Genomic DNA, 144,179 nt, shown 5'->3' with positions numbered 1-144,179 from the left:
AAACATAATCTCTTCTAATTTTTTTATACTGAAAGACAATGAAACATCATTCTAATATTTAAATTGGAATATGAGTCTGACAATATTTTTGCTACTGCATCTTCTAAAATTAAAAACCCTTTCAAAACTAATAATTATCTAGAATCCATGTCTACTGCAGCTAGACACATAAATGTACAAATACGGGCATACACGAATGGCTAGTGAAACATAAGGGACCTAATACAACTGAGATTTGGGTGGGAGAACTGTGTTGCGACGTGACTATTTCTCTATGAAATGATGAGATGTGAATATGACTTGGCAGGTGCAAATGGCAGCTGTGGCCTCCTTTTTTTACCAGGCTCGTTCTTTCTTTCCCCAAAATCTGTACTTTCTTGGAAGTACCTTTAGTGTCTGGTGTACTCGTGAGTTTATAAATAAGTAAGCTAGGCACCCAGCTGTGGATACTTACTTATGGGTACGTCTCCCACCCACTTTTTTTGAAAAGCAAGCCTTTACTGAGCAAATCTATTGCATAATATAGACAGGAAGCTACTCCATCTTGTATGAGTTGCTTGTAATATGGAACATACCTACAAAATAATAAAGAATTTTCATTTTAAAGTATTTGGTAACATATTATTTGAAACGTGGAATCCTGGCACATCTTCTCACTGCAATTTCTCCCTGCCCGCCCCCCTCCAAAACTGTCCCAAATGTGCCTTAATAGGGAAAACAGAGCATATTAGTCTACTGGGATACAAATAGCAGCTGCTATTATGATCAGAGAGTTCATAATATAGTTTAATAAAACAACTGTTCAGTTGTTTTACTGATGCATAGGAGAGTATATCCTATACAGCTCCCTTCCATATATCTGACCAGCCAGTGTTCACTCTCATTCTTTCCACTCTTTCAAAACATCATTAAGAGTACTTTGCTGTGAGGCTGGCCTTTTCATCTGAAAACTATGTCTTCATACCCCTTTTCTCTGGATCAGCTTGACTGTAGTTCTAAACTTTGGCTTTGACCATCCTGTTACCAGGAATGAACCCCGTGCCTTCAAGCAGTGTTAGAGGTTCTTCACTACAGAGCTGTCTTCCGTAACAGAACTTAAGGGACGAGGCATCAGGACTGAGGTCTTTTTCAATGATGGGACAGGCTTTTGAAGCTGATATTTAAGCTACCAACTTGGAAGCACTCCCCAGGTTAGTTTAAAGACAGATTGCATGCTTCCAGAATGAAATCAACAAACTCTGGTTTCAAAAAGTGTAAGCTGGGTTGCAGGAGCATATTCTTTTTAAAACTGATCATGCCCTCAATCTTTCCCAGTGTATATAATCTCCTAAAAAACCCATTTAATTCTTCAAATTTTTTGTTATTTGCAAGAATAAACTATTTATATCAGGGGCAGAGGTTTTATTATGAAAATTGGTGCAATTTGATAATACATTAGAGAAGGAGTAAACATTTGTAATGACAGCAGTTAAAGCACTGAGTGCATAGCAGACAAAGATTTAGCAAGTGAAAGACATCTCTCTCTAGTAATGGCATGTATAAATAGCCCACAAACAGTATGTAGTCCATGTTATGGCCTGATGGGTATAGCTGTTGTGTGCTAAGCGAGTTTATTTAGCCTGTGGTCACCCTCCTCTCCAGCAATCTATGAGCTGCAGGCCTATTTTGCTTGAGGGGCTAATCTCAGAGAATTGCCCACCTCTCTGAAATTGTCATTTTCCATAAACCTTTAAATAAATAACAGAGAGAAATGATTTTTTATTATAGATTGCTTTGAGTGGCATTATGAGGAACAGGTTTCAATCGTTTCTCAACATCTAAGTCATCCAATACTATCTTTTACCAGTTTTGGACACAGGACCTACACGAAGCCTTTGATAATAGCAAAAAATGCCCACATGCATGCAGACTCATTTAAAGGGCTATTAATTCAAGGATCAGTAAATTAGAAAGGGTTGATTTGTATTAAGAAAAACTACAGAAGGAGTAAGATATGGCAAGTCTCGTCTTACATCATTCTTCACATCATCTGTGAACTTGACCCATGAGCATTATCTCAGACATCTAAGTTACTATATTATGAAAGTATTTTTCCACAGCTGAAACACTAAATAATGCATAAAAGACTTAGTTCCAAATACTGCAGTGTAGTTGCATCAAGGATGGATCCAGAAGTATTTATAGTTTGCATGTTACTGAAATTTTCCTTAAAATAAGAACCCAAAGCAAGAGATAACTATTTACAAATTATTTTGGTGCATGCTAGTTCAGTAACTGGCACAATGTATAAGCAGACAGCCTTCTACCAGTTGTACTATCTTACTGGCTTTGCATAGTCAGAAGTAGTTTGTGTTCTCTGCTTTGATTAAATCCTTTTATTTAGTACTGTGGCAATTTCATCTCTTTCATTTGTAAAGCTCAAGCTGTTTGGCTTTCTTGCCTTGCAATTTGTGTGTGTTTTAGTGACAACTTTCATTTCTTACTTGCAGTCTAGAAGTGTGAGCTGCAGTAAGATCTAGTTTGGTCAACTTAAAGATGACAATAATCCCCCTAAGTGTAAGAGGAGCAGAATTTAATTCTATGTAGCTTTTTTTCCTTTCCTAGTGAAAAGCAAGACATTCTTCCCTTTCTTTTGAGTTATGATTCACTTCTCCAGATTTTGTTTTGATCTGAGTAATTAGTGTTTTTTGGTCTTTTATTCTTTATTTTTAGCAGCCACAGTCTATCTCCCACTTTGTTGCTGACATAAAAATATTAGCAGAAAGATGTTGCTGCAAAGGGTAAGGAAAAACCATTCATAAAAATCTCAGTGAGGATTAAGTGGGATTCATCCAGGAAAGATCAAGGGTTGAAAAAGATTGCTATTAAACATGTTTATAGAGTAGTTTGAGAATACGGCATATTCCCTGTTCCAGTAAGCTCACAGCTCGGTGGGGGAGAGAGCGAGGAGATGACTGGTGAGGAGAAAAAGGAAGGAAGGTTCCTCAAAGGAGGGAGTTGAGGGAGGAGTGAGAAGTTATTTGGAGTATAGGAAATGTGCGATGGTGCCGCACACAGAAGGGGACACAATGTCAGGAATGAGAGGAGGCGACTAAAGAACTGAGGGAGCCTTTAACAGACCTCATCACAGTGTTGGCCTGTTCCTTTGCGAGTGAGACGAGGCGTGGAGGAGGCTCGAGACGCACTTCTAGCTCTGTCTCCTTAGGGGTTGTGAAATTTTATGAAAATCTGTTTCCTTTTGAGTTGCCTTGTGTAAAAATCCCAAATAAAAGTAATATTAAGGGGCATATTGGTAGAAAAGATTGAGCACCTCTATTTTTATGGAAAAGACGTACTACGTGGCTAGACCTAATAGTAATGATATCTCATAGGCACTATCTGCTGGGGTGAAAAAGAGGATTCTGTGAATTTGTGTATAGACAGGGATGACTCTCTGCTCAGCCCTTGAGAGTGGGAAAACCAACGCTGAGTTGATCCAGTGCAACAGTCCTTGCACTAAGATAGGATACAGGAAGCTAATAAGGAGGAAATCCCACCTCCATTCAGTGACCAGTAAGGTCTCACTGGGCTCCCAGTTCTGCTGTTCGCAGGCCTGTTGGGCCAGGTTGCTTCACAGAGGCCAGCTGCTGGATATTAGGGCAATTAGGGCCACAAACCCCACAGCATCTTCATGTGGCATTACAAGCTCTTAACAGCCAGAACCTGAAACTGAAGGAATTATTTTTTCTTGTTCACATGTGTTCATCATCTCTTCCCTGGTCCTTCAGATTTCCTTAGATGGGCACTGAGGCTCCCCAGCCATCCATGCATTGGCAGATTGGTCCAGGGCCTGTAACAGGGTTAGGGACCCCTTCTTATCTGATTTGGAGCTCCTCTGGGGGTCAGAGTGGCAGAACTGCTGCCTTGCTCACAACCACCCCCTGCATTTTGTGACTGCATCCAGAGCAGCCACAAATGTATACCCATACCTACAGAGAAGCTGAAAACAGAATCCCCTACCACAAAGTCTATAGATTTCATATATATGTCTGGAATAATTACCCTATATTCTTTAAGGACTACAAGCAAATACGATTTTTTTTATATGTGACCATCGTGTCCAAAAACACAAGCATTCTGGATAATGAGTCAATATCTAATTAAGGACATCACCAAACTACACTTATTTCTCAGACTTAGTATCTTCCCACTGGGAATATTCACTAATCTCTCACTGATTAATTACTGTAAAGACTTATGCTTCTGGATAATTATAAGATGTGTGATAATGGATCAGACCTTTAATCCATTAAATCTGGTATCTTGTTTCTGACTCTGACCAATAGCTAATGCATCTCAGAAAGGTGAATAACTCCATACTGCAAATACTCTATTGTGGAATGTGGAAGAAGGAGCCCTTCCTCACCTCACCGGGTAATTGCTTTGAAGTATGAGATATAATTACCATTATCTTAGTCCATGTAACTATGTGTCATAAAATGATGAGTACTTACTGTGTGGCAGACTGAAAAGAGAAGGATCTGAAATAACCTCTGTTGGGTAATAGAACTGAGCTATGTCTAAGAAAATGTGGTTAGCCATAAAAAACTTTGGAATCCTTTACTCAGAATCAAATCTCAAGATTGCATCTAACATCTATTTTTTAATGTCAGAAAAAAATACGCTTCCGAGAAAGCCACAACATGTTTCAAGAGTTTAAGATACTTCAAAATTATTTTCTGGTTTGTTACCTATAGTGTGGCTGGACGTTTGTTCTAGTGAATTGTCTCAAGGAAGCCTCGCAGGGAGTGTGTGCTGCTAGCTGCTGGCTTGAGAGGCAGCAGGGTATAAGAATACATGTGACATCCTAGGAGGGCTGCAGGTAGGGGCTGGTGGCTTTGCATGGCAACTCTGCAAGGGTCAACTGCAAGAGGCCTATCTTTGCTGTTGGCCTCAGAGGATGTTTTTGATAAAAGCTCTTTTGATATAAAAGAAGATTCTTTGCCTTCACAGAGCTGCCATTCAATATGGGTTTGGTCTGTTAAGTAGACTTAAGCACACTTTTTTGCACAACTGCAGCCTCAGCCAGTGTTACCTGGGTGCACGATTGCAGTATCCTCCATGGCTTTATGCTGCTTTATTGACAGAAACAGTGGGGTGGAGTAAAAGAGCTTCTCTAAAGCACAAGAATGCTGTTTGCAGTATTATATGGCTCAATTTAAAGAGGGTAAAAAAAGTCCTCTGGGTACAGTAGAAGTTAATTTATTTTTGTGTGGTACCCTAATTGATGGTGAATTGAGGTGGAGTCTTATTCTGACAGGAGCATCAGCTCTGCCCTCACAGATTTCTGACCTACAAGACAGATAACTGCAAAACAAGTGATGGCCAATCTCTGCCCCCACGATTAGAACGCCTGCAATGGGAACTGAATGTTGGATCCTGATGTCCCATCCCAGTCCTTTGATTTCAATGAGGATTTTTTTTTTCTGGAAAGAACTGATGAAAGCAATCAGGATTTAGACCAATGCTTTTCTTCAAACTAGATTTTGGATACAGACCTGGGTTCTGATTTCACATAGCTTTCATGTGATGGTAACTCAGTTGAATTAAGTGCACTTACTCCTGGTTTACACAGACATAATTGAGCACAGAATCAGGTCTTATATGTTAACACATATGGGTGACTATAACCAACTGACATACAGTAGGAACCATTAAAATCTTGACATTTACTGCTCATAGTAGTTAAATTTACTGTGCTATTTGCAGTATTCCCAAGTCTAAGAGTAGGAAATCCTTTAAATACTGCAGTAAAAGCAAATCCCATGGTGTGATAAATGTCAGGATTTAAAGGAACCCAATTTTGTTGTTGTTTTCTTCTTTTTTTTATTGCTATGTTCAAACTTTTTGTGTCTTTTTTTTATCTTTTTTGGGTTTTTTATTGTGGTGGGGTTTTTTTGAACAGAATCTCTTCTGCTTTGAGACTGGCTGAAGCCTGCATTGGTGGGATATTTCCTTAAATATTCTCCTTCTAGAGAGCTCATCTTTCCAAAGAGTGTGTGTCACATAAAAGGCACTTGAGTTTGCTTTGCGATGCCTGTGAGCATCCCTGCTGGATCCACCTACTTGCTTCTTGGTTACACCTTTCTGTGGGGAATGGAGGGGCTCTGAGAGCTGGTCCTCTGATTCTCCACCACTCAGGGCTTCCACTGGAGGGAGAACTTAGTGGGGAGCTGGTGACATTGGCTTTCCAGTGCCTTTTTTAGAAGAACCTAGCCCACCATTTTGACACTATTTTCACAGATGCACACAGCAGCACTTTTCCCCACTGAAATGACAGAAATTCTGAAGAGTGTTGGAGAAGATTTTAAGCAAAATAGGCACTTCTGCAATGATACTAGACCAGATTTAACAAAATACTTAGGTTCCTAGAGACAGGTGATTTTGTAAATCTGTCTGATTCACACAAACTTTGACTCTTAAGTCTCAATCTACATTTAGATGGTTTTGTAAATCCTACCAAATAATCAGTTGCATCTTTAGGTACCAAAAGACCTTCTATAAATGTGATCTGTGAGTTAGTTTATGAGCAAATTTGAGTCTTTCCCATGAAAGCATAGATTCATTTTTGTGGCTCGCTAGTATTCATATAAAATACAACAATCATTTTGAACAGTAACAGGAGTCTCACTCACCTTTCCTCCCCTTCCACCTGTTTTATTCTCTCCCAGCCCCAACCTAAAAGGAGCTGTTTTAGGACTGGGACACCTGGAAGAACAGTAGCAAATCAGTGCAAAGTTTGGAGCAAGTCAGTGCTGCAGAATCACCTGTGCCCACTTGTCCCATCCAAAACAAGCTCCACTTTTGTTATGACAAGGAAGGGAAGAGAAACAAAGAGTGACAGTGAAAGGATGGCGGAAAATGAGAATTATTGCCCTGGCTTAAGTGCACAGTCTATTTTTGGAGAAGGGTTAATACTCTACTGCCAGTAGACTGGTTCCTCTCCATGCACAACAACTGTTGGGGATGTCCTCTCAAATCTGGCTACTGCCTGGTTAGCTGGCATGTGATATAAAGCAGGAAATACGAGTGTGCCAGGCATATATAACTGTATGTGTGCCACTCCTGGTCCATCTGCAGAGTAATACTGCACCTGCCAGTTGCTTTTCTGGCTGGGGGGGAGGAGGGAAGGAAGAGAGAGTGTGTATTATTAGATAGGGAAAGCCCACCATCTTCTCATTTTCCTTTCATTGCTCTCCTCTTTTTTCCTTTCTTTTTACAACACAGTTGAACAAACACCACAGTATTTTCCAAGAATGGCTCTTTGGAACTGGGTACTTTTGGGGTGCTGCTCATGCAGTAAGAACACCTTGTTTTTTTGTTTAGTGAACAAAGCTGTCAGTGTATGCAGGTTTGTACACCTCTGGGTATCATATATCTTGACTTTGAACCCCATTTTTACATGTAGGGGATTATATTAATAATTCGAAACCTTTTCCACAAAAAACCTAAATTGCCTATAAAGCAATACATTTCCTTACTGCTCATCAATCATTTTTCTTCTGCAAAAATTTCCAGCACCCATTAAGAGCCTTAAATCATAAAACCTAACTGCTCCTGAATAAATAAAATTTGGAACTTGATATGGATGACCTACTATTTCATCCTGTAAGTGACAGAGGACTGAGCCTGGGGATGGCATAAACCAGCATCAGCTGACATAAAGGATGGATGCTCCATCTCAGGATAGATAGCAAAATCTTCATCCCAAGCATCTTCAAAATTTGTGAGTACTCTTGCACCGGGGTTTTTTGTTTTGGTTTGTTTTTTTTTTTACTTTCCAGAACTCATACTGTCTCTCAATGGGAGAAGAAAGTTTACGTGTTTTCTTGATCCAGATTAAAAAAAAAGTGTTATTGCCTTGGGGCCTCTCCAGTGACTCTAAGAAACTGTTGTGTTTCTCCATTTCCACTTTTTTTTCCACTGCAATCTCAGTATCTCATCATTTCCCTGCAAAAAAGATTTGTGAAATCCAGATTTCTGTAGAGTCCCTCAATGGTATTCTGGAAATAGCAACCACAGCTAAATTTCTGCATCCTCGGTAAGTGTTAGGTTTAGCTCTTCCTAGTAAAAAGAACATGTGCTTTTGTGTCAGACCGGATCTATTGCACAGAGCCCACAGGCCTCCTTTTTCTACTGTATTTGTATGTGTTTGACTTTTGTGGTCAAGTACGGGAAATAAGTGTGATGGGGGAACATTAAATGTCAATACACATACATTCATGGCAATCCCCTTCTTGTTGTCTCCTCATAATGGATTTATTGATTCAAACTTTCACAGACACGATGTACATGCATACCATGCCAGACTGCTCAGAACAGCCAGGCATATGATATCCAAGTTTGTGGTGGTGATGGTGAAATGGTGACAGGTCGGGATTACTGCTATTATTGCCAGGGAGTCAGGTTGTGGTGATTCATGAGACAGCTGTTAGAGGGTGATCACATTAATAATGTGAGCTGTGAAAACAATGTGTGGCGATGCTAAAAGCTACTTCTCAAATGACATGGTGATGGCAGAGCTTTTTGGGTATTACAGGTTTTCTCAAATGATACATCACAAGCCTAAATAATACAGATCATTTCTACATATTTTATTATTAGTGTGAAATAAATGTAATTATAACAGGTTTTTTAAGTGCCAGGTGGCTTGCATTGTCTGTTTGTCAAGTATTTTACTGCTGCTCCATCTTACGCTCATCTTCAGTATATTTACTCAACACCTCTGACTTCAAACAGGCAAACTCTTTTATCTGACTTCACAGCATATTCTTCTCACAGTGGTGGATGTCTTCATCATTTTCTCTCGACATTGTTTTCACCATGTTTTCTTACTTCCATTCTTACTCTCCCATGTTTCTGTTCCCTTCAGTGCCTCCTCCAGGCACATGTTTTGCTTTACTAGGAGCAGAATAATGTTGCATGTAGCAAAAAAATAGCTGTGCGCCTACCCTGCTGTGACCCAGTCCTTTCTCAGCCTATTCCTTCCAGCTCGTCTCTAGTATTCAATATTCAATTAAAAATACAAGTCCTTTGCGGCATAGAGCACATTTTTACAGTGTTCTTAGAGGTATCAAGTTATTTTGGGAGGTAGTAGATAAAGTGCAAGTATGTCTATAGACACCAGTACCCAGATCTGTTTTAGAATGAGAAAGTAACTGGTTAGCAACTAAAGCAGTGCTTCCTCAAAATAACAACTAGGAAGTCCAGTTATTCACATTAAGTAGTATATTTTTGATGGGACACCATGAGATATAGGCACTCTGTAGCAGAAGTAAAGATGGTAGAATCTGGCCTGAAATAAATGAAAAATGGAGTCCCAAAATGACAGCAGACTGGTTCAGCCAAAGGTCAACTCATCTGTGAGTTAGAAGGAATTAATTTTCTAGGCACCAGCAAAGCAATGAGGCTTATCAAACAATGCTATTTTCCATCAAGAAAAAACATCATGGCAGCCTCTGTTTTCTACTTTCATACATTTCCATTTAAAAAAAAAAGCGGAACAGTAAACAAATACATTTACTTCTACAATGATGACACCCTTTCTGCTTATTTCTTTGCAGGGATTATTTTACAATACTGAAGAGAAAGCTGAAGAAGTGAAATTCTAGTGAAACTCTAGCTCCATTGTGTCCACAGACACGCTGACTTTTGGTCATGGCGCGCTCCCAATACACCTCTCATTTCTCCCCATATCCCTCAGGGATCATCTGCAGCGAGGTCTGGGTGCATATTACTGTCCAGCTACCCTAAACTGGTGTTGACAGTTGCAATGCCAAAACCAACATGCATTGCACACCATCTCACAAGATCTGCTAATCTTTCATTAGTCACCTCCCTTCCCTCTCTTCCTCCTCTCCTCCCCTCTCCATCACCAATACATTGCATTTTCATCTTGTTATTAAGCTTCAGACATTGGTACAAGGCATTGATACTGAAGGGATGCTGGAGTTCAGCTGTCTTCCTTGTACTCTGTGTTATAAATATATCTCATTGCCCAGCCATGTACGCACATAGGATCTGGAGAGTGTTGAAAACCCAGCACTCTCCTGACCACTATGACAGTGATATTAGCCCAGCAGTTCTCAGGGATCTAGCTTATGACAAGTTTCTTTAAATCAGACAAGGTCTTAAGTGCCTGTCATAAGTCAGTCATCCTTCAAGTGCTCCCATTTCCTCCATGTGAGCTCTTTACAAACTTATCCATCTGCGTTTATATATAGGACTGTGGTGAAAAAACACTGTAAGAACTAGGTCTACAAGAAGATACATGGGTTAGGTGTCCTGTCCCTAGAGGAGAAATATCACCTGTGCTATACAAAACACCATTTCACAAGGGTACTCCTACTAATCCCAAAACCACTGGGCTCCTGCCAAATCCCAAAGGGAGTTTGGCAGAGCAAGGTGGAAACTGAAGCTTTAGCTAAGCAGAACTGCAGCTTTCAGAAGCTTGTTGTTCCATTGCTGGTTTCTGGCCTTGGTTTAGATGCTGCAGAACTTCATCACCATAGCAGTGGAATCAGGGCTTTTCTTAAACTGAGCAAACACAAGCAGCGGCTTGTCTTCTCATGCTCGTCAGCTCTTGCACCCATCCTTTGTTTTCTCAGGTGAAGCCATTATCACTTGTTCAAAGAGATCCAGGAGTTGGGCATTTCTGAAAGGCTATGTGCTGTATCAAGTATGTACCTTTAAGTCACATAAAAAGTAAATAATCAAGTTTTGATTCAGTGGCTGAGTTGCAAAACCGGGAGGAAAAATCTATTTCCAGTTGACCAGAAGCAGTTTTTCCCCACTGTTTCGTTCAGTATGAATTGGAAAAAAAAAATGCCTCATTTTAATCCAAGGTAAAATTTTGCTTTATTTTGTGTATGTTTTTATCCATTAAAAATCTCATTTGCTACCTTTCAAAACAAAATGTTCCAAAACAGAATGTCATAATATTGCTTTCTAAAACAGTGTATCTTAAGAGCTTTAACTTCATCATCTATTTCTGAGTCTATTTTATGGCTGAAACCATTCAATTTAAACTAAATATGTGGGTAGTTGCGGTCAACCTCAAACTGCATATTTGGTGGCTAAACTATTCTCGGGGGAAAATGCCCCACCCTAATTATAATATCTAATTTCTTCTTTAGCATCACAGTTTGACAGAAGTAGAGAAATATTGGGATTTTGATTCTATTTATTCCTATCAGTGCAACAGGGCATATCTAGCATTCTTCTCCTTTTCCTTTAAGAAATAAGTACTTTTCTCTAACCAGTGTGCTCTTAAACTAATAGTTTGGGAATAACCTTCTCATCTAATGAGTGGTCCATCTTGTCTATGTATTCATTTGTCTCCTCCCTGATAACCTCCACAGAAATCCGGCTTTCCTCTGCATATCAGGAATGCATAGGAATGTTTCCTCAACTTCCTTTCTCTGGCTTGCTGCAGGCTGTAATACGGAGGTTTCTCTCCTTGCATTTTCTTATTTTCCTTTGTAGACTGCTCTTGTTAGTTTTAATTACAGCAGTGGAGGACAGTATGCTAAAGAGCTCCCCAAGGAGGTGGCACTAATGGTCACATGTCCCCCCTGAGTGACAGCATCCGTTCGGGTTGCAGTAGTACAAAGACATGGGGGCAATTCTTGTATGGATTGGTAAACGGACTTTATGTGAGAAGATAAATTAGCAGGCATCTGCGTTTCCTATTTGAATAGGCTATGTGTGACTCAGTAAGCCTTTTGTTCAGTGGGCTAAAAAATGGCATGCAACTCCTCATCAGTATTGAAATTTTAAAGCATATTAAATTACTATGGCATGTTTTTGAGGACTGTAAAAAAACAAAAAACATAGTGGATTTAGCAGTGTGCTTTTCAAACCGTCAACCCCACACTGAAACAAAAAACTAAGAAAATAATAGCAGAAAAAAACTCGACTGGTTTGTGTACAGAAAGAAGCTAAGACACATGTGAAATACTATTTTTAATAGTGGTTTTATTACAGTGTCAGTGCACACTATGTGTGCATACATACGCTACAGATTCCCGTTGCTGTTTTTGTGACTTGTATAAAGCATACTGAGATTTACATCACAGGATGTAACTTTTGGAGGTGTTTTTACGCCAACCTTTGCCAAAATTCAGCACGTGATTTTTAGTTTGCACCCACTGTTGCATTTGCTAGCATTTTTGTGAAGTAAGAACACTAGGCTATGCATACTGTGCACCGTTAACATACGTTAGCTGTGCCTTGTGGCAGTATTCAATCAGATGAATAAATGGAACAGTATGTCAATGCACAGTATGATTGCAATTCAGAATCACACGGAAAAGTTGGTATTGCAACATCTGCATAGACACTGTCATAACGTCAAGGAAAAAAGTAATAATGCCATTCTTGGTTCATTGGATCAAATGCAAATAAAACAACCATGATCTAACATGGAAGGCATTTTGAAAAATATTTTTAATGGTTTTTGAAAAATAATTATAATTAACAACACAAAGGGAATTGAAATTGGAATGTGATATTTACATAGTGCATGCTAAGTCTTTGAGTGAGACTTACTCTTTATTTACTTAATCTACAAGAAATAGATTACAACATCCACCTCTGTGATGAAGCCATTAGTATGCTTTTTGGACACTATCAAATACTGCTGCTATCAAATACTGCTACTTCTACTACTGTTGTTAATAGCGATTATTATTGCAGAAGGAATAATGGCATATTTATGATACCAGGTGACATCAGAGGAAGAGTTATTTTTCTTATGAGGGTCTCTAAAGAACCAAGTTCTGTGCCTAAGGAGAAAACAGAGCATCTATATCAAGATCCATTAAGAATAAAGATAGGAATTTTCCATGTTGTCCAACGCTGCGATACTCTTGCTTTCTTACAATGCCAGCTGAAAGCAGGGAGGGAGGAGGGTGGGAGAGGAACAATAGATCAACAGTTCTCTCTATGTTTAAAAATTCACAGCACCTCTGCTACACCAGAATATTATGTGACAATAATGTTAGGCCTCTGATTTATACCAACAGATGCAGGGAAATTCCAAATTAAGGCTGTCATTCTCCCCTCGCTGCAGATCCTCTGTTGGTACAACTTTTATGTAGCACCTCTGAGTTCGGTGGAGACATGCCAGTTTACATCAGCTGAGGATCTGGCCCACTGCGGTGCGGAGGCCTTAGCTCTGTTTAAATCAGAGCCACGGTTCCTGGTAACACTGTTGCTCCATACTTAACACATATTTACAACACGCAGGTGTAAAACACACACAGGAAGGTCATAAATTTGGAAGCTCACTATTAAAAAGCCTCCTGGTTATGAATGGATTTTTAAAATGTTCCTTTTGTTTTATCTTCAAAAGATGTAGACCGGTGGAAAAATATGCAAACACTATGCCTTTAAAACATCAAATGCAAGTGAGTTTTAATAACCTATCAGGATCTTAGTCCATCATAACATTTAATCTGCATTACATCTCACTTCCTAATCGCTACTTTCATTCCAATTGTGAGCAGAGAGGGTGGGGGAGAGATGAGAATTTCAGATAAGTGCCAGTAAAACAAGTTTGCTCTACAGCTGGCAAGCGCTGTGCACACGTTAACGGTGCCTTATGGCAGTATTCAATCAAATGATTCTATAAACTAAAAATAATCACCCTAATACTAATACCTATTATTCTTCATTGTTACTGGTCGCTATGGTGCTGCATCTGACTATGAAGAATTCACCGCCATTATTACCCTCAGTGTCTCTCTCTCTCTGAAATGTGATCTAATTGCAGAATCCACACCTGTTCGACAGTTCAATAGAAGCCTGCTTTTGATGGAAGCAGACTTTCAAGCACACACACACGCTCATACGCAGGCACACACGCGCACACAGGCACACACTCGCACACAAATGCGTGCACGCACAGACACACACGCCAATTCACGGAAGACTTCAGCTGGAGGAAAAATAGAGTGTAAGTTGATCAGAAAATAATATTGCGAGGAGTAAAAAGAAAAAAAAAAAGCTTGTGTTTTGTGGTCATTGGAAGATTGCTGATGGGTGCATAAATAAAGCATGCTGGAACATCTGTTCTTTGTTGTGCATTCAGCTTTTTAATGTCTTCAAAGAGCAGCACTGACGCATCACTGACTACCACTCCCCATTCAAGCAACATTTTACCAGAAAATAATAAACCTTCCTGGTGGGGTGCAAGGAGCCAAGGCATTTGGGCAATGCCATTAATTTGGAAATATCTCTTTTTCTGGGATTTTTAAATATCTCTCCCTTTGAACATTGTTCAAATTTTGGGATCCAGCCTGGAGTCCCTATCAGCCTGAGCAGTAAATCAGCCTGAATATTCCACTCAAGCCTTTTCTTTCTGTACCAAAAAAAGAAAAAAGGAAAGGAGAAGGCTGTTGTGAAGTCAAAGTTTATACACATTTTCCCTCTCCTCTTAATTCTATTAATGTTAAAAATTCTGTCCAGAGGGATTCTTTTTCCCTTAAGTTACAGTATTTATTTATACTGGTAAAATTCAGCGGCAGTGAAGACCCCTGACAGTTTAACAATATTGGCTGGTTATTTTGATACACTGTGCTAGGCAGCAAAAGATTAAAACCAGAGCATCCTAGACTGAGAGAAACCAGCTTGAATTCTAAAATAAAATTTTAGCAGCATGGATTTCTCTTGCCATAGGCTATGAGGCTACTATGAATTTCAGATGCATCTCCAGAGCTGTCAATGAGGTGGAAAGATGGGATTGGCATTACAAAGATTTGTTGCAATGTGATTCAATGTAATTGCAATCGAAGGTATAGCAACATTAAATCGCAGCTGAGAAAGAGCTGTTTATGCATCTACAGTATAGGAACAGGCATTTGCCCTACCACTCTAGGACCATGATGAGATTTTTTTTTCTACTACTTTCTTCTGCTCTGCTCTTTCTTTCTAGGTCACAGCTCAAAGATATTGGAATACCAATTAGATGCTAGTGGGTTACATTTATAATGAGCCTAACAATGGTCTTGTGACAGAATGCTTCAGAAAACCCAAACACCTTTTAGGACAGTTTGGTAATTAGACACTATAATGTCTCTGTTCTATGCTAAGAGGTTTTTGGCCTTTTGATTGTTCGTCTTCATTTTGTCTGCTCTGACAACTAGCTGTTGTTACATAGTCTAGTGCAGGGAGTAGGGGGGGTGGCTCAGGCATACCACTGACATCAAGTGGGTACAATTCCTCTAGCTTTGGTAGCAACATCATCAATCTCCAAGAACCTTCTTAGCAAAGTTTTGCCTTCTTAGACCAACAGGAACCTGATCTGGGAGCAGGGACTTGGGGTTCACTTCTGTCACTCCTGAGGAAAACCGTATTATTTTTTGACTGGGAAAAGCATGAGATATATACCTTCCTCCTTGGCATATTATAAAGCCTGTGGCATGACTGTGTTAATGCTAACATCAAAGGGTGTGTTGCTATTGATTTTAATAAGAGCAGGAACAGTATCACCAAGATCATTAAAGTTCTCACAGTGCTTTGAGATCCTCAAATGCAATCAGATAAGAACAGAGGCACTGTATTTATCACAAGCGTTGAAAAGCTCAAATTAATACATTCGAGGCTCACTGAGGTGAAGAAAAGATCTTCTTATGGATGGGATCCTTGTCCCTGCAGCTCCTCAGTGCTTGACATGTAAGCAATGGATTTCACTCTCATAGCATCCCTGACAAAAAGAAAAGAAACCTATTCTGATCTTGTGGCTGGGGAACCAAGGCACAGAGCAGTTGCAACAGCTTTCAGATGGAGTCTCTCGCAGAAATCAGACTGGAACCCAAGATTTTGAATGCCACCCACCTCTGTTGGCTAGCGTCCTTCCTGCTCCTGACCCAGGGCTGGCTTCTGCTCAGAGGTGGCTCTACCAGCGTATGATACCTGGTCAACAGAGTGGTGAAGAGAGGAACGTACCCCTTCTCACGCATCTTTGGCTTCTGTGGTTTTGTTAAGATTCCGCTCTTTAACCCAAGAATTCTTTAAAAGGGTCACAGAAAGGCAACAAAAAAAACCATGTACAAGGAAATCTTTTTACTGACAACGGAAGCAGGACAGGTTGACTCTAATAACACAATATTTAAATGTGTTTGTTCCTCTGCTTAGAGATTCTTTTGCATGGTTCCATTATGCTGTACTTACATAGTAATTGCTCATTGACCATTTAATTACACAAGGCTGTCACCTTTACTCATACTCGGTACACGGCTTCCAAATAGTCATTTTGGTATCAAGGAGGTGGGGGCCAGTTCACCTGGTAGCAGTAGTCAATATGAATAGGGGGAGCAAAACCTGGCCTGCAATAATTACCATGTAGCGACATAGTGTTTACATAGTAATTACCTTATTATTTTTATGGAAAAATACATGATTATTTTTGTCCTCCAGCCCAGAGTGCAGGCCACACAGTAATTACTTTTGGGCATAAGTATAATTGTACAAACACACTTTTTATCTCTCTGCCTCTCTTCTGCGTGCACGCAGTTACATGTGTTCACTGCACACAGTTACTCTGGGTATTTATCACTGCATCTTATTTAAGTCCTGTATCAAATAGTTGCTTCCTGGTACATTGGCCTCATAAATTAAAAGGTCATGATGAAGAAAATGTTTGGGTTGTTTTTGTTTTGTTTTTTTGTTCCCCGAAAGCAATCACAATGTCTACCTAGATTTACTTTTCTTAGCCCATGATTCTTCATCAGTGTATGCCTCTATCCCAGGCCTGTTGGGGCAATGGGTCAAATCCTTTTGCCTCTGGGAATGTCTGTTAAAATCGTATTTTAAAGCTAAAATGGACTCAGAGATATACACTGTGTGTCCTTGACAGATGGGGCCAGACACTCACTATAGTCTGAAAAGAATATATTGACTCACTAGCTCATCTTCTTTTCATAGTGAGTAGTACTCCATTGATGACATTTCATGATGTTTAAGGTGTGGGTAGCATTGCCTAAAAAGACAGAGCTGGAGGGAAGGGAGAGAAAGAGATAATATTAGAGAATCAACATGCCGATGTACAACAAAGGCCAGTCTTGATCCTGAACTGACACTGTAGGTGGATTTTTACAGCACTTGTGACTGTTACTAATTGGGACCAAATCTGAACGTTCTACAACATGGCTCAAAAATAGCTTAGACCAGACACGAGGAGTTATTTTCCTACTTCTTGGGCATCAGTTTCTAGACATTACCATGATGGGTGCAGAAAGTGAAAGAGGCAACTGCGCCCAAGCCTTGGATGAGAAGGGACAAAAATATCAGTTAGAGTGAATTTATTTAACGTCAATAGGTTTGTGTCAGTTCACAACTGAAGAGGATCAGAACCAGAATAGACTCGTAAGAGTATGACCGGCTGGTAAACAATAAATATCTTTAAGAGGAAACGTTATTTGAATAGCGTTCAGCAAGAATTCAGGTGAGAAGCACCTCTAATATAGGAGAGACTCCATTTTTAAAAGATGTATATTTTTTTGACTGTTCAATCTACTTGTAATGCCATCCATGAGTATCTCTTAAATCTGTTTGTCTTCCCTGTATGCACTGATCAACGAAGAAAAAAATGGAAGATAATACAGCACAATATCACCTAATAATCTAACCCCCATTTTTTAAAGGAAATTGTCAGATATCCTATTTGGTACTTGGCTATTTATGTTAATATGTTACCTGAAATGTAAGTAGATTTGTGTGTCTATTGCACTGAAGACATGACAAAGATTTATAAAGCTTCATCACAATGAGTAGAACTCTCTGAGAATATTGACAGTGACTAATGCTGCCTACGTCTCAATGGCAGCACTCTATACCTTACCCATTTTCTACAGAGAACAATCATATTACTACCGATTAGTTCTTTCTATCCATAAATGAAAACCCCCCTTGGTTATTGATTCACTTAGTTCAGTCATTTATGATACATTTGAGTAGATATATTCTAGTTAAAAAAGGTTGGGATGTTTTCTTCTGGTCAGTGATGGGGTTGGAGAATCGAGTTTGCAATCCTGAGACATTTTACATCTCTAATAAAACCTGCATACAGTTTTGTGGCTTATAGAAAGTATTTTTGGCCTTTGATCTCCATGTCACTCAGCACACATAGATCTGGCCAGAAGAAAACCAAAGGAACACATCTTCTTTTAGCTAACTGCATGTTCTCTGCCAAAAATATGTAATACATTGTGACAGATCCTTGGTTGTGGAAGAACAGATAAGGAGAAGGAAAAGAAGGATATAGGAACATGAACACAATGGAAGAAAGAATGGTAAGAGAGAAAATAGGCAAGGGAAAAAAGAAATGTGATGCATGGTGAGAAGGAAAGGGAAAGAGTAAGGCTTCAGAAAATACTTTTTTAGCAGATAGTGGTGTATGAAGCCTTCCTTAAAGCGTGTGATGTGCCCTCTAAAAATATTAAATATCTCACTGTCTCCATGAGTCACATGAATTATTTTTCTTACCTAGACATGATTTCCACCACTACCTACAGTTATCTGAGAACTGCAGTGGGATTTTCTAATCTGTTATAAAACTCTAGTGGACCGGGTCTATTTTCTAAAGAGTAACTGGGAACTTCAGTAACTAAATACCTGTAGTGCGGCAGCTGGGCAGTTTAGGGGAGGAATACAGTTTCAGCTGACAGACTGCAAAAAGTACTTAGCAAGAAAAAGCTGACAAGCAATTGCCAAAAGCTATCTTCTTGTTCATTCTGGCTCAGTGTGGAATTTCCTAGTCTTTGAATGCTCTGGAACCAAGATGAGAACGTAAGAGGTCAAAACAACAACAAATGATAGTTTTCAATCATCAGGAGGATGCTATAAACAAGTGAAGTTTGGGGGCCCTTCCACAGCTGAAAGATAGCCAGCAGCTATGTTGTGACCTTTCAGATTGTTTCCCTTGGGATGCCTGATGGGCCTAACACAGGCCCCAGGGGAATAAACCTCCCCACCAACCTTTGTCTAGTTCCACTTAAGAGAGAAAGCTGGACTTGAAACAGAGTGTCAGAAGTAAAGGTCAGTGCTTTATTTACATGAGCTTTATATGCTAGACTTCTCCCCTCTGCTTTCTCTTTACTTCCCCCGAGATCTCTGCTTAAATCATTCCATCCCTTGAACTACTTAGTGACAATTTTTCTTCATCCACAAGCCAGGGCTAAAGCAAGTCTTGTCTTTTAAGACACATATTCAGGCAGTAATATGCTAAATAATCGCAGGTTTTGTCCCATAATTTGTGTGCTTTTCCTCTGCTATCTGAGGTTTTCCTAGGTTTCACTATATACCACAGAACAAAGTATATATTTGCTGCTAGGAACAAGAGCAAAATCAGCATTTGGGAGAAAGTACAATTGAGTTCCTTATTTTACAGGGAAGAGTTGCAAATAGCTCTGTCTTTCCAAGTATTGTGAAATCCCCAGAAGAAAAGGTCTTTATTACAAGAGCACCTATGAGACTTGAAAAACTCACTACTCCTTCTGGAACAGCCTCTACTTTCAACCATACCTGCTTTTTTTTCTCTAGTTGGTAGACAGGGAAACTCATTTAACAAAGTTGGGGTTTCATCCAGTGACTCCTTACATCAGCGGGGATCTTTCTACTGACTTCAATGGGAGCTGTGTGCAGCTCCTGAATTGCTATCGTTTTCCAGCTAGTGAAGACACTTGAGCATCTGGTGCTGTTCTAGCAAGCTTCTTACACAGCTTTGGTGAGAATTTTGAAGCTGACATGGAAAGAATTTTCCAGGGCTTACAAGCTCTTTGTATCTTCTTTTCTTTTTAGAAACACTCCTGACACGCTTGTGATACTGTTTGAATATGAAAAAATAGAAGAGAAAGCTAAACTGAGCATTGTAAAACATTCTGGGCAAGCGCTTGCCTGAGTTTAAAAATGGACTTGCTTCTCTGTGCTTATACAATTTTTTAGCACTTTGGAAGAACTGAGATATGTGATTGCTCTTGGAACGTGGAGTTCAACACACCCCACCTCCCCCCCCCGACTCTGCAGGCGATATGGGTCTGGGTTGTGAAGAAATAGCCATGCTGAAGGCAATACTGGCACAGGCCTCCTGGAGCTTCTTCTTCCTGAGTTTGGGTAGGCAGTTTCTCTATCTCCCACTGTAATGACTGATTTCTTTGATGTGGGCTGAGGGACACTGGTGACAATCTCACCGCGTAGCCAAATGCTGTCTTAAGGAAGGTCGGGGTGCCCAGGGAAAACATACACATCTAATGCAAGCCTGATCCTATTCATCTGTACTTTCCCTTTGGAAACAGATCTCCCTTTTTTTTTCTGTCCTATGAAACAAACCTTATTGTTTTTTACTATGATGGTGTTGATGATCTAGAAACAGGAGAAACACCATGTGATCTGTGTGATCAGTAACAGTGAAGGGGCACAACCAGAATTTGCATATCCAGTGTCAAATATTCACACTAAACTACCTGTGCTCTCACCATACAGTAAAAACCTACTCAAATTCTGTGGAATGAGAATCACATTTAGGAAAAAGCAGTCTGCTCACGTATGTGCCATTAGTAGAAAGACTGGCAAATAAATTATCTACTGTGAATTACGCACTAATACAAGTGCCTATGTGATGTGTGTCTGCGTGAATTCATTTACGCATGTTGAGGTATATGTATGCATATGAACATAAGTGTATCTCCTCTCTCTTTACCTCTCTTTCATACATTGGTACAGTAAGCGTAACAACTGCCATGTTACTTCTCAGACACCAAGAGTCCCATCTTTTGTACAGGCCTGGGTATACTTGGTTTTTTCCTCTCTTTTTAATCATTTCAGTAAAGAGGCTCTCTCCTTGATACCCACTTCCAAAACTCCCACTCACTTACTTCAGAACAAATCCAGCCTTGCTTGTACATGTGCGCGTGTTGAACAAGCCCTCATAAAATGACTATCACATCATTATTTTGTTTAAACATTTTTATTTCTCCAGAGAATTTAAAATATACAAACATGTGATTCCATGAGGAAATGATCCAAAAGAGATTATAAATACAGCTATAAATGTCAAAGTTCTCAAAACATTTCACTGGCTCTATCTTCAGAAGAGACTGTTTACAGAGAAAACCCACGTCAGTGTGTTTTATTATTGTTATTGTGTGTTGAATGTTACAAATGCAATCTGTTTGCCTTACACGTAAACCATAGTCTCCAAATATCTTTAAGAATCACCTCTAATAGTTGTACTCAGAGACAGGAGTATAGTTTAGTAGGATATTAAGCAATCTCTCCACAGCAGGAAAGTTTTTTGGGTTTCATACAACTCTCATCAGAGGCACCTATCCTTAATCTCCCCAGAAATGAGTACTTTGCAGTGGATTGTCACTCTGGGCTCGATGTTTGTGAGAGGGATTAGAACACAGAAAGCTCAAAATGCAGACCTTTCAAAACTTGAGTTCTTGCAGACTTGGGATCAGGCCATTTTTATCGGTTAAGAAGAACCATCAAAGGCTTTTTTTTTCCTATGTAATTTTAAATTTCTTTCTGCATCTGTCTTCAAAGTGATGCCTGAGAGACCCCTACTACAAAAAGTTTATGCTCCTTTCCTTCTTTGATGGAAGAGGCCATCTCCAGAAATGAATGAGTCTGAGTTAGAAGAATGAAGCAAACAAGCACCAAGCCTCTTGTAAAATACAATATGCCTAAATTTGACAGTGTAAGTTTAAAATCCACAGCATGGAATGAATTCTAATACAGAGGACTGGAGTAGCACATATCTGAAACTTGTCACAGCTATTAACTTGTTAGGAAAAATGTTAAGACTGGAAGATCTTTTTCTTTGGTCTACTTGAATGTTGATCACAGCTGTTTGCTGCAATTATGGAAAACAAAATAATATTTAAATTTCAAAATTTCTTTTTAAAGGCTGTATAGGAATGTTGGACATAATTTCCCCATAGTCACAGGAACCTATGGGAGACATTTTGTCTGAAGGGTGGTCACAGAACATCCATTTTATGTTTCACAAGCTGCAAAGTCTTTCCCTACATCCTCTCCACTTATTTAAAGGCAACATGCACAAAATTGGAATGTGCCACAGGGGGAGAGCAGGAGAGGACAGGGACATTACCAGTGTACTAGTCAGTTGTGAGTGCATTTGTTAAAAGAAAATACCTCTGGAAGAAGCTATATCTTGCTACCAGAGAAAGCAAAATTCCTCCCAATTCTCTAACAATCTTACATAGGAAAAAAAAAAAAATTCTTTCCTGACTGCAGATGGAATTCAAATTCCAAATTCTATAAATAGTAAATTATGTAAATACAGGCTTGTGTGTCCCTTGTCTTCTTAATGTTATTGTCCTTCACCTTTCTTTACAACAATAAGCAGAAAGGGTTTGATGCACACAGTATTTCAACATGCTTCATTTCAGTATTGTCTGGAATGAGAGTTGTGCTCCTGGACCCTTGAATTTCATCAGTAGCTACAGGGTAAAGTTTTGCTCGTAAGCATTCATCCTGACTATGCTCTAAGCTGTCAGGAGCTCTGAGGAGAATAAACGGAATATGGGAACAATCTGACCACAGCCCCCTCCGGATCCGGGGCCCTATGGGAGTAGCACACAACAGGGAGAAAATCTAACAGCTCAGTGGGGCCAAATCATTTGTCCTTCATTTTTAGTAGTGAAATTTATTTATTGGCTACGGCTCACTGGCCCAATAGTCCAGGATTAGAGGTTTATCTCCTGAAAGTGGAATGTTTAATTCTAGTTTTGATTTTACCCCAAAACAAAGTCTCTGTAATTCTGGTTTTATGATTTATTGGCTGCAGTTTTCCCGAGATGAAAGTAGGAGTTCAGCAATCTGTTCTTGGAAATCCAGCATTTTGCAAGGATTCTCTGTCAGCAAACATGTGATAAGCAAAGACATTTTCTTGAGTTTCAGGCCAGTGGCTTATTCACAAGATATTTTCCTCTTTGAAAACAGGTCTTTGCTCTTACTGTGTTGCTCTATTGATCAATCTGTTTTGAGAGAGAGCGAGAGCTCAGAAAAAGGAAGTTTCTTTTTTACCACATTAAATCCACTGAATTTGCCTGAGCCAGACATGATTATCCTCCAAATGGAAAGGGTTTTACCCTAAGTATCTTGTAAGCTTTTCTGGATGCTCCTGCAACACACAGGGAAAGGAATCAGCTAAGCTACCGGAGACTAACAACTTTGCGGAACAACTCCCCGTGGCAGAGGGAATGAACACATTGCCTCCTGACACAAGTCTTTACCTACATCAGTGAATATTTTGTGTCTGTGCTGGGAAGTGAAGTAGTGAAAATGATTGGGTTTTGCCAAGCCTGAAGTGAAGGGAGTATGTGAAATACACAGCCTTCAGAGCAATCCCAGTGCTAATGAAGCCTATGCTGTCTGTGTACATGGGCACGTTTATTCCCACAGTGCTCAGCATAAGTACTTACTCTTGCATGGGGCAGGAAGAGGCCTGGAAATTTTGCCTTTATCTATTTTTCCCAAGGAAATGACTTTGTAAAGGATTTTCAAGTCCTTGAGGCCATCCATGGGTAATTGATCCACATATTGAAATTTCCTTGTAGGAATGTGGTACACGACAATGGTGAAAGAACATTTTCAGCTCTGGTCTGTCCTCAGCTTCTTCTGGACTTCTGTAAAAGCTCATCTTTTTTGTGTCTTACTTGTGTCTTACTTACTTAATGCAGAATTAAAGCCATATTAATTTTTCATCCTGTTTGTGTTCATTTGGCCTCTCTGGGGCCAAGGATTGAGAACTTCGAATAAATCTTTTCTTTGTTCTAGTTTAAAGAATTACGTGATAGCTAGCCTGTGACTGAAAACATAAGAGCTTCAGTCTGCAGCCTCTAACAGAGGTGCATAACATTGAAATTCTGGTAAAAAAAACAACTCATGGTGACATTGCAAGCCAAATCATTTTGTTTCCCACTTTACTGTTCAGTGAGTCTGGTGTTTGGTATCACAGGCAAAAATCTTGCTAGTAATAGAGAAAAAAACAGAAGATTTTGATGCTTATAGAAGCCAGAGGCCCATTACCAAAACCTACTTGATCTTCAAAATAGTAACAGAAATTTATCAAGAACAGGATGCTTTTATGAGACTGGCAGGAGTTCTTTTTGTCCTCTGAGCTGAAAACGCTAAACGCTAAACCAGTCATACCACTTTCCACACTGGCCAGCAACAGAAAGTCCAGAGACTTTCTGGGAGAAAGAACGGAGGGAAAAAAAGCATGCTTTTAATCTTTCCTCCCCATTGCCATTCACAACCCCTGGAACAACTTAAACTAAACCTAAATTTTCTACTTTTAAAATTTTGTGTCCCATTTTCCCATACTACATTTTATTAGCCAAAGATTTTTAGAAGTTTTTTTTCTCCAAATTCCCAAGACAGAAGAAGTAGGAGAGAATTAAATGCACTTGAGTAAGTTGTTTTTGCTTCAGCTTGCAATCCTGAACAGATTATTCCATTTGCTGTACTTCAACTTTCACTCTTGTGAAAATCAGAAAGAAGAGCTATTTACTGCAATTATTTCCCTACCCTCCATTCATGTCTAAAACAGTGACAAAAACATAATGGATCACTTTGTTCATTGAATAAACAACCCACAAATGCAACTTTATAAGGTACATTCCCAGGAAACAGATCTATAAACCTGGTAAATGCACCAAGACCCCATCAGGGATGTTTGAACTAAATCTTAATTTGTCATTCATGAACACTTCACATGCCCCTCTAAATGAGTTATGCACTGCATCATCGACAGGAAATATAACAGACTGCACGTTGGAGATACCAAAAAGGGCTTGTGGGAGTGTTTTATTGAGCATTGCACAGGTGTTAACAATAGAGTGGGTAACACAGATCAAAGGATTGTGCAGAAGCCACTTGATATAAGTTCTAAACTGTTCTTTATCTACCTTGTCTGATAATAAACTGCATGTCCACTCTGGCTCCTCTGTTCACCCTGTGAGTGCTACCTCAACAGAGTAGAGGTGAACAGCACTGTTATCACTGCTAACTTGACTCCACAGCTTCAATCCCAGATGGTTTTTATGACAACATAGAGCAAGTTTGAGGCTGACCTAAACTGTGGTGATGACAAGTCTGGCAAAAAAAACGAGCCTGCTCTGAAACAAACTCAATTTCCTACTCTTACCAGGCCTTCTGCATGGTAGGGATGGCACGGTGCTGGCTTGCAGATAGCCCAAATGGCCAGAGTCTCAGCATCGTGGTGAGACTGCGTGCTCAGGTATCTGAAGAACCTCCTCAGCAATGGAAGCCCACTTGGACAGAGGAGTAAGGAGGGAGTTGCTCAGTTTAGGAGGATTGCTTTCAGGCCTTCAAAGCACTTCCTGTAGAAAAGCCGGACAGTAGTAAGTTAGTTTTCAGATATGGACTTTTCTTCATAACAGGCACTGATTTATAGGAAGAGGGAGATTTGAGGTTACTAGGTGATTGACATGATGCAGTGGTACCCTAATAGTTGTACAACCACTTTCTTTATCTTCCCTACCTCCTTTTCCATCCGCACTGGAGTCGTATTATCTGTCCTGATTATCAAATGAGGGTGTGAAAGACAAAATGACTGGGATCATACTGTCTAGCTCGGTAAGTTTTGTTAGAACTCTAATTTAATCTGCTCTGCTTTTGTTTCAGTTTGCAGGCTCTCTCCCGTTTTCTGTATGCTTGAGAGCTTTGCTTCAGATCAGTAGTCATGGTGGCAAGTGCTGGGCAGTGGGCTGAAACAATTTTATCTTGATGTGATAAAATAAAAGTGCATTACAAATGGCAGTGACAAGGTTTTAGTATTGGCAGTCTCGCTGAAAAAAGGATGTGAAAAATGTCTGCCCACTGGGCCCAGAAGTTGTTACTGTACTGACTGTGCTACAGAGGCACTTGTGTTTTTTGAGACCAAAGAAACAGATGGAGACAGAAACACTGATTTCCATGTATACATTCTGTTAACATCTTCTCAGCTTAAAGTTCGCTTCACGTCCTTGAGCCTTCCAAATAGCACAGTAATGAATATGGAAGAAAAGTGCATGTTTTTGACTCAGCATCAACAGAGTACAACTCAGTACTCTGAAAAGAAAAATGCAGTGAAAGGGCCCTCCTCCTAAAGGTTATTATTTTTGTCTGAGGAACAGAGTCACATAGCAGGCAAGGCATACTGTCTAGTGTGCTAGGCATTGTACTGACAAACATTAGGGGCAATTCTTACCCTGAAGACCTTGCAGACATCTTGGGATTGTTTTGCTTGTTCTATAAATGAGCAACAGAGGCAAACAATGATTGAGGGACTCCATCCTGTTCCAGTGTCCAAACCACAGGAATCATCGTCTTTCTCGCAGCTTCCCCAGGTAGGAAGTATTGGCTGATTGCTGACTCCCAGTATTTGAGCTGGAAAGAGAGGTGCTTCATTTGGAAAAGCCCAACCTACTAACAGACAGGGTAAGAAAATGAAAATGTTGCATCCAGGCACTTGCATTTTGAAGTTTTGAAAGCAGATTTTTTTTTTTCCCCGTCTATTAATTTGTTCTTCCAATCAGTCAGTCCCACAAAGATGCAGCTCCCTAGGCACACACCCTGCTAGCAAACCTGCATCTGCAGAAGGTCCCTCCTTACGCTATATGCAAATCCTTCTGGAAGCTGGGAGTCATTTGACTTATGAGGTTCCTGTCTCCTATACCCAAGTCATTCATCTAATTTACATGTATTCAGCTGCTTGTTTGTTTGCTTAGCATGCTAAGTATCAGTTTTTAGAGAGATTCACCATCTATATATGCTCTTTACAGGACGTGCTCATGTGTTACACAAAGGCTGTTTCGCTGTTTGCCTCCTGCTGACTCCCTGGAGAGGATTGTGATGAGGTCTCCTATGCACCACATGAAGAATATTTCCATCCTATATAGAATGTATGATATAGCATGCTTCTTTATCCACCCTTGCTGTTAGGCTGACCCCTTTGTTCTATGGTCTTCTCTCTCTTCTTTTCTTGGCAAATGACATACTGACATTGTTTTGCATTCTTCATGTTCACCAAAATAAACACATTACGAGCAGTACACACTGCAGCAGGGTGAGTGGGTCAGAGAATTGTCTTGCACATTGTTAGGAATCACTGAAAGAATGGCTTCATAAATCCTTCCAGGGAAATCTGGTCTCCAGCCAGAGCTGTGGCATAACCCTTGGTGACATATAACTTTAAAAGTCAAGTTCAGTCAAACAGAAAGTTGCCCTTAAAAAAAAATACCCACCATCTAGAGGGAAACTAAAGAAAAGACAGACTGTTTCCTCTTTCTTCTCAGAAATAATATTTTTCAAATTTTCAAACATGGTGCTTGAAGAACACATATTTGTACTTGGGCACCTTGAAAAAAAGCAGCTAGATTTTCAGAGATGCTGACTCAACTTTCCACTGATGATAACAGGGTTTGAATCAGGCCCCCTGTTTGTACATGCCATGTAGGTAAACAGAAACTTTAACATCTCTTGCTTGTAATCCTCTTGTACATGCAGAGAACAAAATTCACCATGTGAAGTAAGGAAGGAATAAAATAAACATACAGGTCATGCTTGCCAACAAAAGCAAACAGCAGGCCCTCCAAAGCAGCCTAAAAAACCTGCCTGTGAACAGTTCTGGAGTCTCAGTGCTGTTTTAACATAACAAACCCCTTCTGGGACTACCATGGTAATTGCTGCAAGAAAAATCATTTTCATCTGGTAGCTAACTATGCTGTATTTCAAGCCATTGCCTAGATTATCCTTAAATACCTTTGACCCCAGGGAAATTTAAATTTAACCTTTTGTAACATTGCATTTGCCAGTTCCAAATTACCGTTACCATTATTTTAAGTTATATGTTTGATAGACTATGTGACCTAGTGTAGATAAGATATAATTGAGACTGGTCAAAAGTAAACGATTGTTTCACAAGCTGTTCTGGGAACTGATCAATGTGTTAATGTCATATCTTGCAGAGTTGATTGATCAAGTGAAAAAAAAAAGAAGAACAAGAGACTTTTTCATCCATCTGCTTTCACAGATCACCATTTCAGCCTGTACCCCGGACTCCTCCCTATTTACAGCTGCAGATAACTCCTGGCTGACAAGAGAGGGGCAAAAGGCTTTCTCCTGAAGAATAGTTATTCCACATATTGGACTGTAGCACGTTCAGGATGAAAAAGACATTATCCACTCACATCCCCTTGAGATCCAGAGGGCACAAATGAATGGTTCATATGGTGTCTCTCTAGCTACTGAGTAGCATGTCTGTAAGAATGTTGTCCACAGGGTAAATGTTATTTTTCACAATGCTTTTCGGAAAGCTGTAGTATAAACACCAGAGTAAGTTCAATAACTCATATTGAGGGCAGTGAGAACTGGGAGAAAAAGACCTACAGCTTACAAAAGGCCGGAGAAAAAGCTAAGAGTTGTGTAAAAAAATGCTAGAATTAGTATGAATCTCTATTTGCCCTTCAGCTGTCCTCTCTTTTTTCTATTAAAGCTTTGGGAAAAAAATGACAACAGTTCATCTATTTTATTAACATCTCTTCTTCCCAAGAGAATTAGATGGGTGCAGACAGAAAGGATGGAGAGGATTATTTTAGGCTAGTACCTAGGGTATTAATTATATACCTAGGGTATAATTAGGGTATAGCTAAGAATCCTGGGTTAATTATAGGAAATGGAAAACCGAGGCTGAATATTTGAAAAAAATGCTTTCTGTCTGTACTGAGCTGTAGAATAGTTGCCCAAGAGAAATGTTCATTGTTTTGCATATGTAAAAAAGTGATGGACTATAAATTGGGAAATATGTCTTATAAATGTCTTTGCTTTCAAAACATGCTTCTCGTTTTAAGTTCCAGATGATCCACATCTGTTGGTGTCCTCTGGTTTTCACTTGTGCCTTGTTTATATCAGAAATAAGAGATCATGGGATTGAGGTTAAAGAGCTGTTCATGTGCTTGAAAGCCTGAATCATTTGCTTTTCCATGCGTCCCTTCTGCTGTTGTTACTGTTTCAATGACAATCGCTCATCTCTTTTCCCCACATAATGTCTAACCTGTTGCTTAGGGAAAATGCAATCTCTGCTGGGAACTACATCACAAGGAGCAACGTTTCCATGGAAGGAAGGTGGACAGGATGCAGGAACAAGTCTCTCCTAACTCTAACCTTGGGGAGTATCTGAAAATGATAAGAAAAATTCAAGAGGAGGAACAGGAGGAGGAAAGGAATGAGTCCCCCTACTGCTAGCATAAGAAGGCCAGCCAGAATGAAGCCACCACTCATTTGGCTGTGAAAGAGGTTGTATTCTGGCATGCCATCTATCATCTTGCTCAGCCAGTAGCATGGACATAAGCAGAAACTCTTCCAACTGCATTAGCTACAGGGAGGGAGGACTTACAGCAGCAATACTATGGTAGCTTGTGTAAGTGCTTCAATGCCTCCTTTTGCTTAACACCAACTCCAGAGCCCAGCCCACCAGTAAACTTTGCAATCCATTGATCTGTCTGAACATCTCTGAGGGCTTCCCACAGCATCTGCAATCATCCCTTAAAGGTGTTCAGGAGCTTGCAGGCTCCGATCTGCCCCAGCGTGTGAACAAGAGTATCCAGGTGAAACACAGGCAAAAACACTATTTGAAGTGTCCTTTTAATGACCATGGAGCTTTGGTCTGTGCCACAAGTATTGACCAAGACTGGATTATTTGTGTACCTTTTCCTCTGGTGCTACCTGGTAGTGCATGCCACTTGCTTAATCTGAGCTTCTTGAGGGCAGAGGAAAGGGAAGACTGAAAATTACAACTAGTATTTTGAGCTGCAGGAGAGTGTCCCTGTTTTTCTCTTGTTCTTTGCAGGAAGCTAATTGCTGTCATCTTTCTAGGAGAAAGTGCCCTTACAATTGAATCTCAGGAGTTTTATAACATGTCTTAAAAATGGTTTGTTTATTATTTTGGGTTTTTCCTGTTGTTCCTCCCCTCTCTCCACTGATTTGCTTCAGAGAAGCTAAGTGTACTGTACATAAACAGCTACAGCAAAAACTACTTTCTGTTTTTTCTCCAGATTTTTACATACGTTTTTAATGACTTTCAATCAGAGACAATCTGTAGTTGTAATAAAGCAATGGATGTTTATTATTATTGCTATTACATTATTATTATTATACTGTACACTATTATTATTGAATTGTAAACTTGAACTCTGTGGTGCATTTTTACAATTTTCTGTGATTTGCAAGTGTTTGGGGGGATCATTTACATAAAATGCAGAACTGATGGAGTTTTCATGCATCCTACAGTGAAATTCACTTTGTAGATTTGTTTTAAAAGAGTAATGTCACTCATTTTTGATTACCTTAGTAATTTGCTCTGCCTCTAGTTGGTCACAATTTTAATTTAAGGAAAGGATTCGATGTCTCAGAGACACTGGCGGATCCTGCCAGTGAATCCCACTGCCTGTGGGAAGTGCTGATTGATATTCAGAGCTTTAACACTTCCCATTTTGCTGAAGGAGGAGCTTCATCACAGACATTCTAGCTCTTCGGGCCCTATTTTTCACTTTTTTACATCCCAACCACGTGTCTTGTGCCGTGCCACAGCTACAGTACTGAATTCCTCATCAGAGAGCTCTCTGAAAGCAAGATAATACTCCCGCAGTCTCAGCAGTTACACTGTCCTCCAGGAGGTAAAATATCAGTTGTGGGGATCGACGGGACCTGCGTTCTCCTTGTTTTCCTCTGTTTTCCTTGGTGCAACAAAAAACCCCTTTTCTTGAAGGCAGGGCATTTGTTTAAGGTTGTACATCTTGCCATGCCTTGAGACAAATACTAGTTAGCGCATAGACAGATTTCAAAGCCATCTGGACATCTGTATGGGTTGCTGCATGGAGGGCAGCAATTGTCCCTGCTTGCAGTCCCAGGTTGGTAATGGTTTTGAAGGGTCTGCAGGCACACCCACACATCTGTAGGGTACAGCAAGTCAGAAGGCACGCAGGTATGAACTGGAACTGAGCAAAGGCAAAGGTTATGGCCCTAAACATGAAGCTGACGGTCCTGTTCTTTCAGCTCTGGGTGACAGATAATCCATTTTACAGGCATTTGCTGAACGGGATCAATCAAGGGGATGTTTGAACGCCTGGGACAGTTTGACCTGTGATTGTGTCACCGCTGTGAGGAAGCTTGTCATTCTCAACTTGCTCTTTTGCTGTTTTATCCACCAGCTCTTTCTCACATGTCCTTTTTAGCTGGGTGAAGTTTATATGTTTTAACCATATGGTAACCAGCCATTGCTTAACCTGAAATCTTGCTGCTGAGCTGAGCAGAAAGCCAGTTGTACGCCTAGAAAGTAATGCACAGACTCTGCTTTTCCCTCCAGCACCACACACAGACGTTAGAAATGTCTCCTTCATGTTCACATTTTCAGCAGCTTCCCCCAGCCAGCTAAAGGCTTAACCTCATGCTTCCTTCTGAATATAGCTGACACGGGCCACAGTGAATGTGGCACTGAAGCCGTGACAGTTTCTGATAATCTCGGCTTTTTTTTTTTCCCCTCAAGAAAGAAATTGATTTGTATTTTATCTGCTTTTGGCAAAAGCAAGCAAACAAACAGACAAAACAGCGACCGTGGAAAGGTGTGGCCTGAGGCCTGCAGGAAGGCAGCAGCTTCTGGCGAAGGGCTTCAGAAAAAGCCCAGGGGCCCCAGGGGTGGGAGTGCTCTTTCAGCATTTCTTGGAGACTTGAAAAGGAAAGGACAATGGATTTAATTTCCAGGCAGGTTATTTCTATTAAAGCTCACAAGACAGTAAAAGTAGAGGTGGCTCCATGAAAAGCCTGGGCAATTTCGCTCCCCCAGAGTCCCCAAGAGGAGATGCCACCGCAGCCCGATGCCACACGTGTGCGGCCTTGAGGAGTGGGGAGGCAAAGGCAGCCCTGAAACGGAGCTGGGGTGAGTTAAAGCCAGTAAAGTGGCGAATGCCTGGTGGAGGACGTGCTGGCAGTGCAGGGCTCCCAGGGAGCTGTGTGGTAGACCTTATGGTGAGAGCAACAGGTAGCAAACAAGGCGAGCAGCCGTAGTGGGGTGAGCAACGGGATCATGACGAGTGGTTTCTTGGCTGAGGCAGTGTAGCTTGACTCCGGAGCTGCAGTAGCTGTGGAAATGTTGCAGCTCCATGAGGGTCAGTGGGCCAGGGGAGGAAAGCAGTGACTTGTCACCCGTGCTGTCACTCATCCTTGCCAGGGGAAGGCTTGGACTATGGCCAGCGTGCTCTGGAGGCTGGTAGTTAGCCATAGGGGATTATTAATAAGCTTTTATTTTCTTTCTATTTTTTGTTCCCCTCTCCCTTTTGCAATAGATGTTCTGCCGTTTAAGTCCATGTGCTTAACTCATTGCTTGTGAGGGGGAAAAAAGAGTGCCCACGTGCACCCAAGCCACGGGTTTTCTTAGATTTCTGGGTTTGGCATTTATGCCAGGGTTTAAACATTTCAGGAAGAATTCCCTAGAGGCCCCTCGCGGCTGCCAAAAAGCATCCTGGCAGATGGGTTGCAACTCCATGACTTATGCAAGCGAGTGGGAGGACATGCCTGCTCAGCATGTCACGGCCCTGACGCCTCCCTGCGCTCACGCTGCTCGTCAGCAGCAGCCGTACTGCTGGGCCCACCCTGCCCAGCAAGGGCAACGCTCCCAGAGAAACTCTCCTTGCATGCAGCTATTGATGTCACCAAGCATTGCTGTAAATGATCACTTACGGCATGGTCTGTAATCAGGACGAAGCTGAGATTTATTGAAGATTCCCTCCTCAAGGGCCAGGGGTATTTATCTGAATTCAGTGGGTCCTCATTTGCCTGGCAACAGGACTGTGCAGATCCTCAATCACCGCCTTTTTATTTTCGTAGCAGCAGACTCTTTTCTTCTTGAAGACTAGAAGGGCAAAGCCTTCCGAAACAAAAACCCTCGTCAGAGGTTAAAAAAGCCCAAAACACTAATTAAAATAAATAACTAGGGACATAGTGAGAATGTTTGCCTACAAGGCAGGTTCTTGCAGGCTGTATTTTTCAACATTCCAGAAAATAACCACTGAAAATTTTTTTTTTGCAAGCATCTACTTGCAAAGTCCTTTCAGTAGCATGGTAGTTTCTCTTAAACATTTAGCACGTCGCTGTTTGCAAAAAAGCAGTGAATATTTTCTTAGCACATTCTAAATTATTTGAAGCTTTAACAAATTAGTGCTCACCTTAGCCAAACCCACAAATATTTGTACAATTAAACAGCAAGCTTTGTAGTCAGGGTAGGAAAAGCATTCTCTTGTATTTTGTGGCGCCAAGCAGATTTTTTTTGTCCCACTAGATTGAGTTAGATTAACCAATCAGATAAAAAGAGCAACACTGAATGTATGAAACAATAAATTAAAGCCTTCTTTTTTAGGAATGCTTAATTCATTATCTTTGATATTTGGAAAGTCTGAAATGCTGTGGAGGTGGGATGGAGATAAGGTCTTATCTGGCAATTATACGTATGGGTTTTAGAGGATTAGAGAGGGTAACTGCAGCATGCAGGTGGGTCAAAAACCAAGTGAATAGAAAGAAAGCAAAGTGGCACGCTACCTTCAACTATGCCTCTTAGAAATGTCTCTTTTTTAGGCCTTATGTAAGCTATTGTTATGTAAGTGACCTGCACTCATTCTTCCTTGGTTTTGCCTCCTGTCCATTGTAGGCAGCTGGGAAGAAGGTAGAGGTGAGAATAGAACAGGTTAAAAAGGGAAAGGAGAGAGATGAACTATTTCCTTCACCCAGAGCAGACCCAAGAAGAGCTCTGAAGGTGAGGGCACTGTGCCAGCAGGGAGATTTCAGGAGAGGATTGACATGCCAAGAAGTGCCTGGTAGGGGTAGGGAGACAGTTTTCTTTGCGAGGAAGAGGGGAGCTTCTGCTGTAGGCACAGAGCAATGTGTGTGGGGATCCTGCTTTCCCTGGCCTGCAGGACATCTCTTTGGCAAAGACCCTCCTTGCTGGAGCAGGACAGCGGTGGGATTTAGGTCGTGTGTCAGTGCTTGCTTAATTTACTGTTTCCTGTGATGACTGAGAGGTGGGAAAGGCAGTCACTGACCATCAGAAACGAATGTGCTATTTTATGTATGATACATCATCCCTTTATTGATAGATAAAACTCACTCTCTCTGCAATTCACTAAGGAGAAGTGAAGGCCAAATATTTCAAAAGTAGTTTTAAACTGATGCACGTAGCTGATAAAAATGGTGTAACCCCTCCCCTCCAAACTTCCCCCCACAAAAGAACCACTGCTATTTTGTGGAAAGTGTTGACATACTAGAAACTATTCCATTGCTTTAATATAGAATTTCAGCCTTTCTGTTTCCAGGGATATTTTCATAAAGACGTGGTCTTTATTGCTTGAGAGATCATCTGCTCCTGCTGCTTATTCATCACTTGCAGCCATATAACACACAGTCCTCTGTGACATCATAATCATCTCCAGAGCAACTAATTATGATGCCACAATCACAGGAGTGACTTCAAGTGAGGAATAAGCAGCAGGAGCAAATGAACTTGCTAAGTAACAAATAGTCTGTTTTCAGGCAAATGTCCCTAGTAATAAAATAGGAGGAGGGGGGAAACCTACAGAAAATATGACACATGGCCAGAAATGTTCGTAAATAGAACATTTAACAAAGTTTTTCACAAACGCCTCTTTGATGTCACATGCTGTAACTAGCTTCTCTGGGCCAAATTCTGAAAAACTGGAATAACTCCAAGGGTTTGAGTCACTTGTATTGGCAAGGAAACGAAATGCACCAGATTACTTCAGATTTGCCCCAGTGCAACTGTACCTATTGTGGAAATAGAATTAAAGCGACATCACAAGGGGCTTTTACGTTCCGATTAGGCAAAATACAAGAAAATTGATTGGAAGTGATAATTCTCAAACAACAATGGCTTTAAACTGATTTAGTTAGAATTTGGCTTTGTAGAGTCAATGGTTATGCATACATAAGCATGAAAGAGAAACCATCCTTTCACCTGTGTTACAAGGCTACCATAATCTTGAAAAGATGGCCCTGAATAAGAAGATTAAAATGGTAATGGCAACTTTGGCAAGAAAATAGCATGGCAAACCTCAGGTTTCTTGTGGATCAGCTTGGTTTCAAATAAAGGGCAAAAAAAAAGAAAAATATTTTTTTGAAACCGAAGACGGGGTGAAGAAGTAGTGCGGTTGTTTGTTTGGGTTTTTTTTAATTTACAGAAAGTATACTCTATATTGAACAACAACAGATGTCCTAGGAGTGAATGCAGGGCCGTAATTCACTCTCAAGGCTCTGGTGCTGTTCATAAACCGCTCAGGCGCTGTCTGACATCGGCAGAGTCCTGCAAGTGAATTACAGTCCCCTACCCACACTGGGGCCATACATTATTGGATGCAACGGGCAGCCAAGACACAGTTGGCTCATGTCACCAACTGGTTTGCAGGCAGACTGGTAGTGAAGGAAAAATTTGTATTAATCATCAGAGGTGTTTTTCTAAACACCTTCGTTACTTACGGGATATGTTGTGAAGCGAGTGTTGGTATTGCAGATTTGGCTGCATTAACTTCAGGATTTGCTGCTAGAGTAGGAGCAAGAAGCTTTGAGGAGCATGTTAAACCTCCAGGAGAACATGATGTCTGAATTTCATTCATTTCTGCCTGTGCGACACCATGAGAGTAGGAAAGGACATTAGTGCCTACAAAATGGTCTGGGGAACAGGTGTTACAGCTGATGGCAGGTTAAAATAGACCTGGAGGCTCCAAGAAATAGCCATTTCCCAACTACTAGAGAATAGCCCAGATGGTAGATATTCTGATATCAGTGAATCTTTAATACTATCTCATAAAGATTTAAAATGCAGTTCAATTTCAGCACAGTTATAAACTCACATCTTACAGTCATACCAAAAGCTCCCTTAATACAATATGGCTGCTTACACTAAAAGCAACTTAAGCTAAGGATCACTAGTAAATCATTTGTTTTATGCTCAATTTCTCTGAAAAAGTATTTCCCAGATGTAGTAACTTTGTTCTCAGCATTTTTATTCTGGGATTTAAGTAACCCACAATCCCTTCTCATCTTACTAGATACCTAAAATGCTACATATTGGAAGAAAATTTGGCGATAATTCTTCACTTGAAAGGAATATTCGGTTTATTTTAGAACCCTTAATAACTACAGAAAACCTCCCCCACCCCTCAAAAAAGCCTTTACTACCACTCCTGTCCCCAAGTCCCATTGCCACATTTCCCATACTTACCAACCCCCAGAGGCTGATTTTGAAGCCATCTATCTGGAACAGGCACAGCTGAAAGGAGTGGGAGGAGAGCCGTGACTCAGCATTACAGACTATAGTGCAATTTGCTTTCTTTTTATTTCCACTTCACCGCTGAGAATTTAGCCAGAAAGGTTAAAATGAGGGACATGGCAAGAGTCAGGGCAAAAGTCAGAACTGTAAAGAAAAGGAATGATTTTTTGTTTACGTATTTTGCTGGGGTTTTTCTTTTGCAAAGCATTGGGGAAAGATTGGACGATAAAAGCCTACCTTTTAGGTGAACCTATTAATATGGGCCAGGTAGTTGCTAGGAATAAATTAGGGAAATCCTGTGATAGCTTTTATCAAAGTGTTGAAGAGTTATATTTTAACTACTTCTTTGTTTTCAACACAAAGGAGCTGGTGTTAGGCATCAAATTTGGAGGAGGAAAGAAATAGTATGCTAATGTAATTCATGGTCAGATGATACAAAGTCAAAAGAAGTTGCAAATCTGAGTGAAGATAGAAAAATTACAATAGGCTATAGAGAGGCTAGAAGCACTGGCAAAAACAGCATAAAGGGATTCAGTGTGGGGAAAAACAGTAGCTCAGATAGAACAATAGAGGCAAGTGATCCAGAACATTGAAATTCAATGGAAAGCAAAAATATGGAAAGCAATTGCTCTGTAAAAAAGGAAATGTTGTTACTGGGCAGTAATTAGATATGGGTTTGAATTGCAAATAAATCAGCCAAACAAAAAAAAAAAGGAGGACAAGTGCGATATCAGGCTGTATATGGCAAAGTGCAACATGAGCAGAGACAGTGGTTCTTAAGAAACTGTGTTTGGGTTGACTCTTCCTTTCTGAATGTCACACTAGCAAAGTAAAAAAAAAAAATCCTAGCAAATCACTAACTTCTCTGAGTCTTTTGTGAGGGAACTTCAGATTTGTTTTGTCTGTTATCCTCCAATGCCTTACAATCAGTGTGTGACTATTCCACTCTGATTTGAAAAATGCTCTTGCCCAAATTGAGTCCAATAGAGGCAAATTTGTTGGACTACCGCAAGGCCTGACTCTCCCCATCCAAGTGCAAGCACCGAGTGTTCTTCCAGGTACCTCTGTTATTAAATAGCCTCTCTGCTGACATCCCCATACAAACCATTACCGCAGGTTTTTTTCTGTCTTGAAGAAATACACTAGTCTCAAACCAGTCATCTGCATGTTAAGCTGTATTTAGAACAAATCATTTTAAAGCAAAACAACAACAAAAACAACAAAAGAGCCATGCTGGTTTTTTTCTAGATTTTTAACAAAATGTTTGATGTTGTAGAGATTTCCAAACAATTAATGTGAAATTGGGGATTGTTGTTCCCATGATTTATTTACCATCTATAGAGAACTCAGCTGTGGTGCTGCTGCTATTGCTACTTTTCCTTCCGCATTTAGAGTTGAAAACTGGTAAGCTCTTTGTTGGGGCACGTTTCCACTAAATTAAAGTGTGCTGGAACTGCAAGGTTCAAGCTATAGCAGTGTGAAACAGTCATTTCAACAAAGCACATGCAGAAGAGGCTGGCTTGGGATCTTTTTTGCTTCTTTCTCTCCCTGATACACTGTGCAACCTTGGGAAGGCCTGAAGAGTCATGTTTTTAAACATTACTTGCTTTTTTGGTAAGGAAGGTAGTGCTGTTCCCACATGAGGAACAGGCACATCACCTGTATCCAAGGGGTGTTGCTCAGGGACACTGTTCCCCCTGCCTGTTCAATGCTCACGCCTTGCAATTAAACAACTCCTCCTCAAAGGTGATTTCCTCTTGTAGGCTGCACACACCCCCTCTAGAAAACTGCAGTCATGAACTTGTGACATTCTCCATTTATGTCTAAAAAGTGCAAAACAAATAAAGCAAGGCAAATACCCAGTTTTCCTTGGAGCACTGTGGGCTTGCTGTCAAAAAAGGTGCTTTTCCACAGAGAAAGAAAATGTCCAGGTTGCAGTAGATGCAAGGGATAACTTGCAGAATGCCCTGAATTTTTGTTCTGTACAGCTTAATAGAAAAAGACTTGTGCCATCAATGATGCATTTAAAGTGAGCTTAAGTAGTGGGGAATATTTTCATGTCCCGTCTTAGCTGAACTGATGTAATTTTGCTCCAGTAAACCCATCTCAGCGGTGGAGGGAGGGAGGGAGGCAGGCAGGCAGGCTGGTTGCGGGTTCATTGCAGACTATGATGAGCCTCTACCCTCACCTCCAGAAGATCCCCCTGAGCCACTTCAGGCAGGAAATCTTTGTCCTGGCCTAAGAGACTTCTTTGTTACTAGTTTCCTTACAATATGATTCATCTGGAGCTGCAAATGTTGAGCTGTTTTCACTGGGCTTTCTTTTCGAAAAGGCAAATCTCAGAGAGCAGGGGTAGCCACCAGGCCCCAGCTGCTTTCTGCTTTCTCCAGCCGGAGTCAGGCCTTCCCTGTCCACATGCTTGATAAGCACCTAAACTACCAGATTTAGTTCCCCCTGCATTTTGCCAGTCCCCCGAGGGGAATCAGTTGACTGACTGTTTTCTATCTATATATAGGATAGAGGGAAGCGATGCAGAGATTTGTGGCAGAGCTCAGGGGGAAGGAGGATATTTTGCTTGTCTGGTACTTTCCTCAGCTAGAAAAACATTTTTTTTTTTTTTTACCACTGCTACTAAGAATCCTATTTCCCCTGTCTCTTGTTTTAATACTGTAGGGCTGCTTTTAATGGTGGCAATGTAGCCAGAATTAGATCTAATAACAGCCATCATATAGAGAATCCTAGATGCAGCACCACATAAATAAACCAGACTCGGTATTCTACAAAATTGTAAAAATGAAATAAGGAAGGTGTGAAGTTAGGGGGTTGATTTATATGTGAAAAACTAGTGCCAAGAATATTGTTATGGGCTTGGCTCCTAGAGGCAAGATTTGTTAGCAGAAACTGTCCCTAAATATTTATGCTCAGCTAAATAATTGCTAAATAATTCCAGTTCTCAGCTGAAAATTCAGGATCAGGCCTAGCCCGAATGGGTGGCTGAGTACGATGGTATATTGGTATTTTATACAGCAGTCGTCTTACTCAATGACACTTGTAACTTTCAGGATATAATTAATCTTCTTTTATAAAGTGCTCTTCATGGTCTGTCATTGGAACACTTCTTTTAGAAGTATTTCTTTAAAATAAATGAAGCACTTAAAAGCAATATATTCGGTGTTATTTATTTGGGAATTAGTGAAGAAAGTTGTGCTTTTCTGCTCTGATTGTGTACTCTGCTTTGCATGAACTCTATTTTTGTCAGTTAACAACTTTGTGTGTGAGAGTGAGATTATGCTATTACTGTCATTATTTAGGCTTCTGCAGCTTAGGGACAAGATTTTTTTTAATGTTCTTTTTACCATGTTGGCTAATACTTACTGTGCTCAAGATTAATGGTGGGCTCCCTGTAAGGAGTTTTTTATGGAGAGACTCTAGAAGAAATTACCTCTTATGAACATACAGGGAAGAGAGAGCCTCATCACTCAATGCAGCTGGGAGACAGACATCTACAGTACAATATTCTTGTATTTTCCTCATCTCAGAGCAGTGTTACAGTGATGTGGCAAAGGGGACTATTTTGAGTTTATGATCATGAAACAAAGAAACATTTTAAAGGGACCTTGTCAAGATTGGGAATTCTGGTATTGGTACAGGCCCTCCAATGGACTGGCTTTTGGTTACCTCTGTCCTCTCCTCAGACCATCCCCTCCTCCCCACAAGACCCCTTCTGTAAATCTCTTGAAATAACTCACTGTTGGGATTTATAAAAAACCTGATTGCTGTAAAAGGGAGAAGAATTGCTTCTGGGCAGTTAGCACAGGACTGCCAGGGCCTGGGAAGGAGCAGCAGGCATCGTGGGCTATTCTACACAGGTGTTGTGGGATCTGAGGGCTAGGGATACCAACTGGTGTGCTCTCAACATCACTTGGTCAATGGCTTAGTGTTTTTGAAAACTGAGCCCTTATCCTCAGAGGTGAAATGGTGTTGATCTCTCTTGAAAATCAGATGCTAGGAAGAAGATATATTTTTCCCAAATAGAGGCTGGGGGATTTGTCCAGGCTTCCACATGCTTTGATCTGTAACTCACTGACACCACCAGACTTTTGGACAAACCTGCCATGGGTTGTCACAGTAGAACCAAAATCTTTCCTCATCTTCCCTTCTCTCAGATCCCTTTTCTAAAGCGCTGGACTGCCAGAAGCACTACCTCTCCAATGGAGGGAGAGACAGTTCTGCAAATGACTGGTTGAAAAATGCACCCTAAAAACTTAAGACTCTTAATCTTCTGGACTCTAAGACTTTATTGGATTTATGAAAGATAAGGTATCTTGTATCACTTACATGTACAAAGCAGCACCTATCTTCTGAACCAGATATATTTTGAATATTTATGCAGAAACAGCTCCTTTATGCATTTTCAAATGTTCCTGATCTAGTTTAATCAATTAAAACAACATTAAATGCATTTGAATATCTCAGCTCTTTCTCTTATCAATATAATTCTCAAATGTTTTCTTTTCAGAGCCCAAGGTGATGAAAAATAGATTCATTTACTCTATTACTTCTTATAATTGTGGCTCCAAGAATTTTTTTCCCTAATTTTGAAGCCACAAGAAGACTTTATGTGGCTCTAAAACTGCTGTTGGTTTTCATACCACAATACTCAAGGGCATATCTCTCCTTCAGGCTGCTATTGTTTGCAATCTGGAGATAAAGGTACACTTGATAAAACTCTTTTAATGATGTTAATATTAATACTTTGGTGGAATACTTTATCCTCTAGTAATAGCTTTTAAAGAGTTTGTTGAGATTTTGTCATCTCATACATTTTAATAGAAAATTAGGTTTGTGATTAACAAGAAAAATATATCTACCTGTTACTTTATTTTACTTACAGTGTCATATAACGGCTGCCAGTGGAATAATGTATACCTTGCACCATATGTAGCTCAGCACTCATGGTGAATACTTGATGCTTCAGACAGAAAGTGAGGTGCAAACTAGTTATGAGCATTAGCGTAGGCCACGCTGTTCAGTGTCAGTCCCTTGGGAAGCTCTGCACGGAGGTAACCTGCTCTGGGGGCAGGGGGTGAAGCACTTTTGTCTGAAGGAGGGAAAGCTCCCAATCTCATAGGTAACTCAGCTGCTCCGATGCTCCCTTTGCAGGGAGAAGGTCATTTTCTTATCTGTAAGCCAGCAGCTCTGTGTAGGCTCTGGAGGTAAGCCAGGAACTCGTAGCTTGTCCCTCTCTGCTCCTTTGGAAAGTTTTTATGCTCAAGGAAGTAGGAACGGTGGCTTGAGAGCATTTAATTGCAGGGCCATGGTGAGGAGGGCAAAGGAGTCCCTAGCTGTGGAGGGCTTCGTCAGCTGGAAACACCACCGGTAACTGTGTGATTGCAGTTGCTGAAGCTGTGCAGTGTCCCCACAGAAGAAAGCTCAGGTTAGTCCCAGGGCTGGGAGATCCCACACTGGCTTCAGCTCCTGAGGAGCTTGGGCTGCAGAGCAGGCAGCACAGCATGACATCTGGATCATTGCAGTGGGGTCCACTCTCATAAAACCTGGATAAAGAAACAGTTCAGGGCTGCTCAGTGCTTAGGGACATGCCTTTACTGCTGCATGTCTAACAGCCATGATGCATGCTTTGCTGACTCCTTTGGCTCCCATTTCTAACCCACTTTTGCCATATTTGTCATGTATCTCCTGTGTCTCAGCCAAATCAGCCATCCTCTGGGCTTTATGTTCAGGTAGTCACAGTCACATTTCACTACATTGCCTGCTTTAGAGATAGCAATACTGATGACATGAGCTATTGAATCTGCATCCAGTTCTCCGGCAAGTACACAAGCAGGCTAAAGTGAAGGCTTCACTAAAAGGACTTAAGCCCCTACATGAGAAGTCCTCCTATGGGCTGTAGCACTGCTCACTAACAGGGTTTCTTAAGAAAGGTGGAAGCAGACCTGCTTAAGGGAAATCTTATCGGGACATAGTCAATGGTATCCAGTGCTATTGCTACATAACAGGAGGAGGAAGCATTCGCCAAATAGGCCAGATTTACTTGCATGCGGGAGAGTAGGGGACCAACCTCTGGTCCCCTTGGCGGAGGGCAGCACTGTTCTGCCCGGCATGGGGCTGCATCACAGCTATGTGAGTGGTATCACTATCCTTGCACGGGTCAATCACTTCAGATGCTATTGCATTCCCAGCTGCATAATTTATTGTGGCTGCCACGTGAGGGCTAGTGAAGACAGCCAGAATGAAGTGCTGTGCCAGTAACAGCCTTGGTAAATTAAGTAGTGATGGGCCTGAGCAGTAAGATTTTGATATGGATCTGAATTTTGAACAGCTCGAGTTCAAGGGAGCTGGGATCCTGGTTTTGGGCTCTGTCCCATTTAGAATTACAGCAAATGAACCCATCACCATTTTGAACCCAATGTTTCACACTGTGATAGTGGCTGTGGGAACACTTGATCAGCTGCTGTCAGTCAGAGCAATAAATTGGCCAGCTTTGTGTCAGCTGATGAAAATGCTGCAGGAAAAAGTGCAGGCTTTAAATGTCCTTTGGTCTTTTTACTCTCAGGCCAAAAAACAAAAGATCTTCATAATAATATAAATAAGAATGAATTCCCCAGGTTCCCCTCTCTTTCAAGCTGGTAAAACAATCATCTTCTCTTCTTGCAATGCTCATCAGAGCTCAATTCTTTGTGTCGCAGCCAAGTATAGCAAAGCCACTGCAAATTAGGGAAAATAAACATTCTCTTCTTGCTTGTCATTTGAGGTTATCTTAACCTGATTCTAGCTGAATGCCACTTTGCAGGGCCTCATTACACAGCCCAACTATTTCTTCACCCGAAGGAACTTGCCTCCTCCTGAAAAACTTCTCAGAGAGGAAGAAGTTTTCACCCCTCACATATGGAAGGATTTTAATCTTGGTACTAGACAGCGTGCAGGATTCATGCTTCATAATGAGCTTCCACCGTGAATCAGGATGGGACTTTAATGCTGTTAGGAGTGGTGTAATGTGTCGATGAAAGATAATCCTGCTTGGAGTTCCCTAAAAAGACCTAATGACTGTTGGACAAACCAGTAGGACTGACTGTACTGGTAGTTCAGCAAGCTCAGTCTGTACGAGTCTTTGGGCTGTTCTGAGTGTGTCTTTTTATCTCCCAGGTACATTACCCAGTGCATAACTTCCAGGTGACACTTAAGTGGTATGTTTAGCCTGGGAATAAAGCTTCATTGCAAAATTCAATGTATATTGTTACCTTGCAGGAGCTGCAGAGAAACTCTGCCAGGGAGTGTAGTGTGACAAGAAATCTTCAACTTGCATTATGAAAATATGATATAGACTACATGGTAGCCTTCTTTTATTTAGTGAGGAGCTGGAGCTTGACAATCTCAAGTATTAACAGTCTCCTTGACCTGTGTTAGATGTCCTATAGTTATGTGCATGAGTACTAGAAATACAGAGCGAGCAAAAATGAGTGATTTCTTGCTGAATGCCAGTATTCATGACACTAACTTTTTCCTTTCTCGTTCTGCTGCCCCAGGATTAATTAATACTATTTTCTAAACCTCTATGGCCAGGGAAACTATTTATCAGTTAATTTATTGTTTGATTTTGCTATTCTAGATGTAATTGTTATTCCTGGGATTTTTTATTTCTTTTCAATTTTTCTTCCAGCATCATTTCTCTTCCAGATAGTTCACATTGCCCAGTGTAACCTTGCTATCAAAGATAATGGACTTTCTGAAAGACTCTTTAAGTCCCTTCTTCTATGAATAATCCTAATTGCCTAAACAGCCCATATGGCTTCCATGAGATTACTTGTTTAACTAATGGTTTCTCTCTCTTGCTTTACTGTCTCTTTCAATCCATCTGGTAATCCAAGGTTATAACTGGTCACAAATACTTTGTTAATTTGTTTTTGCAATTCAAAAAGAAAAAAAAAAATCACTGAATAAATGTCTCTTCTTTGCTCACCTTGTAAGGCTATCACTCTTTGACAATTCAAAATTCTAATCAAAAGCTCTAGCAAAATTTTGAAATATTTTCATCTTCTCAGCTCTTCTGACTAGTATTTTTAAACTCCATTTTCCCTATTATAAATCTACTAGACCTACCTAATGTGTATGCATGACCATAAGTCTGACAATACCAGGCTACAAATATGATTTAGTAAACATGGTTATTCTGAGGAGGGTATTTCTGACTTGACAGTACCATCATATATTGTGGTCCTTCACTGTCCTACAGTGCCTTTTAAGCAGTTGCCTTTTTCCAGTCTCAGGAGAACTTTTCAAGTGTGACGAGGTGATAATCTGTAATAGGATTTCTGCCTACAAAGTACTCACAGGGTTTTGAAGCTAATAACTTTAACTAAAGATATTAAGCGTTCTTGAAGGAAGCATGCCCAAAGAAAGAGTTATCTCAATTCTGATGCAGAACAATAGATCACCAACTTAAAGGCTAACTGATGAGTGCAGATGTTCAGGGATCATGGCTAATTACATCAAAAGCTGGCAACCACTGGATTCTAAGTACCATATGTTGTTTCTCAAAAATAAGTGATCTGCTCCCATCCAAGAGGCTGCCACCACTGTCAAGAAGCTAATAAAAGAGTTTAGGGTCTCAGTGGATCTGCACTGGAGCCAATGGTGTAACTTTGAAGCTGCTCCTTTACGGATACAGCCTAATGTTTGTGTGCCCAAGACCTAGACAGTAGTGCTCCAGTCACAAGTGTGAGAGTTGCTGTCTGTTCCTCTTGAGAACAATCTTGCTTGCTAGTATTTGATGGGAAATTTGGTAGGGAAATAGGATGCCTACGGTAATGGTAAAATGGTATAATGTTATTACAGGTATTATGCAAATACTTTAACAGTCCACCATTTGTTCTGTGAATCATATCACCAATCAAACCTTGGAAGAGTTTTATCTGTTTATTCCATTATGCACGAATATTTGGGATATAAGTCTTCCTCCCGCAGCAGCAGGGAGTGAATTGACTCCGTTGAGCTCTGTACTCTTAGCTGTGCCTGTCTGCAGGCAGGAGTTGCTCCTCCATGTAGTTTGAAAGAGTTGTACCTGCCCCACTGCATGGTCACGGCTGATGTTTCAGCTCAGTCCAGTGTTCTGCTCTCTCCAGGGGTGAGGTTTCCCCAGGCACAAGGGTGGCTTGTCTCAGCCAGGGAGTTAGGCAGGCTGGGCAGGTGGAGAGTCTGAGCTGGAGCACGGAGCTGGCAAGCCAGTGTAGATATGTCCATGTTGGCTGAATTCCCTTTTCTTTCAGTGAGTCTTGGAATGGACCCCTGGAGACCTATGCAAATAGAGGCCTGAGGGTATTAGCTGTGAAGGAAAGAAAATATTCTGCAGTAGTTTTACACTAATTTTTGCAAGTAGCTCAGTCGCAATGATCTGTATTCTGAGAGAATATTTGTGGAAGAAAAATTACATATTTGATTTAAAACGGTGACCATTTCTATTGTTGGTTGGATGTTCTGCTTATCCATACTCACCTTTTTGCCTCTTATATCAAAAGCTGATCATAGAAATTAAACACCTGGCAACAGCAGTGAAAAAAACATAGGGGGAAAAAAGAGTGAGTGCCGAGGGCTCTGAAGTTTCAGTTCCTAAACACAAGACCTCATCTTCTGTTTCATTACAGTAAATGGCAACTTGACCAGCAATTTGGGGAATACAGTCCTTATGAAATGCAATGTTAAACATCCATTTTTTAAAAGTCCATTCGTGCAGTTTTTATGATACATTATTTTCTCTGAATTTCATGTGTCAGCTGTCTTATGAAGGAAACACTTTCTTTGAAATAGATCTAAATGGAGAATTAAAAAGTGGGGTTTTAGCCAAGACCAGACATTGTAGAAGTAACTATACTACAAGTAGGAGGAGCTCTAAAAGGGTAACACAGAAAGTTACCATAACAAATACAGTGACGAAGTTTCAATGAAACAACATGGAATTTAGTACTTAAAAAGGCAAACCCTTTGCCTGTTATAAATTATGACAGTAATTTCTAGCTCATAACACCTCACATAGTGATTCCTATCAAGAAAATCTTCATTTGGAGTAAGAGATACCTCATCAGGTGTGCTGGAGCACTTGCTACACTTGCACCTTCCTGAAATTGCCTATAACCGTGACACTTACTATCCTGCTGTTTACTCACATTTAAGATTAAGAAATTATTCATTGTTTAATACAGCATGTAATGCCTCCCCTAGAAAACACCTCCTCTGTGCAAACATACCATGTATTTATTATGAATGAAACTCATTAATAAGTAGTGCAATCAATATTTGAGCTCTTGCAAATATCAAATGCTAGAGGTTGCTGTTTGGCCGCTATTCATCTTAATGTCAGGATTTGGAGAACAGGTTGTACTTCAGCTGAGTTATCAATTTCCATAAGTCAGAATCAGAAGTCGTGTCACCTGTTTTGCCATCTATCTACTAAATCTTTCATCTGTCTCTTACACACAGGCACACATGCTGCAGTCACTAGTTATGGCTGCAATACTCACTAGCTTCATTTTTACAGGACTTTTCCCCACCACTGTGTTTATGCATGAGTCAAGAAGATCTTTTTCAAGTGATTCCCCATTCAATCGCCTTCTACTCAAATTGATTTTGTCATTCTTAACCTCTCATTGCCATCCACACTTCATGATGTGTGAGGCACTTCAGTCTAGTCCAACTCTCAAAAACTTAGAAAAAGTTGAAAATGTAAGCAGGATTGATAACATTTTTTGGTGTAAACCTCTGTGTATTCTTCTGTTGGCTGTTTTTCTTGCTGTATTTTTCTATTATGAACTCAGTGCATGGAGACGGCCCTGTACATTCAGACAAATCCAGACTTGATGAACAAGCAGGGCTGTAATGTGCGAGGCAAGTGAAGTGAGTATGAGTATATAACTAAATCTGTAGGAACTGAGAAATGATCCCACTGGCTGAGCTATTGGCAAGGTGTGCGATTTAGCATAATTAGAGGATGACTGCCTTTAAACCAGCTAAAGCCCTCTCTGAATGTGGCTGGAGGTCTCATAGAGAAGCAGCTCTGGGGGTCCTCAGACCGTACCTGGTCTTTGCAGGTCACTGCACAGGTTTTGGTCCTGGACACGTGCTCCACACCATAGGGCGAGCAGCTCCTGTGGTGAGCGGTCCCCCACCTTCCCCATCTTCTATCCCTGCCTCATCCCGGCAGGGATGCTCACTGCCCTGCTCTGCCACTGCCCCCTGCAAGAGCCCATCCTCCGATGGGCTCACCACAAAGACCAAGTGCCTCCTCCAAAGACTTCTGCTGTGCTGTTTTTTCTGGTGTAACCTTTCATGAAGAAATACTTGCCTAAATAAATAAGCTGTACACTTTGCAGAATGTTTCCCAAGCACAGCTCTCTTTACTATGGTCAGGACAAGAAATACTGAATTCAATGCAAAATTAATTCAGCTGTTTTTCAGTGTTTCTTGCATTTCTCCTGACAGGTCTTTAGACTTTGAGTGATGTCCTTTTGGGACCCTAAAAGATTCCTTTTTGTAACTTCTTCTTAACCTTTATAAGCTCAAATTTATTTTCTTGAACGTGAAATGACACATATTCTGTTCATTTTTTGTTCTGTATCCTTACATGAATTCTTTTTAAATGCCTGTTCTACATCTCTTGTCTTTGCCTTTTTTTCTGAGAGAAGAAAACCCACTGCACCAAACCTTATTCTACATAAAGCTGGGCTGGAGCCATCCTACTATTTGTTAGGGCTGATCTGTCCAGATTATTTATTTTATTCAGTTTATGAGCAATGTAATACCTGACCCATTCACAGACAGACATCCAGGCATCAGGCTTCATAGCCTCACTACAAGTAAATATATAATACAGTTAAAACTAAGAAAGTAGCAGGATCAAGAGTGTAAGCAGAGTTCATAATGTCCAACTGAACTCATTAGTTGTATGAAGACAGATACCCCAAACCATCACAGGAATATATATGCATGTAATTTGTTACACAAATATTTTAAAATGTGGTTGTGGCACTTTCTAAATTGAAATTTCAGTCTTTTATTTTGGGGCTGTTAAGCAGTAAAATACCTATGTGTTGCTAAAGAAAACATAGGTACAGATTTCCTGGCTCATTTTCTGCTATAGACCTAGAAACCTTCCCCCATCCTTATTTATTCACATTTTTTTTTCTTGAGGTATGTAAGAAGCACATTTGCACAGAGTCCAATACAGCCTGTGTAACTCAGTGTCACTTCATCCAAATAAGCAGGGCTATACTGATTTACACCAGCTGAGGCACCAGCTGAAGATGGTCGTAAATTTTGTGGTGGTTTTTGACTTCAGACTTCCTCCTTTTTCAAGGATATATGTGATGAGATCTCTCATGTAGACCATGGACAAGTGCACTATGCCTTTCCTTTTGAGAAGCTGTGTGGGTTTGTGCTACATGTAACTCCTAAAGGTGTTTTTAACTGTCCTTGATTGTTCTTCTACTAAGTCGGCAGTTAAGCATAGCTCTGAAGAGACACAGTTTTCCTACTCTGACTCTCTGACTATAGCTTTCCAGGCTTTTTCTTTTTGAATATTGACATCCTTAATGCATGAGATGTTAATCGAATAAATACTACTTCAAGCAGTGCATAGCTGAACTTAATTTTTAAGGAAGAATATTCTCCTCTCTTAAGCATCACTGAAAGCTTATACACAGAAAAAAGAACAGTTATCTGCTGAACTGTATCAGCGTCCTCTGATATAGCCATCTTTAAAGCACTCCTTTGGGTAATAGTACTAATTAAATCCTGCAATGCTTATTCAGTCTTCTGTCCATAAAAACTCCCACTGATGGGATCTGAGAGTCCTCTGAAAAGCAGGGCTAACTTTATTTACGTGTGTAGATATGGATTCAAATGCCTAGCGTTACAGAGTCTGTTGGAAAATGTTGGCCTCCATGCTCAAGCACCACAGAATAAGAGACTTCAGAGCTGGACTGACAATCAAATAGGGTCTTTCTCAACCTCCTACCAGTATAAAGATGCACAGTAAACTACAGTGGATATTGCTGGGTAGAATTTCTTTCTTTCAAGGAAAAAAACCAAAGCAGCATTGAATGATAGAACAGGAATCCAATAGTGACTGATTCCACAGTATAGAAGGAATTTGTGGGACATGAGTTGAAGGTAATGCACAACTACAAGAATAAACTATTTCAACTACTCATACAAAATGCTCCATCCCAAAACATTTGTTCCTCCTCTGGAGAAAATCTCTACACAAAGCTATCAATACCAGAAAAAGTGGTTGGTTGACACATTGTTTTGATGAAAAAAACCACAGAAAAATGAACTATACCATAATGTGAGCTGGTCCTATTGTATATGGATAACTCCTTCTTAAAATTTTGTTACAGTTGGGTGAATGGCACATGACACAATGGTGATTCTTCTATTAACTGTGGTTTATTATCTCATGTCTTGTCCTGTCCAGATTTCTGTGATTTGAGCAGTGGAGCTTTTCTCCTGACTGAAATAGATCTTGTTAGGAAGTGTTTCATGATGTGCCTGGCTCTTACCAGGTTTTGGGGGCGAGTCCTATATTCTCCATTGCTGTTTACATGCCAGGTCATTGTCAATGTGACCTTCTTCAAAATGTCTTGGTAATTCCACTTAACCTTGCCAGATCCTGGCACCCCTGTTTTTAAAAGCCTGATGGAAAGTCACTGGGACTGCAACTCATAAGACAGATTTTCAAAGCTGCCTGTTTACATTTTGATGATTTGGATTTCCAAGTCCTGAATGTTAAGCATCTAAATCCCTTTGGCCTTGCAAAGCTAAGAGGACTGAAGAGAAATGGGGATGGTTTCTGTATAGCACTTGGAAGAATATCAGGTAGTTTATTTTTGCCTGTTCATCCAGCTGCTCAGCCATTTACCATCCTAATAAGTCTAAGTAGGCAACCTTCTGTTTCCCTAAGGAGTCTAGATTGCCTGTGGCTACGTGGATTGGTCTCTAATAGACAAAACATCCTATATGCAGAGGAGGTCGTGCTGGTGCATTGACATTTGCTCGGGGAGGGGAATTTGCCATCGCCATCCACCTCCTCAGCTGTTTTGCAGGCCATTTGTGTCCCTTCTGCAAAGGCTGTGGATCCTGCACGTTAGCCCCCCACCACCCGCAGAGGTAAGCCTCTCCCCACTGCAGATGCGTGGGCACTGTCCTGTCCTGGGATGCGGGAACTCTGCACCCCGATGTGGGATCAGGGCTGACGCGGCTCAGGCATCGCCCTGGAAAACTGCTTGGCATGCAGTGTGCCTGCTATGCTTGGCAGCCTGGTGTTTCATGGCTAATCAGCATGTGCTGGAGCACAGACAGCACAGTTTAGAGTGGAACTGACCCCCAAATGTCCCTTTTTGGAAAAAAGCAAGGGTCAGGTTAAAGTAAATCTCACGACTGAGGTGGCTAGGCTGGAAGCTCTCTTTAGTCTTGCTCCTGGCTCCAGGTGGCCCCTAGCACGGTAAAGGCCAGCTGGGAGACTGCCCAAAGAGAAGGGCAAGACCGCCTTTGGGCCCCCCTGGGCAGCCAGCCCCCATAGCCACGCCACCCCTGTCCACAGCCCCTCTGGGCTAGCCAGTGGGCTGGCAAGCCCACGGGGTAACCACACTCACCCCTTGGCCTGCCATAGCTTTGTCTCTGGGGACAGTGGACGTTTCTCTGATGTCAGCTATACCAGTTTGACATTAATATCTCCAGCAATTAGTGCTTTTACGAATCAGTAATGAACTACAGTTTTAAACTGATTTTAACAACCAGAGCACACTGCCACTAGGAAATGAAAGCAAGGTTTTTGACAGCAATATTTTAATGAATAGGAAAGAGAAACAGACTGTACCTGCTGTACCTGCTGCTGAGTACTTTGTATCATGTTTTAAAGAAAACAAGAGTTTTGCTGCATTTTCTCTCTCTGTTTTTTTTTCTTAGTAGTAGAAGATCAATTTTTCTGGCTGGACACAACACAGGAGAGAAACTCTCAGGCTTGTAATTCCCTCGAACAGGCAGTGAGCTTGCAAAGCAATTATGGGCTTCTGAGGATTAGGATAAATAACCTCTCTGAACTATGGTGTTGCTACATACAAAACCAAAGTATATCCTACAGCAATCTCTGCTGTGCTTTGGTCTAGCTTGAACCTGCCAAAGACTAACCCAATATATGACTTTCTCATAAGCTTAGCAATAAGTAGACATATTTACAAAATTTGCAAACAATTAAAGCAATGCTTGCTCTTCCTCACTCCTAAGGCACAGGGAAGCTCAGTGGTGCTGTTTTTTCCTGCAAGAGGGTCCAAGGAGACACTGTTTTAGCATGATGTTATGTTCTCATGAGCACCCAGAAGGAGCTGGACCTGTGTCTGGGGATGGCGGAAGACCGGTGAGAGCAAAGCAAGAGGATATGAAGAATTCTTTTTCCAAATGAAATTTTGAAAGAATTTTAGGAAAACAAAAAACTGTCTCAATATTTCCAGGAAGATGCCAGGTTATGTGACTGCCTGAAGGTCCACTTGGATCTTAGTGATGCGGGGGTACCCAGATGTCATATCCTCTATTCCTCTTTACCCCTGCATCTATCATGACATTGCTTTTATTCCCTGGCACAGAAAGAGATGTGCCAGTATCCTCTTTCAGGCTTTTGGGGGATCTCAGTGGTAGGGGTAGGAGGAAGGAGCAGATCCCATGTTTCAGTAGTCTTCAGGGGCTCCTGTCCTCCAGACGGTAAAATAAGGAAGCAGGAGAGTTAAAGAAGGCAGAGGATAGGGATCAGCAGAGCGCTCCTTAATGCGCAGCTTTTCTCCCAGGATAAGGATCCAGCCCATGGCTGGGGCTGCTGGGGTTGTGTGGGGATCCTGCTGCTGGACCGAGGTGCTTCATCTAAGCCCTTGTCCACTTACCATCATTAAAGAAACCACAATATTTTAAATGAGACATGACTTAGCCATTACTTTCTGGTTATGTTCCAAATGAGTAATCATATTTTACACAGGTTGCACACTCTTCAGGGAGAGTTTTTGATCTATACTTAGGATACTCACGATTAATAATGGGGACCTTCGCAGAGGTAGGTGATAGCTCATTAACATTCTTTCCAGGACCTTCTATGTTTAGATGTTGTGTTGATAATGCTGTCTTCTGGTACAAGTGCTCAGAAATAAAACTCTAATATAATCGGCAAATTAGCTGCAGAATAATAAGCTTCATTACAGCTAGCCAGCTACTCCAGCCTTCTGCTTTTATCAATGAATTAAAAGCTCTTCATCTGCAGTTATTACAGTAACATGACACGGCAGCAATGCTGAACAGTTGAGAAGGCGATTTTGCTGCGATAAGCATGGTCCCCCACAGACTCTGTGGTTCCGTAGCATGCATCCCTAGCCATGGGATTGTTCTCCATAATCAAAGATTTCATTTAGAAAAAAAACTGCATTACATCCAGTGTGCCTGTAAAGGCAGCTTTTAAAATAGTCCTCCAGTGTAGGACAGCGTCAGGATGTCAGTCTGAGTCTGCAGGCAGACAGGAAATTATCAAGCCTAATTCAGTCGCTGCAATCCTCCATGTATTTTGTGCAGGGGACAATGAGAAAGTGCTCAGGTCCCTGCACTAAGAGTAACTGTAGCAGTTGAATGTTTAGAGAAACCCTGATTTCTCTTTGGATTTCTGGATTTCCCAGTGGCTTTTTGTGGAGCGTGGGGTCTTCACTGTTGTCAGTGTCCTTTTCTGAGGGATTTGTATTTGCCCTAGGTTGTAACTTTCAATCCTTCTCCTTTCTGAGATTTAGATATCCTTATGCTGACACTTTCCTTCTGTGATGGATTTCCCATGATGTTTGCTGGAATCCTATCTGGCCTTTTAGGGTTGGTATGACTAAACAAATATATGATGAAAAACAGCTTGAAAAATATTTTGAAAAATAATTTAAAAGCAGTTGTCAGCTCAAAATCTGATTAGCATTCCTTACCGATTTCAGCAGAATTTACCCCGGGCTTAAGTCTCCCAGGTACCTAACTATAACTTTGCTCATTTTGAAAGGGATCTTGTCACTCCCTGGCTTTGGCAATAGCCAAAACCTGTCTTTTGCAGGTGGAAAGTCCTTGGAATGGTGGTCACCAGACACAAGGACACAAAGGCCTTGTGGGAGTGCTGGCAGAATGGATGTCCTGGGTGCTTGATGCCCAGGCCTGAGAAACTCTATTTGAAGCAAGAAGTCTGCAGAAACATCTACTACATTTCTTCTATAGAAAGCCCTCCTGCATTTCTCCTGCTCTGGGCAATGGTAGCAGCAATATGGCGTTGTGCTGGGTCTTCTTAAAGTTGGAAACTGCTGCGAGAAACGGGAGGAGAAGGTAAGCCCAGAAGAAGACAAGAGAGAGGTGTTACGCCAAGGCTGAACTGCAGTCACCCTCTCCCCACTGAAACTTTTCTCCAGTTTAAAAAAAAATAATTGCTAAGTAGTGTAATAGCACACTAAGCAAGCAGGCATACAAAATCTTTTTCTGAGGAGGAATTTCTCTTAAAAACTGCATTCTCCCACGCTATCTCCAATAAATCTAGTAACAATATTTTTGTTAGTCTTCTCCCCCTTCTTTCTTAAACTCTTCTGAAAGTGTTCCTGCATGATACATTAGCTGAGGCACTGGAAGCAGCCTGTGTTAGCTAAGTACATCTTAATACTCTGCTGGCACAAATAAAGGGTTGACACGAAGGTGCGAATGAATATCCAGCAGATGCTCTTTGGGCTGCATTACAGTTCAAAAAAAGTTGTATGTATGCATATGTTACGAATTTAAAACTGTGAAAAAGCCATCCCTTCAACATCTAGAAAGTCCTTCTTCCTTTTTGGAAGTTTCTAGCCTTTAAGCTTCTTTCTGCAAGGATAAGTATATGCACTGAGCGCACCCTATGGAGTCAAGAACTTGGAAGATTTTTACAAAGACCTTAAATCTTTTTTAAAATGAAAAACCTGAAAGCAATCTCAGCCTGAGTCTCAATGGCTTTTGAATGCTTTAGACACAACCACACAGTTCAGTATCTGGAAAAGAATAGCTGGTTGGTTTTTTTTTTTACTGAAATTGTATTTCTGAAATAAATGCTTTTGCTGAATTTGATTTTGTGTGTGTGAGAAGAAGCATCATTTTTCCAACAAAAAAGTTCAGCTGCTGTGCAAGAATGCTTGAAGAAAAATATTTTTTTTTTTAGTTTGCATGACTTTTTTTGTGCATGTATTTTGAAATACCAGTTCAAAAATGAAACACAATTTTGAATTTCTTCCAGACTTGCCATGGGAACACAATATTTTTCTAATAAAACAATTATTTTTCTACTGATTTTATTTTGTACGAGAAAATGTATGGGGTTTTTATTGTGTTGTGTTTTGTTTTGTTTTAATCAGCTTTAATAATGATTAATACCAGACATCACTTTATACTAAGTCTTTTTTGGCACATGCCACAGATAGCATGTATATTATATGTTGGCTTCAAAAATAACCAATCCAATCCAGGTAACATTAGCCTTTGCAGGTGCTGATGGAAGCTGATGAAGGTGCTGAGGAAACGCTCTGCTCCTTGGACAACTTGGCTGCTCATTGCCAAGGACCTGGTGCAGAAGGGGCCTGGCATAGCCAACTAGTCAAACGTCTCCTCAGCTGAATCAGTAACACTGCTGATATGCCAGCATTTGTGGGCTTCCAGGTTTTTGGTGGCCTTCCTGGTCACTTATATCCTGTGCTGGATGAAGGCCAGCTATTTTCTTCTGGGCCAGGACAATAATTTTCCAAGTGATGGTCCATTCAAGAGCCAGTTGATATCTATTGTATTAAATCCTTCAAGGAATTTTTATTCGCCTTCATTGAGGCTGAGTGTTGGTTTGATTTCTGTTGCACATTCGTCTCTATGTAAAGATGAGGCAGGACTATTTCTGCGCCAAGGAGAGGCCCATCATTGCAGGAGACAAGAGAACAAACATTCTCACAGTATAATCAATCTTATAGAGCAGATGGATACAGTAATTAGAGCAAAAACAATTTTGCCAAGAATATTAACATTTCAACAGTTTATCAGAAAGGGGGTGTTGACACCGGTCAATAATTTTCTGATTATTGCAAAAACATCTTAAGTTGTTGACTATTTTGCGCAAAATAGGACAGACTAATTTTGGCCTCCTGACCTTGTTTACAGCAATGGGAGGTAGCATTGCCACCAAAATCTTTTTTAAAAAAACAAACAAACAAACATGTGTTTTTCCATGATTTGAAGGTATTGTAGGCCATAAAGATGTATGGGGTTTCCAAAGAGCATATTTATTTATATTTTACTTAGTATCATGATACTTGGGTGCATGTTGCAAAAAATTAAACAACTGTTGCCAACAGTTAGCACAAGTCAAGCCTACCCATTCCTCCCCCTCTTCCCATGCGTGGATGAGATAAACATCATGCCTATGAGCCCAAAAGAAAGAATAATAATAAAAAAGAACTTAGAAGAATCCAAGTCCATCAAAGTTTAAAACACTCTATTCACTGGGGAAGAAATAGCTTCTATTTGGTTTCTACCAGCTGAGTGAAAAACTGGCAAATCTTTGTGAGACATGGGAGGAAATACTGGAATAAAATTAGTATAGATGAGAGGTGGGACATTTTACTGCCATTAGTGTATATTTCAGTCATCTATTTGTCTTTTATTTCCTTTTTTCCCTCCTCTCTTTATTGTTTCTTCCATTTTTTCGGTATCAAGACAATCCTTTGCATTCACAGGTCTTCTCCCCTGTGCTGTTCCTCACTTGTCTCTGATGCTGTTTTCCTAGTGCACCTTCACTGGTGGGCCACTAACACGCTGTTTCACAGCCCCAGTGGATAGGATCATTAGGCTGTGCTGCAGGACCCTCTCATCTGCCTCCTGGAAGGGATCCTTCCATGGGGCAGCAAGGTGCCTTGATATAATTGCAGGTTACACAGCTGGCTGTGAACATTTGAGAGAAGTCATCACAAATCGCCTGAAAAAATTTCCTGCCCCTATAGCCAACCCTATAGCTCACATTTGGGTATTGTGAAAGGACTGAGGGTGCGGATATGAATTCACTTTGTCTCTTGCTTTCCCTTAATGGATCACATGAGTTGGGCTCTGGCAGAGCCCAGGAAGGAGAAATCAGCAGAAGGAGGGAATTTTCTTGATGTCAGGAATGCCCTCCAACCTACCTGCCAGAACCCAGCGCTGAAGAAGTGGATAAAAGACCACATGGCCAGGCAGAAAACTGCAGTTACAGCTGCTCATCTTGTGTGTTGCATACAACTTCTTACTAGCAGCAGTAACACTTTGCAGCTATAACTTCATAGCCCTAAACTATGGCGGTACTGATGGTTTGATACTGATGAGCAGTGCTTGCAGCAAAACCAAAGAGGTGTGGGGTAGTATGGCCTTAAATCAAATATTTTTAGCCCTAGTCTCAGTGCCAGGTGAATATAAGGCCCATTCCTGACTAAGTCAGAGCAACACAAAGACTGTTTCAGGTTTTGCTTAATGGCCTGTGACCTCTGTGAGGCCACAGCAGAACTGAGGGCTCAGGTAGCTGAGCCAATGTGTTGGCCAGACACTTTTTTTGCCCAAACACAATCTTATCCTTGGGAAGTGAGGTGAAGACGTACAGTCCAGTGGCCATGAGTATGTCTTGGAAAGGGTGAAGGTTAGTATCAAATTGCTTGATCCTCCTCAGTAGAATAACTATTTGTGACGTGGCAAGTTTGCTCCTTTGTTTTTCTTCTTGAGATTATTCCAATGGGTTTGGTGAAGCCATGCCCCAAGGCAGCCAGTGAAGTTCAGGAGGCAGGTTTGAAAGAGCCTGCCATAGACCCTTGCTCAGCAGATAAGTTGGCAGGTGCTGTAGGATCCCAAGTCTGAGACTGCTCCAGGTGTCTTTAGGTTGTACAAATATCTGCCCCAATAACTCTTTAAGAACAAGCTGAGGTGTGAAAACCGACAGGCAGGCAGAGCTTTCCTGTCATGTCTTGCGCCTCTTACTCATTTGCTGGCTGAGTGCAAGGTAGAGCTGCCCTAGGCTACTCTACATCATGACCACACTGGGTGGGAGCTGGCTGTGGTGTTTCACCTCCTTTCTTACAGCAGCAGTGAGTAAGCCTTTATATTATGACGTCTAGAAAAGAAAGTAGTTTCTCCTCTTGCCCTAGCAAAGTAGCCAGAGACCATCAGGAGAGCGGCTCAGCAGCTGCAGTAGAAAAGGGGCAGCTGCTACTCAGAGCTCTTGCAGCTGCTCCATGCTGGACCCGGTGGGTTAAAAGTCTGGACTTAAAAGTCCTTGTGAGAATAATTGTCCCATCTACTAGCTGTCTGGCAGTGGTTGTGATCAACAGCTGACATATTGATTAAACAGGGGAGACAATGGATAAGCAGATAGACTTTTATTTGCAAAAATAAGAGCACGTGAAATTGAGGCTAAATCACTGGAAATCTGCCCTGCTGAATCTTTAAAGGTCAGGAGTGTGGATCAAAGATCAAGTAGTGCAGGAAGTGGCAGGGGAATAAATGCCCTGAAGGGCCTGAAACAGCCTGAGTTTTGGCCTTCAAAGTTTGTGCAAAGCATCTCCCAAAAGGAGGTGGAAAGGAGGAGGGCAATCTGAAGCCAAGCCCTAGGGCAGACGGTGGCAGATGCTGCACGCTGGAGCAGTGATCCATGGGACATGATGCCAGCCCGAGGGTCTGCCTGCACAGGAATGATACATTGGATTAGGCTATTCACCCTGGCTTCAGGAATGAGCTGTATCAAACGTGAAATGCAATCACATTGCTTTGATCTGCTTTCCTAGGGTGCTTTTTTTGTCCAACAGTGTGCTTGCAAGCGGTGTCGTGCTCATGTGCTACGCAGTGCCCTGGGGAGGTACCCCCAGCTGCAGTGACCGCCCCTCTGCTCGTGGCTCCCCAGAGTGTGTTGCAGAAAGCCCAGTGACAACTGGAGGAGACCCAGGATCAAACCAGTACATTCCCGTGATTCTTCTCCCAGCCATCCCATAACGCACCCTAGAAAGCTTAGGAGCGATGTCTCGTGAGGGGATGATGCAAATATATACATCTATTTTTTTCCAATCATCCTGGAAGCCCTCACTTATCTTTCCCCAGTGTGAACCTTTCCATGGGCTTTTGAAGAAGATAAAAGAACAGGTCAGCTAAACCTGAATGAAAGTGAGATGTGCACAAGGGAGGCTGAAAGAAAGGTTGTACCACATGATAAAAAATGGCCCAGTTTTGTAGATGAATGGGGTCAAAGGAGCCTTACTTTACTCTCGCTGCAGTTAGAGCATAGTTGTGAATAGTGACTGCACTGGTACCATGGCAATGACCAAAATGATTTGGATATAAATTTTTATGCTGGCGTGTGTGGGGGGAATCTTTTGTAAATATGAGGTGACCTACTCCTCAATGAAATTATTCAGATGAGTTGTTTTAAAATCTGGTTATGAACAAGATAGGGAATAAAGTGCACAAACTGCATTTAGCATACCTGACCAAGAACACAGTGCAAATTTCAGCCCACTCAAATTCGTCTCACTTGTGACTATGGAGGACTCAAAGCAATCATGTCCCTGGCTAGATGTGGACACCGTCCACATGGATACCATCACTGGGTCACAGAAAAAAACAGTATAGTGTAATCTTCACATGCTGTCCGGCACTACAGGGTGGAAAGCAGTCCTTGGCCTCTTTAAAAGAAAGTCAGATCAACCTGTTGCTTTCACAAATTCTTTGAAATTTTTTTAAGCCATTTGTGCTTTTGGTATGAAGGAGTGTGTATAGCAGTGAGTTTGGCAGTTAAATGTGCAGAAAACTGCTCCCTTTTGCTGTTTTTTAATCCTGTTAGTTGATAATTTCAAACATTGCCTCTAGTTGTGTTACAAGAAATTTTGAATTTTCTTTCTGTATTCACCTTTCATGCGTCACTTACGATTTTGCTGGTATTTGCTAAAGAAGCAAGCTGCCACTACCTTTTCGCAAGCCTTCTCTAATCTTTCATCTGAAACAACTGTTACTCTGTTCACTCTTTCTGCATTTTTGCAGGACATCCAGTATGTGAACCACAAAGTGCTCCTCACTTAGTTTTTCCTGGTGGCTAACTCGCATCTCCTTCAATTTAAACTAGTCTTGCAATTCTCCAGTCATCTCTAGGCATGACTGCCCCCAGTAAGTTTTTATCTAGATATTTCTTCTCACCTTTCCTCCTTTTCTGTCTCCTTCAGTCTCTCAGCTAATATTAAAACCTTATTAGGCTGGGGATATAGCATTTTGCCTACTAAGGCAAGCAAACAACACCACCTGTACTTATTTCCCAGTCCAAGCTGTCATGCTGATAATGATAAAGAATCACTTCTTCTACACTTGTGAAAGGCCATCCTTGTCTACCTTTCCCTGCCGTGGTTTGCTCTAAGGTAAGCTGTTTTCTAAATTGCTTTCCCCAGGTAAAAACATTGACTGCGGATGAAGGGCCATGTTTAGGTTGATGATGGGAAAGTAAAGAAGAGCTAAGCTATTTTGGGTCATGCTACGTGCAGGGGAGGCCCCTCGAGATGGGGCAAGAAGGGACGCATAGCTGCGGGCGGTGCTGCTAGTGACCAGGATGGTGTCCTGCTTTAGTGTGGATGTGGAAGGGCAACAACATCTATAAGGTTTTTCCTGCAAAGGCTGTTTATTTTGTAATGTGCATAACAAAACAGAGTGCTTTTTGCTTTAAATTCTCTCCTGGAAGAAAGTCCCCTACAAAGTTAGTAGGACTCTGCATGAATTTTTCTGGCCCCAACAATTTCAAATCATTGCAACAGATGCTTTAAGATGGTTGACTATAGCAGTATGAAATCTCTCTCTGAAGCCTCTTAGGGCAACTTATTTGCCCCCAAAATTCAGAACTGTGTGTGCTTATATCACTCTCTGCACCCATGGAGGTAATGTTTTTTCTATTCTCTGGCACTATGATAAACATCTGGGCCATACAACACATTTGATTTTTTTTTTAACTCCTGTGGCACATCTGGTCTGACAAGGAGCTGGGCTGTAGAAGACAGCTCAGAAAAGTAGGTTCGAGACTGCAAATGTGCTGCTTGTGGTTGGATGTGATCCTGGAGGAAAATGAGAGGTTTTACAGCCTGGATGTTGCTTTAGCATATTGTGTGGGTAAGCAAGTAATCTGGAAAGAGAGTCCTAACTGCAGCTGCCATGGTAGCTGTCAGTCTGCAGCTAACGAAAAGAATCCTGCATGTCCTACACGCAGGGACGGTACCAGAGGACAAACTGTTAGGGGACTTCTTTTGCCACAGACAGCTGAGGAGGCTTTTGTGTTATCCTGGATCTTGCCTGCCAAGGCAAATCCCATGATTGGAGACCATTGTATGTTTCAGGTCAGGAACATTTTCTGTGGAGCCTTGGCAGTACGTCCAAGTATTGCCGGGTATCACTATCTTGTGTATCACGGCTTGCAAAATGAGCCCGTTCCTCCATGCAAGACTACTGATGCTTCCATCTTTCTCTGGCACTTTCCTCTTTTCTTTTCCTGCTCCCCTCTGGGACGCGTGTCCCCTTGCTCCCCCTACTCCATCGCTCAGAAAATACTTGCCTGATGGTGGATTTTCTCCCGTTGTCACTCTCTTTCCCATGCAAGTGGCCTATTCTAGCAATTCTGCAGGGCTCACAGCGGGAAGAGTGATGATAAAGGGTAGGTGACATCAGATACATACAGTCCTTGCTGCCTCATATTAAACTGTGGCACATATACCTGAGTGCTGGCATGTAACCAGGAGAGATGACATTTGGGCAAGATGACCCAGAGCAGGAAGGGCACCTGGGACAGGCCAATGCAAAACAATGCAGCATGGGATAGTGGGAGGACTGCCAGCAGCAGAGAGGCCGGGAAGGCTCCCATATGAACCTGAAAGCAAACAAACTTGCTGCCAAGTAGCGCTACTCCTGCTCCAAGGAGGATCACTTATTGCAGTTTGAATTATTAGCTCATTTGTTGTAGTAAAAGACTGTGTGGACGCAAGGCACTGTGAGGAGACCAAACTAAAATTACATCTGTGCGCAAAAAGGGGCCTGGGAGTATATTTATATCCCTGCTTTGCTATGGGACTGTTATTCAAAGCACAATATAAATCATTATGTAAAAATCAAAATACCTTTGGTCTCTGCAATGTACCTGACATCAAAGCACAGGTTCAGTAAGTTAAGCAGAATTGCTAATACTCGATGCTCAAGTAGATCTTCTGTGGTATATAATTTATACTGCTCTTAACAGAATCAGAATCACAGAATCACAGAATCGTATAGATTGGAAAAGACCTTTAAGATCATCGAGTCCAACCGTAAACCTAACACTACCAAGACCACCACTACACCATGTCCCTAAGTACTTCATCCAAACATCTTTTAAATACCTCCAGGGATGGCGACTCAACCACTTCCCTGGGCAGCCTGTTCCAATGCTTGATAACCCCTTCAGTGAAGTAAAATTTCCTAATATCCAGTTTAAACCTCCTCTGGCGCAATTTGAGGCCATTTCTTCTCGTCCTGTCATTTGTTACTTGGGAGAAGAGACCGACCCCCACCTCTCTACAACCTCCTTTCAGGTAGCTGTAGAGAGCAATAAGGTCTCCCCTCAGCCTCCTTTTCTCCAGACTAAACAACCCCAGTTCCCTCAGATGCTCCTCATAAGACTTGTGCTCCAGACCCTTCACCAGCTTCGTTGCCCTTCTCTGGACACACTCCAGCACCTCCATGTCTCTCTTGTAGTGAGGGGCCCAAAACTGAACACAGTATTCGAGGTGCAATCGTATGGGGCATTTGCTTTGGCAAATGAATTTAGCAATGTTTGATGCTTTTTCAGCACATGACCAAAGTACTGACTCAGTAAATCACTGGAACAAAATCGCTGGTTTGGGGGAACCTCCCCTTCTTTCTTCATTTGCTGCACCTTCCCAACGTAAAGAAAAAATTAAATGGAATACTTTACTTTAAAACCTGGACATTTTTTTCTGTGTCATCTGACCAATTTAAAGTAGCTATACAAAACACAAATCTAAAATCCTGCATTGTAGGGTAGGGAGTCTTTATAATGATAAGCAACCTTTGTATGCGTGACTGGGGCTTGAGGCTGTCCCTAAGCCACGGACTTCTTGGAAACTGGGGCCTCTTTGGTTTTCTTTCAGGCTTGAAAAACACACACTGGGGACTCTAGCATATATGCATAAATCTTGTCACTTAAATATAGATTAATGGGAATCAGCAGGGAGTAAAATACTCCACTTTTTATGGTACACGCCATAAAACATGGTAAATACTTAACTTCAGTTTTATAGCAAAAACTAAGTCCTGCCATCCCCACCCAGCACTCAGTTCCCTCTTTTTTAGGCATTTGGCTTTCCTTGCAGCTTATATTTTATTCCTAGTAAGCAATATTCTTTCCCCATACTTCCCTAAGTATACACAAAATACTTGTTTTGTACACCCTCAGTGAAGTCCTACTCACCAGTGAGTTTTACTAACAACTTCCCAACTAATAGTGTTTTGATGTCTCAATTTGTGTTCATTACAGAAGTTCAGTCTGATTTCTTAATCTTTGCAGAAATTGAAAGTTTTTTGGAGGATTACGCCAGATGGGGAGAAAAAGGAAGAGAAAAGGACATAAGGTAATTTTCTAGGTAGTCTAACCCATCCATGAGCCAAGGGGGCATATGCTTGTAGTAGCTTAACTCTTAACAGTATAAATCTCTCGCATCCACATAAAGTTGGGATCCTTAATACCCATATCACCTTTGAAAACGCTGCTAAGGATTTAACAAAAATGCTTTCGGTCACTGAGGCCAAGTTAAAAGACTGTACTCGAAGCCCACCCACCGGGACACAAAAATGCACTGATTCAAACCTCTGTGCAGGTAATACGTAACTGCAGAGGCTGAACTACTTGGAAGATAACCTCAGCTAGGCTAGGAGAAAGGAAAACGAAGATAATGGAAAAGAAACAGCTATAATAACCATCTGCAAGCACACATGGCCTCTACTTCAGCACCCATAAAACTTAAAAGGATAAAAGAAAAGGAAATTGCTTTCAAAATAGCAAAGACAATTTTATAAACATTTCTTCTTATGCTTTTGTAGGGTGTTGGATTTGTTGCCCTGTTTCTGGTATTAGGAGTGCTGCATGTATTAGCTTTTAGCGTGAAGAGAGGTATATTCCAGGAAAGTCTTTGCTTTGTTTTCCCTTCTACCCTGCATACGCATACATATTAGCTTAAAAGTTGTTTTTTTTTTTCTTAAGCAGCCCTATTGTAATGGTCACTTGGCATTTCAGCCAGCCCAAGGGTGCCAGTGGTATTGTCCTGCACATCAAACCAGCTTGCATTGCCTGGGCTGCGTTTCATCCTGTCCCACAGCTGTGAACAGGGATCTGTCCTAACACCGAGCGGCTGTGTGGCTGTACAAAGCAATGTTCCCATTTGAAATAAGTGAAGAAATCTGACGGTGACCACAGTGGCTTCCCTGGGCTAGGCTTATGGTTTGCCCTTTTGCAACTAGCATAGCTTCGGGCTATCAATAGCTTTATAGCTATTACAAGTCCCTTAAGCAAGGGCATAGTTTGACTTTCCTTTGGACTGCAATGCCAAATTACACATCTGTGTCCCTGCTAAGGCTTGTTTCCCTCCCAGAGTGGTACTAAGGCTCTTTTCTTTTAACTGGACTGGATCCCAAGCCCAAATCATGGTGCAGCCCCAGCACAGTCCTGGGAGCAGCCCAGAGGTGCCACAGCTGGGAGCTGCTCAAGGAACCCCAAGGGCGCTGCCGCAGAGGACCTGGGCAACCTGCAGCAGTTTTAAACGTGTGGAATGAAGCCCCGCTTTGTTGCCTAATATGTATCTTCCTAAAGAACTTAATGGAGCTAAAAGGAGAAATTTGCTGCAACCTAAGAGTCATTTGTGCCTTTGAAACTCATCCTGAGTTTTGCAAACTTTTAGTCATTTTAGAAGAGGTGAGCTGAATTCGAATCCCAAATCGCACCGGGTGTAAGTTGTTTCTCTCCTAGGAAAAGAGAACAACGGTGTGTACTTCACAACTTCCAGCTGCAGATTTCTCTCTAGCCTAGACGTGAGCTTTGCATAAATTCAGAGCTCACCAATTATTATGGCTTTATCAAGAACCTTATTAGTGATCATTAAAAATAATCTTGCTTAGAAGGGGACTGCTATGTGCAAAGCCCATCTTCCCTATTTACTTTGTGACTATTAATGTTTTTTTTTTAAATGTTTATACATTAGTGCAAGGAATAGTGTTAGCATAATTCTAGTGTAAAATAAAACCAGCTGTATCCATTATAAGTGCATTACTGCCAGGAACTGTAAATATGTTTATGCCTGATAGCCTTTTGACTCAATAATATCCTGCTATCTCTGTTGGGCAGGCAAGTTTTTAAACCAAGAAAAGACAGGTTATGATTTTCATAACCAAACTGTGTTTCTTTTTGAAGTATATTATCTAAATTCAAATTTTAAGGTGGTCATTAAAAAAATCTGCCTGTGATTTTAAAGGAGAACAATTGAAATGTCATCTTCAAAGTGGTGGCAAGAAGGTACAATGTGCACTAAGAACAAGTTATTCTTCCCAGATATATACATACGCAGACAAACCCTGCCATATCATACCATACAAACAATTTTAATTGTGTAGTTACAGTCAATAACCACTCCTAGTCAGAACATTTCTGCATAAAGAAAATTGTGATACACTTATAAAAACAGCCAGCTGTAACAAAATAACTGGTGTTTTCATAGCAATAAACTCATAAAAAAGAAATACACCTTTATACAGAAAATTTATACAGCTGTAGCTTTAAAATTGATTGTAAACCAAAGGAAGACACATTGCAAACATCAATTATTTTCACATTAATTGCATAAGTTTCTAAGGTGATCTATTAGTTTTATTTACCTAAGCTTATTTGCATGATAGTAAAAATTGCATACAACAATAAGAGTGAAGCTTATAGTATGAATTGCTTGGATAACATAGAGCACTTTTTATAGGCAACTGTGTAAAGCACATTTTCTCTATTTAAAACTTTTAAGACACTTTGTTTTACTGCCCATCAAAATACATTTATAAATAGAAAAAAAAATCAGTATGATAACAAGAGAAGCAATATTACATTTAACGGAAACTTCCAAAAAAATTAATTACAACATGATGCTGCAGGATCTACAAATAAATAATGAGGACTAAATTGTGTTTCACATTTTCTTTTTCATTTTCTTTAAAACCATGTAACAATGAGAATGGAAAAAAAAAATACAGTGACCTTTATTTCCAAAAGAAAACAAATCTGAATTACGGCAGTGCCATATAATACAAGGCATTTGTTGGCATATGTTATCTTTAAACTGCATTCCACAGTCTATAGTTCTTTTGTAACATACAATAGAACAAGAGTAACAAACTCTTTTTTATTTTATTTTTTTAAATAAATGTGAGTTTCCAAAGATCAAGTGTGGAGTGCTACAGTAATAATTAAAAAACAAGAACAAAACAGAAACAAAAAACAGTAAATCACAAAAGTTGTAATGCTTGTCTGAAGGCTCCAGAATCAAAATCACTGGTATCATGCTTATTGGGTACACTCACAGTGTATCCAGTGAACACAAATTAATATCAAACAATCCTCAACGCTTCATCTGTTGCTGCGAAGCAGTTTGTAAAACAGAGTAAAACATCTAGTGCAGTCTGCATTATCCTTTTTTCAACTTTTGTGCAAGTTTTGGAAGATTCATTGGCCAAACAATGAATAATAAAGGTTTTTGACAGAACGCAAGATGGAATTTTCATTTCATTAGTAAATACCAGTGGCACTGTTGAAAGAAAATAATACTTTTAGATCAGTCTTTCAATTCAGCATTAACCTCTGTGTTCCCTTCTACTGATAACTCTTCTTCTAGTTTAACTGAAAAAAGTGTGTTTGCATTTTTGTCTTGGACGCTGTCTTCTAAATCCTTGAGCAACTCTTCTTCTTTGTACTCTGCAACATCCACCTCCAAACCAGAATTGTCCTTCAGCTTCCCATGGTGCTTGAGATAATATCGCTGGTTCTGAAAGAACTTGATAATGGTGTACTTGGGCAGGTCAAGCTGAGCGGAGAGAGTCTGGATTGCTTCTTCATCTGGATACAGGCCTACGTCTTGTATGAAACTCTGTAGGATCCCTAGGGCTTCAACAGAAATCTTTGTTCGCGGTCGGGGTTTCTGACGATTTTCATCCTCAGATTCAGCTGGTGATGCTACTGTCGGTTGCCTTGGGGGTAGTCTGGGACCTGGTTGCTGCTGCTGTTGTTGCTGTTGTTGCTGTTGTTGCTGCTGCTGCTGCAAGACAAAGCACAGCATTTTTTTTGTACATGTATTCTTGCTCATATTTTGTGTTACCAAGAAAATCCGGGGGGAAAATTGCAAAGCTATAAACAAAGGCTTAGTAAGTTTAAACGACAAAAGGGGGAAAAAAAGAAAGAAAGAAAAAAAAAGGCCCATTACTGCTGAACCAGAATTAAAATATGAGTTAGTAACTCTCTGCATATCTCAAAAGTGTCTGTACGTGTGTGAGCAGAGACGAGGGATAAAGGGACAGTGGGATACGGACAGAGAGGCGGAAGGAAAACACTGGCTTTGTCTGACTGAAAGCGCTGATGACGAGACATCGGTGCAGTTTAGCTGACAAATTTTAATGAACATGCTCCGTGAGTCAAGCGCAGACAAGACAAAATGCTAAGTAGGTGACATAGTATAGGATTAACTTGACCAGCTTAGCCAGAACTGTAGCAAGGGCAAAGTGAGAAAAGTGCCAGATGAGGGCAAACGCACAGGAGCTCTGCCAGCAGCAGCAGCAGCTGCCGCCCAAAAACAAGGGCTGCAAATCTCTAGCCATAGCTAGACTAAGGGACTGGAGGTATCAGAGAGAAGGAGAGCATTTTAGCTAAGTGCAGAAATACCCCACTACTGATCTGACCATAGCATGCACTGAAGTCTCGTCAAACTTGCAAACATTACGACAGAATGCGTTAGCTGGAAGCGCCTAACGTCACGCTGTCAAACCCAGCCTCGGCAGGGACAAAGAGATCTGGAGGTAGGAAATCTGTATTTCCCCTTCTGGCTCTGACCTCTCTTGCCTGTGGTCTCGGAGACGGTCTGCCTTGCATGTGTTCAAGTATCCCAACGTATAAACAGGGAACAAACATATTTACCTGCTTCTGTGTTTGTGCTGGGGATTATTTAGTTAATATTTATAAAGCACTAAGATGCAAAGCTCTAAATAAGTTGCACTATTATTATTATTAGAAGGGAACATGCTGCATTCCAAAAACTCAGGCAATAAAAATGAGCCAGTATGCACATCAGAAGAATAAGATAAAGCAAATCATGATGTAAATAATTAACAAGAGCTTAAAATGAAGTTTTGCAAGCATGGATTCAGAAACATTCTTAAAAGGTGAGGCACTGAGCCCCAGGGACAGAAATGTTTTTCTCATCCACCACTGGAGTACAGTACATTATAAGATCATGTTTAAAATCAAAAGTAAATTTATCAGCTACTGCTTTTGTTGACAATTCTTTTGCTTCACAGCACAGGAAGCACTGGTTAGTAAGATATTTTGGATCAGCAAATTTCTTGTCATATGGTACAAACCACCAGTTATTATTAAAAAACAAACAGCAGCAAAACAAGCAGTTGCTATCACTACATTTCATTTCCCTTTGCGAGTCTCCCCTCGACAATTTTTTGTGTGTCGGTAGTGGTTCCCAAGCTTCCAGTTGCAGCTCACTTGCAGACCCTAAGAAGCACAAAATACTGTACGAATAGTATAAACATTGGAGGAATTGCAATTCTGTCCATTTTGCAGTGCCACTGGTGGTTGTGGAGACCGCATAGGTCTCAACACCCGGTTTAGAAGCCACTGCTTTAAGTAATCTTATGGTAAGATCTGACACAAATGCTAGTGGAATTTGGGCTCTTGCCTCATCCCTATTCACATTCTTTCATGTTTTATGGTCCGTGAGCAGTCCCATTCAAGGCTTCAATCCCAAAGAGATCCAAGACTACTCCCAGCACATTAAATTCTTACAAGACTGGAGGCTTTGTATATATAGTTTGAAAACTTGTGTCTTGGCTACATATTTATGCATCTACAACAATTACCATGTAGAAGAGCAGAGACAAAACTCAGGCCCAATCTCCCAATCCTTACTCTTACAAGTCATATTAAGATATTACAATGCAACTGCTTATGTGAATAATATTTCTGAGATCAAACACACAACTTTTATCAACAAGGCAAGAAAATCTAAGTAAGTGGCATAGTGATTGAATGTTTATACTATGCATAAGCTTCTCCTTTTATCCCCTTAAGAAGCGATTTTATTAAAAACAATGTACATTTTCAAACAAGTGCTGTTTTATTACTTAATATAGATCTTTCTCTCTCTTTTTGCTAAATCAAACAGCAAGTTTCCAGGCTTTCACAATTATTTTAGTACTTGATATCCTAAGGGATTGTCTTATTCAGTTTGCTTTATCTTTAATATACACTCGTGTTGTTTCTGGCTGCGAGATAACTCTATCCTTCCTAGCTTTGTAAATATTTTTCTGTATAGGTAATACAAGTGATACACTGAGTCTCAACTGAGGTTGGGAAAGCATGGGGTATTATCTGCCCTTTAAGAGGGAGCAGTTAAAAGGCTGACCTCAGGTCTTTCATGAGGAGGGATTAAAGAGTCCCCAGCTCAGAGAGACAGCAGTCCGCACCGCCAACCTGGGCTGCAATATTTACCACAACAGCCAGCCACGCTCCCGGCTCGCGGTGCCCGTGCGAGCAAAGGGTGGCTGCAGCCCCCAGAGGAGGGGGCACCGCCGGGGCTGCCCCGGAGCGGAGGGCGGCTGTTTCCAAGCCCCATGGCGTGGGTCCTGCATCCCCTCCTCTCTCTCCCTGACACGGTGCCCTTGTGCCAGCTCACCTGCGGAGCAGCACCCAGCCAAGGTCCAGCGGTCAGCAGGCCTGGTAAGAAAGCGCCTCTATGCTCTCCTTTCCCAAGGGTGGTGGGAGAGGGGCTCTGAAGGAAAAACAAACAAACATTGACTCACCCCAGCCTCGACTGGGGTTAAAGCGGGATGAGGAATCCCCTTCCCTTCACTCCTACCCGGAGCGAGCTGCCGCTGTTGAGGGTTCGAGCTTAGCTTTTGAACAGCAGCGCAACAAGGTCCTCCCGCTTTGCCGGTAAGGTGTTTGACAGCCGGTGCCAAACGCCTCTGCCTTTCGGTCCTGATGCCTGACTAGCCGGGGACAGCCAGCACGGAGGCTCGCCCTGCCCGGCACGCAGCTGCCTCTGCGCCACCGCGTCCACGCGCGTTTGCGAAAAACCACCGAACCGAAACAAAAACCGTGGGTGGTCGCACGCTCTCCTTTGAACTCTGGTGGCGGACAGCAGCGCGCTCTTATCTCGTACCGGGAGACCTGCGTTTAGCCTGGCCGGGAGGAAAGAAACACTAATTTCCTTTGCTCCATTTAAAGCTTTATTTACTTAGTGCTCTGTGGGATTGGCCAAGGTAAACTAACCTGAATCTGTTCTGCTGGCACATGGATAATGTGGGAAGGCCTGTCACCATGGTGATGAACTGCATTGCTTTCTTGTTCATAAATGGCATCGCGTTCAGGCTGAGGAAGACTGAGGAACCTTCGGATCATGGAGAGATTCTCCCAGAGGGTCCTGTTCTCTGGTGAGGGATCTTCTTTCCAACGTAACAGCTCACAGAGCCACCCCTTGAAGATAACACCAGCAAAACATTAGTTTTTTTCCTCACTTCACGAGGGCCAAAACGAGGGTGAAACGTGTACTTTAGCGGCGCTGCATTCTCTCACGCTCTCCCCCGGTAAGAAAGGTCTTTCACTGCAAAGGCTGGGCTTAAAGCAAACACCGATACACCGAGAGCCCGCCGTGCTATTTCATAGACCCTTGCCAACCGCGAGCGTTTTGGAAAGCACCTTCCCCTTGGTCCCGCACCAGAGCGCTCTTGTTTGTTTGCTCAGAAACAAACCGGTTGGTGAAGGCAGAATTGCTTACACGCTCCCCTCCGCAGGACAGGGGTTTCATTCACGCCAGTATATTCTCTCTGCTGCCTATTTTCTTTTATGCAAGGCTACACCCATCCGAGAGCATTGACATGGTGCTTCGTGAGCCAGTAGATTGTCTACTGAGCAATTTTTAAAATCCTGGTACTACTACTCAAAACAAGAAAGTACTTCAAATATCTGCCTTGACTGTGGGGCTGCCTAATGTAAATCTTAGCGGTAGAGGAGCTCCCTAATGCCCTTTCAAAAGACAGGAATCCTTTGACTAGATGCAGTCAAGTAATATCTTCTTCCTATCTGCTACAAGTAGAGGTGCCTCTGCAGGTGAACTTATTTCAAGTGACAGATGATTATCTGTTTCAGGATTTTTCTCACAGACCCAGAAAAAAACAGACCCAGTTTTATGTACACTACTAGGGCTTAGGGGGGAGCAAGATACGCTCAAGCTTCTGATATACCCTTTATACCATTTCCACATCACAGGACAGCAACTTGCCTAAGACCTTACCTACTCTAATTCAGACGTGGTTTTGGGATACGTACTATGAAGTTGGCTACAGAATCCCCTGCAAGAACTGCAGTGGTTGCTAATTTGCTTCCAAGAGACATACAAGTTCATCTTGAAAATTTAACAGTTGCTTTCTTACGTCGTCTCAAAATTTAATTGAGCATTTTTTTCTTAATTGTGCACCGGTAGTTTTAAAAGAAGAGTACAAATACTCTAGCTAGCACAGTGTGCATCAGCAGCAATTTTTTGGTATATTAAAATTTAGAAACAAAATATTACATATGTAAAACATGCATACTTCCTTTCTTTTAGCTTCAAGGATCTGTTTTCAAAACTAGGTCCATGCAATTTTATTTCTTAATGCTGTAGGAAAGATAATGTGACATTTTATTGAATCAATAAATAATATAAATGTACAGAAGCTTTTAGATGCTTTTTATACATACTGGTAGTTGAAAAATGGTTTATCCAGACTAGTTTACTACTAGATACAATAGCTACATAGATACAATGTAGATATGTATTTTCTTGAAGACATCATATCTTTAGCTAACAGTTAATAAATGCAGTGTAAAAATATTGCCACGATAGGAAGAAGTGAAATAAACAAATAATCTTAATGCATTCATATTGTATAAGAAAATATTTAGTGAGGTGTGTATAAAAATTTGAAGTATATTCTGTTGGATGTAAGTGGCAAGCTGAACAAATGACACAGGAGAAAATGCCCCCAAGAAATAGAAATAATCAAAATGACAAATGTTAGAGAGATGGTGGTAGCAGAGCTAAGAAAGCAAAAATCTAAATGGGGCCAAAATCTGGCGGGTGCTCACTAGGTGTGCTAGGGAGGGAGGGGAGAGGGAGGAGAGTGGTGGCAGCAGCAGAAGGGCCCCCTTGCACCCCGGGGATGGAGTGCAGCCCATTCCTTGACCACGCGCTCATTCCTTGACCACGCGCTAAGGGTGGATGCCGGGTATTGCGCCAGGACTTGGGAAGCCGGGCCACAAGCCTTCATACAGAGCACATAACGTACAGCCTGTCCCAGCTGGAATCGTATGGCATGTTTTTAAAACAGTAGCAAGTGTCTGTGAATTCTCCCTCTGCATCATAAGGCACCATGGGACATATTAGCAGTTTAATGTACGAACTCTCCCTGCCCCTAACAAAATCAACACATTGCTTGTGGTTCTCTGCCCACCTTGCTTCCATGGGGATACGTGCTGGATTATGCTCAACAGCAGTATTAGTTTTCTACAGCAAATTAAAAGACGTGCAGTCCGAAAACACAGGTAGTTCAGGAGGGGAGGACGAAGGGGAGGGGAGACAAAGATGAAGAGAATCAAATCTAGGTTTTTTTGATTGAAATGCAGTTACAAAATTTTTAATTAAAAAAACCCCCAAAACCAAAACAGCCTGCCCTGAAGCATAAAAATTGTCCTTTGGTTGTCTGGAGCCTGCACTGCTTCACGTTGAAACTGTTGGTCCTCTTTCTAATGGTGGTGAAACAGAGAGCAGAGCTGACTATCACGGCAGTTCAGTGCAAGTAAAAAAAAGACAAGACAACCTGTCCCTTCCCATGACCGCTCTCTAAGGTATACAGGCAGACTGGAAAAGAAATTGCACCATGCATTTAGAAGCTGCACATATTTTGTCTGGTGATGACGTGAATCACAGATTTTTTTTTTTTAAAAAGACAGTAGAAACTCTTTTTAAAAGTCCAGTAGTAAAAATAATTCCTAAGCAATCACATTTTATGCTGATTAAACGTATTTCACAACAACAGTTTTTGTTAACTAAGAAATTCCTTCTCCCCTTACTGTCTTTTTGGTTTCTATATTTACTAGATCAGACCTTATTTTTATTAATTACTGACAACTAAAATTATATTTCCACTGAAATAATACTTCTAACTCCTTATCTAAAAATGATTTGATGAATTGTAACCTGAAGCATGTCTCTGCTAGCCTTTCAGGGAAGCAGCGATTTTGAGATACTGAAATCAGATGCTTCTGACACAGTACGCAGAATAGACTGATATTCTACCAAAATGGCTCTTTTCCACTGGATTCTTCATGTTTTTAAATAAGTAGACATACTTTGATGAAATATATGATGGGCAACGTGGAAACAACCAACTGAATTATTCTAAAATTACAAGGATAGAAACAATTTTGTGGTCTTCATGGTTTATTTCCGGAAATATTTATGAAAGTTGATCTCAGAAAAATTCTCAGGAGAGACAGTGAATGGGCAGTTACAGAGGCTATAGGGGTTTACTTTGTTAGGAGACTACAAACTTTATACCCGTATGCTTTCTTTTGGTTCAATGCAAACAAACAAAACCATAATTATTTCATTTAGTTTCAGGTTCAGAATTCTGTATCTGACATAAAGGTCATTCATACAAGTCAACTAAATGAGAATGTATGAAATGTTTTTGTAAATTTTAGGAAAAGTAATCATACAGACTTTTCTAATGGAGAATTTTAAGTTCTGTGAAATTTGTAAGTTTTGTTTCCATTTGATCTAAAGAAGTATGAACTGCTGTAGTTAATGCAGTTGAATCTACAAGTGAACCTAACAAGGCTGATTTTTCTCCTCTTACACTCATTTAAGTCTAAAGCAATTTCTGTCTAGTTCAAACAATTTATTCTGAAGGAGGGCTTGGATCACTGTTTTTCAATGTCTTACAGGAAGTGGAAAGGACCACAAAATAATAAGGAAATATTTATAACTCAGAGTAGATTACCACTGGTTTATACAGCATATATAGTACATCGTTAAAAAAACAGCCTTAAAATAATTAAGCAGACACATCTATGCAGCAAGGCAAACCCCCCAAAACTCTGCAATGACATTGGGAACAACCTTGATTTTAAAACAGAGTAAATTTGCCAGGCAACATTACACTGAATATAAAGAGAGTACAAAGCAAAATATAAACATTAGCCACATGTAAATATGTTTGGAGAACTTTCAGGATGTTACTACTTTTCAAACTGACAAAGTTTAATTTGACACCTTCTGTTCTAAAACCTTTGTTTCTATTCAAAATCACGCTTTTAGCTGCTATCAATCACTATGCTCTCCCTATTACTTAAAATACTGGCATGGGCCCTGGATAAGCTGAAAATGCCATGCAGATGAATTCTGAGATAATATGTTCAAACCTGTTATATACAACACAAATCCTGTAAAGTTATGTATTGTAAACCTACATTTATTGGGAACTAAAAGTCTTAAATCCATCTGCTACAAAGAAAATACTGTTATGCACTTTCAAGTAACCAAGTACCATCTGCAAAGGTCTTGCTACAGTAAGCAAGAAAATGGTGAAAAAAAAAAAGATGCTAAACCTAAGATATTTAAAATAAATAAGAGTCTTCTGTCTGGTTTTCTGATAGGGATTTAGTAAAGAAACATAAGACATTAGAGGAAAAAAACCTGTGAAAGCTGAACTGCCAAACTATTGCAGGAAAAGCGCAAAGAGGATAACTGCCAAACATTAGACTCTGCAAGACCCATGAGCATGCTTATTTTAAAGAAAGCATTTATGCATTTTATGTATGTATCCAAATGCTATTTTATTCAGTCTGACCTGTGCTGTGTTTAAATAAAATCTTCTGCTCTTTCATGTAGAGTTTCTAACAAACTATTCTTGCATTCTGGTATCTTTCTTACTAAAAGAAAAAAAAAGATAATTGAAATCTGCACTTAAGGTGTAAATACCAATCCTAACTAGATCAAAGAGGGTAGCATTACAAGCATGAAAGATGTTTTCTGGGCAAGGCTTTCCAAATCAGCAACAACCACATCTGGTCTGGGAAGAAAGGGCTTCAAGGTGGAGCAACTGAACTCTTTTGTTTGGTCAATTTGCTATAGTGATAATAATTTGCCAAATGATGAATATTTCTTACAGAATAACTAACAAAGACTCCAACATTTTTTAAAAGAGCTGTAATTTGAATCTAAGAAGGCAAAACATTTTAGAGTATCAATGCTAAGATATGAACAGTTTTTCTTCGGTATACTATATCTAAGATTATTTTGTATCATTCTCTGGGGCGTATAGTATAATAAAAATACATGGTGTTAAAAGAAATCAGTCTAAATAGGGAGGTATTTGATACAAACATTTTAGCAGAAAGTGTGAATTGCATTTCAGCATCTACTGTGAACAAAGACTAAGTACATAATCCATTAAACAGTACTTCTAACTCAAAAAAATTGAGTATTGTAGACTAAAGTAGGCATTTTGAATGAGCACATTTTCAGCAACTAACTATAAAGCTAGCAATTTATCATTCAGCAAATAATTTTCTACTTTTAAAAGAATCTGTAAGTGTTACTTATGCTAATGAAGACTGTTTTTAATCTGCCCACAAACATGCTAATAGAGGGCATTTTTTTTTTTATTTACAATGCTGAAGGCACTCCAGTTTATAGAACACAGATATGAAATTACACTTGGTAAAATGGGCTCTCAATTGTCTGAGCAACCCAAATCCTTCACCTTTAACACAAAAGCTTATAGACAAAACAAAGGAAAAGAACTCATGAACTAAACTTTAAATATTGACTTTTTCCCCTTCAAAAGCCATCCAACTCACTTTACAAATCTCATTTTTGTTCCAAATGGCTGTGTTCAACATAGGTATTTCCATTCTTTTCAAAACAGAATACACGTATAAAAGAGAAGAAAAAAGGCCGACATCACCACTACAGTACATGCATATAGTCTTAGTCTTTAGTATTAAACTTGTAAGCTGCTCATTGTACAGAAAGGTTGCTTTTGGAAAAGTCATAATACTTTGAACGAGATACATAATGGTAGCAAAGGAGTACTGAAAGCATTTTAAATTATTTACTAGGTTAAAAGGGTGAAATGGTACTTTAAATACATCAAATTTCATCATCTGGGCCATTTTTTGGTGGCAAAGTGGTATTGATCTTTCCAAATGCTTAAAATTAACTATTTCCAGAAGGTCATTATTTGATTAAAGGCATTAAAGTTGAGGGCAAGAAATGATGCACTTTGTCTTCTTTCCCATTCAAATAATCATGTAATTTAATCAGAACTATCCCTTCATGTCCTGTAATAAAAATGTTTGTCTTAAGATATTGTTCTTTACCTAACATATTAACCTTTAAATGTTATGAAGTTCTTAAGAATAATCTCTGCTTAGAGAAAATTCTTCCATAATGCAATGAAAGGATCTCCAGCATTTAAATTGATAAGGCCAAATTTCCCCTACACATTGACTGGAAAATGCATTAAACCCTTCAACTGAGATTTCTCACAGTGTTCAACAGGATTGAAAATTCAGGGAGTTCTGAATCAGTAAGCTCATGCATATGGCATTGAGAAGCAAAATAAACAAATGTCACTTCAGCACAAACAAATACAACAAATAAGTAACAATGGACGCTGCTTTAATTTATCTGGGAAATGTGGTTTGCATTACATTTGTATTATCTGGAAAAATACAGTAGGGAACACCCACCGCAGGGTAAGAACAGAGCATTTAACTAAAAATTAATTTTCATGCTGAGATTACTTAAATCTGACTTCTTTCTGGATGAAATACCTGTGGGTTCAGACATGGGAACAAGCCTAGATGATGAGAGCAGTCCTTTTTAACCTTAAATGTTCTTCTGGAATTTCCTGACTGCAGGAAAATTTGACTGCAGGTTTATCTTTCCTAAAATACATAAATTGTCCTGGTTATCTCCTATGCAAAGCTGAATAGACCTAAATGCTTCACAGAAGAACTGAAGTCTATTAAAAGAAGGGCCACTGGATATTTTTACAAAATTTTAGGAAAACTAATAATCTACCAGACTTAGTAGTTTTTGATACCAAACAACACATTTGTTAGTGAAAATCTTTTCAATTTAGCTTATATTTTCAAGTAATTTTAGGAACGGACTTGTGAGGCACATACTTTCGAGTAATTTTAAAAACTGCTGTGAGTTTTCAATACTTTGGGATTTCCCTATTTTGCTCACAAAACTGTCTATCTTTGATTCACGAAGCAAAAGCTGTTTTTCAGCCTGTTCCAGAAGATGAGTAGAGATACCAGAATACGAATGCCTCTTCTTGAGACGTGGCCTAAAGTGATAATAAATGTCCCCAGATAGATGGTTGCCTTAGTATTTTATTTACACTAATCAGGCTTAAGTTTCAGGCTTTGCCTTTGAGCATTCCCCTAAATCAGGGAAAGTTTGAAACCTGAAGCTGTCCTTTATCTCCAGATATTTCTGGTTTATCTATTTTACTGGCTTTCATTACTAGAACATTGAAAGGGGAAGCCAGATGTGAATTTTAAGTAAATCTGTATCTGCCATCATAATAGATGAGATTTAGCAAAACAAACAAACTGAAAACCCCACAACCTCATAGGGCTTTTCAGAAGAAAGGTAAACTTCACTAGCAGAAAAACTTCCTTTGAAGAATACTGAAACAGATTATACAATTTCCTTAAATTTCTTATCCAACCTATTATTCAGCTCCACCATCTGTCTGGATGTTACCTCCACCTCTTCTCTGGGTTGTGAAAAACAAATGACCAAACAGCTAGCAGCGGTACTATTTCACTGCAATTTTTTGGTGATATTTTAGGGGAAAAGGATTCCTAACATCTCTTCTCTCTGCCTTTTCTCCTCTCTAGCTGCAGCACTTAAAAATTAAATACGTATTTCTATTCTTGTAAACATCCAAACAAATACATACAAAAAGGAAACTTGCTAAAGCAACCTCTAAAATTCAATGACAAGCAACAAACAAGTACAGAAACAAAATGACCTGGAGAGCTGTGGCCCTGCTCCCACAGCCTTGTCTGTCGTATCAGACCTCTCGGTGAGTGGCTAAGAGCCAGTGCTACCGAAAACCTTGTTGGATTAAGGTCTGAGGCTGCACCAAAACTGGTGGGTATGTTCCCTGTGTATGAGCACTTGAGACGTACCACCAGCTCATGGAAAGAAAAAACCTAACCCGTAACTCTAAAACTGACTGAAAACATAAGTATCATTACTTTTTAGTTGAGTACAGAGGGAATTGAATTATCTAAATTGAGGGCTTCTCCCAAGCTTGGTTTCTCTGCTCTCAGCCTCCTCCACCTTTCCTGTCCCTTGTTCAAATGTATCTTTTTTACAGTATTGCCTTCAATTGCCTAGCAATGATAGATAGGCACAAGCCCTAATCAAAAACATAATATGCATGCCTTTGAAAATCTTACATAAAATGCAGCTACATTCACATGTAAAAAGAAGGGAAAAAAATACTAGATGCAAAGAAACAGTGGGTGAAGCTTTATTCTGCCTTCCTCTACCCCAGATCCTTCCTCTTTCACACATGCGATTCAATTGGCATTGTAACTGCAAGATACATGTGATGAAAATGGACTTAACTATAAAAAAAATCTAAACAAGAAAAAACATCTGCTAATTATTAAATAAGTCAGTCTTAGTCTGGTACATTACTTTTTATAGTACAGGCATATAAAATGGGTCAGTGGGTTTCACAGAGGGTGACTAGTAATATATGGCCCTTTATCTTTTATTTAAGTAGAGAGAAGTAGTGATTTCACTGCAATACTGATGCTTCCCTTGAAAGTAAATACAACCCTAAATCCAACCATGACCCTTAATAGCCCATATTTATTTATTCTTAAACATACAATCAATTTTTGTATGGCAGCTATATCTGCAGTTTAGTTAGAGAAGAGTCTTTAATAGAAAGAGCCTGGCAATTTTAAAAATCTTTTTTACTACTATCAATTTACAAGTGAACAGCAAATGTTTATTATTACATTGCTTACAGAGATTTAACATTTGCTTTGGGGAAAAGACCTCTAGCAAAAAGGCCATAGGGCCAAAGTGTCACTTCCGTAATTACTTATACGTGTGTATATCACGTTGTTAGATTTATTTTTTTTTTTAAATTATAATTTCCCAGAGTGAGTAATTTAAATCCATGGCTTCTTGTCATATGCTTTTTCTTTCCAGAATTCATTTTGGATCAGGGGAAGATCTACCACACACTGAGGAATCACAGGCTCATAGATATTTGGACTTCATTGTAAATTCAGTTCAGCTGACAAGATGTTCCAACAAGTGACATCATTCCAAAACATACACAGCTCAAATCCATTCTGAGACATCCCTTCACATTTTTACGGCCTAACTAAATGTTTTCATATAGATTTGAATTAGACATTTAAATATTCTGAAAAAATTTCTTTTATCTCATCTCTTGCAGTTCAGCTGGCTTCTGTGGCTCTCAGTTTCATAGTGAAGAATGCTTAATGCTCTGATAATGCCAAGGGTGAGGAGAGTCTTAAGAAAATTGAAAAGAAACTTTTCCCTAACTTTCCTCCAGATTTTGTTAACCACAGAAACAGTCAGAAAATTAATAACGCCCATTACCTCAAAGCAGTTTAAAAAAATCTTTAAAATCCACACCTGTGAAAGACATAAACCTCCCAGCAAAAGAGAAGGGAGCAGCCAGAATGTATCTCACCCATGGAAAAATAAAGGCAGTGAAGCCCTTAGAAAGCTACAATACCCTTACTCGTAGCTTGGTTGCTTGGGGCATAGACTTAAAAGAATAGGAAAGCTGGATCAAAAGGGAAGCTGAAGAGATCAGGTTTCTCCCTCCCGGCTGGCTGAGGGTGGGAACCAACACAGGAGTGTTTTCAGGTAGTTTGCCATCGGGCTGGGGACAAGAACAGCCACAAGGGAAAAGCTCCTAGAGAGAGCAGTGCTTCGTGTTAGACTTTTCCTCACCGGCCAAGAAAAGTGCCAGCCAAGCTGAGCCCCAGCCATATTTCCAGGCAGCAGCTTCGGCAGCAGCTTCTGCCCTTAAATCAGGCGCCGCATGGAGCAGGCACAATTCTTCCTCCCCGATCCCTCCATCCCATCCCCTTTCTCCGGGTGAAAAGGATCAATCCCTTTAGTTAGACTCTCTCCTCATACTAAATAAGAGTAGCAAATGATTCCTTAGAGGTGAAGCAAACTGGCTGCCCCAAAGCAAAAATAAAAAGAATCTCAGGTAAGCCCTTCATAGCTTTTTTAAAATAACTGTTTTTATATAAACAGTGGAAAGTTCCTATATCTGTAGAGCTTTCTCTTGCATGTTACATATACTAGAGATGCTAAGCACCTGGCTCAGCAAAATACCTAGTCACCTGAGTAAACCTGCAGACGTAACTGATAGGTGTGCAAATCTTGCTCAGCTGGGGTCCAAAACTTCAGGGAATTCTGCTAAGGACCACTCAGTCCAAACACCTTTACTTCACAAAGATCCTGAAAACTAGTTTCATTTGCTTCTTAAATGCTGCCATCCTGAAGGAAGGGAACACGACACTGCACAGGAATAAAAATGAGATGACCACTGAATAACAGTGTGGATTCAGATAAAATTTGGCAGATTTGGAATGAGACAAATATTTGCAAATTGGAATTTTTCCCCACTTAGCTAGCTGTGTGCTTGCCCTAGTCTATTCATTATATGCCAACAGTCTGGGGTAATTCGTAACCAAAAATCTGAAGTTTGACTTAGAGGCTAAATTTGAGGAAAATAAAAAAATGGACACAATGAGAAATTATTAGGAATAGTGAAATTAAATATCTGGAACAAAACATTCTCTCCTTTCTCACCTTGCACCTAGAAATCCTGTAACATTCTTTCAGGTGTTGTGTGTTTTGAATTATCCAGTTTAACATTAAGGGAAAAAACACTTATTTATTATTTCTTACTCCTTCCTTCGCCCAACAACCCTTCACCTGAATTGTAATCGGTCACTCCTTTAACAAACCGCTTCTTGGACCATTACTGTATATTTGTGTTTGCATAAGATGCCTTTATTCTTTGCAGTAACGTGTTTAGCAGCTCTCGGTTTTTCAGGAGGAATTTCACTCTGTCGTTTCCTGTTTTGTTACGGGTTGAGCTCACTTTTGTTTTCTGCGCTGTTTACTTGGTACCCTGCTTCCCCCATTGCCAGGAACCAAGGGCTGCTCGCTACCTCCTCAGCCTCCCTCTTGGCTCTAGCACTACAGCTTTGTTTTCATTTCCGTACGTCATTAACTCTCATACAGCTCGCTCAGACTTTCCCCCTTTTTTTTTTTTAATAGTGCTTTAGTTTCTTCGTGTTAAAACACCGACACATTGAATCTTCAAAAGCCTCCTGAATCAGTGATCTGCCCACAGCAGGCACGAGCACCCAGAGAAATCGAGAACACGGCTCTTTTCCCAGGTATCTCCATGTTGCCATGCGGGGAAAGGAACGATGTTTCACCCACAAAGACGGCGGTGCTGGCGACCAGCCCTCGGCTCCCCACCACCCAGCGAAAGCCCCAAAGCGACTGCGTGGGGGGGATGCACCTGGAGTAGCACGTCCTAGGCACAGCTCCAGCACGCAGGAGACAGCAGTAGGACAGGAGAAAGGGGCAGATGGAGCAAGAGTGGATGCTGAGGGTATATACGGGAGAGGAACGGGGTGGGAAAAAGCCAAAGAAGGGCTAAGAGGAGAGCTGTAACGAGAGGAATTAGTGAAGGTGGCAAGAGGAAAACAAAACAGAAGGTGAGGATACAGAAAGCGGGAAGAGAGATTAAGAAAATCCATCCTGCCAGAAACAGCACCTCTTGTCAGGCAGACAGCAGGCGCTGCCTGGGGAAGAGCTGATTCATGCATCTGGAGTGTAGGAACCGAAACACCTCTACCTAAGAAAGGAAAACTAAAAATAAAAGACTCAAAGAAGGTGGGAGAGGGTGCCGTGCTTTTTTTCTTTTGGCAATCCGGTGCTTCCTGACTGCATGACATTTTTCGAATAGTTTTGTGAAGAAACGAGAGCTAGATTTCGGGACCTTTGCAAGAATCCTGACGGTTCATTTCAGCATTCTCTCTTCCAACACGAGCCCTTCCTGCCCTCCTCTTCGCCTTACTCCAGACTCATTTTTGAGACATCTGCAGCCATAGCACCTCCAGGGCTTCAGCTGCACCTCCAAGATGAGATTTCCCCTGTGTTTGGGGTCTGCACGGACACCGGGAGAGTCAATAACGGAGGTGGCACTGCCGTGCAGCAAGGGACACTGACGGCACACCACCACTGACTTATTCCAGTTCAGCTCTGGGGGACTAGTAATGCAGTCAGTAACTGCTGGCCAAGTGGTACGAGCATGGGTCTTTAACCCTCTCTGCAGCAGTCTGGGGGGACATCTATGCAGTCAAATTTTCTGCTACGCACTGTGCCTTCAGTGGCTTTCAAAAACTACCCTGCTCACCTTCTTCTGACTGGCTTTGAGCACTGAGTCTTAGTTCCCTGTCTCTTGCACTTTCAATATTGCCACTGCATCACGAATCACTGGCAATGGAGAAAACAATCTCTTACTAAAGCTACTTTTTTTAAACCTCCCCTGGAAGCCTTATTACAGATTAGATTTGATGAATTTCTATCAGATGCACTGCACCACTCCTCTCGCCTGACAATACCTGCAACAGCTTTTGGGGAATCTGCTCAGTGGCATTCTGCACACTTACTTTTTTTTTTTTTTCTTGCTGTAAGAATTGGTTTAGAACCTTATAATTAAAACTTTCTACCAAAATTGCATTAAGTTTTTCTCTGTGTAGGAAAAGTAGCCAACAGTGATCTACTAAAGAGTAGATGGTTTTAAAAAAATCCTTACCGAGTATTGAAGGCTGTTTAATTAGGGCAGGCTGAACAATTTAACTGAAAAAAATGGATTTATAAAAAAACCAAAACAATTTACAGATAATACTTAGTTTCCTAAAAACTAACCATAATCTGTTTTCATAAGAAGTACTGGAATGTTTTCATTTAAAAAAAAAATAAATCAATTTTCCATTTGCCAAAATTCTAGACACTTTGAGGATTCTTTTTTAAAATAATCTTTTCCCCAAAGGAAAAGGTAAAGGGAAGAGTTAGCAAAGAGACAAAATTTGTAGTGAAAAACTTTGGCAGGAAATTTTATTTCTGCTAATTCAGGTAGCAGTGAAGACTACATTTTTGATTAGAAGCTCTTCTTAAAGCGAGGTGTTTGCTGGCATGTTATTTTGAAAAACAGCACAGTAGGATGACTTCTTTAATAAGTGGGCATAAAACCCAGAGATTAGAAAGTCTCAGAGTGAGAGACAAAACCCCCGTGTGATATCTGATTTCTTTGCCAAATCAAGGAAGGTTTTTAATAAAGGTCGTGGAGAAATAAACTCCAAAGACAGCAGTGTCTCTTTCCCCCTATGTGTTTACTCTTTTATTTCACTCCTTTACAGTGAAAGGCAGACCTTAACATGCGCGCGCACACACACATGCACACACAAAAGGAAACAACAACCAAAGAGGAGGAAAAAAAAAAAAAAAAAAAGAGCCTGAAATTTTAGTTACACCACATGTGGTTTTCATTTGTGAAAAATGAACAAGCTGTTTGTGGTTAAACTGTCTAATCTGCTGTTATCAATCTAGCGCTGCATTCAAGATTTACAGGATACATCAGCTTCTGTGCCACATTAGCTGTAAAAGGGAGAGGGGGTGGGAGGAAAAAGGAGGAGGAGAGAGTTTATCCTGAGGAATAATATTTCCAATGCAGCCACACTCACACTACATCTGGTTGTGCTGGTAGCGGCAGTTAAATTGAAATATTTCACAGCGTGTGTCAGAAACATGCAGAATGGTAATTATGACAGATCTGATTAAGCCTGAGTGCCACTAGCTCCCTGGCCAGCTCCGGTTGTGCAGGTGTGACCTTGTGCGTGCCTGCGTGTGTAAATAAAATTAATTACAAGCGAGAGGGCGAAGGCTTCGGTGACATCACAAAGCGGAGAAACTCCCAAGGGGGAGACCTAATGGAATATTTTCCCTCAGTCTAATAATACAGTTCATATTGACTTGAGGTAATTAGTGGGATCATTAAAGCAGTTTTCCCGGCGTATTTGGCTGCCTGATCAGATTAGTGAAAATGTTCTTCAGAACAAGCCCTGTGTGGTCTGCCAGAGAAGGAGGAAATAAAAAGCAACAAAGCATATTTTGGAATGATAAGCAGCGCTGGACTTTTTGCACGGCATTTTGCAGGGCCTGTCTCGGGAGCCTGGGCACCTGACTCTCCTGACCGATTCAATCTTTCATCCCAGGCGCACGTGCTCCCACTGCACGTCATCTAAGACTTTTTAATTTTTGTTCCTCTATCCTTCAAAACTACGCTGTCCCTATCCCTTGCTGCTTAAAAAAGCAGCCCTGTGGAAGTGGTAGCCTTAGAAGAACTACATTAAGATAGCGGGGGGAAGGAAGAACAACAAATATGTGATCAGCAACCCCCCACCTCTCCCCAAAAAGCTAACAGAAGATTGAAGGCACCGGTTTGAGAATTAGTAATGTTGTCATTTCCTAACAAGCTTACCCCAGCAAAAAACAGGAAAAAAAAGAAAAAAATTTAACTATGATATAAAGTCTTCCACGGTAACAGAACACAGAGCCCTAATCAAGAAATGGACCATTTGTTTAAAAACAGTCTATTGAGCATGCTCTACCTTGCAAATGGAATATGCCAAGCTCTGTCACAGATGGCAAGCTTTGACAGTTCCCATCCGTAGCGTCGATACTCGACAGTTCAGCACAAGATCAGTGACATTCTGTCTCATTAGAGCCACGCTAATTATCACAGCTAGTTTCAGGGGAAACCATGTGTTGCAATGGTCAATTTGAAGGAGTCTGTGCATCAACAAACTGGTAATAAGGATCAGACACCTTATTATATGACAGCATGCTGCCTATGATCTGATTTACTGAATCAGAGGTACTGAGGCAACACTGAAGCCTGATGGGTTATGGAATCGCATGTACACAATGCGTATCTGAAATATGCTTTAAAAATAAAAGGGAGCTATATAGAAACAATACAAATAAAAATTTTAAAATGTTGAAGTTATGAGGATGTTTTTCATTTGTCATTAAGACATGCAGAGATGTTCAAGATCTTGTCAGCCAGTTTTATCTTTAATCAAATCATATAAAATAAATAATTCAAAATGAAAACTGTAAAATTATGGATTATGCTGAATTATAATTCATTCCATACTCTGGTTTTTCAGTTTCAATAACATGTACCAAACATTCCTTATGTTGTGCCGTCTTGCTGCTTTAACAGAATTTTCTATTTTGTAAAGAGCTTTCTCTACTTGGCTCTCTCTTTTTTCATTTGTACATTTAATGACTTAAACTTGCACTTCTCCTAGCTTCTCCCACCCAGTCGTGCTCCTTCCACCAGACAAAAACCATCTAACCAAGAACTTCCCTTTGCTGTTTCTGGCCACCTGCGGGGCCGCATCCTGCCAGGCGCCCAGCGGTCCCAGCCCCAGTGCCTCCCAGGGACGTGCTGCAGGCTGAGGCCATGAAGGCGTTAGGCATTAACTTCCCCACCGACGCAGGGCAGGTGCGCGCCGCATCCCTCCAGGGAAGCTCTCCTTAGGGCTCAAATACACAGCGGTTCCTGAAGCTGCTACCAGTTCTTTAAACGGCCTCTATGCAGATTGTAAGCGGCGTTTGAACAGCTCGCGCTGCCACCCGCCTGGCTGGGAACCTCTAGCCGGAGCCAACTGGACCCCACGTGTAAAGCATGCTCAGGAAGCACACTTTTTCATCGGTGTGTCAACAAATCCAGCCTTTGCCTTACGTGTTGAAAGGGCTGCCTGCCCCCAAGGAGCTGTTTGAAGAGGTCCATGTAATCCTCTTACCAGTTAAGCATTTTCCATTCTGTACCTTTTTCTTTGGCTTGAACTATTTCAGGTTTTAATGCTTTTTTTTTCCCTCTATGCAGATTTCCATGGGCAATTGCACACTGATATGAACCACCTTGGAGATTTTAAGGTGGTTTCTCTTCAGTGCATCTTTGTTGATTCAAGAAGTTGCTGTCTACTTTTTACTAGCGGGAACCCAAGACTCACTGAAGTCAACCCACTGCACCAAGGTCATACCAATAACGTGGGATACGGCCAGGAGATCAATGCCAGCCCTTCTCCAGGTCTACCCAGACTGAGCAATAAGCGAGTTAACTGAACTCAGTTTTTCTACCCCCTTTCTCAGAAAGCATTTAAAAAACATTTCCTAAGGAAATTTCCCGGGGCTTTAACCTTTATTTCTGCGAAGAGATGTTGAAAAAGAGATTAAGACATGGGGCAGAGGAAGGACCTGGAGTGCTCTGAGCGTTCATTTTGTTCCCACAATAGAAACCGGAAAATCTCCTTCCCTCCAACCCGGGTGAGACAGAACACAGTATGACTCTGCAACATGATATTTTGTGAAAGAAACAAATCAGCTCTATCTGCCAAGGTTCACAGTTTCACTGAATGACACACCACTTCATGGGGCAATTCTTGATCGTGCACAGAAGCCCATCTTGCTTTCTCAGTTCACACTCTTCCTCTCCCATCCCCGCTGACACCCGATCCTGTCCTGACTCCCGCTGCTCATGGCACCTCTTCAACTGCCAGAGCAATCACCCCTGGCTAGCGGAGGGGGGAGGAAAATACATTAAAAAAAATAAAATAAAAAAAATAGAAGCTGTTGTGTGGTGTACTTCTGCTGCTAACATTTTCTAACTACTGTATCTCACCTCCCCATGAGGCTGAGGGGTTTATTTCCAGGTGGACCCATGAAACGACGGCAGACCTCAGAGCACGTTTTGTTTCCACCTCGCGTCTCCCTGTGCAGTATCCCTCCCTGCTCCACAGAGAATCCATTGTATGCCGAGGGGGGGGGGGAAAGAAGGTTTTTAAGCCAAGATTTAAACCCAGGAAGTGACTCAGCTGCTCTTAGGGAGACAAAGGCGGGAGACGACTTGACGGAGAAGCGGGGTGACAGGCGAAGGACCGAGCCCCCTCCTGCCCCCCAGGCTGGACCCCGCCAGGGCAGCCCAAGGTGCAGCGCCCTGAGGAAACAGCTTTGGAAATAAATTTCAAGACCCCCCTCTTAAAGCCATATTGTTACCAGAGGGTTACTCTTGGTGATAAAAAGGTTTCTTTTCCCCCCGCTGGAAAATAGTTGAATAGATCATTCTATATCTGCGGTAATGGCATGTTACATCTTCGTGCCAGATCCACAATACCGTGCTTGTTCAGTGTGGGAAGCTGTTTAAAAATGACTTTCCTATTAGAGTATATAGCTTAGTCTCTAGATGGAAAAAGCCAGATCAAAGATATAGCATTTATAAAACTGCTGGTTAAAAAGATAAAAGTGAGATAACAGACATCAATTTTTCACCATAAATCTCTGGGTTTACTACAACATTAAAATTTCCAGTAAAAGCAGGGTTTTATATACCTGAACTCTAATGGCCTATTCTGAAAATATTTATGTCAGGAAAAGCATAGTATTTGCATGCCAAAAGCAATTTTAGTGCCAATGTTTAGCATTCCCTTCCCATTTAACTCCTTCCCATCTACTCACGAGTGTTAGATGCTCTGCCTAATGCCTACCCGGTGCGCCTTCCCACCCAGCCTTTCGGAGGAGGACGCTCCAGGTGCGTACTAAAGCAAAAAGTCAAATGCTTCTAATAAAATACCACTGCACAAAATACTTGCATGATGGCTTAGGATGGAGTCTCTAGCCTGGCCTGAACCACCGATTTTACCTCCATGCTTTGCATGCAAAACTACTCATTTCCAAGGGGCTAACTGCCTAACCAAAGTGAAAGACGGGGACAGAAGGACAGGAAATTGGGCAACAGGGTGCAACAGCTCAGAAGTAACAGGTCAAAACTTTCTGTAATTAGATGAGGTTTCTGGAGGTATGGGTGGCACTCCATTAGTTTTATACTAAAATTAAAATCGGAACATGATTCTACAAGAGTCAAGCGTCTCGCCTCCAACATACAGGCGTTTTGATTCGGTGAGAAGGGAGGGCATTCGGCACCTACTTGGCCATACACAGCAATCGGCACAATTGACACTGCAGAAAAGTATCAATTTTACCTATTTACTCTACTATAAAGTAAACCTATTTAGGTATAATAATGCAGGCTAACGGCCTTACGCTGTAGCACATGGGACGCTCAGAGGTACGGAAGTTGATATTACTTCAGTTTTTGCAAACTGTAATTTCCTAAATTTAAGAAAGCTTTAGCAACGTAAGCTGATTTTCAGCAAAGTTTTGCTTTCTTTCCTACTTCATACTAACACGTGCAGGCCCCAGCTTTTCAGGATAAGCCATTAACATAAATGTAACTTCTCAAAATACAGCAAGCATACAGGAGCACTACAAGTCTCTACTTGCCTTATCTCTCAGGGCTCTTAGGCTTGGGGGTTTTTTGTTTGTTTGTTTGTTTTTATGGAATAAAATTAGATTTCAGCATCTGTCACCATCAAGAAAAAAACTCATCCCTGGCTCCCACATGAAAACATTGTAACCAATGCACAGCTACTGAACCATGATGCCTTAATGATCATTACACAAATCAACTTTTTTTGTTTGAAATAACGAAATTAAGAATGTGCTTTGATAATTACTTGAATCAGACTGTCAGGTTATAAATTTAATAAAAACCCAATATGATTAAATTATAAAAGTAATGCATACCACACAAATTTATGTATGTGTGGATTCTTTTCATTTTGACTTATTCAGGTGAGCTGATTAAATTTTAGTAAACAATATTGTTAGTATTGCTGTTCTACCACTAAAAACCAACAACCTGGGAGCAGACACAAAGCACTCTGTAAACCTTTCTGTCTTCCACTTGCATGTATTTTTCTAAAGCTCTCTTTTAACATAACCTAACAAAAAAATACATAGACCTATTAGGCAGACAACTTGCAATAAAAATGTAAGATTTTAAATACTGACATTAGGTGTTTTGCCAATTACAATTCTAAAACTCCCCAAAGATATGATGTATTCAAGCAATTTGAGTTATAATATCTTCCTCAGCTCCTCAGTATAACCATAGTAACTTTTAAAGTATATATTTTGAACTTAACAGAATTTGAATTTATTCTGCAGATAATATATTGATCCTTAAAAACACAGAAATTTTAAGAATATACAGAATGCATACATTCCTACATGGGAAAAAAATTCAACATTTGAAGGAATCTTCTAGCTAAGTCTCCAAACTCGTTCAAACCCATGTGCCAGATAGTCCCTTTTCTTTGAGAAAGCCAACAAGCCGCCAGCAAAGTGCACCGTGAAACTACAAGTACGCAAATCATCACTCAACCTAAGCCAGAGCACGGTCTCACTAATATCACTGCAATCTCGTCCTGCTCCCGTCACCCCTTCCTTGCCCTGCGCTATGACCTCTGCTGCACCGAGCACCTGTAGCCAGCTGGTTTGTTGAGCATGAGGTCCATATGCGGTCCTCCGTCAATCAGGTAACTCTTGCCAAACACACTAACACGCACAAGGGAAGATGCTTGTTTTTTACCTCGGCGCTACCTAAATAGAAATTTCTGTAGCGCATCATTTAATAGCTCTTCTGTACAAAGTGCTCTAGTCAGCAGAACATTATCTGCAGTCTCCTGGCTCAGGCAAGCCCAGCCACCTTGCAGATGCCGGCTGCTTCGACACCCAAACTAATGTTGACCCAAATCAGTTCCTTAAAAAAAAATAAAAAAAAAAAATAGAAAGGCCCTCCAGCAAACACCTGTCTTTGTCCACTGGCAGAGCTTTAGGTCTGCTTTAGGTCACGTATTAGTTTGTACCATAACTCCAGACTACACTCAGCAGTTAATCAAGTTTTTATATCCAAAATAAGATCAGATTAGCAATGTTCAATTTTTATGATGTTTAAAAACAAAACTGTTAACCAACGCATCATTTTCTAATATGCGTCCTCCAGACTTTTCACTATAACTGGAAGCGATTATCCCAGGATTTCCAGTTCTGAGCGGGAAACCAATATCCCCAAATGAAAAAAAAAACACAACAACAGACCTCTCTCAAGAGAAGTTCTCTTAAACAATGTCTCAACAAGCCTCTTTTTTGTGCAATAGAGATTTCTTTGCCCCAACAAATAATTGTCTGTACTGCTGACAAGCTCCAATGCAAAATTTTTACAAGGCAGATATCTCCTTTAATATATGTGACTTTGCTACATATTTAAAACTTATTGATTGGGCTAGTTGTCAACTGGTTAGAGAAGAACCAGCACATTCAGTTTACCTAAGAGGTTACTGCTGTGAAGCAGCTTTCTACTACAAGTGGCGCTTTGGCTACCTACAGACCTGAAAGCTTGCTCAATACATAAATTAACATTACATTGCTTAAATCCAGGAGAAAAATAACATCTGAGAATACAGGAATAATCTCCATAATAAAAGGGAAAAGAACTACGTGTTTTCTATACTTGGTAGCAAAGTTTGTACAAGAATCTAAATTTTATACCAATACGCTAAAAAAACTGCACCGCATCCTCTGGAAGCTTTTGTGCTTCACTTTGATTACCTGTCCCTTTTAAAGTCAGCATTGGAAGAGCTGTCCCGCCCAGAAATTTTAAGACTACACAATTAAATAAATACACTATCACACAAATCAGATGAGATCAAAGTTATGTGGACCGATAGACTGGCTTCATACCTTAGTTTTGCAGAGAACTGCAATGGAAAGAGGAAGGCATAGAAAACGGACAGTTCTCTAACCCCGAGTCTTGACATGTAAATAAAGACATCTGAGGAGCACACAGGTTGGAAGCTGCTGTAACATTCTATCATAATTAGAAACATTTCAAGAGCCCTGTAATTTCCAATCAAAATTACAGTAATTTCCGATATACAAGCCATGATTCATGACAGAATTTTTACATTCCATGGGAGATTATAGTGGCCTGATGTATGACACAGAGTACAGCACTAACATAAACAATTCAGTTTAATGTTTAAACAGCACTTGGTGTTTAGAATCCAACAATAAAAGAAACATATTATTGTAGAAATTATCACTTTGACAGTGATTGAAGGGTAGGCAGGCATGTGGCCTATAAAGCTATAATTTTTACAGTCCACAGCTTGAGTTTAATCATTTTGATATAACATTTCCAAAATATCCCCTTAAATGCTTCTTATAGCATATAACTTAAGAGACAACATCCTTTCTGTACAATGAAATGGAGTAAACTCCAAAACGTGAACAACGCAGAAGTCAAAAGTTAAAGACTGTTAAAAAAAAAACGAGCACTAAAATGCTGACGGCCCAAGAAACATTGGTCTAACTGATCATTATCAGCTTTCCCTGAAAGATGCTGTATTTTTCTATGAAGCAATTTTAGAAAAGTAAAGGAATAGTGACTAAGCGGATGTAACATTTAATCTAACGTGAAAATTCAACCTTGCAAGCATTGGTACATTTACCATTTCTTTCAAGCGTTGGTATAACCGTGGTTCTAGTCTTTCCCATTTTTCTGCATGTTTTTCCTTTACTTACTTCTTGAGTACATTCTCACTTAAATCAATGCTTTTGCATACTCCGGTGATCTTTCTCAGAAGACATGTCACTTATGATAATCACACCCAACAAGTGCTTGCTGATTTCCCTCTCTTGCCACTAAACTTGACAGAAATTCTTCAGTTGAAGAAAACGGAATAGGAAACCACACAACAAAGACTTAAAACTGAATACGCAATATATATGTATGCACACATGCAAGTAACCAAGCAGCCATCGTATTCCACAAAGATCATGCATGTATTCTCAGATGTAACTTGTATAACCGTAATTTGTTGGGGGTTTTTTGTTTGTTTTTGACGTGGACAGTGCTGCCCCACCTCCCGTGCACAGACTCACCAGTGGGTCTGACTACAGATTTTCGCAAAAACCAGAACCCCAGCATTCCTCATTACAGTGCATGTAACTGCAAAACACCAAAGCCTTGAGATTAATTTGGCAGCAATACACAGAGCTCGCCCACAGCTTTTGCCACGTCCACACCAGCTAAGAACCAATGAACCTGATGCTTTCTGAGCCACACAAGACCCACGGGTGCGCAGCGAAGGCATCTCGCTGGCGAGGAAGAGGGAGGGATGCGTCTTGGGAAGCCGCTTCTCAACCCTGCCTGGTCAAGGGTAACCAGAGGTTACCTTTGGGCTCAGCAAGGAGCTCCAAGTTGTGGTACCAAGCTGGTGTGCTAACCCGGCCGCTCGTTGTAACTCACACAGAAACAGACCAAAACCAGGGGTGGGGGGAAATAATCACACAGGACAGGGAGGCCGTTGTGCCCTGGGAACTTTACCTGGCTTTTGGTTGCCGCAACCTTTGCAAACAGTGCTTGAGACACCTTAGCTCTCTTCATTTCCTGCTGAATCTCATCGTAAATGGAAGCATTAATGTTCATGGAATTATTTTCTGTTTTTCCATTCCTCTCTGTAGCAATAGTAGCAGTTTTGACCTAGAAAATATATTTTATGAGACATTTTTCATTATGAAAAAGTTATTCTCCTCTCTTTCTCTCCCCAAGTAGTTCCCCTTTCCATTTTATTCCTTTCATTCAATCTTGCTCTGATATTCTTTCAGCTTTTCAGAGACTTAACATTATAAGTTATCCGTGGTTCAGGCAACTGGGAAACAAGAAAATTCAGCATATTGTAACAGGTGAGTGCATCTGAAATATGAGTTATCATTAACTGACCACTGTGAATTTCAATGTCATAAAACAAATTAGGTGAAAACCTGTCAGTCTTGTAGAGACTTGTGAATCCTTACATGATTTCCTCGCCCCACGCAAATTAAGTGAAAATTGTAAGTGCAGCATAAAAGAATCTCTAATGAAATAGAAACTTAACAGATATGTCTTGATTCATGCCTTATGTCCAGTACACTCAAATGCATGATAATGTAGAAAAGTTATGGCTTTAGATTTAACTTTTAAAAATACTATCTTATCAGATTAATTCTTAAGATGTTTTTAAGAAAGCAATAATTTAGAATAATGCATATTTTAACCACTCATTCCTGAAATCAAGATAGGGCTTTCTTAAAACTGTTAATTCTAGTTGTATTTCACTTACATACATCAAATATTTATTCTTCTTGCAGTCCAGGTTAAAAAATGACATGAAAACAAGACAGAATGATTACACTACCACTTCTATGCTGCATCTGTAGCACTAAGGAAAACAACAAAAAATACATCAGTAGTGACATGATGTGCAGAAAACTATCCTTTCCTTCATCTGCTGGAAATTATGGAATTGATGTTTCAACACCAAGAATCATCCCACCAAGGTTACAGTGCAGTTTCTGCAATATCAGTTGAGAGGTCCAAAAAATCAGCTTATCCTAAAATATTCTCAATAGTTAAGGATAATGTCTTTCTTTAGCAGCTACTCTTGCAATGCTTGCCCAAGATTAGTGGACCTAATGGACCACTAATCCTAAAGTGGACCAGAGGAAAGGAAAGACTGGATTTCTGCCAAGAACCCACAAGGTGATGATGCAAAATCAAACCTTTAGATTTCGATTCAAACCTACTGGTTCATACTGAGGTTGTTGAGAGCGGAATTAATTTAGCCATTCAGAAGTTACATGTCCAGTCTAAGTTAGTCATTCAGGCTACCTCTGAATCTAACAGACAGAGCTTGGCACTTCCAGAAGGTGATTCAGCCTACTCTTAAGTGCGTGTCTAAAACCACACTTTCACTATCAGTTTAATCCAGTGCAAGTCAGCATCTTCCTGTGCTCTAAAGTCCCTTGAGGTTCAAAGGGAAATCATGACAACATGATAATTCATCTTCTAATCTCACTCTCTATGAGCTTCCATATGTCACAGGTCTCACGATATGAGAGTCAAAGGGTTTGGGTGAGAGATGTACTTATGCAAGTCATCAGCCCATTTTTTCCTAGAAAGGTCATGTTCAATTTGTGTTAACTATCCTCCATAGTGCTTTTAAGATAAAATAATCTAGCCCAGAAACTGCAAGTGCATGCCACTTTTGCTGAGCCTGATTTGTCTATCAGGCTTCTCATGAGCTGTGCTAACACATGCCCATTAGCTGCAAGGGGTGAAACCCCAGCAAGAACAAGGCGTCCACACACATTTCCACCTGCCTCCTTCTGGCAGGCATTAGCACTTTCTGGTGTCTGAAAACAGGAGTCCTAAATGAAAAGGGAAATGAAGAAAAAACCCAGAATGTGGCATACAGGCATACAGTTTATCACATGATTTGCTTTCATCTGAAAACAACTGGTACTTTGCAGCCGTGACCTGGAGAGTGAGGCGTTTCCTTTTCTGCGGTGTGACATTTTACAGGTAACACTGCAGTAGAAGATGGCCAAGCCCGGGCCAACAGCTGCTCAGAAACATTTGAGGCACCTGGCAGTGGGCAGCGTGAGGAGCAGCCCCACGAACTCCCTTCTTCCCATGGCAGAGTGGGAAAATGCATGCCTCACACCGGGCAAATCAGCATGAGGCCACAAGAGTGGGTGCATCTCCTGAACACCATACAGGGAAATCATTTGAAAATTACGAAGTCAGTGGCAATTTTATAACTTTTAAATGAAAAGGATTCACTATAGGTAACTGACAACCAATGGGGATGTTAAATATACAACTGGAGACAGGCTTCTCTGCTTGCATGTAAAAATCAGGCTAAGCTAAATTAGAAAATGAAAAAGTGATGGCTTTGTCAACACACCGTCTTGGACCTTGGGTTTAAATTTTAGCAAAGTTATTTCAGTCCTTACCAAAGAAATATTTCTAACTTGTAACTAAACTTTGAGGGTCCTGAGGGGAGAACAAGAAGACAATGCTATTCAGCTAGGATACACAAGTCCACAGTATCTTTTGGGAAGGAAACACTTTGCTCTTGTGATCCTGATCGAAATGCCTCTTTTCTGTAAGCACACTGCCTTTTTGATTGCTACTTGGATTCGAAAGACAACTTCATGTTGTAGCAGCACTTCACAGACCACTTAACTGAGCTGTGAACACCCAGATCATCAAAAACCAAGACTCACACACCACATTGGAGACATAATTTAAATTGTGCATCTTTGTCCACACTTTTCAATGCCCAATTTAATATGGATATGCACTTAACCCAGGGGAATTACTGAAAATCCTCATTCTGGTTGGCAAATCACATCTATCTTTACACAGGTACAACAAACTCAACAGCGTCTAACATGTCACTGAAGTTAAAAAAAAAAAAAAAAAAGACGACTCCTGTTGCCTTCTGTTGATATTGAATTAGGAAATGAACAACAGAAAACACTAATATCCGCATCAAAATGCCATATTAGCCCAAAGAGCTTCAGGAGAATGAAAGTCTTAAAGTCATAAAAGGATGGGTTTGGGGATTATCAAGAGATGTTGTTCACAGCCATATCCTCTCCCTCTCCAATTTACATCATTGGCCAAGTATAAAAATTCTTCCCCTGCCTCTTAACAATTTCTCTTCAAAGATCAGGTATAGACTGTGGCTGGACTAGATGGACCATTGGTCTGCTCTGGTCTGATGAATTCCATGCAATAATGCTAATTAACCTCTTGGAGAATATCCATACATAAAACTGTTTCATAATTTATACATAGCAAGCATCTAGGCTGTTGTGTTGAATTTAGAATTGAGTTCAAGACAGAGGCAGTTTGAAGCTGGGTTGAAAAAACACCCTCCTCCTCAAAAAAACCCAACAGAAAACAAAAAAGCCCCCAACAGTGCAACTTCAGGACTTGGGAGAGGAGGTGAAAAAAGTATTCATTTTGGAGAGAAAAACAAAACCAAACACAATCTCTCATCTCATCCACACTTAAACACAACCTCTCACCCCACCCACACTTATAGCCACATTTTCTGTTTAAGAAAGAAACCATAGATCAGCTAAATTTTTTTTTTTACAGTAACCAAATTTTGCAAACACTAACTGAACAGAGAAGCATTATTTTACAAACGTAACACACTGAGAATCAGAAACTGGTTTGGCCATCTTCCGATCACCAATTGATTTAGTCATTTAGAAAGACTTGAAAAAAAACCACCCCAACACATCCATCCCCTCCTGGCCTGCCCAGATATATATCTTCTCATCAAATAAGACTGATTACAGTAACATGAAGTTCTGCATTAATTCAATTTTCCTAAACAAAGGACAGGTTGTTATAGAAGGAATAACCAATCTGAAGAGGTTTTCACAAACATGGAAGCTCATTTCTTCCCCATTGAAACTGAAACAAAAAAATCTTTTATAACACATTCTCATAAGTACTGTTTTAGCTTGGGAACAAAAATCTTCTTTAATCCTGGTTTAGCTTTTAATATTACATCGTACATTAAAATTCATAAAGTAGTTCATTCCAGGCAAAACAAACTACTTTTCAGTTCTGCTCTGCAAATAGCACAGGAGGTACAATAAATGCTGTTGCTTTCAGAACAGCTTTTATCAGGACAAGGTTTACTACTCCATTATTACAGTGGCGCCTGGAAGTGCAGTTATAGTTAAGTGTCAGGGTTTCCATTAACTCTCCTCCATGGTGGTTTTCGCGGGGGGGTGAGAGGGTTGCATTTATTATTTTGTTCATTTTTACTTTCATTAGAATGCAACTTGGCACAAAGACTATCAACCTAAATCTCAAATTTCATAGACTTAAAAATAAAAATTCTGCTGGTGGTGATGTGTGGCATGTGCAGGTGTTTGAACTCCAGGGCTCCACCATCAAGTTTCACGGGAGCTGGTGTTGTCCAGAGTTCCTTGCAATGGAGGTTCACTGGTCCTCAAACACCAGCAAAGCAGTGTCCTCCTCAAAACCAGTCTTTCAAGAGTGACATCCTATCTCTGGGACCCAAGCTGAAATCGCTTTAGCATGAAGTAACTGTAATTTATCTGTAGTCAGAGGGAAGCCAGGATTATATTTATGAAAATGAAGGTTTTTGTCAATTGAGTACCCAGAACCATGACTCATGCAAGATTTGTGGATACTTCTTAAAACATTGCCTTGTTAAATTATATTCTGCTCTTGATGTTACACATACTTTGTTTTTACACAGGATGATGATGGGCCCCAAGAGTTAGCACAAATTTTCTTTGGGGAATATGGGTGGCGAGAAGGATTTCTTCCTCAGCTCTGCTGAAATGGAGATTACTTGTCCTGAGAAGTAAGTGTTCATAACTGCAGGATGGCTAACAAGCCTTAACAAGAGTATTTTGGAAAAGAAAATCTGTGACTTGGTCACCTGTCTCCATCCTGCCCCCAAGTTGTACTAAGGAGGAGGGAGTCCTCTTCCCCCCACCCGCCGAACTGCCCCGATGAGAGGGAGAGGCCATCCCCAGCACCTCCCTGGGGAACTCCATCCACCCTGAACATAGCTCCACACTCAGCGTTCTCTGAAGTATCCCCACATCCTCTCGTTCCCACAGAACGTGTAATAGACTCATCCTCTGAACTTGACTTAGGGATACCCAGAAAGGACCTCTGTGGGATGATCTGCAAGATGAAGGTGTTGAAGAGGGAAAAAAAAATTAATAAAAGAAATAGGGCAAGAAAGGACCTTTTTTTCTTCCTTCTAGGTAGGAGAGGTTAAACTATGTCTCCATGCAGTACCTACCTGATGGAGATGCTAATATTTATGAACTCCACTGCCCAAGGAAAGAGCCTGACGGACAGGCTTCTGCCCCAGGAGGTGGCAAGATGAACAACATCCAAGGGAAAAATTCTTGTGTACGCGATTGCCTTGCGCTCAGTCCACCAGTGTGGGAGATAGTAGCAGACTTTTACAACTTGACCAGTTTAGAGGGCTAAACACGTATCCCAAAAGCTTATGCATTAGAAGCTAATTATTTCAATGGGAAAAAAAAAAAAGTAAGATTTTGCTTTTTTGTTTATGTCACAGAGAAAGGGAGAAGTAAGGGGGACAAAGAGCTTCTTAAAGCATTTCAAAAAAGAATTGGAAACAATCCAGATACATTAGCTCAAGTAGCAACTAGTAAGAATGCTGTAAAAATGAGATAAATTCAACACAGTTTCTTCTAACTCAGGCACCAGGGTTTATGCTTGGTGAGTTCCTACTATCCTATCAGACCTCCAAGGTCACGCTTTCTGTTTTTGCATGCAACAGTATGCAAAATTCACACAGAACAAGCTCAGCTTCTAAATGGTTAAGTCTGCTCTACTGTCTGGCCACCAGTTGGCAACACAAAAATGCAAAATAGATCCTTTTCAGGATGTTTATTTTCACATCCTTCCGAAACTGATAACTTGCAATTGCAAAATAAACCTTCATGTGTGGCATATTAGCTCCCATTTTTCATGGTTTCATAGTTTAATTGTTTCAAATGTTAAACTGGTCTTAAAGATTTAATATTAAATATGTTGGCTCTTGCGTAAGTTCTGTTGTCAGGATAAACGATCTGTTTTGTCTTTCAATAGTTATCCAAAAGCTCACAGCTAAGCTAGAAAAATATTATGCTGTATTCCTGTATAGTGAACTTTAAATAATTGCTTATAATAAATTTAGTAGTAAGGACGCTAGTGGTTTTATTTCCTTAGTATCAAATATTCAATAAACTGTGGACATTTGGGTGAGGTATCAGAGTAGTAGTTTGCATTAATAATTTTGCAGTATCCTGACTAGAATTTATCTCTGCTACGATTTGTAAAGTTATACTTGCCAGTGCAACAACTAGAATATTTTCATTATTATTTCTAGCATTAAGTATTGTACTTATGTTACCAACATGGATATTTCAATTTTCAAACTTAGGGCTTACGCTTAGTAGCAGGTGGCAAGTGCTACACGTGTTTATAGGTGGGTAATTCTGGCAACGTGTAAAAAGGTCGCACAGAATCCCAACTCAGAGGTTTCTACATCCTCGGTCTATCCACTAAGTAAAGTGCATACGTTTTGCTGAATGACAGAGAACAATATACTAGAACTAGAAAAGTAACTGTTTTGTTCTGTAGACCTCAAGTATTAGTCTAAGGTTTCCTTGTTAACCTGTTTTCCTTTCAAAAAGGATCAAAGCAAAACCATATGCTGTTTCCACTTCGAACTGTCACGATTAGGTTAACTATACTCCCGACTCCCACTAGAAAAATGAAATGTTATTATGAACAAGAACACAGTAGAGACAGATAGATTCCCCCCTGCCTCTGACCCCTAAATTTGGACTTACAGTATGTTTTGTCAGTTAAGAAAACGCCTAAGTCTCACTTTCTTTCTGGCTGCAAGGGATTTATACAGTTTAAAGTGTGAATTAAAACCAATACAAGGACTACCTCTGACTCGACATCCTTCTGGAAAGTCCTGTAATTAACTCTGTTCTTTAGCTGTGAAATTACCCCAGACCACTTGAGACAGAGTGAGACATTACCTTGGCAGAAAGAGGTAAGTTAAGAAGGAGGGTTAGCCTTTGCTCTGAATTACCTGGGCTGTGGGAGCAGGTACCGATATTAAAACAAACTCAAATGTTATTTTAAACACAGTTATCTATATTTAACTATTTCCCACTAAAGCATTACTATGTAAATAGATTCTCATCCTTTATCTTGAAGAGTATCTGTAGCATATTTCACAGACTAAACTCAGTTAATGATAACAAAACTAGACCATTAGCATAGCCTGTTCTTTCTGCTAAAAATTTTTTCTCTTCTTGTGAAAAGTACTGCAGCAGGTCAAAGTGATCTTCTGTCCTCCCTTTTCCTACAATTTTGTTATTCATTACTTCAGTGTAGTCCTTAGCATCCCTTAGCTGCAGGAAAATTAGAAAAATAACCTGGAGGAATTTATAGCATTCAGAATGGGTACAGAATATAGTCATAGGCATATGCCTGAGCCTGATTAGTAAAAAACTGCTCTGTGTTTGTATACTGAGCCATCACAAAACTACCACAATCGCAAAGCCTTGCTTTGTATAGCAAATTTAGACTGTGTATACTGCATGATTCCCACATACCTGTAAATCAGTTTGTTTTGTCCTTGCATAGGTACAACCTTGAGCCACAGCAATGCAGAGTATTTCAGAAAAGGTACGCTGTTTTTTGGAGTGTTTCATTCACAACTGTGTTTCTTCTTTGTGGAAATCCTATGCATTCCTATGGCTCACACCTGTATTTCTCACGTACCCTAAAACCAGCATCAGTTTCCTTGACAGACACAAGGACTACACCATTGAATTTCTGGACCCCACTCTATCAAACTTGAGAATTTTGGAAGAGTTAAACCAATAGTCCCAATAGATTTTACAGAAATCAATAGGAGTTCCATTTGAACAAATACTAAATGAAGCTTTAATGAACGTATCCCAGTCTTTCACAGAGATGGATATAGCAAGTCTGTTATGTTATCCAGTTGTCAGTAGCTCGACCTAGTGAAAATGTCCCCAGCATTTTGGGATGGAGTCTTCTTTCCCCCATCCCTTTAGTTTTACCTGTTCATTTTCCGGAAGTTTTTAAGGCAATACCATGTACATATACTTCTGCATTCATTCCCACTCAGTTTAGTGGTCCAAATCCTGCAAAATCCCTATTTGAACCTCTAACATTAAAAACAACACCTGAGAATTATAGGAGAAAAAGACAGCTAAAAGCCAGCATGTTCCAGGCCCAGTAAAGCTTGCATCTCAATAAAACAAGCAAAAAACTCTGTAGGGGCCATAATGGATAGAATTTATCTTAAAACTAGAAAATAGGTAGTAATAAACTGCTACTATCATCCATTACATTTCTTAAATTTAATTTGTGATATGCACTGCAAATAATGATTCTACGAGCGTTTAAAAAATGCAACAGTAAAAGCTTTCTTCTTTTTAAGAAAGGTATCACCCAGCAGGACAGTGAGAGAGCACAATGAACAAATGTAGAAGACAGAGAGAGTGGTTTACTTGTGGAGGCCGGCTAGGCGGTGTGCTTATGAGAGGTGCGGGGCCCATTGCAGAGGCTGCGTTCAAGCTCCTTTCCCTTTCGTCCTGGTAAATTCGATCTCGTTCAGCTTCTGGCAGCTGCAAGAAGTTCTGCATAGCCCGAAGGTTTACCAGTAAGGACTGCGAGGCAGTCTTGGGATCCTCTTCCTTTCGGAGGATTTCTGAGAGCAAGCCCTGTAGGGAGGGAGGAAAAAAAAAATACGCTGGAGAGTTAGCCTAGGTGAGCCCCTATAAAACCGTGCTCTGCAAAGCCACTGCTTATCAGTCCTCTTTCTTCTTTCCACTGGGCTGAGAACGAGAGCAGCAAATACGCTATTCACTCCACATAGGAACATATTAATGGCAATTTAGGTACCAGAGAAGAGAGCCTCAATTGTACCCTTAATTTTATTAAGCATCTGTTTTACATACAACATAAACTGAATCTGCCTAATAGGTCTCCTTCCTTTTACTGGCTTAACTTGCCATGAAATCTTTCAGTCACCAGGCAATCACAAGACGTTAAGAATAAGTGAAATACAGATAGTCCAGAGGCACGACACTGGGGTGTTCTCAGGCTTCCCAGACAAAACGCACAGCCAACCTAAAGAAACAGCTTTCCACACTTCTAGCAACTTAAACAGCTTTTGAAAGGAAGTGATATTTCACAACTAATCTGAGACGATAAAACTCACAACGTTCCTAAAGTACTGCTTAACTGACTCAGGTCTGTATTTTTATAAGTCAGTATTTTGTTTTGAGAGTTGTATATTGGAGTTTAACAACAAGTGAGGAAACTCACTGTTGGATGCTCCCCCTCCTTTGCCTTTCTCCTCCTCCCACCATCCCCCTCTACTCACCAGGACAACCCTAATCCTCACCCAGTCCATCGCCTGGGCTATTTATTTGAGCACCTGCTGTGCAGGTCCCATTTCCTAACTCCATTTACCATTGTCCTTTGACCACTTGCAGAGTCCAGCAACGACAGATAAAAGCGAGCACTGGGGAATGAGAGGAAAACAGCATACAGGGCATCGGCAGCAGCGAGCCAGAGACGGGCAGGCTGCAGACGATAGCATGCCGTCAGCGGCTTGTACAGACCACACCAGGTTTCCTACGTAACCATTTCACCTTGGTTCTCAGCAATGGAGCATGCCTGGTGGTCTGGGACACCTAATTACTCTAAAAGATGAAATATTTATGCACCTGTGAGTGCAACTAGAACTTAATGTCAACAGGTTCTTGAAATCTCCCCCCTGCCAAATCCTCCTTTTAAATATGTCAGGCATACAAAATGCTCTACTGTCTTGAAGTAACAAGGCAGTGACAAGAAATCTAACTTTTGCAAAAGCAAATGTGAACTTCTCTTTAGAATAAATGCTGTTGCCATGCTGGGACAAGGAGAGGGTTGGTATGACAGGCTTTTATTGCTAGTGTAACAGGGGACCATGGATGTGATTTTAAAGAAAGAACACAACCCAATGTTTCTTTTCCTAGAGAACGGTTGTAAGTTATTTGGGATAATGGAGGGGTGAATAGAGGGGGGGAGGCAATAAAAAAGCTAAAACTGAGAGAGGCAATCCTGACTGAAGTTATCCATTCCTAAGGGAGTGCTACAGAAAGCTACGGCCCAAGCATCACCTCCTGCCACCTCTGTAGGGAAGTCTGATGCTCACAGCACCTATGGCAGTTGTCTCCTCTGCCAAAGGTCCTATCCTGTCGGGCAACAGCAGCCTGCGGAGGTGCTGCGGCAGAGCCACTGCTCTCAGGCAGCTGTGCTTAGGCAGGGTCAGAGCCCACCCAGAGCGGCCCTGAGCTGGGCATTTGCCCCGTTGCCCCTTCGTCTCTCAGGGACGATGAGGACAGAGGTGCTAACCACTGCGCTGGGGCCAGCGTGGTCCTCATGGCCCTGTCTGCGCCTGCACACGTAAGAGGGAAATGGGATGGAAAACACGAACGGTCTTTCCAGCACTAAGCATGAAAAATAATTTGGCGGAGGATTTAAAAAAAAGTAATCTTGGGGGATACCTTCTTACCACTATTCTTCATCCCTCCTCTTTTCTGGTATCCAGGCGAAACTACTCAGAAGGTAAATAAATGAGTTACAGACAAAAGTGGAATTTCGGTGCAGTATAAGTTTTAAAAATTTTCTTAATGATTAGTCTAATAATAAATTTACTCATTAGCAAATATGGAAATTAAATTCTTGTCTACCTTTTTTTTTTCCTACTTCTAAGTACTCAAACCCACAGTTACTATTGTTTGTCAGTGGTAGGGTTACACAACCCATCCTCCAAGGGAGGCAAAAAATGATTTTGTGCCACTGGAGACAAGGCAAAGCTGTCTGCAGAGCACAGGATGTATGATGGAGGTGTAAACACATGTGATTTCTTACTGCTACTGTGCTGAAAAAAAACACACCAAGATTAAAAAGAAGAAAGAAAAACTAAACTCAAGTGGACTGATCATTGGCAGGAGAGGAGACTCCTTACTAACAGCCAGCCCACTGTCAGCCACAGGAAATGTCCTTGAAAAATACCTTAGCCCATAATAGAAAATATTTGCTCGTATAAGCCTTTGCCACATAGTGGGCAGCTAAAAAAAGCAGAAAAGGCTGTTTTTCTTGTATAACTTTTCCCCCCCTCAGTGAAATACATAAACAAAGAAAATTGTTTTTTGTATTTTTCCTGGGTTTGTCAGTATAACCATTGCTGCAGGACACCTCTTGGTGATTAGAAATGCCATTAAGTATTCAAGCCCCTCTCCTTCCCCCATCGCTGCCATGACTCTTTGCATGAGCTGGGAGCAGAACAGAGGACACAGATGTACAGAGAGGAGGGGAGATGAGAGAGTGGGGAGAAAGCAAGGAGGAGGTGTTTGCTTCTAGGAGCTTTGAACCTAAAGGTCAGAATATGTGAGGAAATAACATGAAAAAAAAGGTGGAGTACCAGGTGCAGGCAAAGTCTTACAATACAGTTTTGTCTGCTTCAAATATTACTTCATTGCTACTGCTTCAATTTTCTGAGCACCAAACTTCAGCTAAAGATTGTTAGACAAGATGTAAAATGGGAAAATCCTAGAAAGAAGACATCAGCTCCCACATCCTGCCCCATGCTGACGTGCAGATTTACTGTTCGTTTTAGTAGGCTTGAACTGGTTTGCCAAGATACAAGTCTTGGTGTGATCTCCTGATATTGTACCTCAGGTTGCATAAAAGCTAAATGCTCTTTTGCATAGAGCTTATAAACAGTCAGGCTCAGAGTCCTCCTCTCTGTTCCTCCCTTGTATTCTTTTCGCATTGGAAATGTATTTTCTTACAATGTTACCAGGTCTCACTGAAAAAAAGAAAGTTTACACGTCATCACAAGTATAATTCATTACTAATTGCACAAAAATGTTCAATAAATATTACCAGGGCTTTCAAAAGCTAATTATGAATTCTTTAAAACTGGAGATAAACGAAAGTGTCTGCCAATATGAACAAAACCACTGCCTGTCTGGCCCCCAAGTTTGTCTCCTCTTTGAACGTAATCACTGATTCAAATAGATTTTATCAGCCTGATAGAACTTCAAAGCTCCCAGAAGAAAAATGCAATTTGCCCAAACCTCCCCAAAACATGCAGAACATCCCCAAACGCTATCCCTCCCTGTTGCAGGGTGCTCCCATCCCATGTCCAGGTGGGAGATTATTCACAAGCCTGGATCCCTGCCAAGGAAGTTCTAAGCAGACACATTTATCTATGTCGTTTAGTAGCAAGAGGAGAGCTGTCATGATAGTGTAATAGCACCTTTTTACCTTTTATTCAACAGTGATATGGATAGCGTGCTTTTTCTTAAATTACACTACGAAGAATTATATGAATACAGTGGCAATTTCTGTTATACTTAAGCAGGCAAATTTCTCTCTACCACATAATTTACAGAACTCAAATTCAATAAAACATTACATGATGGTCCATTACTGTTATCAATTTTGAATAATCCATCATCATTTTTCATTTTACTGGAAAATAAAGTGTGCCAAAGACAAAGTGGAAGGAAAAAAAAAAGGTGCCTGAGAAGGTGGTTTGTGTAAACTTAGATTTTGTTTTAAAATTACACAGAGCCGTTTACTGCATCCAAGCGTTCTCCCTCGAAATAGCAATTGCCCAGAATTAGCATGAGCACAATCCTAAATACACAGAAGTTTTCACATATGAGAAAAGGCATTATACATGAATGAAAGGCAATGTATCCTGGCAGCTAATATTTTAAACAAGCATGGGGGTGAAGTAGAAAGGAGGGGGAGAGAAAAGGTATCTGGCAGAAACACTGAGAAGTACTTAAAAACCTTGAGATGAAAAACTGTCACTGGTGGGAAGAAGAAAAATTACAATAGTCAGACATGGCAAAAGCAGCAAAAAGCACTCCCCCTCCTTTCGCGAAGATGGAGCCGAGAGGTCACCTCTGTACAGCAGCACCCGAGTTCATGCAGCAAATGTTATGGTTGAAAGTGTACACAAACACAGACAGGCAGCCCCGAGTTACAGTTCCAACCACAACCATGACTAACACGATTCCTTGCTCGTACGTACATGTCACCCTGCCATGCACCAGGTTAAGCTACGCCTTCAAGTCAAATGTCAGACTTGCCTGTGGGAACCCAAGCTTTCCGTTTCCTGACTCATGTTTACATTTACAAATGCACGACAGAAATGGTAGAGGAGTTTGTTTATTTGTTTAGGGCTCCAAAGGTGGTTCAGCCGAACAAACGCCGATGCTCTGCTCCAGCTCTCTCAAGAAGAGCAAAACAGAGTAGAGAACCTCCCAGTTTAACTGCACATTTGGAGGGCAGGCTGAGCCTCTCTGCTGAGGGGAGGCTGTGGCAGTGGCTGGCACGGGGCACCATGCTTCGGGGGGCTGCCCCGATGCACTGGTGCCGTCGCCCCGCAGCTGCTCGGTGCCACCCGAGCTGATGACAATTGCCGTTTTCTGACCACCAAAGTGCAGGAAAAAACTGAACTCGCTCTTTCAAGAGAGCGGAGGTGTCTGCACAGCGCATTGACATCAGCTGGAAAAAATACTACGTTTATTAGTTCGGCCGAACGGCAACCGAAACAGAACCAGCTCAATTTACTGAAATTACCCTAGCAAACAGAGTGGTACACACGTTTGGTAACCATGCTTGACGTGAAACTCGCATCTGCTAGCACAAATCCTGACTCAACAAACTTTTCCATAGCGCACTAACTACAAAGAAGTGCTAACAGGATTCAACCTGTTTCTTTGCAGCCAGCGAGCTGGAATCGCAACTGCTGAAGGACAACTAACACTGCAGACCCCACTGCGCTCTGAAGCCTTCCTAGAAGGACCACTGTGAAATTTCTCACGGGGAGAGATGCTCCATCCTCCGAAACCACTTCTGCTCCTTACAACAATTGTTCTGTTGTGCTTGTATAGATGCTAATTTTCATTCAAGTTATAGCTTTCTGGACTCCTCTTTGATTAAACTTTGCAAGGCACGTTCCTGAGAACTACACATTTTTGAAACTACCATTTTGAAGTTAAGGGTAGGCAGGAAGCTATCCAAGAAGATTTTAAGGAACCCTTTCAATTAATTTTCTGAGGTGTGGCTGAGGGGTTTTTTTCTGCCTTATAAATAGATGATAATTTAAAAAAAATAGACACCCTAGTTTTCAGAAGTAATTTTACCAAATTCTTTCCTTTGGGCTGGGAGGAAGCAGAAATATTTCTAGTCAATTTTTCCCCCAAATCAAAAATTCTTGGAAATTAGGGCCAAGTGTTGAATTACCACACTAAGCTGGTAGAGCCCCCTCCTCCCACCCAAACCCCCCACCAAATTCTGTATTCGTATTGCAGAGCACAAGGCTGTAAAACAAGAGATGCCAACACCTTCACCCAATTCAACCAAAGTCCATTTTTATTGCCAAAACATTAAGCTAAATTACTCTGAGTTTATCATTCACTTCCTTCCTTAACTTTTACGCTGAAAGAAAATCTCTCCCCTCATCTGAGACCATATCTCAACATCAGAGTTTTTTTGCGCAGAACTCCTAACCTATTTCAGTGAGATCTTCTGCCTTTAGAAACTGATGGCATGATATGGTCCCTGGACACGGCTCAAATATGCTTATGACAGTTTCAAAAATGTCAGTGGTAAGCCTGAGTTAGCTTTTTATCTCAGAAAACAGTAGATGAATTTAAACAAGCATTTTCACTTGCTCTAGCCAAAAAAAAAAACAAACCAAAACAAAACACAAAAGATATTACATCAATATTAGAAAATAACATCTAAATATCATCAGTTATGAAAGTGCTGCCCTAATTTTAGTTAAATGTGATGTATCCTTGAATAACCTGAGATAAATTCTGAAGTACAGCAAGCAAAACAAATTTAAATGCTTTCTTATAAGAATCACAGGCATCTCTACCTGTATTTATACTTGGACAGTAGCTGTTACTGTGGGTACAATTAACAATTTTCAGTTTTGCAAAGGTGAAATGTGCCTACAACAAACTCCTCTGGATTTCAATGGGGCTTCTCTTCATATTAAAAGTACGCTGAGATATTTCTTGGCAACACTGAGGCTAATACTGCCTAGGCTCCTATTATTTTTCCTTTCTGTTCCCTACATTTGCCACAATACATACCAAATACTGCAAAATCGTATGTAGCTAACTGCAAATACTAATCTGACTAGCTAACACAATTTGTAGGATATAGGGATACTACTCTGTGTTCTTTGAAGTAGATTTGGTTGAAAATTGCCAAAATATATTACATATATATTTCATATCTCTTCACGGGATTTGTGTTCAACGTTCATTTTGGGGTTTCCTCCCAGTTTTGGGTCACTTTGAACATATTTTACCAAGCTGGTTAACCACAATGTCTGTGGAAGAATTGAACTTCAAACAAATGTTTAATAACATTTGTAGTAAGAAAAATATATAATAATCAGGAATCAGTACTTGCACTAGAAATCTGGTTCTACACTTGCATTCATCACATCTCAAGAGCATCTTATACTGTGTCATATAAATTCAGTGTCCAGTCAGAACCAATTGTCCTTGTATTTCAGGTAACAAATACTGTTCATGCACAAATGATAGAGACCAAAAGCTGTATGCAAAACCAGCTGACAAAAAATGAACAAATTACTTTGGAGGGGGGAGGAAGCTGACAGAAAACAAGCTGCTTTTAGGCAAGTCTGAGAAATAAGTAAATATCTAATAAACTATTTATTTTCTGAAGTATTTGCTTGGCTTTTTGCCCAGGTAAGATGGCAGCTGCAAACCACGGTAACTTGAAGCTACTATTATTATTTCAATACTTTATAGTATCAATAGTTAAAATATTAAACATTGTATGAAATGAAACTCTCTGTCACTTATTTGTAAATATAACAACTGACACTGCCTGAACCTAACTTACATAAGTAATCCTTGCATGAGTTCATATAGCCCATGAAATTTGGTATGAAAGACCCAGATCTTGAAAACCTCCTCTGCTGTTAAGAGGGAAGACGCACACAGACAGAGCTCTACAGAAAATTCACACCATGACTCTACTTTCTTTTAGCTAAAGGAGGATGTAAAAATTTTTAAGGCAATAATAATTCAGAACAATTACAAATGACATGCTGATTCAAACCTGGTACCAGTGCATTTGAAACAGAATTTTTATTCTCTAAGCTATGCAGGAGGAAACATTTCAAGAGAAGCCCAAATTATGATTTTTTTTTACTATATTCTACAATGGACAAATACTTGTTCCTTAAGTTTAAAAATGTGGAATCAAAGCAAATTTACCTACTTCTTTTTTAAATATTTCCTTTTAAAAGAATTCCTATTTTACGTTCTGTTAAAACAGACTTGTAAAATTTTGAGATCTTATTATTTGCATTGGATATACTGACATTTCTTCCATAATTTCTGCTTGATTAAATTCCATGCAACATGGCATTAAGTTAAATTCATAGAGCAGAATAAATTATAACAGGGTTAGCTTCTAAAACAGGTGTAAAAAATAACACATTTTAGTGTTACTTATCAGCTTTGCTAGGGCTAGTTTTTTCTGCATTGAAGAGCTGAAGTATATGTTCTGACGTGGACATCAGCAATCTCAGCAACTACTGTTTTTGCAACAAACTACAAAAATACATGAAGAGAGTAGCTGATCTAAAAATAAAGCTTTTATTTTTTAATCTTTTCAGAAGCCTGAAAAGATGTTATTAAGACTTTCACTAGAAAATAATAAAAATAAATGCAAACAAGAATAAAAGACCACCTCAGGTACACCTGTGAAGGAAGACAGGTTGTTCAGCGCATGCATGTGGTCAGTACAGGTATACCTTTGCAACACAAAAGGCAATCTGTTGGGTGACTCTGTGAATGGTTCTGCATAGGGCTGCTCATGTCCTCTCCAGGGAAGATTAAGTTTAAGATATTCATAAACCACCACAACTGGAGAGGAACCAAGGTGTCTGTAAGAACAGCGGGTATTGCCACAAACCAATCACTGAAGATTTCTTTACTGTATCAACACGGACACTGGTCCTGCAAAGAAGCGTGGTTCCTTCACAGGAGCTAAGTGACAAGGCAGAAATGAGGAGAGAGACTTAATAGATGATAATTACTAAACAGAGAGAGAAAGAAGGGACTCTTAGATTTTAAAAAAAATAAGAAAAAAGACGACTGACCTGAGTTCGGTTAAAAGCCACACGTGCAAATACTGCCTGTGAGATTCCTGCTCGTTTCAGTTCGTCACGGACCCACTGGTAGATTTCGGAAGACACCTCTGTGTTTGTTGAGACCTGCTGCTCCAACGGCTTGTTCATGGATCTACTGACAGGAGGAGGGTGGTTCAAGTACTGTTGGTTTAAGGACTGCTGGGCTAGAAGTCTGTTCACTGCATACTGCTGGTTCAGCAACTGGGCCATTACCAGCTGCTGATTTACCAGCTGAGGGCTAATGGGAGTAGATACAAGTCCAGGGTGCAGGTTTGGAAGTGGGGTCCGAACTGATGGTTGACTACCATGAGAAAGCTGAACAGGGGATGGAGGCTGTTCGGCTGTGTTCCCTGGGACTGGCTGCTGACCAAAGTTGACATGGTTCGCACCTTGCTGGGATAGTTCAGAAAGGCTATCCATCTCAACTACGGTGGAAAAGAAACATTGAAAAAGCCAACATAAGACTGAAAATCACAAACTTCATGCTCCTTGCAAAACGTACTAATAAAAATCAATGTAACATGGCGCATTCAGGTTCAAGCTTACTGTACCCTCCAGCCTAGATCAGCAGGCCCATAACATCACTGTTGTGGCTATTTGCCTTCAAAATTTACCTACAAATAATGGTGTAGTGAATATTTAAAAAAAAAAAAACAAACATCCAACAAACTGCCCATCATCATCATTGGGCCCTTGGAGGAACCAGCCATCAGAGGCAAAACCACGTATGGCAAAGGAGTAACTTCCTGAGAGTTGTGCAAAGGCGCAACACAACCAAACCACAGGTGTGCGGCTGCAGAGCGCATCCCCGCAGCGATGGACGCAGGGGACTTCAGACAAGGCAGCAAGCAACTAGAGAGGGGGCAAAGACGAGAGACGGGAAACCACGGGTGAAACCGTAAGTGCATCTCTGCACCAAGGGTAAGGAGGGCTGTTAGGGGAAAGCACATCCCAACCAGAGAGAGGAGCCCCCGGTGACTGGTTTTGTTCCTCCCATGGTGTCCCCGCCACGACATATGCAGTTCCCAGCCACTGGAAATCTGTAACAAGCAGGGTGGGGTGTGGACCTCCCCATGCTCTGCTAATTTCTAGATGCTGCATCAATTGTATGGGACTGCTAGGAACTAGTATAATTTATGTAAATTACACAGATGGGCTGCTTTATCTTGCAACCATGTATGCATGGTTTTTTTCAGTGACTTGCAACATGGTTGATTTTTTTTCTTATATTAACTCATCTGCCTTGACACACCCTCCTTTTTAATTAACAACACAGTTTTTTAAACTACAAGAGTTCTTCCAGCTCCCCTCTTGTGCATGATAAAACAATATAAAATAACTCTAGGCTGATGTAAAGGAGTCTCCTTTTTATCAATGTATGTCACTTTTTCATTTTAAACAATCTCAGTTCTAGAGCTTTAGCAATGCTGGTCTGGAAATAGCTTTAAGAAAATATTAAAAACCAAAACTCCAGTATCTTCACAAAAGTGTTGTAGCATTTTTTTTTTCTTATACTAGTAAAGCACGTTTTTAAAAAAAAGGCAGCGTCTGAGCTTTTCATAGTAATTACGATCTTCACTAACAGTCATTCAGTGCAAGCCCACCCTTTCCTCCACAGGCATGAGAGCTGGAAGAAGAAATCGGCACCTGGATTCCCACCCACAGCCCTGCCTTCCCCCTCTGTCCTATCATGGGCAGAAATTAAATTTAAAAAAAAAAAAAAAAGCGGGTTGTTCTGCAGAGAGGTCTGGTGCCCATAGCCTGGGTCAGTCCCCCAGCAGAGCACCCACTGTTCCTCCTCTGTGCAGCTTTGGGGGCAGCACGGCCTCTCCCCCCAGCATTAGGTGACACAGGAATACACACACGCGCACGTTTCCTATGCGCTGGTCTCACTGTCCCCGAATGAATGGATAGTGAACCTGTCTTGGCAGATCATGTAAGGCAAATTTTGCAAGGGTTGCCCCATGCCAGAGCGCTGCAGCAGTGGAGGAGGGAGAGGATGCTGCGGAAAGGTCACCCCCGCCATGGAGGTGCTGCCTCACATGCAGACCACCCGAAACCAAGTGAAGTCCTACCACCGACTTTGGTGGTCTCAGAAGAAGGGTTCAGTGTTGCACAGAAGGTACAAAGTAGATAAAGGAAAGAAGCTGCCTTTTTTCACTAGCGGAAAGTAGAGATCAACCCAAGTGGGCCATTCACTTGGAATAGTAATTCAAGCAATTATCACAAAAGTGATGCATTGTCTTCATTACAGCCTTAAGCTATAAAAGGCAAGGAACCCGTTTTGGTAGATGAATGATTTTGCTTCAAATACTGAAAGCTAAGTCAAGCTCAAAATTCAATCCAAATTGAGGTCCCATTTCTTCATTCTGTTGAAAACTACGTAGAAATTTTCTGACATAAAGCGTTCAAAATTATGTTAGCAGGTTTAAGAAATAGTTTTAAAAAGGGACAATACAGAAAGATAAAAGGTATTACAGAGCTAATATGTCCCACTGATGGATTTTTTTTCCTCCAGTAATTTACTTGTGCTTACTACAAGCAGCAAACAATTGTTATAACAACTATTTGTTACAATGAATTGAAATCAGGGTCCCAAAGTTAGAGAAAGATATGAATTTATAAAATTATAGCACTCTTGTTGGAAGGCAGTGATAGTTATAGAAGCCTGTTTCTTTAAATATACATTAGCCAAAGCAAGAAAAAAATACATACATTAAAAAAATCAGTCCATCACAGTTCCAGGAACAGGTTTTTTAAACAATTATTCTGGGCGTTAGAAGATCTCTAGATTTACGGAATGACAGCTTTACATCTCTGGCAACCCAAGTCAGTTTGGCTGTTTCAATAGCAAATATTTATTTAAATGAATTCTTTCACTATATATGTACTTTCCACATCTACTCATAAAAGCATCCTAAACTTATCATGAAGGGACCTGGCTTCTTATATGACTGTGACAGACCTCAACGTGACACATAATGGTATGTATCCACCATCATGGCAATTTTGTTTTTTTTTTTTTTTTTGCTTACCCATCATATCTTTTGCCTTCTTGAAATGTTTATACCACCTTCCAAATTCCTGACATTTTGCTGCTGAGACATTTGCATAGTAAGTGCTGTTCACAATGGAAGAAATCATACTCTGTGTGAAAAGGGGAGAAGAAAAAAAAATCTGTAATACAGAGCAGTACAAGTCAAAGCACAAATTATTTCAATTGTTGAAACCATTATATTTTTAGAGTTTGAGAACCATATTGCATTTTCAATCCTATCGTCCAAAGCCTTTTAAAAAACTCATTAATTGAGCATAAAACCAAACCAAGGTATATGGTAAATGGGAGCAAAAAAAGCAGATGTACTAAGGGAAGAACAAAGTTATCGACCAAGAAACATCAGGCAATGGGATGGGCTCTGGACGGAAGATGCTAATCTTGAAAGTGCATTTTGTTCATACTATTTCTGCTTTTAAATTTGATTGACCCTTCACGTACCCACACAAGTTTACAGGCATACAAAACCTACACTGACTCCAAAAATGAAGCAATGCCCCACGTTACCCATGCCCATTCCCTTTGTGCCGCTTATCACAGGGCAGACCCCAGAAAATCATAGGATGAAAGTTTATCTGAATGACCTGTTAGTAGGATAAAATAAGGGGGTTTATAGTAGAATAACATATGTATGTAACAACCCAAAATGAACCCAGACTTGCTTTTCCTAAACAGGGTATTTTAAGTGATCCACAGAAACAAGCTTATGAAAAGCTCTTATTGTCATGTCTAATTCTGTAACTGAATATTAGCTGTAAAATAGACCAAAGGATGATAGAGATGATTTTTTCTCAAAGGTTCTCGAGATATCAGATAGCTACAGTGAGAAATTTACCTTCTGCTCAGTTTTGACCAATTTTAAAATAGTGGAATTTACAATGCATAAAACTTTCAGTTCCAGTACATTCTTTTATGAAATCAATTAAGACTAAGCCTTGCAAAATGAGATAATGCTCCAACTTGAAAATTATACTCAGTATATGATGTATGAACAACAAAATTAGCAAATATAATTTCAATAGACTGAACTTTACCACCCTTTAGATTTCTATGTGGAAAGTAGTTACTTTTAGCTTAACTACAGGAATTGTCCAGCGCATTGAGAAAACAATGACAGTCAAGAAGACAAAGCCCTGATTATTATGTTTCTTTTCTATTCAGCATGTCACATTTAGCTATATCTGTGCTGTCGTAAAATCGATGTACAGCATCAACCCTTTGTTACACAAACTGTAATAACCACTAGAAGAAAGAGTTTGGAGTAAAAATGCAATAAATATTACTATAAGTCTTCTTTTAAAAGGCTAGTTCAGCTTCTGAGTAAAAGTACCTTGATTATTGATCTTAGTGAAGTTTATTATAACAATTTTCTAACATATTACTCAGTAACATGCTATTTGTGGAGGCTCAGAACTGCTGGAGTGAGGCAGTATTATTTATGCCAAATGTGGATACCCTCTACTCACCAGGCAGCTATTTTAATGTTTCTCTGAATCACCAAGATTCTTACCATTCCTTGATATTAATCTGGCATTTCTGAAATTAGCTAGAAGCCTTTTGTCAGTGGTATAAAAGGAGAATGAAATCTTAATAGACTACTGCAACTTTAGCCCGAATGACCTGAACCAAGCTCAGCTGAATCCAATTTCAATTTCCAATGTAATAGTAGTATCATTAATGTCTAATACTTACAATATTATTGTTTAAGCTCTTTTACAGATTAAACCATTTTAAACATGGGCACATGATACATAAGGCATCATTTAAAAAGTCCTTTGAATCTGAACTGGTAAATTATATGAATGCACAGTTACTGTACATGCAAGACCTGCAGATCTGCATGTGCAAAATGGGGAACTGCACATGTAACTGGCCACCATCCCATATTAGCTTGTGCCTATTTTGTGGATGTCATTTAGACTTCAAGGTGGTTTCCTCTCATTTTACTTTGCCCCTTTCAGATGTCTTCTGCCCAAATAACTTTAGTAAGTAGGAAAACATGTATATTAATAATAATTTTAGTAAATTACTTATTGTTGAGGAAGATATTTGTCTAGGATTTCCTAGTCCTCCCTTCCATGTCATTTTACAAAGAAGATACGCCAATGACATGGCAGTTTGTGACACCCCCTGCTTCTTCAGGAGTAAATTTAATGCAGTTACTTTATTTTACAACCAAATAGGGGACTGGTCTGTTTAAATAACACTGCTAGGAATTTTAGCTTCTTTGACACAATGTGAATTTCAAGCTCTGATGGCTAATATTGGGATTTTATTCCAGTCTTCAAAGTAGATAAAAAAAAAAACAACCCACAGACATTATCAACACATTTTAAAATGAAAATTATCCTGCTTTTTCTTCGAGAACACTTCATGCAAACATTCAAGTGATATTACCTACGCTAAGAATCCTCATCAGGAGGAATCAATGATTTATTTACTAATTCACTGAAGGCAAAATTTTACAAGCCAGATAAAATATTACTACCTTGTTAACTCAGAAAATAACTTGACAACATTGAATTTCATTGTTTCTATGCTTTATTTATTATGTTGTCATCAAACCTGCAGTCACATCAGTGCAGAGAGGTGCACTTTGCTGCAGAAATTCCTATATAATTCTTATTGCTGTAAAATTCCTGTATGTTTTAATGGCAATCTACACATCCAAATGCCCACTACGCTTAGGGCCTAAAATTGAAGATTAACCCTATAAGTTAGTGGTCTTCAGAGATCCACAATCTAGACTGGAGGCATATTGAAGTTTTTCTTATTTCCCGGGTCATTACACGTGAGGAACTCCCCATGTCTTGGCTTATACTTATCAATAATCGAAAGGAAAATGACTGTACTTGAAACACATTATATTCAGGTACTACTGTACGTAGGCATTCCTTATCTGTGATGCACAGAGGCAGATGCTTTCCAAGAACAAGGATGACGAATATAAATATATCATACAAATATTCAAATGCGTCACATTTATCACTCATAATCTGATTTCTTTTTCACACATCACAAAGAAAATTGATAGAACACAAAAACTGGCCACAGATCCGCAGTCTTAACATATCTTCTCTAAGTTTATCATTGAAAGTAAGTTGCGAGACTTCAAGATCCCAAATTTCCCTCTTTCCCCTCTCTCCATCCCTCCCCACCCCCAACCACATCACTTGCAGTCCTGTTCTGAGAATCAGGAGATCTCATCTGAAATGGTGCCACCTTCACAGAAATCCCACTATTCTGGAATGATACCATCTGCTGCAGCCCAAGTGCTCTTTTTTTAGCCAAATAAGTTAATTATAATTAGGCATCCAATAACTGTGTGGAGGTAGGGGTAGAATTCATTCTGAAGTTCAGCTGAGGTTCACCCAGCGTAGTTTGAACTAAATCCCATTGTCTCAGGAAGATTAAATACCAGAGATTTGAAAACCAGACACCATCATTTCTCAAAGAAGTTGGGGAACTCCCTGGGGAAATATCTTAAATCTCAACCAGAACTCTTTTCATATGCCCATCAAATAAAACCCGATAAAACGGTAGCATCAGACACCTTTCATATTGTGCCAGAATCTAATGCAAGGTGCGTCCTACAAGACACGGGAAGGACCCGAGCCTTTCACGCCGGCTGGTCGCTGCAGCCACTGCTGCAGGTGCTACAAGGGAGGCATTTCTGAGTCACTGCCTCTAACACTGCTCTCCAACCAGGTGAAGTACTGTTCGATCATCGCTAAAAGTATACTGTTGTCCTTTTTGCAAAACAACAAAAACAATGTTAATCAGGTTAATTCAATCATCTAAACCAAAACTGTTCATGCTTTTCTGCCAAATCAACCAACCACAGCAAAATCTGTTATCAGTGATTGCTCAGCTTCCAGTCAAAAAAGCTTTTAACCCCCACAGTCCCAAAACTTCCCCTAAATAACCTTAAAATTATTTTTATATGGGCAGAATGAGGTTGTTTTCATGCCTCATGAAGGGGTAGTTGGGCTGCAGTATTTACACAGAACAAATACATGCTAACAGACTTAGCGGAGAGTAACAGACACAGCAGCTTCCTAAAACAACTCGGCTGAATTAGATATTGGGGATTCCTTTGCAAATGAAACATTTCCCTCAAAAGGAGCATTGTAACCAAAACTTATTTAGGCCTTCCAGGTTGTTTAACTAGGAAAAAAAAAAAATCCAAGCTTTTTTGCTACTCATTCATCAGTGTTTAAAGCTTCAAGCCTGCTCAGCGGAAGGGGCAAGGGCTGCAACAACTTATTTACACAATTATCTAAATACGATTAAACAGCTGATGGACAAATATTAAACTGGAAAATGTATAGTCATTTCAGCTTAATGTAATCCTCTTTCTGTAAACACCCAAGATGATTTTTTTTCAACCAGAACAGTCCTGACATCTCATAAGCCTAAGGGTGAATAGCAAGAGATTGTTTTTGATAGTTATAAATATTCAAAAGACATGCAGACCATCTGCTTTCATAATACAGGTAAAGCAAGACTGAAATGGTGACTGCTGTATAAAAATGGTTCTTTTAACAAAGTCTTCCTCTCCTCGAAAACTATAAAGACAGATGTCAAAAACTGTTTACACAGGGTAATCAGGAGCGTGCAAAATGTAATATTCCTTTTACACACAGTGCTTGCTAAAGAGATTTTTTTTTTTCTTTTTCTTCCCATCTGTGTGTTGCAACACATTTCTACAAGTTAAAAACATTTTTTCAAACAGAGATCTCATGAATACCCAAAAACATGCTATCTGGTTTCTGAATGCTAATTAATTTCAACTAAGGAATCTGATTTTTTTTCTGTAGGAAGGAATGCATGCTTTTGAAATGGAGTACTTCAACAATAACAGACACTGAAAACAGAACACCCCACAAGTTTAATTTTGCACTAGTTTGACACTGGCTATTTTCACAACTGTTTTACATTCAAACCCGCATCTGCTAAATCTGGCTATAAGACAGACAGACAGGAACTATTCTCCCGCTTTTCAAATGAGATTTTATTTATGTTTTACTATTTATCAAGTTTTTCAGTATAAAGCCTTGTAACAACATAATGGTTTTGTCAAGTGGTAAGTAGAAGATACCTCGTCTTCCAAGCAGAATATGAACAGTGCTGCCCATAAACCTTACAGTCAATTTTCAGAGCTGAAACACTAATCTTGACAGTAACCTTTTAACGTATTATATTAATGGCACAGAGGCATTAAGCACCTTTTTTATAATTCTCAATAAAATGAACATTTACTGAACAATCTGTCAAACTACTGGCTCCATTTTTTAAAGCCAAACTTTTAAGGCTCTATTCTATTTTGTCTTCCATAAATCCTCCACTTTACATCCCTAGACACCAGCAGGGTAGCATGTGCCAATGCTGCAACCCTAACATGCCTTTTTAAAAAAAAAAAAAAAAAAAAAAAAGATAAAGAGAAAAGCTACCAGCCTTTGTCCCTAGACGTAGTTTGAATAGTGATAAAGTTGCAGAACAGAACTTAAATATTTGGGGGGGGAAGAGATCTTTTCATAAAGGACAGAGGAACTTTGTTTGCCCGATCCTAACCACTATCAGTGGCTTCTGTTTGTGTAGAAATCACAAGCATCAGTTTTAATGCAAACTGAACTCTTAGGAGTGCTTATTTCTCAGGAGACTCCACGTTAAGATTTTTCAAATGAGAAAGGAACATTCAAGCCCCAACTAGGTAACACAAGATTATCCCCAAATCAAAGATTTTAGCCTGCCTGAGCCTATGCCAGCCCACGTACTGCAAAAACCCAACCAAGGCAAAACGTTGTTCCTAGTGTTCTGGTATGGCAGAGAGTTATCATCTGCCACTCTGAATAAAAGCAGACCAAATATATTCAGCCACTAGCTGTTTTTTGGACAAGGAATCATGAAATGGACAGTTTAATTGCATATGAAGAATTATGTTAAATTCCTTGGTGTGCTACCTTGAACTATAGCATGTAATGCAATGGAATTTGTTGTCATATGCCCTATAAACACGTAGGATAAGGGAAAAACCCACAGATGGACAGAGAAGAAAAAAAACTTTTGTTTGTGCCTTTGGCATTGCACTTGGATGGCTATCTGACCTCCATACTGTTGCCAGGGTCAGGAGAAGTAAGGATCTGCATGGCAAATGCTGGTCATATAAGTTAAAACTACCTAAAGGCAGATTGAAAATGACGGCACAAGCTTTTCTTCCAATACACAAGCATGTCTTTCCTCCTTTCTCCTATCCTTGCATAGCTTAAATTATCTCCTCCTCCTTTTCTGCCTTATGTTGTCTTTAAATATTATAAATGTACATATTAATGTAAACGTAAAGCTACACTGAATGTAATGAGGGAAGATATAAAACAAAAGAACCCCAATCATATATACATATATATACACACATGTATTTATATATGTATAGAAATATACCCACACGCAAGAAGATTTTGAAAATCAGAAATGAGGATTCAGCATCTGAAGGAACTGATCCTTGCACTATTTTTACCATTTTGTAATGTAAATTCCCAGTTGCTGCATGACAGAGCAGCATTCTCCCAATGTTTTCCGAGCATCTCCCACTGACGGATATAAATAAAGCTCAAATAAAAAACTGCTTCCCAAGATACTAGTCTTGTATCTACAAAGGTTAAAAGCTTAGAAGAGGGAAAGATAGGTAGGTGGGAAATGTTAATTCAGATTTGAAGAACTTCATAACTGCTTTACAAGGTTTATGGCATAGTGCCTTAGACTTAAAAAAAAGAAAGAAAAAGAAGTCACAACCTCAACCTATAAAAGATAAGGAGACATAAGACATTTTTGTCTTCATTGTCAGATGTCCAACATGAATCTTTTTAAGAATCTTGATTTTTATTGCACACTATTTGTAAATGGTATGTACTTAGTAGTAAAAGTCCTGGCTAAACACTTCCTAAAATCAACCTGGATAAAATATAAAATGCAAAACAATCATTAATTAATAAGTTAATTCTTTGTTTACTTCACAGAATGAAAACAGTCCTATATTTTGAGGGGTGTATTATTGCACCCTAAGATTTTGATTCTGCAAGTGCCTTTGCTGGAAGAGCTCTGAAACCAGAGAGCTCCATGGGTAAGGAAAGCACTATCCATTTTAGCCAGGAAACTGCCTGAAAAAGCTTTTATAAAGTAACTAGATTGCTTTAAACTGCTCTTTTAGCTCAAATTGGGAACGTACATTTTCAAGGGCTCTCCCCATTGCTCCTACTTCGGTGCCCATCACAAAGCCATCTTGGGGCACACAGGCAGAATTTCTGCTGGATGAAGCTAAACCCAGAAGCCGTGCTCCAACCCTGGCTGGACTTCAAGTCCACAGGACCAGAGCTGAGCTACTCCAGGGTAAGCTCCATCCCTCCTTCCCAGTCCCGTAACGTGGAGACAGGGTCCTCAGCCCCAACCATTTCCCTCTCCAGGCTGCTGCTGTTCCTACACTAGGCAATGCGCTACATGAAGCCTGCATACCTGCGCGCACCTCTTCTCCTCAGGACACAAGGAATGAGACTGGAGGAAGCTGGAGCCCAGGAGGACAATCCAGATCACGCACAACAAATGTGGACAGAGCAACCCGGCATTTCTTGCACAGGAATAAAGGCTGGGGTAGGTGGGGCCTTGGAGATCTCACAGACCGATCCGGTGAAAATCCGGAGTAGGAGACACCTTCAGCCTTCCTCTCAGGTGGATTGCTTTTATTTCCAACCACTCTGTTTCAGTCAGGTCAGAACGCTTCTGACTTGTTTCCTATCTGGAAATGCTAATCCTAATACACATGCTTCCAAATGCTGTCCTAATGCAAATGCTTCATGTGATAGGGGACATTTTATATTTATTACTGCATTAAATACAGCTTTGGGCACATAAAACTTTGCCACAAAAATGAAGTATATACATTCTCTCCTGATAGAGATGTTGTAATTGTTCTATCTTCAACCAACTGCGATGGTTGTTTTCCACTACAGTTTTTGTAAAAGGCTCTTCAAAATTGCTTAGCATTATCCACCATGTTAAGGAAGATTTCCTTGCTGGGAAATAGGACACGATTTTCAGCAAGTCTCTTCTCGGATTCCACTGTTCTGCTAGGCAAAGCATCAGATGTCTGGCATGAAGTTGAGCCCTAAGGCACAATGTCCAGACAAGAAGTCATCAGACTCAGTAGCACTAACAGTTGTCTTGCTGAATTTCTTTTGGTGTTTAGGATAAGCCTTTTCTTTGATCTCTTCTCCTGTTTCTACACAAGTTTTTGCAGATTTTTAAAGCCAAAAGGGACCATTTTGAGCATCTATTTGGACTCTACATAAAAACAGACCCTAGAAGTTCATCTAGCAATTTCTGAATGCAGCCAAGTTACCTGTGGCTGAGATAAAGTAAACATCCGATACTGACCTGAAGACTTCTTGTGCTGGATCTTTCACCACATCCCATGTAATCTCCTCCACTAGGTACATACTTTTTTTTTTAAATGTATGACTAGCTTCTAGTTTGAACTTCATTAATTTCTGCTCCTAGTCAGTGCATCTCTCATGCTTCTGATTGCTTGCTTAAATACCCCTCTAGTGCCAAATGTAATATCCCCTGCCTATCCTCTGTTTAAATGGTTAAGTACCAGATTTATTGTTTTAGGCCATGTGCCTCTTTATGAGCCACCTGTACTTCTGATTATTCTTAATCATATAGACCCAAATTCTGTGAGGACATTTATGCTGCTAAAAGCACACGAACAAACTTCTTCCTGTCCTAAGAAAAATGTAAAAAAATGCCAGGAGAAAACTGAGTTATAGCATGAAATGTGCTATGGATTCTTAACTTCTGCTAAGTTAGATCATATGAAGGTGACATTTTAAGCAGCTATGTTAGCCAAGATACTAGTTTCGCTTCTGTGTTGCTGCCTTTCACTGACAAGAGTTTGTGAAAAGTATAGATGCTCTGAAGAATTCATAAAAAGATGCAAAACTCGATGAAGGTATCTCGAAAGAGAAATGTGCCAGATAGTTTTCCAGGTGGAATATGCACATGCACTTTGAGGGTCTATTTATTAAAATTTTTTTCTTAGTTACCCCTTATATTAAAATATATAAATTTAAAAACGTAGCTAGATTAGGCTTAGCACACAAAACTCCTCCTTACAAAAAGTGCAGAATAAGGAACACAGCTTTAAGAGCTTGGGGACATACTAGCTGGCAAGTATATTTTGGTGGGATTTTATTGTGACACATACATACATACATATATATAAATAAACCTCCACAATTCTGAGAAAGCCCAGATATTCTGATTCAAATACAAACATGCTAGGTAACCTTCGGGAGCTGAAATCTCCTCTCCATCTTTGGAAAGGCCATTGACACTAACGTCCTTCGCATGTGCCTCAGTTTTTCATCATCACAAAACCCATTCTTTTCCACAACAGTTTGCTAAAAAGTATCAAATCCTTTGGAAAGGTGGCATAGCCACCAGACACAGGTTATGCTTTAGTGCAGTTTCCCCCCTCTTCTGGCGCAAGCTTACAAATGAACTACAACTCTTGGTGTAGGAAATTTTAGTACTTAAAAAATAAAATAAAAATAATTAAGAGACAGGTGTATAACAAGGAGAACCTTTCATGTGTTCCCACCCCTGGGGAACAGCAGTCTTCCCTTTTGACTGATTTATTCCATGGCTTGGAGTGAGGCAGGTCTGAGGTTGCTGCTGTCCTGAAAAACCTGTCCTCTGATCACTGCTGCAAGGCACCAGAGGAAACCAATACTATTTGTGCTCTTCATAAGGAAGTGTCCAAGGAAAGAGAGACAAAGCTCACCCTTGTCTTAGGTTTTCCTAGCATGTTTCTTGGAAATAAAAAGGAAGCACCTAATTATTAGTTAAAAAAGAAGAAGAACTGGGGGAGAGGGAGCAAGCTTTGAGAGTTTTGCTCAGGGTCTGTTTGAGAAACGCATCTCTCTTCTTCTAAGTGATGATTAGAGACAAGCACTGCAAGGAGTCTGGTCTGACAAGGTGAGAGTTGCTCATCTCTTAGCATTGCTCTCAATAAGCAGGGCCTGATTTGCTTTCATTCCTGTCAGGTATTCTTACCAATTCAAGTAATTCTCTCCAGACGCATCTTTATGCCTACACCCCTGCGTCCCCTAAGACAGACATACCTCAGCTTTAAATCTGCTGACAGTGACGCTACAGCACCTACAGAATTTGCTCAGCTTTTGGGTACGTTTTATAACCACGCTGATCTCTGTGCCTCCCACCACTGCTAGTAATAACTGAACCAGTCGGGGAAGGTCTCTGCAAACCAGTCGCAGCAGTGATTAAGATGTAGACGTACGTATCTCCTCACCCTTTAAATAGAAGGCTTAATTGGCGATGTGGATAGCAGCTTCCTAATGGACAGAAATTAAACTCCATTTAATTCCTGAGCAGACACTTCCAATGCACAAGGTTTACCACACATTTGGAGCAGGGAGGGAGGGGGGAAGGAAGGAGCTGCACGCACAACTCTCTACCTCTGACAATCACCGAGGAAAAGCAACATGAGGACCAGAATGGCATAAGTGTGGCAGGTGTGAATTGACCTGCACTGGCAAAGCTGCGAGCTGGGAAACTTGCAAATCACATGGTTGTGCAATACTTGGCTCCAGTCAGTGCTATCATGTTCTTTATTAAAAAAAAAAAAAAAAAAATCTTAAAGACATGTACATCAAGTTAAGGGATTAACTGTCAAGTGACATTACTGAAACAGAGACAATATATTTCTTTATTGTTAATGAAATTCAGTTAAAAGTGAAGGAAGTGATAAAGAAAGTACTGTTTTGTAATGTATTTTACATAAGAACGTAATATAGAAAGGGAAGTGCAATTAAATCTTAATGTGGACTTTTTTATTTTTAGTTTATCATCTGGTTTACATTTTGAGCCCCTTTGCAGCAGTAAATTATGCTGGCATTTCTTAGGGAATAACTGCCATGTTAATTTAGTTTAATAAAATAACTGACAGAAAAGGGGGAAAAGAAGCAAGAAGAGACAGTACCCCCCCACACGCACTCCTTATCTTTAGCTAAGTATTCAAATGCTTTCTATATGAATTGTCCGTGGTCCAACTCCAGCACCATGTAATAATACAATACATTACAACACAGTACAATACAATCTTGGGTTTCTGTAGCGCCCTTCTTGCAAGCATCCCAGGGTGCTTTACAATCATTATGAGTTAAAATTAAAACTGAAGCACATACAATTCCTAATAGAATCATTTTAAAAATGCTAAACAGAACAAATAACTTTTAAGTCTAGATTTAAAAGTCCCAACAGCCAGAGCTTTCCTTACTTCAATTGGCAATGAGTTCCAAAGCTAGGGAGCAAAGCGTCTAAAGGCTCTCTCATGTTATGTTAAAGGATCTCTCATGTTGTTTATACTTGTGCAGTACTCTACAGCCAACAATTTGCCAATAAGAAGAAAAAAAAAAAAGACTTATTTGCAATCTTGCTTTAAAGAACACTGGAGGAGTAGTTTGTTAACCCTCTAATAAAGTTATGGAAAAAAAAAAATAAATCAGCGTTCACACTCGGCCATGACTGCGTTAAGAAGTATGAGAGAAACATGAATGAATGAATACAGAATTTTGTAGCAGTGCATTACGTGACTGCCTCTTAACCCACTAAATGTAAAAAGAAAAAAAAAGCATGGTTATAAATATATATATATATAAAAAGAACATCACTGCAAACATTTAAAATGTGAGTTATTCTATATACCATTCTCAGGACCACTGAGTGAAAACAGAAGTCAAGTAGGGCTCAGTTCTACAACACGTACACATTTTAGAAGGCAAACATATCAGAAGAAAATGTCCTGTGTTCCTTTTTTATTCTGTCACTTCCCTAAAACTTGAAGTCCATATGATGCAGATAATCGTTCACATGACACAGTTCTCAAAACTGCTGAGACACAATCCCAAGTGGTTAGCACACAAAGTGGGGAGCACAGTCCCAAAAATGTCATTCCCTTAAAAAGCATGAATTTTGTACTTTGTTCACATGAGAGCCTGGCAGAAGACAGCTGCTTATATCTCCATACAGCTGACTTAAGAGGTGGGGGGAAAAAAAATATAATAGTAATAACAAAATGACACTAGCACCATCCCTCTATTGGACTCTTCTCCACTTTCTCAGAAGCAGAAACACAAGACCCCATGACAGAACAGATACTAAGGGACACACTGATACCTTACAGAGTCCTCTGAAGTCAGGAACTGCATTTATTTGAGAAACAAGGTACGTTCCCCTCCTCCCCACAGTAAGTCCAGGCCCCATAACTATTTTGAAAGTGACTCTGACATCCTCATCTTAGTTAATTCTACTGAAGAGGCAGAAAAAAAAAAGCTATGTATTTTCTCCTTCAATAGGGCACTGCCTAGATAAACAGTTGTAGACTGACATAGCTTTAGCACTGAGAGTGTTTAGATGCATCTAGAGAACATAAATCAGTGATCAACACGAGGCAATTGCAAGGTTGAGTATCCTGCAGATGTCCTCACACAGCTCTACCAACATGTGTATTTCATCCTCCCCATCCCGTCAGCAAGAAGCTCTGTACTGCCCATTCTATCTGGATGACTAAAAATCACAGGCACAAATTTTAATAGTTAACTGAAAATGTTTTAAAAATCCAGATACCACGTCAGCTTGAAGAGACATCAGAGTGAATGCTCTTGAGCAACTGAGGGGTGGGTTGAAAGGCCCTGCCTGCCAAAACCTGAGCCCAGGCCCTCAAGGATTTACTTCCCTGGAATAATTAATGACAACTTTAAAATCTAAAGTATAGTAACTTCTAAAGCAGAAAAAGGAGCTGCATTCCTTACTCAGGTTATTAATTATTGGGGGAGGGGAGGAGGAGGAAGAGGAGATAAGGAGAGAAGAGAATCACAAGCAACAAAGAAATCCAAGGACTTGATCTCAGGTCTAGGCAGGTAAAATTGAAAGGGGAGAGCAAAAAACACCTTTCCGGTTTGTAAAGCGTGAATTAAGAATTGCTTATAAAAAGTATGCATTTTGGCAACTCTTAATAGATCATTCCTTGATTATTTATAGGTCTGGAAATTTTAATTTTAGCAAATGCAACTTTTTTTGGTTGGAATTTTGGAGGCGTGGGGGAGTCAGAACAGCAGCAAGGAAATGCTAGAGGATTTCTGTTATGCTGCTTATTTCTACGATGGCCAGCTCCTTCAGATCAGGTGAACTGAGAAACACCGATGTTCCGAGTAAGCTTTCTGTCTAGCGTCTCTGCCAGATCACATAAAGCCTGCACGATGTCTGCATAAAACAGCATGCAAATTCAGGGCAGGATATTTGAACAAAAAAGAAAGTATATGATCTGTATTGTGCCCATGTCAGATGCAGGCAGTCATTCACTACAGCACGGAATTTTGATCAATGTGCAGTCAGGATAGTTATAGTTATCACAAGTGCAAAAGTATTCAGACTTCGGTATCACACCAGCACTTGTTCTGTGTGCGCATACATTTTACTGAATGCAAGCGTATATCCCTCTAACTGAAAAAATCCGATTCCCTCATCATCAAGAGCAAAATTATGCAAAAGACATTACAGACATGGGGGGGGTGCACACAAATTTCTTCCAAAAAATCCAAAACAGTAATACAATGCATGTAAATTACTATGTTCATAAGTATCACAGACTCTGGATATATTCCATGGAAATACTGCATGTCCCCTACAAAATATTTTAAAACATAATAAACGATGATATTCGAGATTCTACTACACATCAGGCCTGGATTTTCTCATCTATAATGCACTGGCTATTGGTTGTCCTGAGAGTTAGGCTAGCTATACTATGGGGGAAGAGAAAGAATGAGTACCTTGCTTCAGAAGTGCTTTTGCAGTGGTTTGATAAAGTGGGGGGAAAAAAAAAAAAAAAAAAAAATTGCAAACCCCAAGCCTGTTTGTGAATACTAACACACTAACAACAATCATTTAGAAAATCTTTTTGTAGAAAAGATTCAGGTGAGAGAGTACCAGTGGGAAAGTCAATGTCATTTGATCACTGCCATATTTTCAAGGCAGTGCCCAGATACTAATTAATCTCTACAATCTCTTTGTTTGGTAGGTGACTTGTTATCTTCCTTTCATGGGAAAGGTTACAGGAACTCAAGATAAGGGGTACATCTAAATGTTCAAAAACATACGGTGAGTTGTTCCAGAATCATCAAAAGACTTTCCAGCCTTTTCTTGGGCCAATAGCCCATGTTGCTCTCCTCTCCCTCACAAAAGCTTATCTAACTATATATATACACTCAGAGAGAGAGAGAGACAATACTTCAATAGCGACAAAAGAAAAAAAAACAAACCCTTATTAATATCAGTATAGATACGGTCTGTAATATTTCAGTTATTTTAACTGTGGAAGTAATAAGAGACTTCTGCACTAAAAACCAAAACAGAGCAAAACTGTGGAAGTGAAGTATGAAAATGCTAGGACTAAGGCTGAGTACAGAGATGGAAGGACTAACATTAAATAAATAAATGCAACAGGCCTGCCTGCCTGATCACTTTAGAGCAGCTCCCAACAGACTGAGGTAGAGTAGAGCTTCTGTGCAAGGGGTTGGAAATAAGAATTGATGGTAGAACAATTTCTTTACAACCCTTTGGAGACTGAAGAGCCAAAACAGGAGGGAAATGAGATCTAGACCACTTGTGAGGTGCACCAATTTAATGGAATGCACAAGATGGCCCAAAATTGAGCCCTAGATTAAATTTAAAGTTGCCTTCCCCATCAAAAGAGGTCTGGAGAGGAAGCAGAAATGAAGCAAGCCGTGCGTATCAAACCAAGAAGTCTTCAACCCAGCATCTGCGTATGCTGCTAGTCTCCAGCAATAAAATCTGCAAACCCGAGGTAAAGCATGAAAATACACGCTGCAGTGCATAATTCAGAACAGGCTTGGCTTTTTGATGAGAAATTTGCAGCGTCCTTTTACCTTGCCTGCTTGATACCAAAAATTTGAGACTAAACCTCTGGACGGATGCTTGCGGTTCCACGGCAATTCAGAGCCACGCATTTGCTCCGGTCTCTCCCGAGCACTCCAAGTCATGTCAACGGGGATTCCCCGTGGTGCAGGCTCATATACCGAGCAATAAACCTGGCCTTTTGCGGGTGGCCACAGCAGTCACAGAGCGAGACAATTACAGTAGCTTCAAAAGAGACTATGTATTCAACTCTCCTAATGAGAGCGAGAGTCACAGTGGTATTTTACTGAGGAAGGCATGAAGAGTTCATACCTGTACGCCCCAAGGTTTTAGTTGGACAAGAAAGCAAATGGCAAAAAAAATTAAAAGGAAAAAAAAAAGAAAACCCACTCAAGTAGGTGATGCTGTTAAGTTTTCAAGACTCTATAATTAAGACAAACTGGATCTTAAAGTTTGCTTGCTCACGTATTTTCAAGCTATTAAAGATATCTGCGCTATAAAAATAGTTTGCTTGGGGTTTTTTGCAGTACATAGAATATCAGTATTCTGAATAAATATAAGCAATTTTTAATACACAAAATTCAAGATTAATTAAGAAAATACAGTAAATTCTAAGTGAGGATGATTCTCAGTTTTCCATGCTTAGATGGGGCTTCAGAGATGCCATGCATTGAGCACAGCAACTTAAATACTTTACAACAAATCCTTCCGTACCTACACAAAATAGAGTACTGCTAATGACAGTGACAAAAAACGATAACTACTCTCGTTTCCACTTTGAGCCATTTTTCTGTGGTTAATAAATTATATCCATAACAGTGTTAATAAGTTATGGTACGGTGTCACTGCATTAGTTTGCATTTGTGATGAAGCACTTCATATGGCATTACCTATGCCCATGGAAGTGCATAACAGGAGAGACCACTTCTCTGCTCTGAGAAGAGTCTCCCATGCTGGCATTTTGACGGACCCTCTAAGGAAACATCGCCTCCCGACCTCTGCCTCGCTCTTACTTCTCACCTCTGTTGCAGCAGCACACCACTGCGGGGTAATTCTTCAAATTTAATAAGTTTAACAAAACACAGACACTCTTAAATCAGTGTCCTTTCCATAGGAGCGATATATAATGAGTTATTAGTTAGGCAAATACGGGAAGCATTCAGATCAATTTAGCCATGTGAAAAGGACACTGTCAAATCAATGCATCCTCCCTCAAGCTCCTGGAGGGAAACGGGAAGGTTTAGACTAACTGATGGGCTCTCGATCAACCGCTGTAACAGCTTGTTTTTCCAACGTTAAGAATAAACAAATGTATTTTAAGCTTAATGTGATTTGGTCTTTAAAGAAAAAAGAAAAGCAGAAGCTATTTGAATTCTTGCAACCCAACTACCTCAGCGCTGGTGAAGATAGAGATGACAAAAGTAATAAGCATGCTTTTATCAACAGAAAGAAGCTCACGGCTTTAAGTGTATTCTTTTATAAATAAAGAAGTGCAAAACAGTAAACAAACAGCCCCAAATCAGAGTTCTGTAATCTGGGGTTTTGGTCACCTCAAGCACTAACTTCAAGAACTATTATTAGGCAAGATGTTTTTTGTCCATTAAAATTATTATATAAAAATTCAGTACAGTTTAAAAACAATTTTTTAAAAGAGTGTAATTATTGAATTGTCTCCAGCACCACGATATAGTCTCTAGTGCGTTATTCCTTTTAAGAACTTTTTTCTGCTTTATCATTGCACCATCTAAGTATATACAGAAGGCGCTATGTGAAACACGATGTCCAAATAGAAATGAAATATTCCATCTCGATAGAATTTACTTGCTTTCCATCAGTATCAAGTAAAAACTAGCACTGTTAGATTAAAATGGAGAAAAATACGAAATTATCTGCAGCCTCCAAAAGCCAGCAGTGCAAAAGCTCACATGCTTTTATAGTAGGTACGTAAAAGATAACTTTGCAGACGTATTACTGGAATGGTTTGCAACCAGTGAAGATAATTTTGATTATTTCCACTTCAAAACTTCCTATATTGGAGCCACATCACTGAAAACAATCTAACCTTAGGGGAAAAAAAAGGGATGGGAAAACAGCCTGCTAATATATCCGCTGGAAAGACAGACAGAGAAAGAGAGTAGTCCTCTATAGATTAACTGAAGTCTTTCGGAGACAAAGACTCCAATATTCTGAGCAAAAGAAATAAAATCCCCATAAAAATACCTTGACTTCCATAATTTCCTTTTTCCCCTCCCTACCACAACTAGCATCATTTGTTTGTATACTCAATTTGTCTCCACTGCACCACAACAGAATATATTTTAAAATTTAAAAGGTAAAAATAAATATGATGTTCCCACCACAGCGTTATTGGACACCGTACTGTGTAGAAAAATAAGTTGCGCCTTCACAGTAATTTGACAAAAAAAAAGACCAAAAAATGTCAAAAAAGAACAATATGACTAAGGCTCGAGGAAAGCATCAGTTCAATATTTAGTAATGCATAAATTGAGGTTTCATTTTTGTTTAGGTATATTTTGATTAGAACTAATAAATGGCTGCTTTTCCTTTGGTTGTTTGCAACAACAACATATCATCCAAAGAGCTTTATTCTTTATTCCCTTCTCATATAGCATGCCAAAGACTGTCTCATTTTATGAATTAGCATTTAAAACTACTGTAGGTTATCTAACAAGCATTCAGATTCAATAGTACTTTTGACAGCAGTAAGTAAAGAGCCTTTTAACATCTTGAACACATGTGCTTGAAAAAAGTAGTTACATCAAAGCAGTTCAAAGACTGAAGACAAAAACCAGTTAAAATCCAGTTTGCTGCGAGACAATTTTAGTGGTGTAAACAACCTTTCACGACTCCCCATGGGAAACGTTGTAAGACTATGTTCAAAATGAATCAGGCATATTTATAAAGATCATGAAGTGGTCAAACAAATTTGCATTTTTGGCAGATTCACTCCACGGGTACTACTTGCTACAGTCTGTAGAAATCTCAAGTCTCACATCAGCATTGCCTATAGTGCTTTATTATTTATTACATGTTATGCTAAGTACCTGTGAAAGGGGACATTCCTTGGCCAATGAACTCTGGTTCATATCCTTCAGTAAGTCCTTCAGAGCATTTCTTACTGTTGTGTGAGACCATTGTTCAGGAGGCAAGTCTTCTAGTTTAGGGCAACTATTTGAAACACAGATTAGAAAAGGGATTATTACAAGATTGCATCCTGCTGCAGAACATTCCTTTAAGACAGACAGATTTCATTTTGCGCATCAAGCAGATGCATCTGGAGATTGCTCTCGGTCTCCTGATTGTTCCGATTAGTTAATTACTTTATACAACACATCTGCTGTATTGATGCATGAATTATACATCAGCTGCATGTGGCGACTATTTTTTCATGTTACTTCTACCTTCCTGCTCTGATGCGCTTGGTAAAACAATTTAAGGTGTAATGCTTTCTCACGACTGATCATGAAAAGCATTAATATATTAACCGTTTTTTTCTTTTTTTGTTACCGTGAAATTTAAGAACCTAGACAGCAACAATAAGTGTGAGCAAGTCATTCTTTTACAAAATGCACACAGATGGTACTGTTCATGATATGCAAAAATATTTTTCTCTTAAGTAAACTTTATGTAAAATGCCTTCTTGTAATGCATCATTTAATTGACTAAAATGCAATATAGTTTTAATGAGATATCCAAAGAAAATCTATGTATCAGAGCTATAAAAGTTTTCTGCAACAGTATACTGTAAGTTAAAGAAGAATTAGAGTAACTAAAAAGGAATTTAGATAAGCCTTTGTACTTTGAGCACACAGCACAGTGGGAATTAAATACAAGCAATATGAACAGTAAGAGCAGACAAGTAACAGTTCATGTCCCAGAACTGGTACGCAACTTACCTGTGTAACTGGATTTTCAGTGTGACCACATGATACACGTCTTGCAGCATGTCTGCTACTGTAGCATCAGGGGCATCTGTCACATAGGAGAGTGGAACTGGATTCCACTTTCCAACCTGGATAAGCCCTGCGGGATTTTTATTTTTTAAGGGGAGGGGGAGTGGGCAAGAAGGGCAGGAAAATTTGAAAAAAAAAAAGTAATTTACCTGCTAATTCCTAGGGGCAAAATAAATATCTGATTTTAACAAGATCACTACCTTTGTTTCTAGCCTCTTAAATCTGGCAAAACAAAAGACCACCACCCCCCCCCCAAAAAAACCCCACCCCCACCCCACCAAGGATATGCTTTATCTATATTATGAAATTATACAAATGCATTACAGTAGAGATTTTTTCATATGTATAGAAGTGTATTTTCCTAAGTTCCCATGAATTCAATAGGACATGATATAACAATTAGCATTCCTCTTAATAAATTAGAAAGGATTTTGCAATGCAAGGATTGAGTACCAAAAAAAAAAAAAAAATACTTTGCAGTCTATAAAACCATCAGGAACAAAATAAAAGAAACAGAGCTGGATATTCAGTCATAAATGCAAGTTGACTCTCAACAGTCCATCTGCTCAAATATGCTTTACACTTCCTTGTGGATCCTCAGTGGAGCAGATTATTAAGGTCAATAAGCATACTAATGATTCAGTTGAAGTCTTTTTTTTTCTTTAAACAAAAAAAAAATCTACCTCCACGTTCCCCACGAACAAAACGTGCACTAACTAAACAAAAATACATTAAGGAAAAAAAAATACAGAGACAGAATCTTCAAGAAGTTTAAGTAGTAAAACCTGCACCGCATTCCTGAAAGAAATCCTGCCCCTCCCCCAAAACCTCACAAACAAACATAATTCATTGTACAATTTCGTAATCTTATTTACCTTTTGCTTGGGCAGCAGAGCTGTGAGAATATCCAAGTGATAGCAATGCCATTTCAATCAGTTGGTTGAAAAGCATATCCTTCCTCACCAACACAAATTCTGCATGCTCCTCCTTAGAATCATACTCAATGGCATTTTCATAATGTTCCACTACACAGAAAACTGGAAGCATACTTCCTATTAAAAACATTAAATTTAACGTATTAAACTTGAGTTATAGTAGAGTAGGTGGGTCTATACAGCGTTATGTAAATAAAACCTGTACGAACAGGCAGAGGAGGCACCAAGAATCATCACAAATATTTGATAAACATATTCCCTGAGTCCTTTCCCCTCACCCTCCCCCAAAAAGAGAAAGTTCTACAAAACATACATCTCTCTGAAAAGCAGAAATGCAAATTTATCTCGCTTGATCGGATACAGATTAAAGAATTACCTTCTATAGAAATAACAAGGTTGACTGAAGAGAAGTTGATTCTCTCTGTCCTGCCTGATTTGTTGTGAGTAGCAGGCAGCATGAGAACCTAAATACATACTGCAGATGTCTTCGCTGTAAGCCATTTTAGTACCAGCTACATAATTTTGTTCGTTAACATTAAAACTTTCTTAGTCCTGCCAAAAATATTTAATTGCCTTCAACATCAACAACAAATCACCTTGCGTGTTACACATTCGCTCTGAAAGAGTACACAAGGAAACAAGGCAAAAGTTAACGCTAATTCGTGCTTCATTCATTGAGTGCACTTGAGCACTACTTTCACTCGCATCTTTAAGAAACAAATCATGATTTCAATGCCATTTTAAGAAGTGTACCTACAGTTCGGGCTTTTTTTTTGTTGCCTCCTGTACTTTACATTCAACATTTCTGGTATTCATTGCTATTTTGGTATGCCTCAAAGTAATTACTAATTTCTAGTTTTGTAGCATCATACGACAAACCCTCCCCTACGCTGCACAGAATATTAAACAAACAACCTTTTTCCCTTTCCTTTGGCTTTTTTTTTTTTTATTATTTTTTCCCTCCCTTTTGACAACAGACAGAGAAGTAACAAATGACCCAAGCTGTTTTAGGGACAAAGTCTCTCCCGGCAATCGGATTTCTAGACTTTGTGAAAATCCCTCCTGGCCTCCCAGACAGATGCGGATGACACGATGACCTCGGACCCGTGGTTTTAGGCCCCGGTCCTGTCCCGCTGTCTCCAGCAGCGCAGGTTAGGATCTCTTAATGACAGAAAGCAAAAGGGTTAAAAGCAGATGTACAAAACTGTCTTATGGCAGCCTGCCAGAGGGGTATCATCTTTAGCATAAATGATGACAAGGGTTATTTTAACAGGGCACCCAGGAACTCCAATTAGTCCTACAATGTTAATGCCTCTATAACCACTGCCCTCTAGACTTATGGAAACCTCCTAACCTATAAGGTGCACCAGACATCCTATAGTCGAAAAAGAAGATTTACTCTTGACAATAGATACACACTTTAAGACCGTGTCTGTTGATTTGTGCTCTAACGTATAGCAAGAAATCACGATAAAAAAGATACCTCTTAAGCACGTATATTTAAACTACATCTGTTCACCAGAGAGTCAATCTCTGGCAAACAAACCCCTTCAGGCTCGCTTGGAAAAGCTCACAAACTCACTCCAGTTTGCCCAATAGGCTCAGCATGAAAGACAAGACTAAAAGCTTGCCAATATTTATGTAGTACAGGAAGGAGCTTTTTTTTTTTTTGTCTTTTTTTTTTTAAAGCTAAGTGAGACTGGTCAGGGAGAGAAGACCAAAGCAAAAGCACTACATGCAAATCGGCGATTTCTTCATTGGTTTTAATTAAGCTGTGGAGAGCTTTCTAAAACACACACACGCTTCATCTGTAAAAAGGTGGTGGGTTTTTTTTTTTTCCTTCCAGGCTCTTACAATTGATGTTTGACCTACTACCGTCTGACTCAGAGTAAGGGCTCAAAATTCTTAACAAGTTTCACTGTTAATACCTGAAGATAAAATGTAAACAAAGCTTCATTTTACCAAACAGCGCAGATACACTCAAAAACAGCTAAAGCGTATTTGTTTTTTCCCTTATCAGTTCCTACGAATTAAGCTACGATCAGGCACAAAACTAGCAATGCACACTTTTTGCCAGGTACACGTGAGTTGCAGCGTTCTGAGAAATGTGGTACTTTAAACAACACAGGAGAACCTCCTGGCCAAATTCTGATGTGCAGCCTAGATTATCAGAGGTGGATCTCGGTAGTGCGACACAGGTATCATCTGACTACAAATCGAGCCACTAAATCTTTTAGCAAACTGTCACTAGTGTCCTTCTGTTAATGTGAAAAATGTTATACAGGAGAGCACAATCTCAGCTGGCTGATCACTCCTGCTAGTACTTGGCAAGACCTCCAAGTGCAGCAACTTCATAACCTTCTAGTATTAAAGGGGAGAGCATTGGTCAGTGCTCGCTGCTAAAAATACAGCATGATTTAAACCTGAAGGCAGTGTTAGAGCTTTTGCTGAAGGTTTACGAGTCTGTGTAAACAGCACGTCTGCCATAAGGAGCAGTGAAGTCTGTAGAATCCTTGTCTAAAACTGTCCTGGCATTAAAGTTTGCTGTGCAAATATCACATAATACCAGAGACAGCTGAAATCTCCTATTTAGGAATTTATGGAACTTATATGTTTGCAGGCGTCAGAAAGTCCTTTTTATATAGCCCCACTGCTTCACTGTACAATATTAATGCACTCTGCTTGAAAAGCCGTAATAAATTATATTTTTAATGCTCTTACCCTGGCTTTCTTAAGATGCATACATTCTTGGCAAACAATCAATAAATAGGGTAATCATGAGCAGAGGCCAAAGAATTTGCTGAAGTGCTGTTTTTCCATTTTTAATAGATAAAGATCTAACAATACGGACTGCTGTGTCTGTTCATTTCAGGATCAATATATTCTTTGTTTTCGCCAAACCGAGGAAAAAATAAATGATTGTACGATAAATGTTATGCATCAGACACAATGAAATTCCTCTGCCTTCTAACTTTGTGCGTTTAATAGTCTTGGTTGCATTTTGCACTTTGCTTAGCAAATGCAAGAAAAATCTGGATTATAAACATACACCGATTATACTCAGAAAAGTAGAGGCTGTTTTAAAACAAATGCCAAATTACATGCAGCATATTTTGATTTAAATTAGCAAGCCTGCAGGACAGGGTCAAAAAGACTTACGTATTTCTATAAGCAAAATTTATAGATTATTGTCCATTAAAAGTATTTTCAATGCAAACAAAAGCCATCCATATACAAACATCAATGATTCTAAATGTGCCTTTTCCTTGTGTAAATGCCTAATTACAGCAAACCAGCCACTGAAAAATATGACACCCAAGTTGTTCATTGTTCAATAATGAATTGTACTTAAGAAAATAAACTGCGAAGATTGACATCATAAATGACTTTTCCAATGTGATACCTAAAGATTTACACTCTTTCCTTTAAACCAACTTGCAACTGTTATGGAAATACTGCTGCCCTTCCAAGCTTGGACCATCAAGAGGAAAGGCGAGAATTTGTTTTGGGGGTTCGGTATTTACTGTTACATATTTTTGCGTTTCTTAGCCCAACACTTACTCAAAGAATTAATGCATTATATTACTTCTATTTCAATGTAGGAATTTGCTTTAATCAGGGCAGCTAGCCTTTACCTTAACAAAAATCAGACTCCACCCTGTAAAGCAAGATGCTCCACCCAAGCATGAAGCTTACATTTCCCAAATGTGATTTATATCAGAGTTGGGAATATATAGTATTTTAGAATGGAGATTTAATCCTGAAATATAAATGAAGTAGAGTCTGCAAAAGTATGCTTTCCCCCCCAAATATTATAAATCATATTTCTCTAATGCAGAATTATCAAAAGTGTTACCTTTTCTAATATTAGTTTTCATCAGGTGTCCAGAGTGTTTTAAAGGCACTCCTTGCATTTTAGTTCCTGTACTTCCAAGTCTTCCTCTTCCTAATGGGCTCCCATTCTGTTCCAAGCGCGCAATTTTGGCTGGTGGACCCTTCGGATCGCTTACATTGTTAGACATTTCTGAATGTTCTTTCCCCTGAGTTGCCTCGTTCAAATGATCCATACTCAGTCCCGCCTCTAAAGATCACCTGCCATGATTCAAAAAAAAAATATATATGTTGTACACGTGTGCGCATATGTATACGTACACAGCCTGCACATGTACAGAGAGATATATATGTATCGTAAGCTCATAAAGAAGAATAATTAACTATTTTAACTGGAAAGAAGATGCCTTTTTTAAAGAAACAAACTTATTTTCCAAAAATGACCTCATACCCCAGTTTACAGACAGATCGCATCATAATCTGGTGGAATTATTTTTAAAAGCCAACTAGAATACCCCTTTTAAAAAAAAAAATATTCTGAGATATTCTACTAAATCTGAGAGAGAATAAGACTCATATGAATGATGATGATTGTCAAGGTATGTGCTCCAACACAGCTATTGTTACAAATCTCACAGAAAGGTTTGTTATTAATCCCGGGTGTTTTTGCTGTGCTAAGACAGAGAGACACAGAGAAAGAAAAAGATTCTAGTGAAACATTTCTCGATCTACTTGATTAAAAAAAAATGGATGCACAACAATAGCTTGTTAAAACTTTAGTTGAGGGAGCAACAGATTTATTAGAGATGTAGAATATTGTCCATTTACAATTCCTCCCCACCCTTAAAAATAAAAGTTAGAAGAGAATTTAACATTTAACTTCGGAAAGCAGTGGCGGAAGATGGTTGCTTTTGAGTTTCCTAACCAATATTATACAAAGAGTTTATCAACTTCTGCAGAGTTCAAAATATGTACATGAAATTTTTCAGATGTTAAGCTTTAAGTGTTAAATGGAATAGTTTATTGAATTACGAAAAATAACTGAGAAGGTAGCATCTCACAATACATAATGCTGGAAAAAAACCCCACAATTTCTACAGTACTTTTGAAGCCCTTAAATTAAAAAAAAACCACACAAAAAAAAACCAACCCTGGGTGATGCTAAGTTATGTGCTGGAACAGCTATTTGAAACCAAAAAACAGAAGTAATTTCAATAGCAAATTAAGAAAAGTTATATGTTGGCATGCTTATATTTCCCTTTTTATAAACTTTTGAAACCTCCGTCCATGAATAACAATTACAGTTATATCACTAAAAATCTCCCAAGCCTAGAACATAATGGAGTAAGTTTTGAGGATTTTTGTCACTCATCAGAATCTGTTTTGCCAAGTATATAAAAAATAAAAAATAAAAAAAATCAGTTGCTGAGAACAGGACATCCTTCTGGTTATGATTTCATTCATCAATACTGTTGTGATTGTTAGGTATTTTACCCTACCTTTCTCTGACTGAGAAAGGTGTGACTACACCGACAATTATGTTATGTATATAATATAATCACTAAGGACAGGTGACTAGACATTAATTTATGAACTAGTATTTACATTAGCAAGTACAAATACTAATACCGAGGAAGTCATATTTAGAAAGACTGGTGTGAATCTGATAATTGCTACTTTCTTTCAGTTGCCTAGTAATTCAATACATTTTCTGCACATTTCATAGCAAAGCTATTAAAGCCTAAACATCTTGGGATTTTTTTATAGACTTCTATGTCATTGGTATATATGACAATAACAATTCTGTAAACTATTTTTTTTCTTGTTTGAACACCATGCTGCTTTTCCCGATAAGGCAACGAAAGAGGTAATATATTAATCTGAACGTTTACAAGCAACCTCAAGAATGCCACTGAATAGCTAAAGTTCAGAAAATCGTTATTTTTCCTTATGCTGTAAGGTGACAGGCTAAGGTTTACCATTCATCTTGATCCCATCTGTTTTAGGTCGTGTGTCTCATTAACAGTAAACGTGCCTATTTTAGCCACTTTTAGAAAAGATTTTTTTTTTTTTTACTGTGTTAACTGCAGCCTAAGCAAAGAATTACAGACTCAAACCGTTAACATCTTCCGATGGTTCTGACGATGCTAACATACTATAGGACTGCTTCTCTGAGACTGGTCTCTCTCAAGAATAAGAGGATTAACAACAAAAAAAAAAAAAAGGGGGGGGGGGGGGAGAGTTTAGGAAAAAAAAAAAAAGCCTGAAACAAGAAAATCCTTGTCACTTTTGGCAACTTCAGAAGTACTCTAAGGCACCGAGGTTCTTTGCTACAAAAAGTATCTAGTCATGATGAGTCAGAATCGCACTACATCATGTACAGTGAATAAAAGTGATAGATCGCAGTTTAGTTAATACACTGACTACAACTAAAACACCAAATGGGTCATTTTCGCTTGGCCTGAGAATACCCACCCATCGGCATCCTTTCACCGCTTAGTCATCTTGTAAAAAGCTTTATGTTACAAAGCAAAATTACATGCACATAAAACACCTAATTTACTCATTTAAACTCCATGCCCAAGGCTAAAGTTCACTGAAACCTCAGTTTGGAATAGTGATGAGCAACAACCAGCGTGGCCTGCCCAGGGAGAGGGTTGCAGGGAAGAACTATCATCTCCGCCGGTTCCAGGCCAAGAGTTTCCCCGGGTTTCGCATTTAGGCATCTTTCACAACTACAAGTTTTCATCACAGGCATTGAGAGAAGAGCACAATTTCAAGGCACAGCTTCCCAGAGACAGCGTACACGTACGGGCACACCGCGCAATTTCTGAATGAGAGTCGGTGCGGTATCTCCTTTTGTCGCGATGTAACGCCGCCGGTATTATATTATTTCTTTCTCTCCTCCTGAATCAGCCCCCTCCCCATGCCTTTCCCCTCCTCTTCCCTCCCTCCCCCATAAAAACCCATAATCACATTTGAGAGAGGCTCCGCACTTATCCGTTCCATATGGCTCTCACAATCCAGGCCAAGCTTTCCCTGTGACCTTTTAAAGAGACAAAGAAGCAAAGTACTTATCTAGAAACAGAAACACTGCAGTTTTCTGAGTGAAATTAGCAAAACCGACCCGAAACTCACCACTTCAAAACTTGACAGCATATAAATAACAAAAACAAAGGAGGTTTCCTTTGCAGCCCGAGCTCTTGAAGAGGAAGAAGTTCAAGACTGATGTTCTCTAGGTCCCCCCCTTTTGGGAGGGGGGGAAAAGGGGGGCAGCAGACCTGAGGACTACTTCCCCTAATATTCTCTTTTTTTTTTCTTTTTTTCGTGTAGCTATTTTCCTCTAGGCGGGGAGGGGCAAAAATAGATAGCGAGAAACAGAGTAGCCATGAGCAAAAATGGCAATGGACAAAAAATACAGATTAAATATCTTTTGAGAGAGCCAGTTTTCGAGGTTTAGCAACGGAAGAAGGAGCTGAAGATCAAATTGATCAGACAAGTGTAACGCTCAAAACGAGGAATTCATAATAATTAAAAAAAAATAAAGTAGCAGGTTTAAATTGAGGTGGAGGGTGACTTAAGTCTAGCTATCCTTTCAAAAATAAAACCAATGCGTACAGGAGCAAGTGAGAAAGGGGGTTATTTAAAAAAAAAAAAAAAGCAAAGAAAAAAAAAAGGCAGCTTTTCTATCCAGTGTGAAGAGCAGAAAGTCTACTTCTAGGTTGTCACTTACACTATTATTCTCCAATAGGCACCCAGAGGAGCAGCACACACAGAAGGAGCCCGCTCCCCTCCCCCTCCGCAAAAATACACACCGTAACAGCCCCCAAACTTTCTGCGGAAACCTCAGCCCCAGAGATCGCTACTGGAGATAAAAAAGTGTAGAGAAAATTGCAGGAAAAGGCACTAAAATGCCACTTTTAATCTCGCCTTTGAGGTCCGGGGAGGGGAAAAAAAAAAAAAAAAAAAAGGCAGAGAGGACCTGTCTCCTCTCATTTACCGGGGGCTGCTGTGCGAGTGAGGGGGGAGAGAGGGAGCGAGAGGAGGGGAGAGAGAAAAAGAACAGAGGGGAGGAAGGAAACACACACAACAAGGCACACCACCACCACTACAAAAAGTGACGAGGTTTCACTCCCTCCGAGTCCAAAACCGGGAGAAATTGTAATTTAAAAAAAAGCCCCAATCCTCTCTATTAAAAAAAAAAAAAAAAGAAAAAAAAGCCAACAAAAAACTGGTTCTGCTTCTGCAAAGAAAAAAAAAAAAAGAAAATCTGGGAACTCCGAGAAGAGTTACTCGCAAGAAGGGGTAAAAAATATAAAATAGAAAGGTTGCAAAAAGCCAACAACAACAAAAACCAAGCCAGCAAAAAACCAATAATAATTGAAAAATAATAATAATGGTAGGCTTTGTTTTTTTGTCTCTTTTTTTTTTTTTTTAATTCTCGTTTCCCCTGGCTGGCTGAGTATGGTTGTTATTTAGGCCGGTTTGGTGGTTGTTGCTGGATGTTACATGGGTATATGTATGTGTGTGTGTATGTGTGCGTGTCCCCGGACGGAGCTGCCTTGCTCTGCTCTCTCTCCCCCCCCCTCCTCTCTCTCTCCCTCTCTCTGTTTCTGTCCCCATTAAATTATTAGTTGACTCATCACTACTCCTCCTCCTGCTGCTGCCGCCGCCGTCCCCTGCTCAGAGCCTCCTCTCCTCCTCTCCGCTACCGCTCGCTGCCGCTGCTGCCGCTGCCGCTGCTTCTTCTTCCTCCTCCTCATTTTAATACAAAATAACACCGAGGCCACCGGCTTTTTTTTTTTTTTTTTTTTTTTTTTTTTTTTACAGCCCGAGACGGGAGGAGGACGCAGCCTCCCTGCTGCTGCCCGGAGCCCTTCCCCGGCGGCCCCGGATCATCCGACGCGTCCTGGGAGAGAGAGAGAGAGAGAGAAAGTGGCAGAGGAGGAGGAGGAGGAGGAGGAGGAGGTGGTGGTGGTGAAGGAGAGAGGCGTGGGGGAGGGGAGGCCGGCGGGAGGGGAGGTCGGCAGAAGAGCGGTGGCAAAGGGGGACCGCAGTGAGGAGCGGGGAGGGGGCGCCGGGCCGGGCCGGGGGGGCGGCCGCCGCCGGTAGGTGAGCGGGGGGGGGCCGGGGGAAGAGGGCGTGCGGCTTCCGGGCGCGCACGAATTTGCAGCCAGCTGGGTGCGGGTGAGGCGGCCCTGCCTGCGCCGCGCACAATGCCCGCCGCGCCGCCCCGCGCAAGTAGCGCCGCCCCGCGCAAGCAGCGCGGGCCGCGCACGCACGCACATGGCAGATGGGGGCCTGCGGCGGAGGGGGCGAGCCGGCGGGAGCGTGGTGTGGGGGGAACGTGGACGGGGGGGGGGGAGAAGAGGAGGAGGAGGAGGAGGGGCGGGGGTGAAGGCTGAACAATATCCTGCCGGCACTGCCGAGCGCGCCGCGCCAGCGCAGCCTCCGCCCCTCCGCGCGGAGGCTGCGCGGGCCGGGCCGCGGCGGGCAGGTGCACAACGGCGGCAGCAGCAGCGCGCAGCGGGGCGGGGCGGGGTTTCCGCGCCGGAGCGGGGGGCGGCCGGGGGGGAAAGGCTGCGTGGGGAGAAAGAAGTCGCGTCCCCCCCCCTTAATATCCACAGAGGTGAAAGAAAAGCAGCAGGCACATGACAAGGCGGCAGAGGTGGGGTGAGCGTGTCCCCGTTCGGTGGAGGGCATCATCCACGCGACAAGGGGGAGGCCGTGGGCGCCGTGGCCAGGCAAAGCATCCAACAGCATACCCGAGGCACGGTAATGAATCCCTCCCGGCGCGTAAGGGCGAGATACTACAGCCCCACCACGACGTGGGACGTTCCAAAACCGTCCCTGTATCGTGTCTGCAGACCGGCACCGAAAGCCACTGGTAAAAGGTGAAAATTGAAAGGTGGTAACGTATTGACAAAATAACTGCGAGACAGACATAACTTTTTCCCACAATGCACTGGAAAAAAGTAACCCAACTAGACAAACTTGAAAGCAACAAGTTTGTACAAGCTATGAGATAAGAGAAAAATTAAACTTCTTTATTGATAAAATGCATACTATTTGAATATACTGTGTCGAAAAGGAAAGTTGCATCATCAACCAAAGAAAACATAAATTATTGCACGGGCGGATAATGTAGCCAAAATGTTTACGGTAGTAACTTTAGGAAAAAAAAAACAACAAAAAACCCATACTGAGCTGCACATACAAACTTGAAGCAGCAGCAAAAGTAGGCAAGTGGGAAGGCTAATACCGATTCTGTAACACACAAAATAGCATGGCCTCTGAACAAAGAAAAGGCGAATCAATAAATCTATGAAGAGCACAATTATCACTACTCATATATTACTTACTATAAAACAAGAGGAATGCATCGAGACTGTGTAAAGAAACAAGCTGACGTTCACCGAAATAAGCACAAACAAGCATACAGGGCATGCAGGAAAAAGAAAATGCTAATAGGGTGAAATACATGAAATATTTATCATATTCAGCAATGCACAAAATAGATTATAATCTCAGAAGCAAAGAAATGCAACACTTGAAAATGAATACGCTGTTACATAATACTATTATTCACAGCGGAGCAAGCGGAGGTGGCATACATAGGAAATGCGAAAAGTTGCACATGTGTTGCATGTCCTGAAAAAGGTTACTAAGATTGTTACCGAGAGTGCTGAAAAGGAAAAAAAACCCAAGAAACATGTTTCACAAAGAAAAACAAGGGAAAATGTAGATGACATCTTCCATAACATATGATCAAGGGATAACTGTCTAGCGGGTTGTTTGTTTAGAAACCAATCTTTTTCCAACAAGATAGATTGAGTATTATTCAGCCCCTCTAAAAAAAAAAAGGAGAAAAAAAGAGCGAATTATTATTTCCCGATACATTTGAATACTTGGAGGAAAAACAGTGTTAAGTAGTTGAATTCAAACTTTGCAGGCACGATGGAAAATATCAACATCGTGGTCATTTTTCATCCTTTTCAGGAAAGCCTGCTACAGTAAACTTCAGCAGTGAGCAAGACTGACCACTAAAGAAGAAAATCATGAAGGATGAGAGGGTTTCAGCTGGCAGTATGCTGCCTGCAGTATGATGGAGGAAAAGGACAGTGAAGATAATTTCAGAGATGCAGAGCTGATTAGAATAGAGCAGGTATTTAAAAATATGATTTGGAACAAGATTTGGGACTAAAACACCACCTTATAAAAACGATTACCAGATATGACAATAACAAAACAAAACCAAAAAAAGATTAAAATCTGTTCTAAAATAACTTTTGCTTTGGTGTTCACAAACCATTCCCTTCATGGTCAAAAAGCCATTAAAATGTTCAGATTAAAACAAAGTGATTAATCTAAAAAGCAGAGACAGTGAATTAAAGGAGCAGGGAGATAACAATCTGATAATACAGGAGCACAGAAGGCCTAATAATGATATTATTATGCACACTAACCAAACACTGACAAACAAATATTCTGTTAATTATATAATCATGCATATGCTTCCTATGCTTGAGATAAATGATTATGGAAAATAACTCTCTTCTTGAAACTGCATATATGTACTAAACCTTATAAACTCCCTACAACACGGATTAATCTAATTCCCGTACATCACTTATGCCTGGTAAAGTATTTACTACAGACTTGGAAGGCTGAGCATGGAACCCTTGCTTTGACTAGAAAGCACGAATTACTGAAG

General features: G+C 40.3%; 1 protein-coding gene across 7 annotated transcripts; it reads right to left on the bottom strand.

Annotated features, from left to right (window-relative positions):
* Positions 1 to 65,172: 65,172 nt before the first annotated feature.
* On the bottom strand, positions 65,173 to 141,551 carry SATB1 (SATB homeobox 1). 7 transcript variants are annotated; one of them, XM_072854011.1, is made up of 13 exons: positions 139,604 to 141,549; positions 139,442 to 139,511; positions 136,491 to 136,726; positions 132,575 to 132,751; positions 131,643 to 131,769; positions 130,791 to 130,914; positions 112,694 to 112,805; positions 109,629 to 110,083; positions 100,909 to 101,121; positions 92,327 to 92,482; positions 70,077 to 70,280; positions 69,478 to 69,573; positions 65,173 to 66,837 (listed from the first exon to the last, which is right to left on the bottom strand). In XM_072854011.1, exons 3-13 carry the CDS (start codon positions 136,699 to 136,701, stop codon positions 66,358 to 66,360), a joined length of 2,355 nt encoding a protein of 784 aa, XP_072710112.1. In that variant the 5' UTR covers positions 136,702 to 136,726; positions 139,442 to 139,511; positions 139,604 to 141,549; the 3' UTR covers positions 65,173 to 66,357. The 7 variants fall into 7 exon arrangements, with proteins under 7 accessions (XP_072710112.1, XP_072710111.1, XP_072710113.1 ...); XM_072854010.1 differs by lacking the exon at positions 139,442 to 139,511 and having other exon boundaries at positions 139,604 to 141,548; XM_072854012.1 differs by lacking the exons at positions 139,442 to 139,511; positions 139,604 to 141,549 and adding an exon at positions 139,278 to 139,321.
* Between the last annotated feature and the right edge of the window lie 2,628 nt (positions 141,552 to 144,179).

The sequence above is a fragment of the Ciconia boyciana genome, chromosome 2, assembly GCF_034638445.1.
Source record: "Ciconia boyciana chromosome 2, ASM3463844v1, whole genome shotgun sequence".
Classification (NCBI taxonomy): domain Eukaryota; kingdom Metazoa; phylum Chordata; class Aves; order Ciconiiformes; family Ciconiidae; genus Ciconia; species Ciconia boyciana.
Note: the sequence above shows the minus strand (reverse complement) of the source record. Positions and strands in the feature narration are given on the sequence as shown.

Excerpts from the sequence above, each read along its gene's own strand:
- SATB1 (XM_072854011.1), bottom strand. The coding sequence starts at position 136,701 with ATGGATCATTTGAACGAGGCAACTCAGGGGAAAGAACATTCAGAAATG. Across the intron at positions 132,752-136,490 it reads GAAAACTAATATTAGAAAAG|GAAGTATGCTTCCAGTTTTC; the intron begins GTAACACTTTTG and ends TGTTTTTAATAG. Across the intron at positions 131,770-132,574 it reads CTCTGCTGCCCAAGCAAAAG|GGCTTATCCAGGTTGGAAAG; the intron begins GTAAATAAGATT and ends AAAATCCCGCAG.